General features: G+C 37.3%; 6 protein-coding genes across 10 annotated transcripts in view; 3 read left to right on the forward strand and 3 right to left on the reverse strand.

Annotated features, from left to right (window-relative positions):
- Window positions 1-23,905, reverse strand: part of LOC136851961 (neuroblast differentiation-associated protein AHNAK-like) — a 125,149-nt gene extending 101,244 nt beyond the window's left edge. Inside the window, exon 1 of the mRNA XM_067126339.1 lies at window positions 22,532-23,905. Coding sequence (XP_066982440.1) covers window positions 22,532-22,784 — 253 coding nt within the window. The 5' untranslated portion in view covers window positions 22,785-23,905. The remainder of the gene's footprint in view (window positions 1-22,531) is intronic.
- Window positions 23,906-30,124: 6,219 nt separating this feature from the next.
- Window positions 30,125-42,415, reverse strand: LOC136851963 (116 kDa U5 small nuclear ribonucleoprotein component). 2 transcript variants are annotated; one of them, XM_067126344.1, is made up of 5 exons: window positions 42,287-42,415; window positions 39,467-39,772; window positions 38,272-38,459; window positions 33,720-33,888; window positions 30,125-32,645 (listed from the first exon to the last, which is right to left on the reverse strand). In XM_067126344.1, exons 2-5 carry the CDS (start codon window positions 39,755-39,757, stop codon window positions 30,366-30,368), a joined length of 2,928 nt encoding a protein of 975 aa, XP_066982445.1. In that variant the 5' UTR covers window positions 39,758-39,772; window positions 42,287-42,415; the 3' UTR covers window positions 30,125-30,365. The 2 variants fall into 2 exon arrangements, with proteins under 2 accessions (XP_066982445.1, XP_066982444.1); XM_067126343.1 differs by having other exon boundaries at window positions 42,277-42,415.
- A 2,112-nt stretch (window positions 42,416-44,527) lies between these two features.
- Window positions 44,528-100,765, forward strand: CalpC (calpain-C). 2 transcript variants are annotated; one of them, XR_010857020.1, is made up of 18 exons: window positions 44,528-44,660; window positions 55,724-55,867; window positions 69,849-69,918; window positions 84,939-85,056; window positions 85,306-85,446; window positions 87,070-87,325; window positions 88,364-88,533; window positions 89,412-89,584; window positions 90,533-90,627; window positions 90,968-91,081; window positions 91,376-91,494; window positions 91,700-91,872; window positions 93,142-93,200; window positions 93,368-93,515; window positions 94,963-95,079; window positions 95,399-95,457; window positions 96,099-96,647; window positions 98,565-100,765. XR_010857020.1 is itself a non-coding variant. In XM_067126345.1 (17 exons), exons 2-17 carry the CDS (start codon window positions 55,730-55,732, stop codon window positions 96,123-96,125), a joined length of 1,977 nt encoding a protein of 658 aa, XP_066982446.1. In that variant the 5' UTR covers window positions 44,528-44,660; window positions 55,724-55,729; the 3' UTR covers window positions 96,126-98,568. The 2 variants fall into 2 exon arrangements, 1 of the variants encoding a protein (XP_066982446.1); XM_067126345.1 differs by having other exon boundaries at window positions 96,099-98,568.
- Window positions 100,766-103,489: 2,724 nt separating this feature from the next.
- Window positions 103,490-113,434, reverse strand: LOC136851965 (SREBP regulating gene protein). The gene is made up of 4 exons (XM_067126347.1): window positions 113,081-113,434; window positions 108,545-108,695; window positions 105,926-106,077; window positions 103,490-104,192 (listed from the first exon to the last, which is right to left on the reverse strand). The coding sequence occupies exons 1-4, from the start codon at window positions 113,180-113,182 to the stop codon at window positions 103,992-103,994; spliced, it is 606 nt and encodes a 201-aa protein (XP_066982448.1). The 5' UTR covers window positions 113,183-113,434; the 3' UTR covers window positions 103,490-103,991.
- Window positions 113,435-118,023: 4,589 nt separating this feature from the next.
- Window positions 118,024-121,818, forward strand: LOC136851966 (uncharacterized). The gene is made up of 2 exons (XM_067126348.1): window positions 118,024-119,257; window positions 121,194-121,818. Exons 1-2 carry the CDS (start codon window positions 118,213-118,215, stop codon window positions 121,334-121,336), a joined length of 1,188 nt encoding a protein of 395 aa, XP_066982449.1. The 5' UTR covers window positions 118,024-118,212; the 3' UTR covers window positions 121,337-121,818.
- Window positions 121,819-122,280: 462 nt separating this feature from the next.
- The window catches only part of ort (ora transientless), a 27,911-nt gene continuing 6,012 nt past the window's right edge, over window positions 122,281-144,179 (forward strand). Inside the window, exons 1-7 of one of the 3 annotated variants that reach the window (XM_067126349.1) lie at window positions 122,281-122,478; window positions 126,143-126,259; window positions 127,654-127,807; window positions 130,041-130,123; window positions 134,262-134,405; window positions 141,200-141,282; window positions 143,689-143,823. In XM_067126349.1, coding sequence (XP_066982450.1) covers window positions 126,183-126,259; window positions 127,654-127,807; window positions 130,041-130,123; window positions 134,262-134,405; window positions 141,200-141,282; window positions 143,689-143,823 — 676 coding nt within the window. In that variant the 5' untranslated portion in view covers window positions 122,281-122,478; window positions 126,143-126,182. Of the gene's footprint in view, window positions 122,479-126,142; window positions 126,260-127,538; window positions 127,808-130,040; window positions 130,124-134,261; window positions 134,406-141,199; window positions 141,283-143,688; window positions 143,824-144,179 lie in introns of those variants that run through there. The other 2 variants (XM_067126350.1, XM_067126351.1) reach the window with 2 other exon arrangements.

Below are 144,179 nucleotides of genomic sequence, written 5' to 3' on the forward strand. Positions count from 1 at the left end.
GGATACGGCGAAATATGAAAGACCTTGCTCTGCTGTCCCACTGCTGCTGCTGTTCCTGCTGCCTTGCCTTGCCTTCCAAACTCATCTCCTGGAGAAGAAGAAAATGGTTGGGGATTCACCATCTCACTATTAAGATGCCGATCACCCTCACCCTCCTCTTCCTCCTCCTCCTCCTCCTCCTCCTCCTCCTCTTCTCCTCCACCAGTTCCCTCCCTCCCTCCCTCCTAAGCTACTTCTCCTCCGACACCTCTCTCTCTCTCTCTCTCTCTCTCTCTCTCTCTCTCTCTCTCTCTCTCTCTCATCTTCTCCTCTCCAAAAGGAGGGCAACAGGAACACTGCATAAAAGGGCCGATTTGGAAATGTAGGACGGAATGTGAGGAGATGATGATGATGATTATAATAAAAAGAAAAACCATCACCTGTTATAGAGTCCAATACACTTTTTTTGGCTTCCCATCGGCGTATCCCCTCTTCCTGAAATACCTAAAAGTTTTTGTTTTGAACCCTGATGAGGGTGGCTCCTGAGAAGAATAAGACGGGAGTCATTGCTTCAATTAACCCTTGAGCGAAAGCGTCTACTATTCCACGGCCTCTTCATCTATCTGCACAAATACCAACCTTACTTCCTCTCTAATTATTATTATTATTATTATTATTATTATTATTATTATTATTAAAATAGTTTAACCAGACCACTGAGCTGACTAATTTCTTCCTCTCTAATACCTAATGGAAAAATGATCAGCTCGTATTTTCACTCATCATTTTCTCCCGTTCTCTTGACAAGAACTTGCCACCTACACAAATATTGCCCGCTTTACACGTCTATATCATGCAACGCCAGGGGGAATGCCAATCAATCAATCAGTTAATCGCGTCTACATTTCTCATCCTTTTAAATCTTTCAGTCCTGTAAGCCATTGAAATCGTTTACTGTCTACAGATGGAATTGGTCACGGGGGCTTTCAAAGACTTTAATTTATTTCACTGGAAGCCTATAGAATTGGTCGTACTGTCAATAATAATAATAATAATAATAATAATAATAATAATAATAATAATAATAATAATAAACAAGTAAAAAATGAGCCGAAGTTTCTTCGACGCAATCGCGTTTTTTGTACACCGTATAATCAAGGCCACCGAAAATAGATCTATCTTTCGGTGGTCTCGGTATAATGCTGTATGAGCAGCGGCCCATAAATCTTTAACCACGGACCGGTGGTGGCCTATCCTATATCGTTGCCAGTAGCACGATTGTGGCTAACTTTAACCTGGAATAAAATGGAAACTACTGAGGCTGGGGGGCTGCAATTTGGTATGTTTGATGACTGGAGGGTGGATGATCAACATACCAATTTACAGCCCTCTTGCCTCAGTAGTTTTTAAGATCTGAGGGCGGGCAGAAAAAAATGTGGACAGAATAAAGTGCGGACAGACAGACAAAGCCGGCACAACAGTTTTCCTTTACAGAAAACTGAAAAGTAAACATGAACCAGCAAGCCATGCCACCAGCCATCTATCTTGGACTTGGAAAACTCAACAAACACATTTTACTTTCCCAGAGAAGACGTCTTGGCTTGGCCCGACCAGCCCATTCCTGCATTCAAATCACTCCTGTTCCCTGTGTCTGTCTCTCTGGCCACTCACTCTCCCATTGCAGAGTGCAAAGCCATTTGAGGATCGTCGTCACTTCCCTCGACTTCCATACTTAAGATGTAACTTCCCTTTTCAATTTCTGTTCCGAGGGAAGCGTGCTTCGTAGGTTGATGACAATTTTCTTTTATTATTATTATTATTTTTTTTTGTTTGCTTCGTTCTAATGGGTGCGGCCTATTAATGATGATAATGATAGTACTTTTATTTCAAAGAGTCACAAACATTTATTAGTTATATATATATATATATATATATATATATATATATATATATATATATATATATATATATATATATGACTGCAATATTTTCTGTTAAAACAGGATTCCATAAAATATAAGGGGTCCCTTATATTTTATATATATATATATATATATATATATATATATATATATATATATATATATATATATATATATATATAATATGCATGTATGTATATCACTAAACAGCCACACAACTTCACTGTGTATATTTATTCCTACTACTCATATATTTAGGCTTCAATAAGGTGGGATGATTTAGATTCCAGATTCTTTAATTTATATATATATATATATATATATATATATATATATATATATATATATATATATATATATATATATAGTGTGTGTGTGTGTGTGTATAGGTATCTATGTATTCAAAAACAACCATTATACCGAAGACAAAGTTATTCGAGCGAGAATATTATAAACACGGAAGAATGAAAAAGGTCCCTCTGATCTACCTGATGAGGTTAAAAAAAAAACTCCCCAAAAAAGATGACAAATGTCCGTGCTACATAGACATCCAACGGTTCGCATATAAATAAAAAAATCTAACCTCTGAAATGACTTGTGTACATAGTTACACGCACAGGGCGAAGAGTATATACAAGGTAACAATGGCATACGCGGCGGTGTTATGAATCAGCCTGCAAATTTGATTAAGATGGACCGCATTGTGTTGAATGAGCTTCATCACGTAGACACTTGAACTTGAAAATGATGAGATAGTACAGCATGCAGAAGCTGCACACCTCTTGTTGCTGTTTCTCTCTCTCTCTCTCTCTCTCTGAATTAGAGTGTATGGGAAGGATCAGTGATTCAGTGATTAGTGTATAAAAGTTGTTTCTCTCTCTCTCTCTCTCTCTCTCTCTCTCTCTCTCTCTCTCTCTCTCTGAATTAGAGTGGTATGGGAAGGATCAGTGATTAGTGTATCAAAGTTGTTACTCTCTTTCTCTCTCTCTCTCTCTCTCTCTCTCTCTCTCTCTCTCTCTCTCTCTCTCTCTCTCTCTCTCACTGAATTAGAGTGGTATGGGAAGGATCAGTGCTTCAGTGATTAGTGTATAAAGTTGCAAAACTCAGCAAGATTTCTCACTTCGTGATCCGTTGCACTGATTGGTTATCTTGTAATATCTGGCATTGCCTTTTTATCTTTAATTTTAGCGGAGCTTGAAAACAGACCAACCAGTGCTTCCAAAAAAAAAAAAAAACTCTAATTACTGTTCATTGTTCTTAAGCTTCCAGCTGCTGGAAAAGATTCTGTTTATTCCCTTCCATGATGTTGTTTTAACTGCAAACTTCCGCTGCCGCCTTGTGGGAATGTTTGATGAATTTTCAAACCTCTCTGAGTACGAATAACATCACAGCATTAAGTGACCCAACTGTAGGAACCACTGCACATTTTTTGGGGGTGGGGTTGTCACGACTTCACACTTCCCAGCATCACACGATTTCACATTACTGTGTCACCCATGCTGATGTTCGAGAACAGGAGTTAACCATCTTTTGATTCAGTTTTTCTTATTCATTTCTTAGTCTTTGGTGATGTGAACATATATTTACTAGCTTGCTCATTTATTTTTATACATTTACTGTACAAATATATATTCTATTGTTTTCGTTGTGTTTTTTTACTTTGTTTACAAATGGGCTTTCTATTCTCCGGGAGTTTTCTGAGCAAGTCAGTGATTAATGAGGGTGGTTCGATATGAACTGAATAATACTTGAAAAAGCGCAAAGTGTGTGCAAGAAAGTGGCGACTGATCAACGTATGTGAGGTTTGACGTGCTAATAATGAGGCTTCCGTGTACGCACTTTTGGTTTTCTGTAGAAGAAAACTATTGTGCCGGCTTTGTCTGTCCGTCCCCCCTCAGATCTCAAAACTACTGAGGCTAGAGGGCTGCAAATTGGTATGTTGATCATTCACCCTCCAATCATCAAATATACCAAATTGCAGCCCTCTAGCCTCAGCAGTTTTTTTTTTATTTAAGGTTAAAGTTAGCCATGATCGTGCATCTGGCAACGATATAGGACATGCCACCACCGGGCCGTGGTTAAAGTTTCATGGGCCGCGGCTCATACAGCGTCATACCCAGACCACCGAAAGATAGATCTATTTTCGTTGGCCTTGATTACACGCTGCAGCGGCTGTACAGAAAACTCGACTGCGGCGAAGAAACTTCGGCACATTTTTTACTCGTTTACTATAAGCAACACCTTCGTTCCACAATTCTCAAGGAAAATAATTAGCAAATCCACCTGCCTTGAGAATTTCGTTTGGTTTACTTTAGGCATGCAGTGATGGATAATTATCCTAGGATTTTCCAATGCAACGACGTACCATCGATATTTCTACCTAAATTTGTAAGATATAAATCGTACCATTTACTAAAAATCGTTGACATTAAACATCAAGGGTTTTGCTTATCGGATTTTTTCCCCCATTCAACACACACCTGCATTAGCATCAGGTGTAAAGAACATAAGAAAAATCAAAATCAAAATCCGACTCGCAAAATAGTTTTTCAACACAAAATTTTTCAGTAACCGGACCCACCTGTACTCATTCATAATACCACCTTGACATTCCTCCCCCACCCGCCCCGCCTCTCAGATTTGGTTGACGTTCCTTGTGGTATCGCAGAGGCTGGTCAGATTTCCTCCGTAATTATCTGGTACCTCACTCTCTCCTGTTTTATTCACTTGCTGTTCATTACCTTCCGGTATTATTCTCTTCCATGGCCGCGTGGCGATTAGGTGCATCACCAGATTCTTTTCTGGAATAAACCCAAAGGAATTCTGTGTTCGTTCATAACTCCCAGTCAATCAAGGCTGCCAGCATTTGTGTCTATGTGTGACGTTGTACTGTAATGACCTCCAGTCATTTCTGCTAAGCAAGTTTCTCCAAGTTATTTTAGGCTTCTTGCTTTGGTTTCCCCCCATTACTAGATTTCAACCTCTAATAGGTTTCTGGTCAGTGTTTTCAGTCTTTGAGAACTGCTGTCTCAGAACATTTTAAAGTTTTATCATTTTTTTTTTTTCCAAAGGGCTGTAACTTCCATAGTGCTTTTTGTTCTTCGTCTACACACTGCATGACTGTGATATCACATTTCACACTGTAAATCTACGTGACCGAAGTTCCAGCTCTTTTTTTAGTTTTCTATAAATGAAAACTATTGTGCCGGCTTTGTCTGTCCGTCCGCACTTTGTTCTGTCCCCACTTTATTCTGTCTGCACTTTTTCTGTCCGCCCTCAGATCTCAAAAACTACTGAGGCTAGAGGGCTGCAAATTGGTATGTTGATCATCCACTCTCCAATCTTCAAACATACCAAATTGCAGCCCTCTAGCCTCAGTAGTTTTTATTTTATTTAAGGTTAAAGCTAGCCATGATCGTGCATCTGGCAACACTATAGGACAGGCCATCACGGGGCAGTGGCTGATAGTTTCATAGGCCGCAGCCCGTACAGCATTATACCGAGACCACCGAAAGATAGATCCATTTTCGGTGGCCTTGATTATACGCTGTACAGAAAACTTCGGTGCATTTTTTACTTAAGTCTCTTGACAGAAGACAATTGAAAACCTAAGCTAAACCAAACAGGAAGACAAAGGCTCACGAGTTCCAAGCATGAGAATAAGTAGAGACAATATTCAAATGAGTAAATTCCAACACACAGGCAACACCTATAATGGGTGAGGCGCCAAGAGTCGCATAATGCACTTTACTCCACCTACGAGCCTCTTCCAATCAAATGACGTGGCTTTGAAGAATACAAGATAGTGGACGGTGCCATCCTCGACTTTCTGCTGTCAATTCAGAGGAGCACCTCTGCAGGAAAGTTTCCATGAGATGAATCGATTCGTGCACTAAACAGTGGCTCATTTGCAGTACGTGATCCCCTCCTAACGCATGAGACACTTTTATCTATATCTTACGTGTGTTTTTGGATTTTAAGGTACAGTACATTTCTTGTGACACTTCTACTTAATTCTGGTTTCACCAAGTTCCACATTGTCCAGATTTTGGTCCTCAACACGCACTTTCATGCGTTTCTATTCAGCTATATGAAATCCGTGCTTCTAAACCCCTAAGCCTAAGCATATTTTCTCTAAGCTCACCAGCGACGGCCGGTATGGGCCTGAAAACCTGTAAACCTCAGGAACCACAAGCCATTTAGGAGACTTTCTCACAGCATAGATAAGCAAGCCCGCACGCTTTTGTTTAACTCCCCAGCTTCTTCTTGCAGGAAAAAAGAAATAGAAAAAGGAAAAAGTCATCGCTGCTGGACTAGAAAAATAGAAAACAAAAATTCCTCCTCTGTCAATGAGAAAGGCATTCCCACCCCCAGGTGGTCAACAGCCCATCAAGACCAGGCGATTCTCCGCCTTGGGACACGGCCGAATAGAGTTCCAGAAGCCCTTGGCACTTCCTCGGGCTGTGGCGTCCAGGTCTGTACCGCTAACAACCACACAGGTATGTATGTGTGTGTGTGTGTGTGTATATGTGTGTTTGTGTGAGAGCGAGCTTCGTCGAGTAAACGAATGAAATGGTGGATGGGCTATGACGACACAACACACAACCGTACACAGATATATAATGTATATGTGTGTGTGTGTGTGTGTGTGTAGTGTGGTTCTTCATGGCTATAAGTACTACTACAACTATTCTTATTTTATATTACTCCCTTTTAATTAAGAGTATACATTTCCACAGGGCAGCTATCCATAAAATCAAATCCGCATCGGATAATAGAAATATATTATATATATGTGAGTTTCTTTATACGTGTATTAATGGCTACGAGTACTTGTACAAATATTCCTTATTATTACCACTTTTGCTACTGCGTATCACTTTTTATCACTCCCTTTAGTTAAGAATATACACTTCCAGAAAGCGACTATCTACAAAATCAAATCCGCATCGGATGACAGAAACCTTAGAGGGAAATTACGTGTTTTCTGAAAGAACAGTGACGTAAGGCGATGTATTTTGAGAGAGACTTTAAAGTTTAGTGAACAGAATTTCTATCAAACCTTAGAAAAATCTGCTGAAATGATCCTTCTCGCGTTTGAGAAATTCATACTTTAATCGGAAAATGCGAATGAAATATAAGAAACCGTCAATAACATGTGATAAAAGCTCAAATAAAAGAGGAATTGTTAGTGATAAACTCTCAACAGCACGACAAGAAGAACCATTCCTCCCTTGGCAAGCCTCGCAGAGGAACCCCGTCCAGGAGGAGAGAGAGAGAGAGAGAGAGAGAGAGAGAGAGAGAGAGAGAGAGAGAGGTATCTATCGCTGGCGTGGGCGAAGGCGGAGGGTATGACGCATACTAAAGGCTTCGGAAACTGCCCAGGACTCCTTGCCAAGTCTTTTGAGAAGTTCCTTTTGTATTACGGATTTAAATGCCTTTTGCGCTTCGCCTCGGCTGATTTTTGTATGAAGTTTTCGTTGTGAAATGGCATTTTTTTTTTTTATTTAAAGAAAGGACAATATATTTTGCTTGCCCACACTCATGAGTAAGTCTTAATGTATTCAAATAAGGGTCTGGACTAGCTGATGCCAGTGTCTGTGGGCGAATGTTAAAATTGTAGACTGTAAAAAAAAACAATGTTAAATTCATGGTTATTTTTCCATCTATGTTTCCCGTATAGCTTTTTTTGCGCGTTCCGCATTTTAGATTTTCTTGGCATCTACCCAAATGCAGCCTATATTCTACCAAAGGTCGACATCTTTACATTTCACTTATCAAATCAACCGCATTACCTGGTGACTAACAAAGCACAGGTACTGAATGTTAATATTATTTCCTTTTAGAAAATCTGTAATATTAGAATTATTACAAACAAGTAAAAAAATGAGCCGAAGTTTCTTCGGGGCTATCGAGTTTTCTGTACAGCCGCTACAGCGTATGATCAAGGCCACCGAAAATAGATCTAGCTTTCGGTGGTCTCGGTATAATGCTTTATGAGCCGCGGCCCATGAAACTTTAAATACGGCCCGGTGGTGGTCTATCTTACATCGCTGCCAGAAGCACGATTATGGCTAACTTTAACCTTAAACAAAATAAAAACTACTGAGGAGGCTAGAGGGCTGCAATTTGGTATGTTTGATGATTGCAGGGTGGATGATCAACATACCAATTTGCAGCCCTCTAGCCTCAGTATTTTTTAAGGTCTGAGGGCGGACAGAAAAAGTGCGGACAGAAAAGCTGCGGAAAGAATAAAGTGCTCACGGACAGACAAAGCCGGCACAATAGTTTTCTTTTACAGAAATCTAAAAAAAGAAGAAGAAGAAGAAGAACTGTAACATTGCAAGAAGACGTATCACATCCAGAGAAGCTATCGGAAGTGAGACGAATACTTAACCTTTCTCACAAAGCCTTTCTCAAATGGGAACCATTACGTATCCGGCAGCCGGCTACCGAGCGATGGAAAAGTCTTTCGCAGCCGGCTGCCTGTTACGGAAGGGTTCATGTGTATTTTACCGCCTGCATTTTTTTATTGCCGTTCCAGGATTCGCAACGACTGGAAATGATCGCTGGCAGATGTGAAAATGTCAGAGAAGAAAAGCTTTCAGTTCTCCCGAATTCTCACTGTGCCACTTGGATAAAAATTTTTCTCGATTATTGATTGTATCGAAGCGACGCTTTTAGTTGTTTGTCTTTGAAGAACAAATGCCGACGGATGGAACATTTCCCTTCTCTTCCTCTGATGATAAAGTGCGAATTGAATTGCTAAACCTGGAGAGTTTTGCTCAACTCAAAATGCACTCAATCGAATTTATGCCTCATAGTCTTCAAATCCCTCTAGAAAAAAAATTGTAATAAACCATTTAAAATGACCGTCTGTTAACTGGGTGTCAAGAAGATCAATTATTCGACAGAGATTTGGTCAACGATAATCTATCCTCTTTGGGCTGTGCAACGAATAATTGGTTAATGAAATAAGAGAGCCGTTTCAAAGGCAAATCCTTACCACTACTAATACTAATACTACTGCTTATCTTCGTCGGTGAAATCATTAGTGAGAGTGGCCAGGTAAGAGAGACATTAACTGTTCACCGAGCAATACAGACTCCTCCTTTTTACAAACCAAATTCTGAAATGATTTTGCAGAAGAATGAACGATTGACAGAAGAATATTGACCTTCCGGAATGAGAGATCTTGACACCTCGGGAAATGACACCAGGCAGAAGCAATTGTATCAATCTACAAAAAAAAAAAAAAAAAAAAAAATCCACTGGTCTTTATCTTTTTAACAAGTCCTTCACGAAGACGCGAACTGATGACATATAAACTTTACAACCGACATTAAATGACAGAACTCTAATTTCCGGCCGTGTAACTCAAATGTAAGCTTAGATTTCGAACTTAACAGAAGAGATTACACCGGTCTTTGATGTAGAGCGCATATATATATATATATATATATATATATATATATATATATATATATATATATATATATATATATATCATATTTAATCATTAATTGATATAATCTATTGGAGGAAATCAACCGGAACCGTCGACACTGATTAAAACCACTTACTGTTAATGCGCGATAAACATCCATTCCATTCAATGTAATACTTTACAGTACAACATTTTAATGGTGATATCTGCAAGTCACTGTGGCGCAAGACCGGCCTTAATGGAAACTCAGAAAAATGACAACTTAATCCAGACTGAATGACATTCAATCAAATATTTGATTATGGAAAAATGATTTTGAAAATGCTAATGCTAACATCGAACGTCGAATCTCTTAAACAATATCATTCGTTCTTTCACGAGGTCTGGAATTTCATTCCAGCTCGCCCGGGAGCAAGAGCCCGCGTTGGCATAAAGCCAGGTTGATTTGAAATACCGATAAGCAGAGATGAATGGAGCCAGGTTTTCAAATCCCCGATCAGAAGACGTGTTACCAGTATGTAACCGAGTACCGGGACCATTCCCTGAAAAAAGCGGGACGCCATATCTTGAAAACTAACCATAGAATTTTCTTGAAAATAATCCCATTATGTTCCCACACCCAAAGTACTTTTGAAATGCCTAACTAACTTAACCTAATCTAGGGACATGGCCAAAAAACCAGGCTGGTGCAATACTAGCGTACATCTCAGGAATTTGCGTCCCGGGACGACTTTGAATGATGACTGTACCGAGTTCGTCCACAAGTTGATTATATAAAAAGGAAATATTTCAGATGGCTCAGTCTGATGTGAGAATCTGTTCAGACTCGGCAAAGGTAAACGCTTCAATTCCGGCCTCAGTTGTGTCCAACAGAGTGATCACTGATCGTCAGAAAAATAGAGGAGCGCAATAGAAACGAGTAAATAATGCGCCGAAGTTTCTTTGGCGCAATCGAGTTTTCTGTACAGCCGTTACAGAGTATAATCAATGCCACCGAAAATAGATCTGTCTTTCGGTGGTCTCGGTATAATGCTGTATGAGCAGAGGCCCATGAAACTTTAATCACGGCCCGGTGGTGGCCTATCCTATATCGTTGCCAGAAGCACGATTATGGCTAACTTTAACCTTAAATAAAATTAAAATTACTAAGTATTGAGGGCTGCAATTTGGTATGTTTAATGACTGGAGGGTGGATGATCAACACACCAACTTACAGCCCTCTAGCCTCAGTAGTTTTTAAGATCTGAGGGCGGACAGAATAAGTGCGGACAGAAAAAAGTGCATACGGACAGAAAATAGTTTTCTTTTACAGAAAACTAAAATACATTTTTAACCGCAAGCTTAACTCACTCTTCTCTCACGAAAAACGAGGACAGAGTAAAACATCCGATACAACTGACCGTCGTTAAATAAAAAAAAAAAAAGTGTACAAAGAAACGAAAAACAAGTGACATTATTCCCAGAACTTTTCCTCAATATCCATTTCAGAAAGAATTGACGCGTTATTCAGACATCATTTATGAGACAAATATAACTGATAGGATGTGAATACAAAGTAAAGCCATTCCTTATAAGTTGTCCCCGGAACTTCCTTGGAAAATCACGATGTTACTAACTGATTATAACTTGAAGTTGGGAAAACTCAGAGCGAGAATGTCCATCAGTCTGACAGAGTAGCATCTGTGTTATAAAAATCATAACTTATTACTTAAGGTTCTTTGCAGAGTCCCTTCAGCCAATAGCTGAAGCCACTTTCATTCCTTTAACTGTATCTCCTTTCATATTCTTTCTTCCATCTTACTTTCCACCCTCTCCTAACAATAGTGCAACTCTTTGAGGCTTTCCTCCTGTTACACCTTTCAAACCTTCTCATTGTCAATTTCCTTTTCAGCGCTGAATGACCTCATAGGTTCCAGTGCTTGGCCTTTGGCCTAAATTCTGAATTCTATTCTATATTCTATTCTACATGACGTCAGGCGAAACCTGAAAACAGTAAACAACACAGAAGTTCACATTTAACCACGAGTTCCAACCCCGTGTTAGTGTTGGGAAGGTGGCTGTTACTATTGCTGTCAAAGCGATGAAGTCCCTTTTATCCGAAGGAACTTTGAACCGAATTTTGGTTTCCGTAGGATTCGTCAGCCACCGGAAGCAGATACCTCAAGAATTGTAAGTACCGATCACAGCAATATTTTTGCATCTATATACTCAATGTATACAACAAGAAACAAGATTAGTGGAAAGCACCAAAAGATAAAATATTTAATACAAGGCTAAGAGCAACAACTACTTTTCCACTACTTTTTCGTTGTATGCAAAGAATCGTGACAATCTCATCATATTTAAAAATAAAATTCATAACTGTTTTTATATTTCTTACTGAAAGAAGGAAAGATGTTAGGAGATAAACGAACTTCTCTCTATCCTTTGGCAGGAATGAAGCGAGTCTTGGAAAACTGAATGAAAGGAAAACTAGGTGGGCACAAGAAATGGCCCTGGGGAACACTCCGGGATTAATGAAAAGAAAGCCCTTGAAAAAACAACTCTTTGGCCGGCGAATGAGATTGTCGAAATACATTTTCTGGTTGATGAAACATAAGACACCCAAAGAACATCCTCTGGTTGGCAAAAAAGAAACCCATCTCTCAAGGACACTGTTTGGTTGGTGACCAAGTTGCTCTTTAGGACTTCTTGTTGGTGATAGGAGTCCTATAGGACTCCTTCTTTGACAGGAGAGAGCCCTGGAGGGTACCTTTCAGTTGGAACTTTGGTCCGAATTTGGGGACAGTGCTTAGTATCCCAATTGTCGGAACTTACCTCATCGACTCTCTCTTATATTACCACAGTTTTTGACGTTATAGGTACATTGTTATTGTGATAATGATAACAACATACCACTTTCCTTTATATATATATATAGAGATATATGGTGGTTAAATTTTATACTAGACAATTGGTATTAGGTCTGTTTCAGACAGGATGGAAAAAGGCATGAGCTTAGCAACCCCATCCCAAAAGGCTTGCCGTGAACCAGAAGGATATCATTATTCTGAGGCCGTTTTATATGTAGTTTCTCCTAACAATTAACTGCTGTGCTGTGGATGAGTCTTCTGTGCAGGAAACTTCCACAACATAAACCTCTTTTGTACATGTACACTGAACGCTCATGAGCAGTGTGTCGAATCCCATTCATGCAATGAGTCATTTGCTCTCGTCTTGCGTGCACTATCTCTTGAACGCCATTTGTCAATAATATACAGACTCGAAAATGGGTCTTTGTGAATCCTTAAAATACACTCATAACTCTATTTCCTAAACTACACTCATAGATTTATTTCATCTAGTGTATGACTAAATATAATCAAAATTTTCAGATCAAGTCCAAGTTGGAAGCCATCAAAGTCACTTTGAAAATTGATTGACTGACTGATCCTTTGAGCAGATGTGGCACCGCATCATTTGAACAAAACTATCTGATAAGAAATAGACAGAATCTTGTATGAAAGTGGCAAGAATGTCTTCCCGGTGAGATTTATAGTGAACTCCTTCCTCCTTCTCAGTAGGCCTAAAGAATTTTTGGTACCTGTTACGTTATGGCCTACCTGGAATCAGTTTGTTGGGCGGGAGTGGCCGAGTTTTCTAGAGTTTGAATACTCAAATTATAATGGTAATGGTTAGTGTCCGACGTTTCTAAATCAAAATCTTCTTTCAAGTAACATTTGTCTAAAATTCTCGGCACAATGCTGGAAGACAGAAATATTTTGAATGACTCGATAAAATAGAGTAAAAAATGCACTGAAGTTCCTTCGGTGCAATCGAGTTTTCTGTACAGCGTATAATCGAGGCCACCGAAAATAGACCTATCTTTCGGTGGTCTCGGTACAATGCTGTATGAGCCGCGGCCCATGAAACTCTCAGCCGGCCGTGGTGGCCTGTCTTATATCGTTGCCAGAAGTACGATTATGGCTGCATTTAACCTTAAATAAGATCAAAACCACTGAGGCTAGAGGGCTGCAATTTGGTATGTTTGATGATTGGAGGGTGGGTGATCAACATACCAATTTGCAGCCCTCTAGCCTCAGTAGTTTTTAAGATCTGAGGGCGGACAGCAAAAGTGCGGACGGACAGACAAAGCCAGCACAATAATCTTCTTTTACAGAAAACTAAAAACAGCATAATATCTTACTTGACATTATTTATTTGAGTAACTTTGTAACTTCTTGGTAGTTTAAACATCTAATTACAACAAAAAACAGGAAGAGGCTTCCGATGGAGACTTTGAATTTACGTGTGACTTTGAAAATAAAATGTCAATAAGTGTGACTTTGATCAAAAAAGTTTTTAAGTGTGACTTTGATCAAAAAAAGTTTTTAAGTGTGACTTTGATCAAAAAAAATGTTTAAGTGTGACTTCGATCAAAAAAAGTTTTTAAGTGTGACTTTGAAAAAAAAAATGATGTGTGACTTTGACCAAAAAGACATTAAGTATGACTGACGAAAAAAATATGAGCATTGTAGATACAAAATCGATAAAAAAATAAAAGGTAAAAATAAATCCATGTATAAACGAGCGCTTCCATCTCCTCGCCTTTCATTCATCTTTTGTACCTGAGATGTAGACACTGTGTTCCTCACCCTCTGAGAGAAGGTAGGAAGGAGGGAATACGTTCTCCTACAACTGGCGTAGGAATTTTCTCTCCCGTTCAGTTTTTTTTTTTTTTTTTTTATGGTGTGGGGAGGAATTCCTGAAAATTACTTCGCGCCGTGATTGTGCGCTGTGAGCTAGCTTTTGGTTGCTGAGTTCTCTCTCTCTCTCTCTCTCTCTCTCTCTTTCTCTCTCTCTCTCTCTCTCTCTCTCTCTCTCTCTCTCTCTCTCTCTCTCTCTCTCTCTCTCTCTCTCTCAATCTTCGTATGGATTTTTTTTTTTAGATTTTAACTATGTATTCATACTGGATTTCAGTGACAAAAATTCCACTATTAAATATTTTTTGTTCAATGATTGTTTATATATATATATATATATATATATATATATATATATATATATATATATATATATATATATATATATATATATATATATATATATATATATATATATATATATATATATATATATATATATATATATATATATATATATATATATACTCTATGTATATATATATATCATATATATATGCATATATATATATACACACATGTGTGTGTGAGTGAGAGACAGAGAGAGAGAGATATAAAACTGCCACTGAAACAAATGCCTAATAACGGAATCCTTTCCGCCTGCGTTCGGCTCGAACCGAAATAAATTAGACACTCAGCAATCAAGAATGACAGCAGAACAGAAGGAAAATATCTAAGCAATGTAGTAAATGCCTGAAGTCAAAAGAGAAAGTATAAAAAAAGGACCACGAAGAAGTATAGATAGCTGACTTTTTCCGAGGAGGAGGAGAGAGAGAGAGAGAGAGAGAGAGAGAGAGAGAGAGAGAGAGAGAGGGTAGGTAGGTGTTAGGGGCAGGCAGGGAGGGGTTTGTGTGTATGTGTGTATGTGTATGTGTGTGAGAGTAGGATGGAACGCTCGGTCGGTTCATTCGCCGCTGGCAAAATTTTCTACGTTTCTTCAAAGGTCATGGAAGAAGAAGAAACCTTCGCACTCATAAATATAAAAAGGCTCTCCCGGCGGAGGGGGCCCTTTTTCCCTACCAGATCGTCATCGCCCTGGAAGAGATGGCCTGATGATATGATACTCGCCACTTAACAGCCTATTTATTCTCAAAGCGGGAAAGATTAACCGTGGAAATTACACACACGTACACATATACACATACACACACACGTGCAAGGAATGCGGCGACTTTGTAGTTTTCGTTGCTTGTACGATGTTTTCCGTAAAGCTGATTCCTTAATCGTACAGAGAATGGATGAGAATACGAGATATTGAAGTATATTTCTGAGGCATGGGTGAGAATGAGAATGTAAGTAACTATAGCACGAATGAGAATGTGAGAATGGATAGAATGTGAGAATGTAAGTATCTAGTATGGATGAGAATGAGAATGTAAGATGTAAGTATCTATAACGCGACTGAGAATGTGAGAGTGTATCTAGTATGGATAATTATGTGAGAGTGTATCTAGTATGGATAATTATGTGAGAATGGATAGAATGTGGGAATGTAAGCATCTAGTATGGATGAGAATGATTGTAAGTAGCTATAGTACGAATGAGAATGTTAGAGTGCATCTAGTATGGATAATAATGGGAGAATGGATAGAATGTGAGAATGTAGGTATCTAGTATGGATGAGAATGTAAGTAGCTATAGCACGAATGAGATGTGAGAATGTATCTAGTGTGGATAATAATGTGAGAATGGACAGAATGTGAGAATGTAAGTATCTAGTATGGATGAGAATGTAAGTATCTATAGCACGAATGAGAATGTGAGAATGTATCTAGTATGGATAATAATGTGAGAATGGATAGAATGTGAGACTGTAAGTATCTAGTATGGGTGAGAATGTAAGTAGCTATAGCACGAATGAGAATGTGAAAGTGTATCTAGTATGGATAATAATGTGAGAATGTAGGTAGGCTATGTGGCATGACTAGAATGTAAGAATGTAAGTATCTAGTATGGATGAGAATGTAATTATTTAGTATGGATGAGAATGTAAATATTTAATATGCCTAGTATGAATGAGAATGTGAGAATGCAATGATCTAGAGTGGATGAGAATGTAAGTATCTAGTATGGATGAGAATGATAGAATGGAAGAATCTACTATGGATGAGAATGGGAGAATGTAACCATCTAGTATGGATGAGAATGTGAGTAGAGAATGCAAGTGTCTGGCATGGATGAGAATGTGAGAATGTAACTATCTAGTACGGATGAGAATGTGCGAATGTAAATATCTAGTACGGATGAGAATGTGAGAATGTAAGTATCTAGTATGGATGAGAATGTAAGAATGTAAATATCTAATATCTAGTATGGATGACAACGTGAGAATGTAAGTTTCTAGCATGGATGAGAATGTGAGAATGTAAGTATCTAGTACCGATGAGAATGTGAGAATGTAAGTATCAAATATGGATGAGAATGTAAGGATTAGTTAAGGAATTTCCTGACCTGATTTGCTTTTTTTTTTTGTTAGTGAACGAATGGGCAAGAAAGAAATATCTCATAGATTTTATATATATATATATATATATATATATATATATATATATATATATATATATATATATATACATACATATATAAAAATTTCTGACTCACATCAGGATCGAACCCAGGTCTTCCAAATGAAAGGCAAGACCTGGGTTCGATCTTGATGAGAGTCAGAAATTATTTCTGTTCCACATATGATTGTGTGTTGATTATTTCTAATATATATATATATATATATATATATATATATATATATATATATATATATATATATATATATACATATATATATATATATATATATATATATATATATATATATATTTCTTTCTTTCAAATGAACACCAGATTCTTTGGAACCATTGAATTTCAAGTCAATGGTTCCTTTAGGTAGGTCTGTTCCATATGAATAGGGTTCAACTTCGGAATGATAATAATAATAATAATAATAATAATAATAATAATAATAATAATAATAATAATAATAATAATAATAAACACACAAACATACTATATCTACAGACATTTCCTCTTACATCCATTTTCATTCCAATCATCATTAAGAGAGAGCTAAAACTGTTGTTTTTCCTCTATGTTTTTACTTAGCCCGGGATCTTTAGATTAAGAACTCGATAAGACACGTGAAATTGCAGACAATTTGAGGCGTCTAAACAGCTTTTTAGAGAAAACGGTTTTTATGTAAGGAAAAACGTTTTATGGCCTGAAGAAAACTCAAAAGTTTGATAACAAAAACTTTCCGTTGCTTCGTTTTTTCATTCTTGTTTTGAAAACATCCCGAGGCCGGTCAAGCAATTAGGTATCGATGCTTTTATTTTTTTTTTTTTTTGCAACACTCTGGACAATTGGGAAGATTTTTACAACAATTTCTCCGAGTTATAAAGATGGCTGCATTTAGAAGATTACAAGAAAAATAGGAAAACAAGTTGGTTGCTCAATTAATTTTTTATTTGATTTATAGTTACTAAAAATGGCGTCGCAACATTTAAGTTATTGACGCAGTAATGATATTAAATACTGAAATATAGACTAAAGAAATATACTTAATGGCCTGTGTATTTCAAAATACCATTCGTTAATAGTTTCATCCACTTTACATGTGTACATGTATATATATATATATATATATATATATATATATATATATATATATATATATATATATATATATATAATATATTTCAAATATTATTATATTTATATATACTATATCAGTTACACCAATCTTCGTATTGATATGGGGCATAGTACAATTAAAAGAAATTGTTTTATAGAAACTATAGAAATGTAATTTAGATAAACTGAATGGAATAATTTATTATAAAAAACTGTCATAACTTATCAAGCATCAACCTTGCTCTATATAAAGTGGATGGAAGTAATAACGAAGAAGGTATTTTGAAATACATAGGCCATTAAGTATATTTTTTTAGTTTTAATATTTAATATCATTACCGCGTCAATAACTTCCTGTAGATGTTGTGACGCCAGTTTTAGTAAATATATATCAAATAAAAAATTAATTGAGCAACCAACTTGTTTTTTACAATTATGTTATGGTTTTTTACCACGGAATATATATATATATATATATATATATATATATATATATATATATATATATATATATATATATATATATATATATATATATATATATATATAAACAAAATCCACGGACCGTTTTGAACGGTTTATAAATGAATGAAAATTCTGCTCTGATGATGAGATATCAAATATCCTCAGCATTATAATTATCATCATCATCAATATCGCCCTCAACGACGCGTGACGCAAAGAACATCTGTCAAAATCAGCAACTCAAGTATTTCCTGTGTTTTGTCTTCCACAAGTCTCCACCCCGCCCCCCACCTTCACATAGCTCTCATCCAATTAGGACACTTAAGGTTCTTGGCAGCGTGCCTTCGTCCCCTAGCTGCAACCCCTTTCACTCCTTTTACTGTACCTCCGGTCATATTCTCTTCCTTTCGTCTGACTTTCCACCCTCTCTAACTGTTAGTTTCTCTTTCAGCGCTGAATGACCTCATAGGTCCCAGTGCTTGGCCTTTGGCTGAAATTCTATTTTCGAGTTCCAGTTCGAATGAAGTTTAAGTAGAATATTATTATGAATTTGATGACGGGATAAAGTGAGAATTATCCCATAAAGGAGAGAGAGAGAGAGAGAGAGAGAGAGAGAGATTACGGAGGCTGCATATGTAGACGAGATCATGATTTTTAGGTGGAGATGGTTTGGACATGTCCTTCCCACAACCCCTGGGAGGACAGTACCTGCTAATAATGATGCTGACGTTGATAATGATGTTGATGCTGACAATGAAGTTGATGCCAATAATAAAGCTGATGATGATGCCGGTGATGGTGTTGATGCTGGTTATGAAGTTGATGATGAAAATGATCATGATGCTGAGAATGAAGTTGATGATGATAATGAAGTTGATGATGATGATAATGATGATAATGATGATGATAATGAAGTTGATGATGATAATGAAGTTGATGATGATAATGATTATGATGTTGATAATGAAGTTGATGATGATAATGATTATGATGCTGATAATGAATTTGATGATGATAACGATGATGCTGATAATGAAGTTGATGATGATAATGATGATGATGCTGATAATGAAGTTGATAATAACGATGTTGATGCTGATAATGACGATGATGATGATAATGATGATGTAATGATATTGATTAAGTTGATTGTAATAATGATGATGCTGATAATGAAGTTGATGATGATGATGATGATAATGAAGCTGATGATGATAATGATGATGATGCTGATAATGAAGTTGATGATAATAATGATGATGTTGATAATGAACTTGATGATGATAATGATGATGCTGATAAAGCTGATGATAATGATGATGATAATGAAGTTGATGATAATAATGATGATGCTGATAATGATACTGATAACGAAGTTGATGATGCTAATAATGATGCTGATAATGAATTTAACGATAATAATGATGATGATGACGATCTCTGACAATGTCTCCCCACAAAAATGGCCACTCACGCGCCTTCATCCCAAGTTAACATTCAGCTCGCTGGCCGTGATGCTATAATGATCATCATCCAGCGATCGGGAATTAGTGTTTTTACACAAAATAATGAAAGTCATTTTGAGGCAAAATTACACAGATATAACTCGAATAGATTTTGAGAGAGTTGAAGCAATTCTCAAAATACTGCACTCGTATTAATATAACATTTTTGGAATTGCGGGAATAGGTGGAGAAATCATCTTGGCTTTCGGAATAATAATAATAATAATAATAATAATAATAATAATAATAATAATAATAATAATAATAATATGGAGAAACAAATCCACAGTTATATATATGTACATATACATGATTGGAATTGTTAATAATAATAATAATAATAATAATAATAATAATAATAATAATAAAAAAGTACTATTATTATTATTATTATTATTATTATTATTAAATAATGCTCACAGTAGCACGCGTCTTGAAACAGAGAAACGAATCCACGGTTATGACTGGGCACAAATATATTTAAGAATAAATCCATTCAGAGAGCTTTCGGGAATCTGTACGATTCCCTTTCTCAGAGACTGAAAATGGGAATCGAACAGATTCCCAAAAGCTCTCTGCAGGGATTTATTCTTAAATATATGTACCCGTACTTAACCGCGGATTTGTTTCTCCAATAATAATAATAATAATAATTTCGAAAGCCAGGGGTTCTTGCCGGAATGGAACGTAACTTTTTCTTGTACAGGGCATCGTAGAAGTGACGTAAGTACCTTTCGTTCCTTATCTTTGACGTAGCGGTTTATATTCGAGATCAAAGTCCGCATAAAAATAATATGTATAATATCGACAATAACAAATAATATAGACAATTACAAACCATTTGGATTCATGAAAGGCTTTTAATATACGTCATTTACAATCTTTGTATCGTTGAAATATCTAGCCGCATATCCCGAATGTCATTATTCATAATTATGAATCATCATCGCTTCAGTCAAGATAAGCCTTCAAATCGAGTGGGAAAATGAATACATAAATAAAAAGAAAAACGGGTTTACGAATCTGATGTGGGAAATAATTTATAATTAATAACTACCAACGAATCGGACACTCATTTTTCACGGCGCGTTTTTTGGTTTTCTGTAAAAGAAAACTATTGTGCCGGCTTTATCTGTCCGTCCGCACTTTTTCCTGTCCACACTTTTTCTGTCCGACCTCAGGACTTAAAAAACTACTGAGGCTAGAGGGCTGCAAATTGGTATGTTGATCACCCACCCTCCAATCATCAAACATACCAAATTACAGCCCTCTAACCTTAGTAATTTTTATTTTATCTAAGGTTAAAGTTAGCTATAATCGTGCTTGTGGCAACTATATAGGATAGGCCACCACCGGTCCTTGGTTAAAGTTTCATGGGCCGCGGCTCATACAGCATTATACCGAGTCCACGGATAGATCTATTTTCTGTGGCCTTGATTTCTCGCTGGACAGAAAACACGATTGCGCCGAAGAAACATCGACGCATTTTTCACTTGTAATTTAAAGTGAAAAAATATTCGCGTAAGATTTTAAAAAAATTTAAAAATGTCCACTCCCGCATTTCAACAGTACTCTCGAGTTTTTTTTTTTTTTTTTTTGGACAGATCTCCGAAACTCGGAAAACCGTAGTCCGTCAGACTGCCATAACTTGGAAATATTTAACTCGCGTAAATTGGACGCTGAACTTTCCGACTTCTTGAAAATATTTCGGACAGGAAATCGGAAAATCAAGCGTTCAATTTACAGTAGTTTTTTTTAGTTTTTTTTTTCACGAGCCTGGTGATGTGGCCCCGTACATTTTGTCTTGTAGCAATTGCAGACTGCAATTTCCTTCAACATTTTTTTTAAAGAAGTTTGCTTCCTGGCAATATATATATATATATATATATATATATATATATATATATATATATATATATATATATATATATATATATATATATATATATATATATATTTATATATATACACATATATAAATATATATGTATATATGTATACATATATATATTTATATATATATACATATATAAATGTATATATATAATATTTATATATACAGTATGTATATTTGTAACTTGTTTATTGTTGATGAAATATTTCATCCCTAAATTGTTGATTATCTAGATATCGGATTATTATTTCTTTGAAATAATGCCGTATTGATATCATATTAACAGTTTTTACAAATTATTACACCGACGTATGTAATATTATAATTAATTTAGCCGGCGAATTAAAATTATGTCAATCTAACGGCGCGATTCTCTATATTCAAAAGTGTATTGGAACTGGATATAGAATTTAGGCTACAGGCTAAGCACCAGGACCTATGAGGTCATTCAGAGCTGAAACGGGAATTGACAGTGAGGGGTTTGAAAGGTGTAACAGAGGAAAACCTCAAAGCAGTTGCACTATGGATCGATTGTTAGGAGAGGGTGGAAAGTAAGATGGAAGAAAGCGAATACGAAAGGAGGTACAGTAAAAGGAACGAAAGGGGCTGAATGACGCCGCAGAGAACCTTAAGTAATGTCTACAGTGCACCGCATGAGTTACGGATAACTTTATGGAGAGTGTTAAACTCTCATTCCTCAACCTTGGCTTGACGGAGCGAATTCCCCCACCCCCACCGCCTACAAAGTTTCTCAAACACAAAACAGGACAAAATCAAGAGCTATAAACGTTCTCTGGAACACAAACAGGACAAAATCGCAGTTTGTGGAACGACTGATTCGCCTACAAAGCGCCTTTCTCATTAACGAGTCTTTATAAACTGCCCATTTCTACTCTGCAAGAGCTATAAACGCCTCCCCTCTCTCTCTCTCTCTCTCTCTCTCTCTCTCTCTCTCTCTCTCTCTCTCTCTCTCTCTCTCACGAACACCTACTGACCAACATCTTCCTTACCTGACTGCCGTAATCCCCTCTTGCAGCAGAAGCGGTCCACGAAGTAGGCGATGCCACAAGCGGCGAGCGTCAGTATAAAGGTCACAAGGACGGATGCCACAATGGCACCGTCGCAGGAGCAGCCAGTGCCAGCGGGGTCGCTTGGTCCCTCATTCTGGCCGCCCACACCCACAGCCAGAACCATCACGAGCAGCCCGCCCACCCACCACAGCATGGCGTAGGTCCTGTGCCCTAGCATGAGCCTGAAGACCATGGTGGTGTCGGCCACTTCTCACACAGCTTGTTCCATAGCAGATGGGATTTTGTTTTACTTGCCCCCCGCTCCTCCTTTCTCTCGCTCTCTTTTTCTCTTTCACTCTTTCTCTCCTCTACGTCCCACTGCACCTAAGAGGAGGAGGAGGAGGAGGAGGTGAGGAGGAGGAGGAGGTGGTGGAGGACAGGTAGGCTCAGTAAGTATAGAAGTTAGAACACCTCCCCAGATCAGATCACACAGACACCAGTCAAACGAAAGCTCCACTTGTCGTTCCACTACACACTAAAATCCAGCTGGGTTCGGCGATGCCAGGGGCGTGTCAGGCGAGCGAGAGGCAGGTGGCACGGGCAAAAATATTCGTCTTTCCAACAACGAGAGAACAGTTCCTTTTCACCGGCACACTATTACAGGTTGCACTCACCAACTACACAAACGCTGCCTGCTTGCTTGAAGTTATACTGTCGAGCTGTTACTCCCTCCCTCGTTTTCTTTCGCTCTCTCTCTCTCTCTCTCTCTCTCTCTCTCTCTCTCTCTCTCTCTCTCTCTCTCTCTCTCTCGCTGTTTATTCGGTAACAAGGTTTCTCACAGTTCCAGCATGCTATTTCGAAAGACGGTTCAAGGCCACATTACATAGCACTCGTAAGATCTTATATATATATATTTTATATATGTGTTTCACTGACGCCTTAGAAGAAACTTATTTACAAGAGCACTGACTGAAGACGTTGCCGATATCCTTCCACATCACTTGACCCTGAGGCACAAGCCGAATGACTTAACTGGCACCGGCAGCGAAAAACAAAAACGTGAAAAAAAAGAAGCGAAAAGACGACGATAATGCTGTTAATGTAAGACGTATGTCATCACTGACTTCTCGAAGAAATAAGTCCTGACGATTGGGGTACGAGAGAGTCGAAACGGCGGCCCAGGGGTGACGAGTTCACGAAATTGGAAGCTTTAAAAGTTGTATCCGGGAATGGTCGTTGGAACTGAAACGAAGGCGGTATCGTGTTTTGGGGGGAAGGCGTCTTCTTCTAACTACGAGGGAGTCACGTACAGAGGAGCTTCTCATACACACGTTCAAGTCTGCACTGGCCCCTTGAAGGAGACTTCATCAGACTAGACCGACCGACCGACCCAGGTCTTAGGGGAGGGAGGGTGGGGCCCTGGAGACGGCAGTGTGCCCCTTCCCCTTAACTCCCCCCTCCCCCAACACACACACAGGTGCGGCCTCTCCGTTGAGTATCTTGTGTGTTAGTATGTTCGTTCGTCGCCCGCAAAGTTGTCGGTATACAGGTCTGGTCTAGGGTGTGTGTGTGTGTGTGTGTATACGCGTTCTTGTGTGTACGTCCATGTAAATGTCTCCTGGAACGCAACAGCAACAGCAGCAGCAGCAGCAGCAGCAAGTCCTTTGCCTCAACAGCCGATCGGCCGCTGCTGTTCCTACAGTCCAAATGTCTAAGCCCACACAGCATTATATATATATATATATATATATATATATATATATATATATATATATATATATATATATATATATATATATATATTTATATAGTTTTTAGTGATTATATAAATGGAACATAAGCATCAAACGTGTTAACGGCCTAATATCGCATTTGCCTTCTTTGTTAAATTAGCAACGGTAATTTTTTTTTATGTTACACAACTAAACTCTTACTGCATTTAGGTTAACAGCCAACGAAGAAGAGAGAGATAATCTGAAACTATTTACGAGCACCAAAACTTTCAATTGATTTATAGGTCTATGCCCCCCCAAAAATAATCACATTAGAATTACATTGAAAACAGCTTACGTAAAATGACAAATCTGTAAACATTAAGATTAGGTACTTGTGATTAACACGGACTGGCTAATCGCTTATTACTATTAAACTTAGCATAATAGCTTTGGTTTCTTCTATCTAAAATCTCACTTAACACAATTCGGGGCATTTACAATGGAACTGTCCAATATCGAATGGGCAAGCTAATATGCAATGACACTTTTCATTTGGACAAACTAATATGCAATGACACTTTTCATTTGGACAGACTAACATGCAATGACACCTTAACATGTAGAAATAACTGGAACGCATGCATAATCATATTTCATATGCCATTTCCGGGATCTGTATATAGGTTCCTAACCAACGCTGTACAACATTACATATGTAATTGTGGACTGAATCACAAGATCCCTTAGAATATGCATAGACCCAGAATTAATGTCTATAAAATTACTGCATATGAAGTCATCATTTATACATATAAAGTCAACACTTCACAACAGCAGTTCAGAGCGAATGGTACGTCTCATCGAGGTGATGTTGACTAGTGTGGTCTTGTGACATGTGAGAATCTCCGTAATGGTTGTATGAAAATGCACAGACACGGTCTCTGTTGCCCGGGACGCGAATGACATCGAGTGCATTCGATTGCCGTGACGTCTGTGTTGACTTTAGTCGTTTTTTTTTTTTTTTTTTCATTCGACGTACATAAATATTGTTTCTGTAGTAAAGCTCGTCTTGGAATATCAAATTTAGGCCTAAGGCCAAGCGCCGAAGCGGAAATCGACGGTGAAATGGTTTAAAAGGTGTAACCTCAAAGGAGTTGCACCGTGAAACAATTGTTAGGAGAAGGTGGAATGTAAGATGGAAGAAAGAATATGAATGGAGGTACAGTAAAAGGAATGAAAGATGTTGCAGCTAGGGACCGAAGGGTCGCTGCAAAGAGGCTCAAATAATGCCTACAGTGCACCGCGCGAGGTGCACTGACGGCACTACACCCTACGAATTTCATCCCGTTTACTTGACTAATCGTTTTCTTTAATACAAATGGTAACCATTCATTTCCTGAGGCCAGGAGGTGTTTTGACTTGTACAAATATTACTTGCGAAGTCACTGTCAAACTGTAATTCATATATGTATATAGAAAATTATACTTATTTTTCCTTTTAAGCTTTGGCATTCTGTTACCGCCTCTGTTTTTTTTTCCATCCAGTAAACAGGCAGGTACGTAGTCTCTTTCGTGAGTGGATGCCAAGCTTCTTCCCTCTGAGTTTTCTCGGGCACGGATTGGATGAAGGAATTGACATCTTTTTTTCACTATATATATATATATATATATATATATATATATATATATATATATATATATATATATATATATATATATATATATATATATATATATATATATATATGATGAAAGAGAGAGAAAGAGAGCTCAGAACCTTGTTACTCTCTCTCTCTCTCTCTCTCTCTCTCTCTCTCTACGTAATGACTGTTACTGATGCCGGATCATATACATGAATGCAGGCGTGTTTTAGCATTGATCCGACAATTGGATGTAATTCGGTTTTGGACTCAATAATAATAATAATAATAATAATAATAATAATAATAATAATAATAATAATAATAATATAGAAACCAAGCTAGCATTGATTGTGGAAATATTCGGCATCATTGAATTCTTGTTGTTCAGATCGTGACTAGTCTCATACTCTCATCCACTCCTACACATTTAGTAGTCATATCGTCTATTTCGAAGGCGAAGCTTCGAAGTAGACACCACAGCAGGACTTATGGTGGCGTACTGAAAGTTCCAAAGCACCATCTGTGTCGCTGTAGCGTAACCTCCTTCCAGCAGAATGAAACAAACGAAAATCATTACAATCTGGTCTAACATTTCTCTCTGGACTATGCACCAAAGTGTCAAATGTTTCCGTCAACATTACAGGCATTGCCCTAGCCCGCATCTACTTTTGGGCATTTTGCAGTCTTGTGCTACCCTCATTGCAGGCCTTATTTAGATTAATGGTCCATGCTATGAATAACTAAGATGTATGGCGTGAAGTTTCAACTCTCTCTCTCTCTCTCTCTCGATACAAGTGATGAGATAGGCGAGGCACGTTTTCAATTTTATTATCTGTAATTTGTACACCATTAAGGTGCTAAGAATTTTGCAAAGGTTAGAATGAAGAGTGTGGAAAGGAAAAGAATAATAAAGACATGAAAAAAGGACACTAACAATAAACAAACAAGCTGATACATTACTGTTGTGAAGTGTCCGAAAATATTTTGGGCAAAATGGCACAGTATTTTAAAGTAGCATTATAGCCAATCTTCACATTAAGATCATCACATATGTCCAAGTTCTGCCTACCTGCAATACAAAATGTTTTTATACTTGGGCCAGTTGAGGAAAATATTCCATGAGTTTTTAGTCACAGCTGAGGTAAGCAGGTTCTCCCATCGAAGTGGACATTGAATCCGAAAATCTGTCAGGTTCTTTGGTACAGTATTTGCGTCCGGCAAATCTGTAGGACTTTGACCAACAACCTCCACCAGTCAGATGCAACAATTCTATAGCTGGTGCAGTGAAAGGGTTGTTGATTTACCTGCGACAACATTTCCTGGGATTTTGGCGTTCCTTCTTTTTCTTAGACACCACGGGAAGGCGTCCTTGTAACGGTTCATCCTGCATTTCAAAGAAGTTCCTAAAGGGTGGCTTAAACCTCCTAACTGGGACCATCCCTTTCTCCTTAAGATCTTACCAAGCCTCCAAACGAAAAGCTTCAAGAAACCTCACTGTTGGATTAAGCATAAAGGGTACAGTTTTCTACCGGTATTTGCAACTTCCAGATGGGTCAGGCATATTCACCTGTGATCCAGGGAAGCCGTGCAAGCTGAAATTTGGACATTGGTAAGACCTTTGGACCTAACTCTGTAGGGAACGCCAAAATGACCAGCAGCCAGGAATATACCACAACAAACTTCATCATGCCTCCCATTTTCTGTATTTAGCAACAAGAGTTTTCTTCTTTGCCCGGTATGAGCTGTTTGGCACTTCTTGTGAAGGGTCAAGGACTCTAGGCATGATAACTCCAAACTGTTTCTCTGTATAGGGCGATGTTGGAAACACGTTATGAAGAATACCATCTCCAACTGGCTAAAGCAAATAATCCCGAGAGGCTACAATAACGAATCAAGTAGCAAATCATAACAGGATAAGTAGTAGTCAACAAAATTAGAGCAGTCTCTACTCCTACTGGTTTTCACCGTAGTATGAATGTCTTTATTTCGAAGGCAGGTACCGGGCAGTGGCTAGTTTTTATTCAAGAGATGTTTGTCACTAATCACTGGATCTGTATTCATTGTAGTCACAGTGGGCTAAACATTATCTTTGAGGGAAGACGTTGGGGAACCTTCATATACGCATTTTTATTTTCTGCATTTACCACTACTTTTCTTGTGAAGATGAAGTGCACTTATTGGCTGGACCTGAAGAGACTTCCAGCTAAAAGCTTTTAACTCGATGCTATAGGTTCATCCTTGCATTACAGAGCCTTGGTTCCTAGCTCACAACACTAGTTACTGTTCTGGATCCTGTAGGCCTACCCAACACTGTGAAGTGTTTAAACATCTGGCCTCCCACCTAAACTGCAGTTTGGATACATGTGATTGATGAGCCGTGATAGAAGAGTTTTTAAAACGAAACTTATAATTTTTTCATACAAAGCCACTAATCTCACAATCAATTCCCTTCGCCCAGCCCCATTAAGCTCACAGCCTCATTTCCTGACCACGTAAAATGTAAGGTAGAAATAGAGGAATCATGAATTTGAGGCTATAAGGCCAAGCACTGACGCACTTCCAGCCATCCAGTGCTTATTATTATGAAAATAGGGAGTTGGAGTACAAGGGTCTAAAGGTAAAACTGGCAGAAAAACCCAGTTACACTAAAAAGCAATACTTAGAGGTTGGTCAAGATGGAAGAAAAGAAGCGGAAGAAAGATAAAGCAAAAGATAAACACCTTTTTGTTAAACTGAGGTACAGTTGTAGAGATGATTAATGAGTACTAAGTGGTTCAGTTGGTGAATGTATTATTTGACTATAATTTTTTGTTAAAAACTTTACATCTGGGGATATTAAAGACCACAAATGTTGGCACGTAGGACAGACGACTATGAAAAGCTAGTGGTATGAAAACAACAAAGTGTATCTGTGCATTAAGTTAATAATGAGCTTAGCATTTTCCATATTAGCCACTTGTAAAACATCCACATTTCCCATGGTGGTGGTGGGCAGGCTTCCTTACAACAGGACTGTCCAGGTTATCCTAGCTTCCAAAATACAGTAATAGATTAACCCCAGCAACGTCAGCATTCAATACTTCCTCTAGACTGTACTCAGTGTCCACCATAATGCAAAGTATTTTCATTGTAGATGACAGCGCTTCTAATCGTATTCAGTGTAGCAATATTTTTAGCTGTCTTTTGATCCAGTTGTCCTGGTGCACTTTTTTATTTTATATCTAGAAAACATACTTCTCTAGACTATTTCACTGACATCCATCTTTTTCTTGTATGATAAAAAATCCTCTAATACACTGTAATTAGTTTTAATGTCACTGCAGTTGAAAACTGTAACTTTCAGATGCTCCATCAAAGGTTAAGTATGATGAGGGGTTGTAAATAAAATGTGGCGGGAATGAGAAAAGTGTGTGGTTGTACAGAAGTTTTACAGATGACAAAATAATTCTAAGCTTTTTAAGACAAAATACTAAACTGAAATGGTCATAAAAAAGATAAGCTTTACATAAAATGATACTGAATGATACCAAGGTCTGCAGAGAAAATAAAAATGACAAAATGATACTACTTCACTTATACTTTCGTCTACATAATTACATTTGCCAGTAAGAGCATTGTCTTAAAAATAAAAACAAATAATTAGTCCTGGACAAAAAAAGAAAAAAAAAGGACCAAAACTTTTGGCTCCAGAGCAAATCTTCATTCGTGGTGGTACGTTTCTGCTGCCTAATATTAGCAGTTATGATTTGGACCATCGACGGAAGGTCTCGTTCGTCACTTTCTCATATGTTGTATTTTAATAGAGAGCCTTCACATTCACATTTGATCCCCGATCCCCGTTTCCTGCCAAGAGCAACCAGATTAGCTGAACAGCAGCACCAGTATGCAGTAAATGTGCCTGGCTGTAGAACTTCAGTTCCAGAAGGCCTTGATTCCTCACACCGTTGGACTGTGGAACTCTCCCTGAGGACGTCATACAATTGGGATGTCAAAGTACCTAACGCCATTCTTCTTGCATTTTAATACATTTTTATCTATTTATTAATTTTTTTTAAATAAGTGAGATCTCTCCTTCCAGTATTTCCCTTTATCTTCTCTACTTCCTAATGAGCACCACATTCTTTAGAAGCTTGACTTTCAAGTCAATGGCTTCTGTGGGTTTGATCCATATGAATAGGGTTCATCTTCTGAATAACAATAAGAATAATAAAAAAGGATGGAGCGAAACACATATATAATTCTAATAAAATATCTTCTCCAGCTTTGTCATTATCATTATAATACACAGAATTGCACATCTACACAAACATACAAAATATGATTCAAAGTGTAAAGATTGAGACATGCAAGTTTTCAATTATCATTTAATCTTTCTAAGGTACAACATAATTAACATGCTACTTGGCATTTTTTCTTGGTCTCAAAAGATATACAAATATAATTTACAAAAACATATACTGATACTGTATAAAAACCTTAAGCATAATTCAGAGTGACGTCCTGTCTGGCCAGCTCCAACAACATAGGGTCATCGAAGAACTTGTTGATAGATACATCTTCTGATAGACCCTTTCGGCGACGTGTCTTGATCATGAACTCTCGGGCCAAGTGAGTGGCAGGCTGAGGTTCAAGAGGGCGAATCTGTATACTCTTGTCTAATGGATCACCTGGAACAATCTGCCAGTGATGAAAGACGCTAAGACAAAAGGCTTGTCCTTGTGTGTGCATTCGTAAGTCTGTTTCAAAACCAAAGGAGTCAATTGCTGGAATGAAAGCTTTGATGGTATACAAAGGCGATCCTGCAACTGGAGCATCCTGAGTGACATGGCCACGTCTCTTTGTCAGAACTGTGTAAACTGACGAGACGCAATCAGCTGGTGCCTGAATTTCAACAAAGTAGTAAGGTTCCATCAGACGTGGCGTGGCCATTAAGAATGCAGAATAAGCAACTCGTCTTGCAGTTGGAATAACCTGACCTCCACCTCTGTGTAATGGTTCCTCTGCAATGACTGCATCTAGAATTTTGAATTTACAATTTCTGATAGGTTCTTCACATAACGGTCCCTCTCGTGTACCCCACTGAAAACCTTGTACTATGGAATCCTTAACAGACGAAAGGAGATTTTTGTCGACCTCTGAAGGTAATGTGTCATCCACAAGAATATTTGGACCACTGTGATCTGGACCAAATGCCCAAATGGAACGAGCAGCCAACACATCCCAGTCGTAGCGAGTCTGGAAGAATTCTCCCAGTCTCCTCCTGTCCCAGTTAATCTGAACCACTTCACCCTCAATATCCTCAGCAAGCCCTCTCTCGAGAGGCTCAGCAATCATGGTAATTTTATTTCTTTTATTTGGGGTCTCAGCAAAACATTTAAGAGATGAAGTGTCAACAACAGTTTCACAAAAACTGACCACTGGATCAGCAACTTTAATGTCAATCTCAGAATACATTTTACGTAAATCATGCATCACACAGTCGAGGTACAGCTCTCCTGTCCCAAGAATGATGTGTTCTCCAGATTCTTCAACTTTATTATTTAGTAAGGGATATGATTTGTTGACTTTCCTCAGTCCATCCAACATTTTTGGCAACTCAGATGGGTTGACAGGCTCCACAGCTATCTTAATAACAGAATGAGTGTTGAACTTTAATGGTCTGAAAATGTGAAGCTCACTGCTTGGTGGCAAATCAGTGATAGTAGCTGTCTTAATGATAGGTTCATCTATACCCTCAATTAAAACCCAGTTTCCTGCTGGGACAGCATTTACTTCAATGTTATATCGTCCTTCATAAACCCACAGCCTACCCACTGTCAAAATACGCGAGTCTTCTTCGTCAACTAGGGTGTATTTTTCTCCAAGGACTCTCACGTCCTGGTTTGCATGCAGAGTCCCTGAAAGAACACGTCCAAACACATGGAAAGCAGTGGCGTCTTCGTTCGGGTACTGTTTGGTTGTATGAACTACAAGGGGGCCCTCAGGATCACACTGTATCATGCTCTCAGCTAATTCACTCTCAAGAGGCCCAGTGTATGTGGTTTCTACTTTCTGCCTACCATAAGCTTGAGGAGATGGGATGTGACTGACGCACATGTCGACAAATCCATCAAAAGACCCAATGAACCTAATCATGAAGAGTTTAAGAAGAGGTCTGATGTTCATTCTCTGCTCCTCTTTGCTCATGTGAATTCCCAGTTCATCCATCAAAGAAACCAAATGGGAATCCACATCACCAACAATGTGTGCAAATATTTTGTAGAGTGGCTCCAAAATGAATTCTACAAAACTTCTTTGGGAGGTGGATGTTGGTGGCTTCTTCGTAAACTTCCTAGTCCGAGGGTTGAAGTAAATATCACCCCAGAGTCGCCTAGAAAAGTCTTCTAGTTGCAGATCGTAGCCAAACTGTTGTGCATACTGTTTTGCAAATGACTTCAGAGTAAAGCAAAGAGCGTACTGTGAGCTGGCAAAACAAACATTGCCCAGCAATGGAGATATAGTCTGGGGATTCTCTTGGTCAGTGTATTGCTGAAGAAGAGAATTGACTTCCTCGACAATGTGCCTTAACTTATAGTATGCATCTTGCGGTGGCAATTTTAATTCAAGTATAAGCCTGTCTATTTTATTAATACACAGGGTAATGGCTAGACGCTCTTGTACTGCGTGTTTGAGTAAACGCTGGGTATTAAGCATGACACCTTCTGCAGCATCCACAAACAAGACCACGCCGTCACTTAACCGCATTGCTGCCGTTACCTAAAATGAGATAAAATATAAAATTCTAAAAACAATCTTAGAATTTTATAGTATGTAAACATTTAATTTATATAAGCAATTGGGAAAAACTGCTACCAGTGAACTGCAAGTTAAAGCTGAGTAATTAACAAGAGTAACTTTCCAAAGGAAGGGACCAAAAAGCGTTTTCATTTTTTTTTAATTGTTCAGAGGCTAAATCAAGTATTTTAGAATCTGTTTTGGATTACTCTACCAGAAAAGTCAGCTTTTACAGTGCTTGGTAACAGGAATTCCATAGAGGGTTATGTGCACTGAAAGCTACATTCCTAGCAATATCAGTGGGTGTGTAACAAGTTAATGAAATTTTGCATATCAGGTTTTACCAGACCACTGAGTTTAACATTTTTAACTCTAATAGGGCTGGCATGAAGGGTTTGTTCCAAAGGACTACATAAGATCTTATTTGACATACTTAAACCCAAAAAATTTAATCATTGATAAGCTGAAAATGTTGAAAATTATAAACATATTTTGGATCATGTCAAGATTAGCTAACCCAACATCTCCATGTCAGAACAGCGAACCCAATGATCCCCATGTAGAGAATGGCCAACCCTTTCTGGTCTGAATTCCAATTCCACGAGGGCTAGTACTAACACGGCAAAACAGTGAGTTCATCTACACTGTTTCACCGTGATTACTACCAGCCCCTGGGGGGTAAAATGCCTGGTACCGAAGTGTTCATGTCTAGAACAGCGAACCCGATTATTCCCAAGTAAAGAATAATGAACCCAATAATCATCTTGTAAAGAACAGTGAACCCTGATGCGAGTGGGTTCGCTAATCTTGACATGATCCCAAACTTCTTTCCATGGCTTATCAATATCTTTATGGGTGGACTGACACAAAAGTGAGGTATAAGCAAATGGTTTGTAATGGAGTGCAGAATGAGGAAGGGAAAGACGAACTTCAGAAACTAAGAAGTTTGAAAATTCATGAATGTAGATAAAAGCAATAGGATGGATCAATGAATATTAAAACAGTTGGTGAAAAAGGAAATAGTTGAATTGAGACTGAGTGTAAAGAATGACTTACTTCATCTGAGAAATTTACGTGACCAGGTGTGTCAAAGATGTTCATTAGAAAGCTCTTGTTTCGGACGTCTTGCATGACCAGCGTAATTGGTGTGGCTTTGATACTTAATCCCCGTTCTCCTTCAGTAAAAAGTGTGTCAGTGTACCGCACAGGTACGTCATCTTTGCTCCTAAAAATAACAATAGACATTAGTCATATGCTTAACTCTTGGCAAATTACAGTAAGTACTGTTAATCTATCAAACATAATTGTACTTACAATGTTTCCCTTTACATGTAACTACTGTTTTGAAAATAGTCATGAGAACATTTTGTTGAAGTTCAAAAACACTGTAAATTTTCTCTTCATTTTGGGTTGGTTGAGGCTTTTCTTTAGCCCACCAATTGCATTAGCTACCCTCAACAGAAAGTGGGCAATGTCAGAACAGAAATGAAAAAGGCAAGAAAAGTCACAGGGTTCACCAATTAAAATCATTTTCTGAACGGTAGACAAAGAGCAAAAATTTGAAGCAAAACTTGGAATTTTTTGTAAAATAAAAACCATAATTTTACAAATGCTCCAATTAACAAGGTAAATAGGAAGGAGAATGATAAAAACAATTACTACTTTGAGCATCTCCTTCAGATTTCTGTAAGAATTAATAATCACTGCATGGAGTGTTGTACTAACTTTTGATAAGACACTTTAAAACCTATCTTCTAAAGAGTTACCCTACTGTATGCCACCTACACTCTTTCAAAACAGTTTGTGTGATGCTGAAGGTACAGTTTTTGGAATGTTTTACTTCCAAAATGCATAAATCCTTGCCTCCCACTGCATTTTATGAATCATTTCTACGTTACTATTTTTTCCTTTAAAAATATGTATACCATCACTCAATGTTCCATCAGTATAGCAGCAAAAAAAAAAAAAGTTTATTTCCTTCTTAATGTCAACAGCTCCCATTTCAAACTTTAGTCAAATCCTGATGGATAAACCATATAATAAGATAGACACAGCACTTTGAAGTAATAATACAACTTCTATGAAAATTACGCATAGTATAAACAACACTACCAGGAAGACCATTCCCAATTTTTACAGTAAAGGGAATAAAAGACTTCTAGTGCTGGACACTTGACAATGTTGTATTTCAATTGAATGTTGTCGCTCTAAGCTATTTACCATAAAAAAAACAAGTAGGAATAAACAGAAAACAATGAGCCTTAAAATGATTTCCACTAATGACTTGATGCTGTTAATGTCAAGCATTAAAGGATTATTATTTGTCATTAGTGACTCCAACTGATCACAGACCTTGCCATCTATACAGTAATTGCTTGATGCTTATGCTTTTCTTCTTTATAACTTTATCAGCCATCTGACAAAGGAGTTTTAGCAACTGACAGGGGTTTCAAGGGACCTCAGGTAGTGTCACATCATGTCCCATCATTAGGTAAACAGAAAGGCATCAGATGTTATCTATAACCTGAAAAGTAGTTTTATAAATTACCCAGTTATCAACATCTGCATTTTGTGCCCAATTCAGCCATGTCAGAATTCCAGATGAGAAGGACAAGGTGAAAGACCTCTTTGGCAAAGCAAAGATAATTTTTCCATTTAAACATAAATACAGCTATTCTCTTGGAGGCAGCCAATTTGTATCAATGGTCCTGTTAGCTATCCATTATGAGTCCATCATTACATACAAGAGCTCCTTGAAGTCTAAAGCCCACCAGGAAAACATACAACAAAAGAGTCTCATTATTAGCGTTTATATGACCATCTATCACTGGATCTCTCCTGACAATCGTCTAAAACATCTGGCCTTTTCATATCATCAGAGGCTTCGATGGTTAATCCTGTCCCTTATCTGTTTGATGAATATCATCCAAACATCATTGTTTCTCATCCTGGTACTGTAGATCATCAACTTGGTTCACTGAATGCAATATGCCCCAAAAAATCTACCTATCCACTGGATATCTTGGTCCTTACACTGTCTTGGCATCTTGGCTGTCAGATCACCCATCATCCCGCAGTCACTAATCCACTGCAGAAACTTCCAACTGTTCATCATGATCACCCATCCATCCGCTGGAAACTCTACTTATGATGTCCTGGGCTACCTGACTCTTTCTTGTCTTCATGTCAACTGTCTAATCACTGGGAAATTCTGTGATGACCATCTTTCAGTTACAGTATCTACTTGTCTTGCACCATGTCAAATGCATTATCATGTTCCTTGATGTTCTACTAGACCAACATCATGCCTGTTGTTGATTTCCTTTGCATAAGGCCAACAATACACTTGTCAATCTTAAAGATTTTTTGCCACCATCTTTCCTTCAGCACCTTCTCCAATACTTTCAAAACATCCTTCAGCAATTTTTTCCTAGATACATTTTACATAAGTTCATCACCTTTATATTCATAAAATTTGGCTGTAACAATCCACTTTTCTAATATTTTCACACGTTATCATCAGCTCATCAATGACTGGTACAATACCTACTTTCAAATTAAATAGTCCAGGAGCTTGAAACTATTTTTTTTACCCAGGGTTCTCCTTACTTCTCTAGCAGTCCCTCCATCACATCAAATTCTGTGAATTCCTATTAATTCCTTCACATTTTCAAAGTGTGGTACTGCCATCATTATTATAATTCATTCAGCTTAGATTTCTCCATTTTCAGGGTCAATGTGCTTAGCCAATTTTCCTTTGCCCATACCACTTGCATCCTGACCTCCTCCTTTTCCCCTCTCTATACCTCTAATTTCTTCTCTTCCTCTACACATTAAGGGAACTCTATGCTTACTCTCAAACTAATGCTTCTATATTATAATTCTGTTTCCCTTTGTCTGCCTTCTTCCAGCAGTGTAGTTTTTCCAATTTTTTTCCTTGTTTGTGGACTGTTTCTTCATACTTTATATAATTTCATTTTCCAGTTTCTATGTTTTTATCCTTTTCATTGTCTCTCTCTTAAATAACCTTCTTTCCCTTACTATAAACTCATATAGCACTGAAGCCAAAATGTATTGGGTATGCCTCACCTGGGAGGCATAAATTAATTTCCTATGTCATCCAGAGTTTTCTCATTGTAAGAAAATCAATGCTTTAACCTTTACCCTCATGTGTTATCAATTTTTCCCTGGGTTCCACAGATATTATGTCCACTTGAGGTTCAGTTTAATGTAGTGTGTGAGTAAATTGTGCTTAAGAATGTTCAATTCTTACATCAACTGGAATAGATGTGAGTCACTAAACTTCAAATGCTCTATGGCTGTTCTTATCTTGAATTATTTATAAGCTTTTTAATATGTAAATTTTTGTTACTCTTTACATCAACTGAGAGTAATAAGATACTATTAATTACACTGGATGTTGAAAAGGTCAAAAGAAGAAATTAAAATTCTGATTCTGGTTCAAATGTACCATTTTTCCTATGCTTGAATTATTTGGAAAGAACATCGCAGGAGCAGTTCTGGTTTTTTATAAAGTGACAGTGCACATCAATCTTTTGTACATACTAAATGTTTCCTGAGAGGAAATACAGAAATGGGAATTCATCAAAGAATGACTCAGAAAGATAGAAATAATAAGAACAACAACAAGTATGAAAGAGTAAAAAAAGAATACATTGAATCACGAGAATACTCGCGATAACCAGGGAAGGGGTTAAAGGAACGGGTTCCTCTTCTTCGCCATGTTCTTCTGTTGGCAAGAACAGATGCGCAGAGCAAAATGTGAACTTACGGGTGGCAATTTTAACTGTAACCTTGTATTTCTGAATGTTTATAAGTAAGGTGGTGACTGTAGAGGCCTCAGAGATACTGCAGTCTTGTGGGACTTTGTAACTGAGATGAAGAGGCTGGGATAGCCATGTCAAGACCTGCAAAATTCCTTCTTTTCCTCCCAGGAATGAAATGTTCTTACTGGTATACAAATAGTGTCTTTACATGTCAGTAGAGAAAGAAACACACAGTTCATTCATGTTACCTCCACAATTAGATTATGTTCTATGTAATGCCATACTGGCAGATTAAGGTAAGGACTTATGCAAATTAAGAGGGTTTGCATTAGTGAGGTCCTGCAGAATACTCTTACTTACAATACTAGACAAAAACATATGGAGCCAAGACCATCAGTGAGATACTGTACTACTGTATTGTAGTAAGAATGTAACTCCATGGAGATATGTTCACATGATGGAAAGGTTTCTTATACAGTATATAAAAGTAAAGAATTCCCTTTTATTACATGGACATAAGGTTCTGACTGAAAAAGTATGATGCAACAGAATCCTTGAATGGGTAAGAGCACCAGATTTAGATATTTCAGCAATAAATTATGTGGGTATAATTTATAATATGAACAGTAACATGCATGAAGGGCAAAATAGTGTGATGACATAAGCTAAGGAAAGAGCAGAATCAGTATGTGAAAGGTCTATTCGATAACTCAACATTTAAAAATGTTTATGGCTTTGAGAGTGATAATATGACTACAACTTCTCTCAGTTCTTCCTAATCTCACAAAAAGTACCTGGGTGCTATAAAAGAAATGACATACCTGAATTCAGGATGGGTCTGATGAATAAGACAGTCAACGAAGGTACTTTTACCATGGTGAAGGTGGCCTACCAGTGACACATTGCGAACTAGGCATGGATTGTCCATGAGGTCTGCTAAAAATTCCAAATTGTAAGTGGTTGTTGGCAGATCCTTCTCAACATGGCTGAATTTCTTCACCTTCACAGGCTGCAATAATGACAAAATCATTAATATCAAATAAAATCACTAAGCTCATCTGATGTGTGAAGCTATTCCCAAAAATATACACAGAAAATGGTACAATTACAATAAATAAGACAATATCATCTAGAAGTCATAGAAAAGATCAGAGTAGTTGTAGATATGTAAAATAAGCTACAAGCTTTTATATGAGTAAAATCTTGAGTATGACACAATTACTTTTTCGGGTAATACAATACCAAACTATATTACTGTTGCTTCATCTTTTTTCACATACAAATGAGTTTATATTCTTGACCTTCATAAAGGAATTTAAAAGGTTTTTTAAATAAAAATAAAAACCTAGCCTTACTGCTGTAAAGCATTGTTGTACCCTAAAAAATACTAATTTACAGTTGTTTTAAAGGATGTTCAAAAAACTAAGGTAAAAAAACACAGTTTATATAAACAAATGATAAACAAACATTTAAATTAGAAACACATTTAAATTACTGTATAGCTAAAGTAGTTTTAATAAGAGGTAAACAAATCTGCAGACCCACTTAAAAATTATCATTCCAGAGGGAAAATTAAGATAAATTAAAATCATTTTAGCAATAAGGTTCAATACAAACACACATTTCATGTTACAGGGCTTAAATTTTGACTTGCAACTGATCACATCATAATTAATCCCATTAAAATCACACAAAGGCAATTTCATATAACACTGCTACTGGTTAATTCAACGAAACCACAGCATCATATTCTAGACTTTTACCAACATCCAAAATATTTGTTCTGTGATAAGAGGCAAAATTGGAGAAGTTAAAGATGTTGGACAGCCAAGCAGATAGAGATGAAAGATCATATGCAAAGTAAAAGACACAAAGCAGTGCAGCTGGTGGCAAAAGGGAACTCAGTAGCTATAGGGGAAAGACATACATTTACAAAAAATCATACCAACACTACTAACATACTGGTATTATAAATGTATGGTACATCTAGTGATTCATATAACACCGTTATTATACCTTTATTATAGGCTGTGTCAACGGCTGAGCATCTTCCTCCTGAACGATGGTTTCCACCTCAGGCCCATACACATCTGCTGCACTAGGGTAATATTGTTTGTCTTCGTGTAGTACGACTGCTTGAGCGGACACCTCCTCCTCTTCCCCTGCCATTCCGTCGTCGTCATCGTAGCCATTCATGTCCTGGTCTTGGTCGGGGTAATCATCATCTTCTTCTTCCTCATCGTCCTCATCGGAGTCTAGCTCCGGACCGATGTAATTCCCAAACTCGTCGTACAAATCAGCGTCCATGCTTCTTCAGTAACGCTGGAAAAATAATTCATTTAATTTCTCTATCTTGGACAAGTTAGAAATTCACAGACAGCAATGTTGTGGTTACAGAATTGGTGGAGTTCTAAAACGTCAAATCCATGCTCTTTAAATGTAAAGTAAGTTGAAACTAAGAAAACTTATAAAAGCATGTGGCCGTGCGATACATTGGAAAAGATTAAAATGTTTTCGTAAAACAAATGACCATATATTCAAAAATATTTAAGGAAAACGCAAGAAATCAAGTAGAAAGTCGATAAATGAAGACCTAGATTAGGGATTGGCAACCTTTAGGAGAGTGCGGGCCAGACAGCTATGCAGCGTCTTGGAGGAGGGCCATGATATCAAATTTACTATAAAGATCGCTCAATGCCTTAAACTAGATAACTATTAGATAATTACTGTGCAGGGTTAAGTTGGTGGGCTGGATGTGGCAGCCTGTGGGCCAGAGGTTGCTGACCCCTGATTTAAATGAAAGAGCACAGTAAAAGTGGAGGAAACTCTTCACTAACCCAAGGAACAGAAAAGCTATCCTAAAAACGATTCATGAGGTAAATGTAAAGAAGATGGCTGTGTGAAGATATTGTTCAATCATATAATTTTTGTATTAGAATATACAAAACGGTGTACTGTATATAATGCAGTGCATGTAAGATCAACTGAAAAATTTACCAAGGTAAGGAGAAATTTACGATCTTTTGTTTACATTTTCACTTTCTTCCCTGTGGGGCTGGCACTAAAACATGGCATTCCACGGAGCTTCCACCATGTTTAGTACCAGCCCGTCGGGGATGAATGTCAAACCATAAGCAAATAACGGTAAATTTCTCATTATCTCAACATATTTCTCACATTATCTCATCCATATTACATTACATAAACCATTTTCTTTGTGTTTTAGACAAAAAATCATATCAACAAAAAATATCTTCGTGTGGCCGTCTTCTTTACATTCACCCATTTAAGATGATGATTGTGTAGGCTAAGAGCTTTCATTTCAATTAGAAGTAACAACCACTTTATGGGTCATTTACCAAGTAGCACTTTTAAGAGAGAGAGAATTTTTTTCAACACAGCCTACTGAGCCATGACAACATGAATTTGGGAAAGGACCTGCGGGGCATCAAATCATTACCAAATAACATACAACACTATATATTTATATTTAGTATTCTAAGCAAAAGCTCCGCACGGCTTGTTACCTTGGAAATTGATTTTCCCTATACTTTTAGTGTTGCTGATGAAGAAGGTGGTGTTTATTGTTGGTCAATTACTAACCTCATATCTACCCAACATGGTTGAGCGGCCATTGGGAACGCAGGGTTTTGGAAATGTTGGGAGAGAGACTAGATCGCCATGTTGTTGTTATGGAATGGTTCCGCGCATGCACAAGTCATCAGGGAGCCATATGTTCAAGAAGGGATTGGCTAAGGAAACCTATTATACAATAAGCTATACTAACCTAATGTACCCTTACCTAAACCTAACCTAACCTAGCAGGCTATGTTACTTAGTAGGGGGTGGAAAACTCCACTTTTAGCAAAAGTTCTCCTATAACACTGTGCATGCGCGAAAGCATTCCAGGATGGCCAGCGTACAACTTCTGAGGTTAATTACAGGTTAATTATAGTCGACCGACAAAAAGCAATGGTAAAATCTTGTTAAGCAAACAAAATACTGTACTATAGGAAAATTCAATTTCCAAAGTAACACCCGACATGGAGCTAATGCTTAGTTCTACCCCGGCCTTTCCCCCAACGATTTCCCCCACCCAAAACCCCACGTTCCCAAAGGGGTCCCAACCATGTTGGGTCGATATGAGGCTAATAATAACTGACCTACAATAAATACCACCACCTCCTTCATTAGCAACAATAAGGTATTTAATACTTTACAATAGTTGCGAGGCCTGGTTCCCGCCAGTCGCTGAATCACCCCTCCCCCCCGGGCCAGGTCAGGGCACGCCGCCCAAAGTTAGGTTAGGTGGGTAAGATGTGGTTAGGTCAGGACCTGGCATTATAGGAAAGGTTAGATCTATTTATGTACGAGGAACCTGTCCCAGTCGACGACTGGCTTGAATCAGACAGCGCAAAAGGTAAAGTTTGACCTAAAAGTATGGAAAAAACTCAATTTCGAAGGTAACACCGGATGCGGAGTAACTCCGTGGCTCTACCATTATATCCGGTACCTGGCTTACTCTCGTGGTGGTTCTGGTAGGTTTACCATGGTTAAGCTTAAACCTGGCCCTAAGATGTTATTAGACTTCTCGTTTTTGTTTCTTAACAAAAATAACACCAGTTTCCCCATACTTCTTAGATCTACAGCATGAGAAACTCATATAATAACAGGCAGGTTGTAAAATATACTACCACCGGCAAGCTACAGCCAACCTCAAACTCCTACATTATCGTAGCCTCTTGTGGTCTTTAACTCGGTTATTTAGGCTTGAAAACATTAACTACACATTCGTTAATGACCGTTAAAACATGTAAATTCTTCACCTTTGCTTACCACGCCTCGTAACCTCCGCAAAAAACTGATATTAAAAAACTTTGCCAAAAGGTCTCACAAAACCTTCACAAACGTCGCGTTGTTTTGATCTTCTTCTTCGTTCTTTGGCTTAATAATATTGTTTGTCTGAAACGTTCCTTGTTAGAGGCTTATTCTATACATCGGCACCTCCTATGGGTACAAAGCTACAGTAGTGTAAATGAGAGACTATTTTTCCAAAAGAGGACCTTTATTTTTAACCCCTTTTTTGTATTTTGGAAAAATGCGGCCACTCATTTACATTATTGTGGCTTTCTACTCGTTATTTCCAGTGACAATATAGTGATGTGCCGTAGCACCTCCTATCTCACTGTACTTACTATCTGTAGGCTACGTTTATTTGTAATATACTAGTATTATACGAGACATGTATCCATATTAAGTGCCAACTCCACTCTTTTGCAAGGAGGGTTTCTCAAATACGGGAAAAGCATATAGAACCAAATAGCGGACGTGAGAATAAGATTTATTTAGCATGGAATGAAGAAAAGATGACTCTCGAAATAGGGACGAGATGACAGCATTGGGAGAGACCATAAAATTAGATGAATATAGTATTCCGGAAATATTAATAGAACATTATGATTTATTCATAACAACAAAGAATTGACATTACGTACTTTCTACGTCGAGCTTCAATGTGAAGTTTATTTCCTCTTAAAAGCTTTTGTTTGTGAAACTTTGGTGCAAAGAAAATGGTTTTGAGACCCTGCCGAACGACTGACTCTTCTGAAGCAAGAAATACCAAAGGAACACAGAATTATTCCACTTGAGGTACTAAACTTCAATGCCACTATTTAAATCGTCCAGTTGCCTTATTCTTTGGTGTCAGTCATCAAAGAAGAAAAGTATAAAATTGTAAGGTTAGATTTCCCAAAGTAATGACAACTTCTGCGTCTTCGTGGAACACTTTTGCTGATACACAGACCAGTACTCTCGACCTAACCATGGATGAACATCCTATTCAGAAAATTTTCGCAGCCTTAGCCACCTCATACACCTACACAGAAGGCTCACCAGCAGTGCATCGATTTCTCTCTTCCCCTGCCCTAGAACTCACACAGATTGCATCAGTAACCCCCATTTTGCAAGCACATTCTCTTACTTTGAGGTTGTTAAGGCCCTTTTTATCCAATACCTCTTATGCTCCATCTGCCTAAACCTTAGTTAGTTTCTCCTCTCCTCCCTGTTCCATCTTTTCATGCCCCTACATTTCTTACCCTTACTCAAGGTTCATTCCTGTTACTGTATCTCGGCTCATATCATCTTTCTTCCATCATACTTTCTTCAGCCCTCTCCTAACAATTGATTCACAGTGCAAGTGCGAGGTTTCCTCCTGTTACACCTTTCAAACTTTCTTTACTCTCTTTTTCATTTTCAGCGCTGAATGACCTCATAGGTCTCAACGCTTGGCCTGTATTGTTGAAAAATCGCGTTGTCAGACGTTCCAGCGCCAGAGATCTTTTTTTTTCTTTTCTTTAAATTTCTGGAATGCTCACCTTATATAATTTTTATGCAAATACTGATGTTTGTTGATGCATATTTATCCTTTCGTCACCTATTTATGCTTGGAGAACTGTCTATCCTAATTCTTTTCTCTGTTTTTCATATAGGCCTATTGTTATGTTGCTTTAAAAGCCTATTCAGTAATGATAAACACTCTGCGGAAACTTGCTTTATGATAAAAGGCGGGGAGGGCGGGGGGAAGACCCGTTACTTGATGTTTGTCTATCCATTTTCTTATTGTTACATAAACCTTCTTGCATAGAGCACACTGCTTTGCAAAGAGTCAATCCGTGAAAATGGTTACATAGCAAGAAGATACACATGCATAAAATTCACCTAATGGATCTTTTTTCTCCTGAAACACCTGCATATCCAGGATCAAATTTCGAAATCCTGTAGACAAGTCAGTTGAATTGACTTTTGGATGACTGGCTTCCGCTCAATCTGTTTTGATTTAGCATACCATATGGTATCAATTGCCCCTAAGAAACAGAGAGCTGATTTTCCTTCAGAGGACTATTTTATCGCTGAAATGAACTGTGCTGAAATGTGTGCACGGCGCTGTATTAATTTCAGAATGAATTGAAGGCTTATTATTACTGTAAAATCCACCCTTGGGTCCTGTACGACAACTTCTCTCATTACCTGGGCGGCAGCGCGTAGGAGCAGGTATTTTGGTTCCGTGCAAGTTTTACCTGCCAGTCGAGATCTTTCTTTCGTGAGTCTTGAACGTCGTTGTGTCATTGTCGTGCCCTTAGGCCCCTGTGTCGTTTTCCAGTGGTAATAACAATCGCCGTTCATGTGGATAACTTGAGGCGTTCTGTCGAAGGTAAGAAATGGTAATGGCTCGTCTGAAATGCTGTTGGGACCTGAAGTTTAACTTATATTTCTGCCTGGAGGCGTTTTTAGGTCCGTCCAGTGGGTGTAATAACCTTTGCGCAAGTTCAGTCAATTGGTACTGTACAGGCGCCACTTTCATTTTGCTCACTTGCATGAAATATATATATATATATATATATATATATATATATATATATATATATATATATATATATATATATATATATATAGTGTGTAGGCTGGTCTTTTTCGTTTGCTTCATGCAAAAGTAGACAAGTGAAGGACCGTTAAGTTTGTACAAGTTTTTCCAAACATTGGGAAACTTAACTAACTTCAGAATTAAACTGAAGTTCACGCGGGTCACTGCCGCTAGTTTCACTTCCATACTCTCCCACGGCACCATGATTAAATAGCAACTACTGAACTCGTATAGTACAAAATTACTGTCATTTTAGCGAGGGTCGAGGCGGCTATAGTCTCCCCGGCCATAAGGACGTTATGTACCGTCCCGTAGCTGGGACTAAGGTACCTTCATTTGCATGCATATGTTGTTGCCATTGATTATAGAGGCTGGATCCCGGGCTGGACGACTGCAGGTGTAGATGTGCGGTTTGATAAACATAGGCTTGACACGAAAATGCCGAATACACATTGAGTTTTATAATGTGTAAGAGGTTTGATAAACTTCGATATTGATTTCACTAATAAAAATATTTCAGGAATATAACGAGAAATGAAGAAAAATTTATATGTATAAGTACAAACATATCTATGTATAATATATGTATGTGTGTAGCTATATATATATATATATATATGTATATATATATATATATATATATATATATATATATATATATATATATGTGTGTGTGTGTGTGTGTGTGTAATGTATGTGTGTATAATGTACACACGTGTATATACTGTATATATATATATATATATATATATATATATATATATATATATATATATATATATATATATATATATATATATTCGATTTGTTACAAAAAGTTTGATTACTTAATCATCAGGCAGGAATATAGAATGCATTGCCTTTATTTCCTGAATCGTACAGGAATAGAAAAAGTGCAACCGAAGGTAGCCATACGAGAAAAGGGCCATTTCATCCCACATACCTGTCCTATATAGGCATCCCAGTCTCGTGGGACGAGGTACCCTGGGACAGCTGCTTCGGGTTGCACTGCCCACTATCCCTGCAATAGAGGGTCACCTTGAGGTTCACGTGGCACTAAGGGAACATTACCTCCTGTCTACTGGTCTTTAATCTGCAAGGCACTACTCTGCTCTGGGACTAAAGGCACTACTCAGCTCTGGGACTAAAGGCACTACTCTGCTGTGGGACTAAGACACTGGCATCGCAGGTCATTGTAGATTGACTGAAAGTTTTGATTCATCAGCCAAAACATCGCAGAAACTGTCGTTTATGTTTCTTCATGGCCACCCCTTTATTGGGAAAGGGTTATCGGTAAAATATACCCCACATATTGATAAAATCTTCTCCACTTTGTTCACTTTGTTTGGTTTTATGTACAGCCCTCCACAGGGATAATTCCCTCTCTGTTGGGCCCATGTACGTTTTCAAAATAAGGTGCTTCTTATATTTTATAATTGTCTTTCAGTGTTTTCTCGTCAGTATCGTAGCTCCTGCAGAATAGGAGAGTCTTTGGTTCCTTTTTAAATTTGCTTTCTTCTTGTAAGCTCGTCACTTCAGGCGTATTTCGTTGTATAGTCTTGGGGCACAGTGTACAAATGCACTCTCGCTTGACTTACAATTTGTTCTAGGTTTTAATAAGGCATTTTCTTTAACTATTAGTTGCCTTATTACTTCTGGCTAGGTTAAATTAGGACGCATTTTGTTGACTGGAACAAATCAAATATAAGTTAACAGATGATAGACCGATGGGCGTACACATTCGACCGATCGAAGATGTGCAGATTATACAAACTGGTATCGAAGTTGTTTTTTTGGGCCTAACCTTTGAGATAACCATGGCGAGGACCGAATAATATAGGCAAATAACATTAAAACTCTTTAGGTTCATATGCCCTTACCGTACCAGCCATGTACTTGCCGGTTGTCAACTAATTACTAGTGCTTGCAGCATATTAGATGTGCATGGGCCTAGCAACCTCATCTTGAGATATTACCTACCCCTCTTAAAGATAAAAGGTGTAATTATATAGTATTTACATAGACTTAATTAAAGGGAAAGTAACAGTTGTTGTAACAGATTCCCAGACGATTAACGTCGAAGGAAAAAGTGGAAGAAGAAGAATAAGCCGTTGACTTATATAGGCTAATATTATTGTTTGGCTACGGAAGAGTTATGGTGTAGTCTAGCCTATATAGCAGAACTAGCCAAAACCCTTATTTAATCTTACCAATAAAAGCTGGTGGGATTTTGAGCTTAGGAAGGTTAGAAAATATCTCGCCCAAAGGCGTCAGGTTCGTCACGTATGTATTTTAACAATATATAGAAAAGTTCACACACTGAGCAAGATAGTGCGTGTTAGGTTACGAATATCCGCCCAGATCCAATCACTGTCATTACTGTTATTGTGCAGATTTGCAGTGGCGCGATTTTTTCTTCTTCTTTATTATGTAGGACGAATTTTCCTCCTATACCTACAGTTTGCGTTATACCATCCGGTCTTTCAGTTTCATATGCCTGATTCTGACTTATAATTGACATAATCTTTGGGAAACGGACTTTTTCTTCGTTCTGGCCTTGATGATTGCTTGTATCTTTGTTGTATAGTTTATGCTTAGTCATGGTACTTTAGTCAAACATTCGGTTTAACTACATTCGTAACTTCGCAAATAATATTTCCGTCGTTTAATGCAATCGTCAAATGTTCGCGGATTTGAGTGGTAAGTTTCCGTTTAGTGAAATATGTAAGTACAATACTTTAAAAAGTTAATAAAAAAAATGTATCGTATTGTCGATTACAGAAAATAGATGAGCATTGGAATATGACCCTTAAAGTCAAGCGCTGTTACTCAATATACTTTCAAACATCAGAATACTTTTTAAAAAAAACGGAGCTTCAGGGGGAGATTGCCTAACACGAATTCCTTTTTAGACTGCCTGCCATAAATTTAGATTAACTGTGCTGTGACAACCACAAAACTGATTTTTTTTTCTTTTTTGCACATTGGATTTTAGACGCAACAATGCCCTATCAATGTTTACATCAGAATCTTTTTGGATGATTTTTTTTTAGCGTTGTCATGATCTATCTACGTAAGCAGCATGAAACATTTTAGCATCAGTCGGTGTTATGTTTTTGAAAGTCAACTGGAAAATACAGTTTGAAAGCTTCGTCTTGATTGTTAATTTAACTGTGCGTGGTTTAGTGCGAGCTGGTTTATTATTTACAGTTATCTTGTTCATACTTTTGTTTTTCGGTTTTGTTTATTAGATAATTGTGAACTGGTTGTTTCTTGTAAGTATCCAGTGTTCCTTTGCGCATACTTTCATTTATTTTGTTTATTTTTGTCCGTGTGGAGTTGGTTAGACCAGCCCGTGGCTTGTCTGTAAGAGATTCTCGTTTTAATAATAATAATAATAATAATAATAATAATAATAATAATAATAATAATAATAATAATGGTATGCATAGTAGTGGTTTGACAGTTACAGCTGCCTTGTCTAATGCAATCTCTAGTTCATTTCACTTCCACTTTTTTTATTTTTATTTTTTTTTTTTTTGTAAACTCCCACCTTGTCAGTCAGGAGGCAGCTGCTCTCGTAGTTTGTCTAGTCTAATTTATACTTTTCGTGAGCAGCTTCACCTTGTAGGCCGTACCTGTTTTGAAATGGTTGTCTTGAGTTTTTATGTATCAGAGAGTTTTTGTATCTGTAAGGTAACTGGGGGCGACTTATTCAGCAGTCTTCGTGCTGTGAGCTCTGCAATCATTTTAGTTTTCTGCAAAAGCAAACTATTGTGCCGGCTTTGTCTGTCCGTCCGCACTTTTCTGTCCGCCCTCAGATCTTAAAAACTACTGAGGCTAGAGGGCTGCAAATTGGTATGTTGATCATCCACCGTCCAATCATCAAACATATCAAATTGCAGCCCTCTAGCCTCAGTAGTTTTTATTTTATTTTATTTAAGGTTACAATTAGCCATAATCGTGCTTCTGGCAACGATATAGGATAGGCCGTGGTTAAAGTTTCACGGGCTGCGGCTCATATAGCATTATATTGAGACCATCAAAAGATAGATATGTTTTCGGTGGCCTTGATTATACGCTGTAGCAGCTGTACAGATAACTCGATTGCGCCGAAGAAACTTAGGCGCATTTTTTACTTGTTTTCAATTGCCTCTGTTATGTTACGTTACTCATATTTTCATTCATTGCTCTTGGAAGTTCTTTGAAAATATCGAAGTTTATATCCGTTATCGCGATGTAAATAAAATTATTTGTGTGGCCAGGGTTTTTTCTTATTCATTTTAATTTTTTTTTTTTTTGAGGCGTTACTTGTTAAGCCTTGTAACGTCTTCAGTAGGGATTTTTGTTGACCAATGTTACAGAGGTAGTATGATGACCATTCTTGTGATTAATAGTCGTTTATAACTTGTCAGTATTTAAAAATTCTAAGGAGATACACAACAAATGTCCAAGTTATACTCGATATTTATCTTGTGTTTGGTAATTGTTTTGCTATATGCAGACCTGGGTTGTGTGTGTTACACATGTCTGTGCAGTTTACAACCAGGCACCTTGTTTATCAAAACAATTGCTATGCACAGCGCACGGTTCTTTGTATAGCCTAGTTAAGTGTAGACGGTATAGGCTATAAAGCCATTTCCTGTTCATAACTTTTTTACTGAACGCAAACCTGCTTTTTGTAGACACACTTTTATGAAAGTTCTGTACACCAGCAAAAATAAGTGATTTTGACAGTTGTTGTACAAGAACTCAACTTTTAAAGGATATTTAGGCCTATGTAGTTGTTTTATCATTGCTCTTCTTCTCTCATTTGAATATTGTTAATTCATAGAGCCTTTAATAGTAATGATTTTATGTTTTTTGATCTGCTCAGTAAGTTGGTGCAAATTATGAAGACACTCACGCGTCTCATTTTGCTGGGTAGACTTTTGTGAGGGCACAGAAACGTTGAAGGCACTTTTTCGTGTGACTAGTTTTTGATATCAGAAAAGTTAGTCAACATCAGCGGAGCTATAATTCCTGCCGAACTATTGTGACGATAATAACGGACGTGAATATGTAAGAAAAGTGTCTGCAATAGACTTTTCAAGTCGTAATAATAGTTAAAACTTTACAACAAGTAGTTTCAAGATTGTCTGCCAGTCTTATTAGCCTAGTAAACCAAATTCTGTAGACCCGATTACCATACTTCGAGATCAATCTACCACTTCCGTTTTCTTTCACAAACCACAGGAAGTTGCAGTTTTCTGGTTTTCTGCTGATGCACATCAGTGACCTACCCCTTATAAAAAAGAGATAAAAAATAAAAAAAGCCAGGAAGGGTTATCAGGGATTGCAAAACCTCTAAATACGTGTTACCAAAAATATATGGGCGTTGCCAGGAATTCAGACGGATGGGGGCGGGGTGACCATAATTTATCTTGGCGTGCATTTTACTGTGTATTTTTAACAAATATTACTAATGCATTTTCATTGGTTATTTTATTTGAGGGAGATACACTGTAGTGCAGTGTAGATAGATGATTTTGCGTTGGTTACATAACATACTTTGATGTTTTAACTCGCCAAAATTCATATGGGCCAACGGACCCCATACCTCACCCTATAAACAGGTGAGAGCTGATATTTTCTGCAATTGCAAACGTACAGGTACAAAAACGACATAGAAATAAAAACTGGTTAAAAACGTGCGTATCCTGAGGTGGCCAATGAAAGCAGTCTAGTAGCTACAAGCCTAAAAAAAAAAAAAGATAATTTCAAGACTTTTTTTTTAAGGTAACTGAAATGCTGTAATGGAAAATTGAATATTAAACGTACTAGTGATCTGAATGTGAATTCGTTTTTTTTTTTTCACGTGTTACCTGCTCACATTTTAGATTTTTTTTTTAAAACATCATCGACCTCCTTTCTACGGCCCTTTTTTTTTTTTTTTTTTTTTTTTTGGTCGACTAGTTCTAAACTTTCCTTTTCAACACGCCATCTATGCTTGTCATTTTCTGTAATCGGCTGCTTTTTGCGTAGGTCTCTCTCTCTCTCTCTCTCTCTCTCTCTCTCTCTCTCTTAGCTTTTGTCTCTCTCATAGTAGGCTCTCTCTCTCTCTCTCTCTCTCTCTCTCTCAAGAACTTACACTTCGGTGTTTTAGCAAAAGGTTTTGTAGCTTAATTAGTTGTAATCGGCTTTTTTTGCATAGTAGGTCTGCTCTCTCTCTCTCTCTCTCTCTCTCTCTCTCTCTCTCTCTCTCTCTCTCTTAATCTCTCTCTATATATATAAGAACTTACACTTCGGTATTTTAGCAAAAGGTTTTATAGCTTTATATATATATATATATATATATATATATATATATATATATATATATATATATATATATAAACCGAAGGGCAAGTGCTTCATTATAGTAATCAGTTATCATTTCACCTAGAACATAGCGCGATGCAGCACGATGAAACCCCTTTTATCATAAGCCCACCGAGAACAAGGCAGGCGTTGAAAGCGTACGCGAGTGAAGTGACTTTCACTGAAAAGCCAATGAGGAAGGAATGTCGGTTTCTAGGAAGCATTCAGGACATCAAATACCGATAGACGTGAAAGAACGAGAGACGATCAGCAGTGCATGGAAGTCTGAGTCAGACGGTCTGACAAAGAATACCAATCAGAGAATCTAGGAAGAAGTACAGGAGGGGAATGGGAAAGGTTGATGAATAACAGGAAAGGAAAGAAAGGCGATGGTTGCAGCGATAGGTGGTTCCCCAACCTGCTGCTCTGGAGCGCACGGCAGTGGTCAGACCATAGTCTAAGAACAGACAGTGCTCTTTCTCGGTGGTTGAAATCGTGCTCGCCAACACCAGCTCCTAATAGACGCAATTGTGACAAAAGAAGGCATACTCTTTATCGGTTAACGAGCAGAATTGTTGCTTACAAATGTATAGGCTAATAAGCCACTGATTATTGATGTAAGTTTAATCATTATTTCCTGTTGTTTTTGTATAACACAGACGAGTAAAGCATGTAAGCTGCTCAATATGTGTGAAGTACAGTAATTGTACCTTGGGCCGTTTTCATTTTGACCGGAACGTCCGGATTCTTGTTGATTAACCCACTGTGCAAAATACTTTGATGAATAATATTTTAAGATTAGTACAAAATTTTTTACTGCCTACAGATACAAAATATGATGCAATGATAAAAAAATAACGTAGTAGACATTCAGAAGTGGTTGTCACCTATGATGCAATGATAAAAAAATAACGTAGTAGACATTCAGAAGTGGTTGTCACCTCTGTTGGTTTGACCAAGTTGGGAGGTCCACACTAGGCCTCTTGTTCCCTTTGACACTTGACCACACTTGGGGTATGGGTATCCTTAAGACAATCGTCTGTTTATCTTTTAAAATTGCAAATATTTATACAGGAAACTGATGTAGTAATCTCCTGTAGTTAACAAAGAATTCGGCAATAAGCTATTTATTAAATTTAAGTGTGATGTAGATTATATTAAGAAAATTGACAGTGGAAACTTGGTCGCATCAGTCAGTATTTAATATTTCTCTCTGCATTGGCGTACAAGTTTTACTTTCAGTTTAAATATTAAGAAAGTACAATTTTTCCTCAATTGTATTCTGTTTCATACATGTTTAGCCATTTGCATGCATGTTTTGTAAACATCTCAGAGAGTCACATGTTTACATAGTAATTTTATTTTATTTTTGTATTGGAAAAATTCACTCTATATATAAGAATTGATACCCCAAATTCATAGGCAGAAATACGAAAGCAAGAAATGCGAAGACCAGAAATTAAAAGTCAAATATGGCAAAACCAAAATCCATTCGTGTAGCTCCCCGTCTCTCTCTCTCTCTCTCTCTCTCTCTCTCTCTCTCTCTCTCTCTCTCTCTATTTTTAACCTGTAAAATTTTTTTTTTTTCGTTTTATCTCAAGTGACAGAAAAAAAGGTCACCTCTCTCACACTCCTGTGAGAACGGCCGAGACCGAGTCTCGGTTCCACGGCACCGCCGAAGGTTTGGAATACTTGGGTAGAAAGCGGAAGACTCTGGGGAGGTTAGGGTAGAGTAGGGTAGGAAGGCGTGCCCAGCTTTTGCCCATCCTGGAATGTGGCGGGCGAGGAGGTTTGGTTATGTCAGTGCTGTGTGGGATTGGCTCAAAGCAGCGCTGTCTTTTTTTATTTTTTTATTTTCTTTTTTTTATTGCTGTATTTTTAAAGGCCTGTTAGGGACTGCAGTAGGTCTAGGCTAGGGGAAATTTCATACGGTAGACTTTAAACTGATTAGTTTCCCCCAAGTAGTGGAATTTTTGCATTTAGTTGGAGTGGTTTGGAAAGGAATAATAAAGACGATTGAATCTCCCATATATATATATATATATATATATATATATATATATATATATATATATATATATATATATATATATATATAGAAAAGTAATTATATATATTACATATTTGAGTGTTTGTGTGTATGTATTTATGTCCACTTTCATTTATTTCTGAGAGTGAGTTTCATAAGGTTGTCACCTTCTCGGGAAATAAATATTATTTAGGTTGAAATCAGCTGCAGTTGTAGCTTTCAGAAGTAATAAGGATGGTCATTTTTAATCTGAAAAATATTGTTTTTATTGTTGGAGGGGTTGAATATTTTGAATTAATAACTAAAGCTGTTGCTGGTATTAGTACTGGTCTAGCTGGTGTGGCTCAGGATATATCTGTCAAAGTATATAAACTCCGTTGCCTTCTCTACATGAACTCTTTAAGGTTAATCTAGCTTGTGCCAGCTTTGACTCTTCCCCCTTTGTGACCTGTAATTGCGGTAAGGCGTGGAAACGATTAGAAGAACTGGTGTAGACCCTCAGACTCTGTCAAGCCAACAAAGGCAAGTGGCTCATCGGCCAGGGCTTAAAGCTATGGTTCTAGATCATCTTTTCCTGTCCCAGTCAGTACTCTGAATGTTCATTATGAGATTTGGTGATGGGACGATCTTGGGAGTCGGCTGAAAGCCCTAGACCATCCTTGGCGCCTTTCTGCTTACCTGTCCTGGTTGCTGATTAGGTAGGGTAGCTAGCTGCGAGGCTGAGGGGTGCGCCGTTCCCGAAGGACATGGTGCTCTTGGGAGCTTGTCGCTCATGGTTGAGGGGGCTGTTGCTATGCTCGTGTAGTTGGTAGCATGACGACTGCAGTTTGTTTATGTTGACAAGACTCCTGAGTTTTTAGAGAGCCAGTACATAGCCAATACTGGACATAATGAGAAAAAAATACACCTTGGTATTGGAGTTTCCCATTGATGACAAGTATTGGTTGCTTCTTGAAGAACTCTGTAGTATCAAGTCTAAGCCAAGCGTCAGTCAGTCCAACTGCAGTTATTCTTATCCTGTTCTTAACGTCTCCAAACAGTTTTTGAGTATTGGAAACTTAGTAACTTTACGTAAAAGGGTTTTAGGAGGGAGACGGTATTTAGCAAACTGTTAGACTTTCAGTTCTGGAAATATTTAACGCAGCGGAGTGGATCGTGCAGAGCAGTGCATCTTAACCTGGGGGGCGTCAGCAATTTCCAGTGAGGGGGCGCGAGCCCCAGGGAAAAAAATGAAAATTCTCTAATTATATTCGTTATTCTCTTAACAAGAGTCGCTAAGAAGCGGTGTCAAGTATCTCACTAATTCATTGTCAAAAGAATAAAAACACTCCTTCTCTTTCTCTTTTTTTCATTTTCCTTTAAATCTGGGAGGGAATTTTACTCATAGATTCAAGGTGGGGTGGGGGTGGAGGGAAGGACCACCTCTTAGAGGGAGCGTGGTAATAAAAAAGGTTAAGAACCACTGGTGTAGAGGTTCTGGAAATTGGCATTTTTAGGGTCCAGCTCACTTGGATGTGGCTGGCTATGAAACAAGCTAATGGTTTAGTCAAGACAGTCACAAACACTGCATTAATAATAATTATTTTTCTTAACATGAAATTTCCCTTTGCATTAGGATAGAATTAAAGGAAACTCGGCAGCTCTCACAGCAGCCAGGCTATTAGTAAAACAATAAGGACCGTACCATGGAAACGGCAGTACCTGTAAAACTCACCGACAGAGGATTGCACATTAGAGGAACTAATTTTAGCACAGGGGAACGCAAGAGGTAACCAGAATCGTTGATTTGCGTGTGCAGTTAACCAGTCAAGTTGCATTCCTGTGGCGATCTTACGAAATACGTAGTTACGTTGCTTTGTGTACTGAATAAACTTAGCTCTGTCTGCGTGTTAAAATAAACTTTGTTAGATGCTATAATCGTAAAATGACTAATTAGAGGAAATTTTCAGCAATTGTTGAATTCTGACGGTAAATTTCTGATCTTCAAAGATCAGTTGGATTAGTTAGATATTTATGAAGAGAATCATTTTTAAGATTCTTCGAAGGTTCTCGATGTTGAAAACTGCGTTTTTGATGGTTGTTAGGGCTACAGTTTTATAGCATGTCATGCTTGTCATGTCATCATGTCATGTATCTTGTATTGGAAAACGTGAGGCATATCTTCATTGTATTATGTTAATTTTATTTTTGTTGGCTTATTTTTACTTTTATTTTTGTTGCCTTGTTTTTGCTTTTATTTTTACTTTTATTTTTTTATTTTCACTTCTATTTTTACAGCTACTTTTACTTTCATTTTTATTATTTTTACTTTTATTTTTACTGTTATTTTTACTTTTATTTTTGTTTTATTTTTATTTCTACTGTTTTTTTACTTTCATTTTTATTTTTTTATTTTTACTTTTATTTTTACTATTATTTTTTATTTTATTTTTTATTCTTAATCTTATTTTTACTGTTATATTTACTTTTATTTTTTTCTTTGAAGGATACAATGGACGAGTACGGCCGAGTGGTGAAAGGATGTTCCGAGAGAGGAGAACTGTGGGAAGATCCCGACTTCCCAGCATCGCAGACTTCGGTCTTCTATCACCAAACGCCCCCCTTTACTTTCCAGTGGAGGAGACCCAAGGTAATTAGCCTAGATCTTGAAAACAACCGAGGCTAGAGGGCTGCAAATTGGTATTTTGATCACCCACCCTCCAGTCATCAACCATACCAAATTGCAGCCCTCTAGCCTCAGTAGTTTTTATTCTGTTTACGGTTGAAGTTAGCTATGATCTTGCGTCTGGCAACGATATAAGCCAGGCCACCACGATCCCGTGGTTAAAGTTTCGTGGGTCGCGGCTCAGGCATCATTATGCCGAGACCACCGAGAGATAGGTTTATTTTCGGCGGCCTTGATTATGCGCTGTACAGAAAACTTGATTGCGTTTAAGAAACTTCGGCGCATTTTTTACTTGTTTCATGTCGTATATGTAGGTGTATTTTAGCGAAAAGAAAGCCATTTTATACTAGAGATCTGTGTATAAGAGCCAGTTGTATCTTTAGGATGGCAAAGACCGCATCCCAATGTCTCGCGATTAGAAATCTTGTGGTTTATATCCCAAAAGGAGGATTGGTTTAGTCTAAAGAATATTATTATTATTATTATTATTATTATTATTATTATTATTATTATTATTATTATTATTATTATTATTATATTATTATTATTATTATTCAGAAAATGAACTCCATTCATATAGAACAATCCCGCAGAGGATACTGACTTGAAATTCAAGCTTCCAGAGAATAAGGTGTACATTGGAAAGCAACAGAAGTAACAGAAGATAACGGGAAATACAGGAAGAAAAGGTGACTTATTGAAGAAGGAAAGATGAATCAACAAATTAATAAGTAAATAGATAAAAATTCAAATAATTAATACACAAGGGGAAGAGCTACAGGCTAGAAATGCACTGCATCCTCGCCTGAACTTTTGGAGTTCCAGTTGCAATTTCGAGACTGGAAAACTGGCAACGTCGCAGAGGTTTAGACCGAAGTGACTATAATCTTTAAGGACGATTCAGTTCATATTCTCTTTATAATAACTGTTGATTAATATGTTCATTTAAGGGTTAACTGTTAAATATCTATTATATTAATTTCCTTGGCTGCCTTTCTGTGTGTGTGTGTGTGTGTGTGTGTTTGGCTGCGCGCGCGCGTGTGTGTGTGTGCGTGTGTGTGTTTGGCTGCGCGCGCGCGTGTGTGTGTGTGTGTATATGTATGTCCCTTCCCCCTCCCTCCCCCTTCCCAGTCAGTTTAAATTACAGCTTTCTATAGCAAAAGGAGACACAAATGCTTATTCTAGTTATAATAAAAAATTTAAATGTTTAAATGTGTAACTTTCAACTAAAAGCATATCACAAAATTTAACACAAAACAAACAATGTGTTTAAGGAAACTCTACTGCTCTAAAATGGAAGACTGCAGTATCTGCAAAGATACAAAACTGAGAAACATGGTAGAAATTCCCTTTCCTTACTACTGGTTTTGCAGATACTGCAAATGGGACCCCCTAAATGCTCGTGGAAAGCATTGAAGAATCATCCTGAAACTGCAGTAACTTTTGTATTTTGTGTTTCATGAGCCCACTAGGTGGCATATCTCAGTTTAGAAAATTTTGCAGACACTGCAGTTTTCCATTTTAGGGCAGTGTAGATTAGTCACATTATTTAAAAACATTAAAATATCTGTATTTCAGAAATACAGGTATAATGATATATAAGCCTCAACTGTTTAATACAAAAAATGACGCATAAAACCTGAAAGAAAAAAAAGAAATCCCATGCTTTGATTTTGCAACTTGTTTAAATGCAAAAAATTTTAAAGAAAATCATAAAAAAGCAAACAAGTGACATTCTCAGGTTTTAATATCAGGTAACGAATGGAAATTTAATCCTGATGATGATCTAATCGCCTCTGATGAATTCAGAAACAATGATTTATTAAATTCATGTCACACTTTTTAATTGAATGCATGAGAAAGGTCATTATATTTTAAGTAAACCAGAAAGTTACATTAATTCATTGTAGCCATAAAAGATCTAATCGCCTCTGATGAATTCAGAAACTCTGCTTTATTAAATTCATGTCACACTTTTTAATTGAATGCATGAGAAATGTCATAATATTTTAAGTAAACCAGAAAGTTACATTAATTCATTGTAGCCATAAAAGATCTAATCGCCTCTGATGAATTCAGAAACAATGATTTATTAAATTCATGTCACACTTTTTAATTGAATGCATGAGAAAGGTCATTATATTTTAAGTAAACCAGAAAGTTACATTAATTCATTGTAGCCATAAAAGATCTAATCGCCTCTGATGAATTCAGAAACTATGCTTTATTAAATTCATGTCACACTTTTTAATTGAATGCATGAGAAATGTCATTATATTTTAAGTAAACCAGAAAGTTACATTAATTCATTGTAGCCATAAAAGATCTAATCGCCTCTGATGAACTCAGAAACAATGATTTATTAAATTCATGTCACACTTTTTAATTGAATGCATGAGAAATGTCATTATATTTTAAGTAAACCAGAAAGTTACATTAATTCATTGTAGCCATAAAAGATCTAATCGCCTCTGATGAATTCAGAAACAATGATTTATTAAATTCATGTCACACTTTTTAATTGAATGCATGAGAAAGGTCATTATATTTTAAGTAAACCAGAAAGTTACATTAATTCATTGTAGCTGTAAAACCTTGCAGTAATAAGGCCTTATATTACTTATATGAATTTTATTGATTTTGTTTATTTATAAGAATTGATATTTCCGATGGCCGTTCAGCGATTTTTATTAAATTCATGACTTGTTTTAATTGAATGCCTGAGAAAGGTCATTATAATGTGACCAGATGGATACATTAATTCAGATTGAAAACCAGGAGTAAAATACCATAAACCACTTATATGATCGAGATAACCTTAGAATGTTATTCATCTCACCTGGATCTTGACCAGGAGCGGAAATACCATAAACCACTGAGATCGAGTAACCTTAGAATGTTAGTCATCTCACCTTCTGCCTTTGATCTCTCTCTCTCTCTCTCTCTCTCTCTCTCTCTCTCTCTCTCTCTCTCTCTCTCTCTCTCTCGGAAGATTGTAAAAAGTAGATAAAGGATTTAGGGGAGATTGAATTTCTTGTATATTATTTTTTTTTTCTTCACTGGCTAATGCTTTCAAGCTTAGAATTCATAAAGCATTGCTGTTTTAATCTAAGAATATCATTGCTAACGTTATACTTTCTCTTATTTTGAAACATTTCGTTCCTTATTGAAGTTTATATATATATATATATATATATATATATATATATATATATAATATGTCTATATATATATATAATATAATAGTATATGTATATATATATATATATATATATATATATATATATATATATATATATATATATATATATATATATATATATATCATAAAATATAAGGAGCCCAGTAGAAATGCCAAAATGTGGAAAATAAAGGCTGTATTTCAGAGACCAAACTGTCTCTCTCCTCAGGCAAACAGTGAATGAGAAAAAGTTAAAGAAAAGCGGTATTTATACCAGAAGATCCATATATACTTTAAAATATTGCATTCAGGAAGGTCTTAAAGATTTGTCGAGATGCATTCTACATCTCAAAAAGGATTTCAACATCGTGTCTGATTTTCTCACGATATATTTGTTTGACAGGAGCGTTTTTGTAGTATTGTTATTCGCCAGTCAGTGTCAGAGAGTCGGAGAGGAAAAAAAAAATTCAAACGCTTTCATTTAATGTTTTGCTAACTTAGTTTTTCTTCGGGAAAAGAAATTTGAACCAAAAAAGTTGTACAACTTTTCTACGGCAAAAGAAATTTGAACTTGAATAAAAGTTGTACCTGATTTAGAAAGCCGATGTTGGCGTGGTATGAAACATTTCTGATACCATGAATAAATGTGTCTTGTCATCTTTCGAAGAGGTCTTCAAAATATTGCTTTTGCTTAAGTTTGTAGACTGAATATTTGAAGTTTTTAAAAGGGACATAGTTTAGAACATTACCCAAGAGTTTGATTGGTGTATATTGAGCCAATATACGACTGGAGAATGATTACCAAATCTAAGAAGACTTAACTGCTTCAGTGGTTCTTGGTCAACTTGTTTTATGCCCTGCCTCATGCTGTGCACTGTAGGCATTACTTAAGGGTCTTTGCAGCGTCCCTTCGGCCCCTAGCTGCAACCCCTTTCATTCCTTTTACTGTACCTCCGTTCATATTGTCTTACTTCCATTTTACTTTCCACCCTCTCCTAACAGTTGTTTCATAGTGCAACTGCTTTGAGGTTTTCCTCCTGTTACACCTTTCAAACCTTTTCACTGGCAATTTCCGTTTCAGAGCTGGATGACTTCCTAGGTTCCAGCGCTTGGCCTTTGGTCTAAAATCTATATTCTGTTCTGTTCTAATGGCCTTTCCTTGTTCCCTCTTTCTACAGTTGAATCTTAATTTTTAGACATTTCACTTTTGCCTCCATCTCGCTGGTAAAATATTCAGCCGCCATTGTTACCTGCCATTTTCTGAATGATTATTCTAGACGTAGACTGAATCTGGACCACGCAGGCAAGAGCTTACTACCCCTCGAGTTACGTAATGCGCTTGGCTGAACAGGGATATTTCTCAAGACCTTGCTTTTGACCTTTAAATATCAACTCTGGCACGCTTCATTATTGCACATTTACGAGAATCTAGAATTTCACAAATGTGAAGCATTTGACCGGAAATTCTTGTCTTGTCAAGTGGGAAGTTTTACATATTTATTTAAGTCTTCAGTTGAAACCCCATCATGGACAGAGTCGCTAGACTTTCTTTAAACTCACTGGGGTTCCAATGGGAAATCAGCCTGCACACACACACACACACACACACAGAGAGAGAGAGAGAGAGAGAGAGAGAGAGAGAGAGAGAGAGAGAGAGAGAGAGAGAATACAATAAATAGGAGGAATTAGAATGCAAGACCGGTTTGCTCCTGACTGAAACATTTGGAAGTCATAAGATTCCACAACGTAGGGGGTTAGTTCCGTCAGTGCACCTCACGCGGTGCACTGTAGGCATTACTTAAGGTTCTTTGCAGCGTCCCTTCGGCCCAGAGCTGCAACCCCTTTCATTCCTTTACTGTACCTCCTTTCATATTCCCTTTCTTCCATCTTACTTTCCATCCTCTCCTAACAATTATTTCATAGTGCAACTGCTTAGAGGTTTTCCTCCTGTTACACCTTTCAAACCTACATACCCTCAGTTTCCTTTCCAGCGCTGAATGACCTCGTAGGTCCCAGTGCTTGGCATGTGGCCCAAACTCTGTATTCCATTCCATTCCCTTCCCTAAATCACCGCTTGTGTGCATTGTGTATTTTGTTTGGTTTCCAAATAAAATCCTTTCTGGTCGTCTGATAACTTTCTGTGGGTGTAGTCAAGCATCCGCAGAATCGTAGGAATTGGCAACAAAGTCTTCATTTCCTCTCGTGAAATTCTTTCACAGATTTTTGGAAAGGGATTTTTTCATTAACCGTGTAAGTTAACTAGTAGCCTACTGTTGATAACATTGAAAGGCAATTGGAGATACCATCCCGTTTTTATGGGGTACATTTTGATGGAGCGATGAACATTTATGTGCCTCTCTCTCTCTCTCTCTCAACTTGGGGGTAGGACGTCTCAACCCCTTGACATTAGCAATGAATTCTGTACTTATGTACCCAGTTGTGGGTCGTAGTTAGGAATATGTGTATATATATGCGTGTGTGTGTGTGTGTGTGAAGAGAGAGAGAGAGAGAGAGAGAGAGAGAGAGAGAGAGAGAGAGAGAGAGAGAGAGAGAGAGAGACGTACATAAAAGTTCATCGTTCCGTCAAAATGTACGCCATCAAAAGCGGGATGGTATCTCCAATTTCCTTTTAATGTTACCAACAGTAGTCTACTAGTTAACGACCTATTTATAAACCGTCAATCCGTCTAGGAAATTTAATTTCTGTATTCTCCCGAGAAAAATTACAACAATGAAATCTTTGTCGCATCGGATTTGAACTCGCGATGACAGTTAAAAAAAAAAAAAAAGAAAGATTCATACGCAGGTCAGAGTCATAAAAGAATATGAGAAATGATTGCCGTGTTCCAGGATTTTCATAATTTTCCCCCAATTACCTTTCTCCTTAATTCGCCTCGGCATTGCTGTTTTCCCGCATATAACCTCCTGGGAAAGGAAAGTTTGGTTCAGTTTCGCCGGGAAATGCTTTATTTCCTAGGCAGTTTCCCGGGCCTCTCGAACAGTTTGGGGGAAGTGGTATGCCAGGTCTCTCTAGTTAAGAATATCCTGGATTTCATATATGACAGGCAAATGGCATCTTTAGACAGTGAATTTGATTGGCCTACATTAGAGAGTTTCTTGTTATTGTAATAAGAACGAAAGTCTCTTACTTTCTCTCGGCTAATGGGCGTAAATCATATCATTATGGCGTTTCAGATATATAATGATGTTGGTATTTTTATGCATCGGTGATGCTGACATTGAATTACCAGTGTTTTCAGATTTCTTAGCTTCCTTTTACTTCTCTTACGAGGTTTTCCCAGCTAGAGAGAGACTGGGAGCCGTTGTGAAGACAAACTCCTCTTCCCCCTCCCCCCCGTTCCTCAGTTTAACTCCATTCATTGAGCTGTCTTCATTATCGTGGAGGGTAGAACTATAACAGGTTTCCGGAAACATGTCGGTTTACAGTAATATCCTGATCATACAGTAAAGACAAATTTCATTTATTTTCCTATCATTGCTGTGTTCTTTAGAGATATAGAATCTGCAGTTCATTCACAATGACGTCACAGCCGTTCGCTGTTTAATTTCAAGAATCTGCAGTTCATTCATAATAATATCACGGCTCTTCGCTGTAGGCCTATATTTTAGTCGATTAAGTAATAAGCTATTCTGCTGCGCGACAACATTTTGCTACATTTTCTTCTTCTTCTTCTTCTCATTATTATTATTATTATTATTATTATTATTATTATTATTATTATTATTATTATTATTATTCAGAAGATGAACCCTGTTCATACGGAACAAGCCCACTACAGGGGCCACTGACTTGAAATTCAAGCTTCCAAAGAATATTGAGGTGTTCATTAGGAAGAAGTAAGAGGAGGTAAGGGGAAATACACAAAGAAGAGACCTCACTATTGAAAAAGAAAAAAATTAATTAATTAATAAACAGATAAAAACGTATTAAAATGCAAGGCGAATAACATTAGGGTAGTAATGCATTGCATCTACGCTTGAACTTCTGAAGTTCCAGTCGCACGCCATCCTCAGGGAAACTGTTCCACAGTCCAACGGTGTGAGGAATAAAGGGCCTGTGGAACCGAGAAGTTCGACAGCGAGGCACAATTACTGCATATTGATGCTTCTGCTGTACAGCAAATCTGGTTGCTCTCGGCGGGTAAAGATCAGGGATCAATTGTGAATATGGAAGACGCCTGAAGTAGCGAACACTCCTGTCAGACATTTTGGATTTACGTTCATTGAGTCCAATGATCCTCACTGAAGACTGCTCTTACCAACTCTTTATCTTCCCCACAAATAGATTTTCGTTCCAAGACCGTGATGATACTGCTCACTTTAGTCCGTGATGGACCGACTGTACGTTCGTGCTGTCGTGTCTCGAGATTTCTGCACTGGTTGACACACGGCCTCATTTATTGTAATTGGAAGCTATAATAAGTCGCAACTGCAGTTTTGACGATGCTCGTTGAAGAGTGTTTGACAGATTTCTATTTTCAACTGTGTGTGTGTGTGTTTGTGTTAGTATGTGCGTGTGTCCGCATGCCGAAGGAATCTACTGTCAAATTAGAATTAAGTTGTGAGGAAGATGATGGCAATGAGATGTGATTATTGATATTATTCTTCATCGTAGAATTTGTGGAGACCTGGTTCATCCTTTTAATTAAAAAGGTGAAATGGAAGCTGTCAAACTTTCAGCGTTCATCCCTGGTGCTTTAGCTTAAAGAACAGGTTATTTGATGGTTATTTTGAATAACGTAACGTTCGCTCAGCTATCGTCAACTATCAGTTGGCAGCAGCTCTCGGCGTTAGGTAGCAGCTTCAGCAATAAGTCACTGCTGATACCGATCGACTCTTCGACAAGTCAGAAACCTGGTGCATTTGTCGACATAACTTCCTTGTCAATTTAAACGGAACAGCATAAGATATGAGCATTGTGCGTCCAAAAAAAAAAAAAAAGACAGGTAACGGAACCACCCGAACAGTTCTCTCAGTCCGCAGACATTTGAAATATTGCGCTTAAATTTGCTAATCCACTCGAAGTAGTCAACAAATTGCGGGTAAGTGGATGTGTACCGGGTTCAGGAGGGAGTAAACATCATATGTTTTCCTTTTGACAGACTTGGGCGTGGTGCTGGGAGTTGTAATAACACTGCAGGGTTGTGGTGGCGATGGCTTGTGGTTGGTACAACCTGCTCCGCTCACCCCGCGTGTTTTTCTTCTTCTTCCCTGTTCGTGGGAAGATTCTGTCGAGCGTGGAGCGGAAGCGTGCCTGTGCCAGAAAAAATTAGGATATATATATATATATATATGTTTGTGCATATATATATATATATATATATAAATAAATATGGGCTATATATACATATATATAGTCCTATACACACACACATCACCTAATCAGTCTGCTGCCAAACTGAAGTCTACTTTACGTAGACGCAGAAACCCTTCTTAGCAAGTCAGCGTAGATTATACTTTCCATCACCTTGCACGTAACACATGAATGTTAAATACCGGTGTATATATGACAGCTTCGTCATTTAAATGTGCATGATTGCTGCGCACGTCCCAATTAACATTCGTACGATACGTGCAAAAAATTACTTACTTGTACCTTTTTTTTTTTATCATTCTGCTGTTTTCTTTCAAGGGAGGTGATTCCATACTTTCAAAGGAGTTGATTCCATAGCTCAGCCGAGGTAGGAGTCGATGGCGCGTTCACTGTGTCACTGGGGGAACAGGAAACTGTCACAGAGTTAGGGTCTTCATGAGGCTACGCTAAAAGGCTCTTCCACATTATATCACTCCCATATCCTGGATGCCCCGTAGTGTGGTGGTGCCATTAGTGCATCTCATGTTGTGGACTAAGAAATGGCTGTCTTTGCTTCTGTTGAAATCATAATTCCAGTCACCAGGTGTACCACATTTCTAGATATATTAGGTCACTATAAACCATATATATAGGGTAGGTCACTGTATAACATAAATATAGCATGGGTCACTGTATTATATAAATTATAGTGTAGGTCACTGTATACCATAAACATAGCATAGGTCACTGTATTCTATAATTATAGCAGAGATAATCGTATACCCTAAATATAGCATAGAATCTATTAGTATAGTACTATATTGCATACCACACCCGTGACTGGTGTCATTGACAATATGTATAATTAATGATATAGCCTTAATTGGATCACCGTCTTATTAACATGCGCTGATGGTGATTACTGCTTCGTTAATCACTTGGGTATCAAATACTAACCTCTGTCTGATGAATCTGAATCAACTTGACCAGATGTGGCCTAAAATAAGCGGGATATTGCCATAACATTAGTCTGTGACCTGTATTTATGTACGATGGTGCGTATTGCATGTTGAGAGAGAGAGGGTGAATGACATATATTTCTTTTTAGAGAGAGAGAGAGAGAGGGTGAATGAATGACATATATTTCTTTTTAGAGAGAGAGAGAGAGAGGATGAATGACATATTTCTTGAGAGAGAGAATGAATGCTGTATATTTCTTTAGAGAGAGAAAGAGAGAGATAATGAATGGCGAATATTTCTTTGGAGGGAAAGAGAGAGAGAGAATGAATGCCGTATATTTCTTTAGAGAGAGAGAAAGAGAGAAATGAATGGTGAATATTTCTTTAGGGAGAGAGAGAGAGAGATAATGAATACCGTACGTTTCTTAGAGAAAGAGAGAGAGACTATTATTATCCAGTTCTGTTCACTAGACTCGACTAAACATATCACACCATGATTTTTAACTAATTTTTTCAAATAAAAAAAATAAAAAAAACTGTGTTGAAAACATTCTCCCAAAAATGCCTTGCATAGTATAGAAAGTCCCTTAGATGGTGCAACAAAGTCCCTTGCACGGTACACACAAAGTCTTACGTAATACAAAAAAGGACTTATATAGTACAAAATGGACTTACATAGTGCAAAAAGGACTTACAAGGTGTAAAAAAAGGCTCACATAAGACAAAAAAAGGCCATACAAAGTACAAAAGGCCATACATAGTACAAAAAGGCCTTACATTGTACAAGAAAGGCCAGACATAGTACAAAATGCCTTACATAGTAAAAAAGTAAAAAAAAAAAAAAAAAAAAGCCCTTACATAGGTAAAAAAAAAAAAAAGGCCATACCTAGCCCCCAAAAAGAAACCTGACACGGTCCCGTAATCTGTCCCAGGGTTGTGTGGGCAAGGGGAGAGTGGGGTTCCCCGAAGAGCAAAAAGTCCCCAGTCGTCGGCAACTCTTACGTAGCGGAATTTTGTCTCGAGAAAACGGCCTTGGCTCCTTTTTCGTGCCACCTCCAACATAACCTCCTTTTACTAGATCATGGCAATTATTATTAATATATATTTATCTTTTTTGGGATAATTTCCTAACTGTATATATTTTTTGTTGCAGGAAGTAATTGATTTAATTTCCACTCGCGAATGTGATGGTTTATTTTCACTGAGATGCGTTTGGGATCATTTCTGGCATTTTAAATTGTGTATCCAGCGAAAATAAAAACCTGTTAACTTTCCAAGTAGTTTTGTATAAGATACAGAACAAAATGCTATCTTTGTATCCTAGGTGACTGTATTACTCTCCCCTTTTTTAGTTTCCTGTAAAGAAAACTGTTGTACCGGCTTTGTCTGTCCGTCCCCACTTTATTCTGTCTGCACTTTTTCTGTCCGCCCACTGTTCTTAAAAACTACTGAGGCCAGAGGGCTGCAAATTGGTATGTTGATCATCTACCCTTCAATCATCAAACATACCAAATTGCAGCCCTCTAGCCTCAGTAGTTTTTATTTTATTTTTGGTGGCCTTGATGATACGATGTACAGAAAACTCCATAGCGTCGAAGAATTTCGGCGCATTTTTTACTTGTTTTAATATTAAACATCAAACCTCAGAAATGGTGTCATTTCTGAGATCATTTTAGGCTGTAGTCTATAACGCATTGGCTCTGCAATTTAGTCTTATAACAAGGCGAAATATATATATATATATATATATTATATATATATATATATATATATATATATATATATATAATATATATATATATATATATATATATATACCAGATATATATATATATATAGAGAGAGAGAGAGAGACAGAGAGAGAGGTCTAATCAACCCCGAGAGTCGAGCCGCGCGATTTAAGCCGTTGCAAAAGCCACACAAACAATACAGGCGAATTGCGTCATGTTGTAGTCAATAGGGGAAAGTGTGCGAAGAAACAGCTGTAACTTCACCTCCTCCTGTCTCCTCCTCCTACTCCTACTTCTTCCTGTGACTTCCGCCTTAATTAACCCCTTCTTGCTCCTTCCTCCCCTTCCAAAATTTCCTGACACGTTCTCCTCCGCACTTCAGAGCAGCCCGCCAACGCCGGCGATGCATTGGAACGTTATTGCGAATTTTGCTTAACATTTTGATGAAAATAAACAAATATATTCGTCAAAATGGTATATTAGTCTTCTGCTTCTTACTCAGCATAAACTTCTATATCTCTTACGATGTTAAAATTGGCCTTTTTTGGGAATAATGTCGATATTTCATTACGGTACAGCACGACGTAGCACAATATGGCAGACGTTTTTTTAAGGGATTTTCTCACGTCATGATGAGGCAGTCTCACGAGACAATGATAGTCATTAACCCACAAAAAAATGATAAAAATTATCTTTGGAAGTTTTTTACTGTTGCGTTGATTGGTCGTATGTAAATGAAGGACCCGCTGCGTGTATGTTAGCGAACTCTTAATTATCAAGAACATATTTAGAAACGGTTTTAAGCAAGCGCTAAGTTTAGTGCATCGTTGAATGAATGCAGTTCGACCTAGCAACTGTTTAATGCAAGAGCTATTTCTAGTGCTTCGTTGAATGAATGCAGTAGGACCTAGAAACAGTTTAATGCAAGTGCATCGTTGCATAAATGCAGTACGACCTAGAAACAGTTTAACGCAAGCTCTAGGCCTAGTGCTTCGTTGAATGAATGCAGTATACCTAGAAACAGTTTAATGCAAGTGCTTCATTGAATGAATGTAGTACGACCTAGAAACAGTTTTATGCAAGTGCTAGGCCTAGTGCTTCGTTGAATGAATGCAGTACGACCCAAAAACAGTTTAATGTAAGTGCTAGGCCTAGTGTTCCGTGGAATCTTTACAATACGACTAAAGTGTTAACTAAGCGATAAAGAGAGAAGAAATATTGCAATCTCAAGCCGAAAACTCAGCAACAATAAAGGTTTATGAAGCCGGCATTCGACTGTTGTCGATATTAGAAAGTAGGGGATGAGCTCCTCTTTCATTCATGACTTGGGAAAAGAGCGACTCGGGGAAAATGAAGGTTTGCCAGACATACTACCTGCTATAAAGACGCAGTAGGTGGTTTCCCTGTGCATTGTATTCGATGATACAGAATGAGTCTGCCAGTGGAAAGTGGCGTAGAAATTTTTTTGTCAGTTTCTTTAGCACAGCTTATTGTTGCTCGTCGCTCTTGTATGTAAAGATGATTAAATGACATAGAGTGTTTAAATAGCTTTGCTGATTGCTGCCTTGTATGGGTAAAAGAAAATGTAAATGGCGCATTATTGGGTAACGGTGTCATTCTGTACCATAGCTTTTTTCCAACATTTACTGTCCTGTCTCTGAGTTCTCGCGTCACGCCTTTCAAAACACACACACACATATCTCTAATTAATTTCTAAAAACTACTTCATTGAGAAAAATAAGCGGTAATAGAGGGAAGTAAATACTCGCAGATAAAACAATACGCATAGGACTATCAGACTGAAAATAGCGAACGGAGAGAGGCCACATGACGAGAACGAAGAATGTGTCAATGGAGCGATTGTTGTGAAGAGCTGATGAACAGAGAAACGGAAGAGAAGTAGATCTAAGTGATGAAAGAGAAAGTCAGCCACAGTATACCCAAATGAAGGAAGGCAGCAGGAATTCTGCAAATAGTTTGGAAGAAGTTTAGGAGTGTCTTAAGGCTGCCAAAATTGAAAAACATGCAAGGATTGTTATTTGATGCGGGTGGAAACAGTGATAAGATGGGTGAAAGGGTTGAAATACACGAAAAGAAAGATCAGTATTTTGAATTAATTTAGCTATTCGAATGGAGAGATTGGAAAACTGTGATAATATATGCAATATGACTATTATTTCCTTACTTGGTTCATGATCTTGAACGCTTATGAAATTCGAAGGCGAAGTAGGCCTATTTCTGTATTTTGTCACCGAATTATATAAAGTGCTGCTGTAAACACAGCGAGATCTGTGGCAGAACGAGGAAATCATAGAGGAAATTGCAGAAACTGCCTCCGTCATCCATGAATGCCATTTATTATATTCAGGGTCAGCTAGCATTCATTATGCTTAGATGAGCGCTCTTCCGCCATGTCTTCTTGTCCTGTTTGAAGTAAATGTTTAGAACCTGAAGTATTCTCAGTAACTCATATTAAACATTATAGTTTTTCCACGCGGTTGTTTGCATCACATTTCAACAAACTGACATTAAATATTGCAATGACGATAAAGATTGTTGTTGAGGTTATTAACGAAACTGCAATTCTTTTTAGCTCTCGAGGTCCACGCGAGGTTCCAACTACTCTTTTAGCATTGAGTTTCGATTTTCTTAAACCGGTCTCTTTTCCAGAGAAAACAGGTAGTAAAGTATACTGCGTTTGTATACAACAGAATATTAATAGCATAAGAACTACTTATTCATCTGCTTGTTATTTTTTCAGGAATTGTCCTCGAATCCTGTCTTCATCCGGGAAGAATGCTCACAGTTCGATATCGTCCATGGCAAATTAGGTAAGCATATATCTTTTGTCAGTTCTGGTGTCTTTCAGGTGTAATGTATTACACTCAAAAGGGAATAAAATCATCGAAATGAATTATGACACGCAAATGCCGTGGCAGAAATGAATCTGTATTCAAGGAAACTATATAAAATGATTATTTGATGAACATGCCTAGGCCTAAGACCCAGATGAAAGCCAGTTGCAAGGTATTTAAGGATAAACACGAGGAACTGAGGAGTTTCAAGTTTTTGTGGCAGTTCAGAGTAAATCCTAAGATACAAAAATCAAATGTTAGGCGTTTAATGTGACAAGTCAGACCTTGAATACAGCGTACAGTAAATGCACTTCTCTGACAGGTAGTCTTAAACTTAATCAAATGTGGAAAAATGTTTTTTGAGTCTAAAAAGTGGTGCACCTAATATAATTCCTTTTATTCGGTGTTGAACACCATACTATTTAGATAGTTTTTTTTTTATAGAACAGTATTTTTATTTTTTGATTAGCAAAATGGTGTTGCAATCCACAACCCAATATCCCCTCAAAAGACGAACAGTTGAATTTGTAAAATTTGTAAATTAAAGTTGATTTCTATGACTCTATAAACAATAAACAAATAGTGTTGACTGGGGATCCCAATGTCTTTTGGAAGCTGGTCATTGTGATTTTTTTTACCGATTTATTATAATTAAGAAATTCCAGGAACGTGGACGTGCTAGAAAGATATTAATTGTGCTAATTTGCATTAGCTTATCCTGTGTACATTTTTAGAAGTACTGTAATCATTCTGGAAAGGTATATTAAACTTAGAATATAAAACCCATCTTAACCTGACTTTAAATAATTGTTTGATAAACAGTAGTGAAAGTTACATGGCTGTGTGTTATATAATTAATTCAAAATTAAAACAACTGATAAATATCTCAGCCTCATTGTGTGAGAGTAATTAAGAATGTTTTATTAGAATGTTTTGAGCGTTCACTTTCAGTTGCGTCGCACGCTAATTATTCATACGGCACTTAAAATTTTACGGGTAATTAATTGAAGAAATGATGTGTTTGATAATGACTTTGGTACATACGGTAAATTCGGTTTCCGAGTTTCAGGAGGCAGTCTGAACAAAAATAACGTACAGATCGTTTTAATACTCTTTTATTGACTTGCTGTAGACTTATTAGGCCTTAAATGCATAATAGTGACCATCTAATTTTGACGTAGATTGATTATACGGATTTGGGGCGGGGCGGGAACCCCTACCTTCCACCTCCCGCTCTTTTTTTGGTTGGAGGAGGGAGGGGGGGCGTTTAACCGCTTCATTAGCCGTGTAAAATCATAGCATATTACGTCCGCGCATTGGAGGTTTATTTTGCGCACCAGTTTGGGGAAAAAGTCAGCCTTTGACAACTTTTACTTCGATCGTAAAACTCTGTAGTGTCATAAAGTTATCTAACAATAGAATTGCTGCTTGTCTTGCGCGGTTGCAATGGACGGCGATCGTCAACTTTTTTTTATTGGAGAGAGAGAGAGAGAGAGAGAGAGAGAGAGAGATATAACTGTGCGTCTGTGCATGAACAAAGTCTCAAGCAGAACTTCAAGAAAAACTTTTTAGAATATTGATATTTTAAGGCTGGTTGGTCTCTAATGTTCAGGCAAATGGCCTGTTTTATATTGGTTCAGATCTGTTCAGTGTTTTCACGTAACATTTTTCCTCTCAGTGACTAAAAACTGATTGAAGTCGTAAAAGTCATCAATAACATTTTTTAATTATTGATTTTTTATGACTTGATGAACGATACAATGTTTTTAGTTGTAGTTATGAATGTGAATTATTTCTTAATTTATTTTTAATTGTGTTTTTATTTTAGCGTTTGTCTGACTAAACTAAAACCATTACTGATTACCAGCATTTGAGTTTATCACAAAAAAAAAAAAAATCGATTTCTCAGAAAAAATTCTCGTGACAAGCATTAACGCCTGAAAATATTTTAAAATGAACATCGAATATTTTTTAAATTTTAGCTTGAACATGATTACACTTTCAAATGCATTTAGTTACCAGTACTGAATAATCAATTTGCCCCTTTTATTATTTCATCGAGTCAGTAATGCATTCAAAAACTTTTGAGAAATTGAAAATAAAAGAAATTCTTAGCCAGGTATGGGGAATATTACCAATAACCTCTTACCTGCTGTCAGAATGCTCACACATCCTATAAGGACTCATTAGTTCTCTGAATCATATCCCGCAACATATCGAACATACTCAGTCGTAAGCCTTGTTTTTAAAGTTTCTGAGTTTTCCAGCCAAAGTGATTCAGTTTTTGATAATCTATAACATATCAAAACTTCTGCTGTCTGTGTTGTCACAGGTTTTGATACTCTGTAACATACCAAAGCTTCTGCTGTCTGTGTTGTCACAGTCTTTGATACTCTGTAACATACCAAAACTTCTGCTGTCTGTGTTGTCAGGGACTTTGATACTCTGTAACATACCAAAACTTTTGCTGTCTGTGTTGTCACAATGTTTGATACTCTGTAACAAACTTCTGCTGTCTGTGTTGTCACAGTCTTTGATACTCTGTAACATACCAAAACTTTTGCTGTCTGTGTTGTCACAGTCTTTGATACTCTGTAACATACCAAAACTTTTGCTGTCTGTGTTGTCACAGTCTTTGATACTCTGTAACATACCAAAACTTTTGCTGTCTGTGTTGTCACAGTGTTTGATACTCTGTAACATACCAAAACTTCTGCTGTCTGTGTTGTCACAGTCTTTGATACTCTGTAACAAACTTCTGCTGTCTGTGTTGTCACAATCTTTGATACTCTGTAACATATCAAAACTTCTGTTGTCTGTGTTGTCACAGTCTTTGATATTCTGTAACATATCAAAACTTCTGCTGTTTGTGTTGTCACAGTCTTTGATACTCTGTAACATATCAAAACTTCTGCTGTCTGTGTTGTCGCAGTGTTTGATACTCTGTAACATATCAAAACTTCAGCTGTCTGTGTTGCCACATTTTCAAACCAAATGTCCTCGAAAGCTGAGCTAATTAGAAGCTATGAGTAATATCAAAATCTCTGAAGCCCATCTTAGAATGGGGAAAAATTGGCTTACGCCAGTCCGTCAAACTAGGGACGGTATGTACTATCCTTAGCTATATTTTATACAAGTGAAATCACATCACACATGAATGCCCTTAGCCTTGTCCCAGCCTTGTCTCATCCGGTAACCGTGAATGAAGCATGCGTCATGATCAGTGACCGCAGTTTGTCTTGCGGTGTGGTGTGCATTCGTATTGTCTTTATTCTTTCTTTACTCTTAACGTTTCCAGTAGTTTGATTTACATTTGGATAATGTTCCATTGAATGATGTGACTTACAGAATTATGACCCGAAAGCAGACTAATGTATTCTCTCGGTAAAGCATGGTGAACTGTGCAAGGCTGTGTTTAAGCAGATTTTAATGGTAATTTTTTCTTACAACTTTGTTCATTTCATTTGCATAGCCTATTGTCATTGATAAAGGAACGTAACTTTACAACTTTGTTCTGAGTATTTTAAGAAACAACGGACTGGTTTTGAAAAAATGGCACTATTTAGACAGTTGGGGAAATTTTGAAAAAATGGCACCATTTAGACAGCTGGGGAAATTTAAACAGGCCTATCAATCCTGTTGTTTTCTTTGATACAGATTTACGCAAGTTTTAATTATTTCAGACCGTACCGATAGAGTTTTGTTAATTCATACCCTTTATTATTATTATTATTTATTATTATTAACGGAGCGACATTTCACTGAGTGAATTGCCACGCATTGCTCAGACGTACAAGGACAAGCTTTGAACTAAATCGGGAAAAAGTTGGGTCTTCCTAAAAGGGGACAGCCATTGTCACGCTTTTACACAGTCATCGAAGCAAAGGTGTAATCCACACGAAGCAATTGCTCCACAGTAAGAGCAATAGGAGACGCCGGTAATAAGGAAGTACAAACAGGCACTTTTTATGGTCTGACAGATTTCTCATACACGCGTAGGGTCCCACAGTGAAGTTCTCGACAGATTCCATACTCGCCTCTCTCTCTCTCTCTCTCTCTCTCTCTCTCTCTCTCTCTCTCTCTCTCTCTCTCTCTCTCTCTCTCTCTCTCTCTCTCTTGATTACCTGACCAAACAAAATAGGAACTGTGGTTTGGCCATTCACTTGTTGTAGTACATTACTACGAGAAGTGAGCTACGGGTTCTGCTTACGACTAGCGGCAGTAGATGTGAGGACCCGTTATTTTTCATGGCTACGTCTACTCTGAATATTCTTGGCATATTTTTCCCTTATTTTCCTCTGTTCTTACAAGTCTTATTTATCTTCTCTCATGGTAGAAAGTTTGCTTATGCTCAACCCCAGCATCTGTAGTTAAGGTTTGCTAAGAATCAGTGAAAGCTCTACTCATGACTCCTGTATTGGTGTAAATCTGCATCTTTCTCTACTCACAAGTCTGTATAGGGGTTGAGCTATACTTTTCTCTGGAACAATGGTTAGCTTCTTACCCTTTGCAGTCCTCTTTCCAAAACCCAGTTTTCTTGTGATGCTTCTCTCCAAAACCCAGTTTCCCAGTGATGCTTCTCTCCAAAACCCAGTTTTCTTGTGATGCCTCTCTCTAAATTCCAGTTTCCCAATGATGCTTCTCTCCAAAACCCAGTTTTCTTGTGATGCTTCTCTCCAAAGTCCAGTTTCCCAGTGATGCTTCTCTCCAAAACCCAGTTTTCTAGTGATGCTTCTCTCCAAATTCCAGTTTCCCAGTGATGCTTCTCTCCAAAACCCAGTTTTCCTGTGATGCTTCTCTCTAAATTCCAGTTTCCCAGTGATGTTTCTTTCCAAAATCCAGTTTTCCAATGATTTTTCTCACCAAAGTCCCGTTTTCTTGTGATGTTTCCCTTCACCCTGTCTAGATTTCAAAATTTGTGTGTATGTGTAAGTATGTGTTTACCGTAATATAAACACACCCATAGCTAGACTCAGGAATCTTGAATCTCCCTCCTGCCTTTCAGTGCCATTCTGTACCATTCCTTCTACAGTAATTTATTCAAGTCACGTCTGCTGAAGAGTTTCTGCAGCTCTGAAGACCAGCAAGGCAACTGGCTGGGATCACAGCCATACGGAATTTCGTCTTGGGATTGCAGACGAACTGGTTTATTTTATTGTTAAGTCCTAAACTTAACGTTGCCTTTATGAAAAAGTAATGGTTCAGTGTATATAAAAAAATTTTGAGTCAACCTTTGATACTGCAGATGTTCTCGACTCATTTTTTTAAACGCCAAGAGTAAACTCTAATTGCAGATTCCAAGATGTTTAACAGCGTCTGTCATATGGTTCTATTTGCTAAACTCCTGTTGAGAGCTTTACTTACTTTGTAAAAAGTCTTGTTACATTTTAATCTAAATGACTTTTGTCATCTGTTGTAGAAGGAAATTATATGACTTCAACATTCTTAGAGGTTTTCAGTTGCTTCCTCCAATTTTTATTTACGCTTTTATCAACAGTTCGTCTTTCCATATTTATTCTTCCCTTTGAGTTCTTTTTCTCCTACTTACTCTGTCCGTGAGAACTTAATTAAATGTAGAACAAATAACTAATTTTCTTTTGATGCCTCGAAGACACTTTCTGCTTGCTTCTCTCTCCTCTTCTCCCAGACAGATCTTCTGTTCTCTTTCATTAAAATGTAATTCATTGTCTCCTGTCAACCTTTTGAGTGTCAGGGTTACATCAAACGTGTTTTGGTGAAACAACACAGTTCACATTACTCAGTCTGCTGCTAAAAGATTTGCGTCGTAAGGTTGGCGTAAGCATCAGTCATTCCTGTTCGGGATATTTCTTCAACTTCTGCTTCACTGGCAAAACTGATTCAAAGAGTCAAAGCCCAGATATCTTCATGTACACCCTCGCCGCTCCAGAGTGTCCTTGCTGTCACTTGTCTGTTGCCATTATTACAGCTTCCAGTCCAAAGATCTGACGAAAAAGGACCACCTCCAATCGCAAGGCCTTGAAACACTCATCAAGCCACCTCTTCCTGCATTCTTTATATTGCAGTCTTGCAGTCCCTTTAATTGCTTGGTTTGGTTGCTGTTTCTTTTCCCCAAGTGACCTTTTTACCCCTTCCGTTTTTCTTGTTTCTGATTAGAGGGTACACATACAGTACAGGTCCACTTCCTTGAACTATTTCCAATTTTATGTTTTTCCCAAAAGTTGTGTTAGCTGTAGAGCAACAGTTACTTGAATTGGCAGGAAAATTCTCTCTCTCTCTCTCTCTCTCTCTCTCTCTCTCTCTCTCTCTCTCTCTCTCTCAGTATGTATTTAATTGTCTTACTTTCAGATTCTTTAACTATTTCCAAATTTATGTTTTTCCCAAAAGTTGTGTTAGCTGTAGAGCAACAGTTACTTGAATAATTGTTAGGAAAATTCTCTCTCTCTCTCTCTCTCTCTCTCTCTCTCTCTCTCTCTCTCTCTCTCTCTCTCTCTCTCTCTCTCTCAGTGTGTACTTAATTGTCTTACTTTCAGATTCTTTAACTATTTCCAAATTTATGTTTTTCCCAAAAGTTGTGTTAGCTGTACAGCAACAGTTAATTGAATTGGCAGGAAAATCTCTCTCTCTCTCTCTCTCTCTCTCTCTCTCTCTCTCTCTCTCTCTCTCTCTCTCTCTCTCTCTCTCTCAGTGTGTACTTAATTGTCTTACTTTCAGATATCGTACTTTTTACTCACATATCCACCATTACTGACCTCCCCTGAATGATGCAGCAGTCCAGGGGTGCTTTTAAAATTTTTTCTACTTTTTTTCTTGGTCTACTGGCTCCATTACGTTGACCTGCTGACTTTCAGGTTTTTCTTTTTTTAATACATTGCTTTTATGAAGTAGGTTAATTCCTTATCAACTTCATTCCTTATCAAGTTCATTGTTCTTGTTAGATTTAACTTTTCTTTGCTGTTTGTATTCTGTATAGTTGCAGTGTAGAGCTTTTATGCTTTTAAATTTCTCTGATAATGTTGCATTGTACTGTGTTCCAGCTGCATATTTCAATCAAAAGACCACAGAGAAGTATTTTCGACCTTCAGCGTTATGATTCCAGGCATGACTTTGTTATTTCTGAGAGACTTGTCTCTGGAAACAAGTCCAAAATTGAGTTCTTCTTTTGGGATATGACTCTTCTGGTTATCGAGGCCTCCCATATGTCACCAAACAAGTGGCGAATGTGGCTTGAATGAAATTTGTTACAAAGTTTTCAGCACAAGCACTGTTTATTTAGTTTGAGTCTAACTCAACCAAGATATTGGCGACTCCGTTTTAGTTTTCTGTAAAAGGAAACTATTGTGCCGGCTTTGTCTGTCCGTCCGCACATTTCTCGGTCTGCACTTTTTTCTCTCCGCACTTTTTCTGTCCGCCCTCAGATCTTAAAAACTACTGAGGCTAGAAGGCTGCAAATTGGAATGTTGATCATCCACCCTCCAGTCATCAAACCTACCAAATTGCCTTAGTAGTTTTTGTTTTATTTAAGGTTACAGTTAGCCATAATCGTGCTTCTGGCAACTATGTAGGATAGGCCACCACCAGGCCGTGGTTAAAGTTTCATGGGCCGCGGCTCATACAGCATTATACCGCGACCTCCGAAAGATTGATCTATTTTTTTTTGGGGGGGGGGGCGGCCTTGATTATACGCTGTAACGGCTGTACAAAAAACTCGATTGCGCCGAAGAAACTTCAGCGCATTTTTCATTTGTTTTTCTTGCTTTTAAAAGATGAGCCTTGAACCCAAGTCATCTTTTATGGAGACTTCGGTGCAAAGCCACAGACTTTGGCTGTAGGTTCATATTTTGCTACCAGCATCGAAGATCAGTAGAGAAATTCTGTCAGTCTCCCAGCTGATAAGGAGGGACCCCACGCAAATTCCACGCTAATGAGTTTGATCTACTTTGTAAATCGGTACAGTCTGAGTTTCACCCCCAGAAAAAGTATGTCGAAAATGTCAGGCCAATTTAGATATAACTCAAGAGGATTATGTTAAAAGTCAAATGTCGAAAGTGAATTCAGACCCTGTCACAGAGTTAGCTCCGTTCACCCAGAAGGAAAAACAAAATACTGCAGGCATCCGCAGTTCTGGCAACAGTGAGATGACAATGAAGCTTCAGTAGCTGAATTTAAGAGAATCTCAGTGTCTGTGAAACGCAGATTTTGCAGTTTGAGGTAGGCGATCTTTCTGAGAGCAGTTACCAATAATCCTGGTGCCTAAAATGTTGAAAGAATTCTGTGCAAGCGTCTGTAATTATGGCCCATGTCTCACCTTTGAACAGTAGGTCTGTGTATGAGAAGATAGCTGGTGATTTGCCAGAGCGGTTTTCGTTTTTCTTACTTCTTAGGAAAATTTGTGACTTCTAGATGGAAGCAGGTCAAGTACTCTGTTCAGGTCTTCAGTTCACTGTCTCTTGGACCTTCCCTAACCTTTTCGAATTGATTGCCCTTAACTGACGTTTTAAAACGGTTCTGTTTCCTTACTAATAGTAAGAGGAACTTTTCAACTTATTTCTTTATATAAAATCGTTTTTGTAAATCAGACTAGACAACACAAAAGCAGAATTATCAGGAACTTTCCAACTTCTTTCTTTATATAAAATTGTTTTTGTAAATCAAGAAATTGTTTTTATAAATCAAAAAATTGTTTTTGTAAATCAAAAAATTGTTTTTGTAAATCAAAAAATTGTTGTTGCAAATCAAAACTAGACAACACAAAAGCAGAATTATGAGGAACTTTCCAACGTATTTCTTTATATAAAATTGTTTTTGCAAATCAGAACTAGACAACAAAAAAGCGGAATTATCAGGACGGCAAGAAACAATGGACGCGAAATTGCAATCCTCAGGTTAAACTAGCGGTATTGGATATATAACTTGGCATACAATATGCTTACGAAATAATGACAGGGAGGGAGGGAGGGGTGCTGGCCCAGGGGGTCGGGGAGCGTGTGCCTGCTTTGTTTCCAAATATTTCATGGCCCTCTCGTCACTGGGCTTGTGAACTAAACAACAATCACCCGAAAAACAAGAGGTTGAGTTACCCAACCCGGGTAATTTACCTCAAGAGTTGGGAAACGCTTCCATAGATCCTTCAGAAGCGACTGGCGCCTGTTTCCAGTGACATTGCTCTGTGGCAGTGTAATAAACATTTTCAAACATTTAAGTGGAATGCCCACCTTCCAGCCTGACTAATTGGGTCATACGTCAGTGCTTTAGTTCACTGAAGGAGTGAGTGAGGGCTGTGACGTAGTTAGGGGGGCGTTTCCCACCCTGGGGGCTAAAGAAAGGGGGAAGGGGGTACTCAACTAATTCAAGGTCTCGTCTTCTGTTCACCGATTCAAGTCGTTGGTGAGAGTGTCACGTCTGAGTGGCGTAACGCAAGTCAAATGAGATGTTTGTGTGAACGGGGAGTTAAGATTACATTTTTGGTTCTGCTTTTGTTGCACTGAATAGAATTGCTTTACATTTCTGCCGGGTAATTTTGTTTTGATTAGGGTGCACATATTAGTTTTCTGTAAACGAAAACTATTGTGCCGGCTTTGTCTGTCCGTCTGCACTTTTTTCCTGTCCGCACTTTTTCTGTCCGCCATCAGATCTTAAGATTACAGAGGCTAGAGGACTGCAAATTGGTATGTTGATCTTCCACCCACCAATCATCATACATACCAAATTGCAGCCATCTAGCCTCAATAGTTTTTATTTTGTCTACGGTTAAAGTTAGCCATAATCGTGCTTCAGGCAACGATGTAGTATATGCCACCACCAGGCTGTGATTAAGTTTCGTTGGCCGCGGCTCATTCAGCATTATACCGAGACCACCGAAAGATGGATCTATTTTCGGTGGTCTTGATTATACGCTGCAGCGGCTATACAGAAAACTCGATTGCTCCTAAGAAACTTTGGCGCATTTGTACTTGTTGTAATATCTTTTTAATATTACGTTTTTTGTAGAATCCAATTATGATGCCGAATTTGCATTTGTTGCAGTAGAAAGTTTTATTTTGTGATTTGATTTTTTATGCAGCCAGTCGTATTTATGTCCACCGTTTATTGTCAATTTAAAAATGCCCTACCGATTATAAACCGAAAGTTAAAACGAAACGTGATTCCTTGTCGGTCTAAAGCAACGAAGCAAACGCTGGAAGGAGTGCCTCAGGGCTGAAAGATGTTTATGTTTAGGTGCATATGTTGGGTACTATTCATTGTGTCAAGGACTACTTTCTGTCTAAAAGAATATAGATCCGTTGCTAAGTAACCAGTTGGTTCTTAGCCACGTAAAATAAGTCTAATCCTTCGGGCCAGCCCTAGGAGAGCTGTTAATCAGCTCAGTGGTCTGGTAAAACTAAGATATACTTAACTTTTTGAGAGTGGAAGATATGGTAGTTCATCCTTGCTTAACATTATTTTTGATATTCTGTGGTAATAATTAATAAAATAACTTGACGGAAAAATTGCTGTGCCACTGGGAAATATACTGAGATTTTCCTCATGTTGGCCTTCATTCTTGGAGACTTAAGGACTCTTGTGTGCTTGTTTGTGCTTGTGAGTGCGTAAGTGTGTCTTTCTCAAGCATAGCACTTCATTTTGTCATTAGAAGTGTTAAATGATGTGACTTTCCTAATAAACTTCCTATTCATGAGATATAAATGACATACATTTATTATTGTTGAGTGACTTCATATTTTGTTCCTGATGCCATTTTGAAAGAAAGTTCTCTCTCTCTCTCTCTCTCTCTCTCTCTCTCTCTCTCTCTCTCTCTCTCTCTCTCTCTCTCTCTCTCTGCAAACGAAATCTGAAAGTGCACGAAATCACCGAATCGGCCTTCCTTGTTTTTTTACGCACCTCAGCACTAATGTATGCGCACGCGCACGATTCCAGCGTTTTGAGTCGCCGTAGTTACGACACGACAAAAGAGACGAAAAGTTACCCGTTCAAATTTCTGGTTGATGCCTACCCGAGTGAAAGTGTTGTCTATAGATACCTCTCTCTCTCTCTCTCTCTCTCTCTCTCTCTCTCTCTCTCTCTCTCTCTCTTAAGACTGTCATTATTGTCGTGTTCTACATCCAGTGAGTCGGATGATTGTATGGCAATATCGGAGACCACCGAGAAGGGGAAAAAATCAGCGATAAATTATGAACCGTGGCAGCTGAGCTAAAATTTCTCTTTTAATCTTTGCAGACTTCTCTACATTATATATATATATATATATATATATATATATATATATATATATATATATATATATATATATATATATATATACACATATTATATATATATATATATATATATATATGTATATATAATATATAATAATATATATATATATATATAATAAATAAATTTCTATATCATATATATCATCAACACAATCTTTCAGTTGAAAGAAAAAATTTCTGAACCAAATTGTGTGGATTGGTAGGGCTTTCTCGTTTAACAAGACCGCTGCCAACCAAATTGTGTGGCTTGGTTGGTATATTATTCTTGTATTCAACTGGAAGACCTGGGTTCGATCCTGATGTGAGTCAGAAATTTATATATATATATATATACACATATATATATATATATATATATATATATATATATATATATATATATATATATATATATATATATATATATACATATATATAAGCACACATACAAATTGGATATTTGAAAAATATACATATACATATACATGGAAAGTAGACTCCTAGACCATACATTGCATTAAATAGGGTTTTGATGTTTCTAGAGAGAGAGAGAAAAAACTCTTTATATATCAATCCACAGTCATCGTTAGTTGTAAGAAAGCTCATTTCTATTCTCCAAAACCAGAGAGAATCATTCTGAGGTCACCGTCTGAAAATGTCCTTCAATTAGAGAGGTAATGAGTTGATTGAACGTATGTCTTTTACTGAGAGCCCCCCGCCACCCCCTACCCCCCCAAAAGATTCTACCGTTAGTTACGACTAAATTGAGGAACAAATGAAGGAAGTCATTGTGACAATCGGAAGAGAGAGCGGAAAATTGTAATGGAAAGTAAATAGGGTCGAAATGAAGGTTTTAATGACCAGCAATGACATATAAGAGTAAGAGAATAAAGCGGGGAAATGCAAACGAGGCGGGAATAAAGAGAAACAGGTAAAAAATTGCGCCGAAGTTTCTTCGGCGCAGTCGAGTTTTCTGTATAGCCGCTACAGCGTATGATCAAGGCCACCGAAAATAAATATATCTTTCGGTGGTCTTGGTATAAAGCTGTATGAGCCGCGGCCCATGAAACTTTAACTACAGCCCGGTGGTGGCCTATCCTATATGGTTGCCAGAAGCACGATTATGGCTAACTTTTAACCTCAAATAAAATAAAAACGGCTGAGGCTAGAGGGCTGCAATTTGGTATGTTTGATGATTGGAGGGTGGATGATCAACATGCCAATTTGCAGCCCTCTAGCCTCAGTAGTTTTTAAGATGTGAGGGTGGGCAGAAAAAGTGCGGACGGACGGACAAAGCCGGCACGAAGTTTTCTTTTACAGAAAAAAATTAAAATAATGAAAATGACGCAATAGTTAAATGCAAGCGACAGGAAATTAAATAAAATAATATAAATAATCAATAAAAAGAAGGAAAACTTACGCCACAAATCCGATGAGAGCGAATGAGTGTGCGGATGAGAAACATGAGAAAGTAAAAAAAAAACCGTTATGTAGGGAGAGAGTAAGAAAAGTAAAAACGGAAGAGAACCATTATAAAAAAAAAAAAAACGGTACTCCCAAACGCCTTATAACCACCCAACGGATCTTGGACTGTCTCCAGAGGCGTTGGGAAGAACAGCGGCCATCTTAAAAGTGACGCCAGATAATTAGCTGCATCACGGAATTTGATTGCGGTCACTTGCGAGAGAGAGAGAGAGAGAGCGCGCGCGCCGAATCCTGAGGAGGTAGGCGATCGCTAATTATCATCTCGCTCGGGTACAACAAATGTCAAGGTGCCATTCGGAAGAATGCGGGCAAGAAAGCTGAAAATGTCGTTCTGTGAGAAATTTGGACTCGAATGGGAATTGATTAAAGGACTAATAAAAGTCCGAATATCAAGAAAGTCATTATGAATTATGACTGTGAGGTTTGTGATGTCACAAAAATGGTTTGATGACATGTTTTCGTGATCTGTCACAAAAATGGTTTGGTGACATGATTTTGTGATGTCACAAAAATGGTTTGGCGACAAGATTTTGTGATGTCACAAAAAAATGAAGAGAAATTAATCGACTTCATAATTCCGAAAGCCTCGATAGATAATTAGTTTTACCGATGCTGACATATTCAGAAAAATGAGATCTTCCAGCTCACAATGCTGATTTTAAACTAGACTAGGAAAAGTAAGGCAATTAAGTACAATTTTTTTTAACTTATAAGTACATAAATTATAAGTTCGAAAACAAAAGTCTGAATGGTTAATTTGGAATTGTATAATAAGGAAAGACAAATTCCTAACAAAAATACTGAACAAGAAAAGAGAGCATTGAAGATATTTCAAATCGACATGGTTATAATCCTCTTGTCATGTAAGAAAAATAGACAGGATTTAATGTACAGTCTAAATTTCTGTTGACCCATGCGGTTGAAGTGATGCTTATGTAGGCTGGAGGGACCCTTTGTACACCCAGGGGAACCTCAAAAATATAGCAGGTAAAAGCATATATGAGTTCTTAATATATCTAGGGCTTTTTTAGTTGTGTGAGAAATATTTATATATATATAATATACTGCATATATATTATACACATACATACGCATACAGACACACACATACACACACACACACACATATATATATATATAGAGAGAGAGAGAGAGAGAGAGAGAGAGAGAGAGAAAGGAAATTCTACAGTGCATACCGCAGGACGGTTTATTAGGTCCTGTAGTATTTATTGACTGCCTAATGAAATTATCCCGAATACAAGAATAACACGGCCATTCTCTAGAAAGAGAGCTGTTGCCTGTTAGGAAGGAGACCCTCTCAGTTGCCGTGATAAAAACTGAAGGTCAAAGGTGTCTCGTATATGAGTGACCAGTCTGAGACTTGATCTGAGTGATATTAAAACGGAATGCCTTTTTTTTTTTTTCCACCATCGATTCTGGAACCGTCTGCCTGTCAGTCCCAAGAAAATACTGATATTCAATAAGAGCCGTTTTGAAGTGAATTCAAACCCCCTGTAATTTGAGAAGGATTAAAACATTTTTAAAAAACACGAGCCTCAAGACGGAAGTGTTTCCACATTGCCGTAAGAGTAATGGACTTGAAAATTGTGTGAAAGATCGCTACCGTAGATAAGAACGACTCTCAGGGAACAGCCTTTTTTTTTTTTTTTACAGTTCTGCGGAAGACCTTCTCATAGCCCGGAACATTTCTTGAACGTGGAAGGAGTCGAGTCTCAAAATGGCAAAGTTTATCTTGCGTAGACTAGAGATTGCATTCACCCAGAGTTCTACTTTAGTTTGGATAATATTTAAATATGCACGACACACACATTTATTTTGTACCAAATTTCTCAGGGCGACTTTTTATTTTTGTTCGATTTGGTAGGACATACTACTGTAGTAAGTAATGACTCTTCCATGATTATAGTACTCGTCTTCTATTTCAAAGTGGTTATGTTCCACCATTACAGGTTGCCGTAGTGGGGTAGTGCCGTCAATGGATCTCACTGGGTGCACTGTAGGCATTACTAAAGGTTTTCTTGCAGCGTCCCTTCGGCCCCTAGCTGCAACCCCCTTTCATTCCTTTTACTGCACCTCCATTCCTGTTATCTTGCTTCCATCTTGCTATCCACCCTCTCCCAACAATCATTTCCTAAAGCAACTGCAAGGTTTTCCTCCTGTTACACCTTTCAAACCTCCCTACTCTCATTTTCCTTTCCAGCGTTGAGTGACCTCACAGGTCGCAGTGCCTGACCTTTGACCTAAACTCTATATTCAACTCTATTACCATTACAGGTGATCGATGGTTTGTGTCCTGCCTAGGATGCCTGCATTTAACCAAGGGCCTCTTCTACAGAGTGGTTCCGGCAGATCAAGACTTCGAACAAGATGCAGGTTATTGCGGCGTCTTCAGGTGAGAGAGAAAAATGGCTGGTCTTATTATCCTCAGCGTCCTCTTCTCACCAGTTGAGATCGAAGACTGAGTTCAGTTCCTTGTCTTTGAGTTCCTTCTGAACAATTCATTAACATTATCTTGGTAAGGTTATGAAAAATTGGGTCCACAGAATTAGACATTGTTAGTCAAGTGTTTTTTATTATTATTATTATTATTATTATTATTATTATTATTATTATTATTATTATTATTATTATTATTTTACAGGTTCCGTGTTTGGTGGTGTGGCGAATGGAAGGAGGTTTTGGTTGACGACCGTCTCCCAACAGTCAATGGAAAACTCGTATTTGTCCATTCACAGTCCACGAACCAGTTCTGGCCTTCTCTGCTGGAAAAGGCCTATGCTAAGTATGTACTTAACGATATTTTCTAAGCATCTCTCTCTCTCTCTCTCTCTCTCTCTCTCTCTCTCTCTCTCTCTCTCTCTCTCTCTCATCCTGTTTTTGTTATTTGTTTATTGAATCAGGATAATTGGAGCAAGAGGAAATTATTTCGACATGACATGATACCAGAAAAATAAACTGTTAAGTAAATGTTATAAATTGCTGTACTATTTTACAGGTGAGAAAATGCACTTTGTAACACTCACTAACAACAAAAGCAGAACCAGTTAAGGTTGGAGCTTGGAGAGCGAAGGATTAATATTCTGATACATAACTAGATTTAGGCCATACAAGCTTTATTTGCACGTGAGTTCAGTATTGGCGTATATGCAACGTATATAATGCATAAAATGACTGGAAGTACTCCATGCTCTACTGTAATTTGAAAGGGTATCAAAGAATGAAATTCGTAATCACAATGAAAGGAAAGAAAACAATGAAAATATGGCGATAATGAGTAATACCGACTCCCCATTGTTATCATTTTTTTTTTCCAACGGAAACCAGCTGAGAAAATGATTGAGTCAGCAGGTGGGGGAAGAATCAGTCCATGACTCTCCGGGAGGCTAAACCTGCCACCTCCAAAGTGAGACCCCATTGTTTATCAAGCAATTTATATTTGATGAGGGTTTGCTTGCTTAAGACTAAGTGAAAGAAGGAGGATTGTGAAATCACTGATTTCTCCCCTTGGATGAGCATACATTTGATTGTTAGGAAGCACAATTTTTTTCCACGTTTGTAATGATATTGGGGTTTCTGTACGTAGCATTAACTTTGGTGGGGTTTCTGTGCATAGTCTTAACTTTGTTGGGCAGCACTGTAAGTGGCTAGTTACTGATCCCTTCAAAAAACTGTTCGAAACTTGTTGCTGTGTGAAATAGTCAACTGGGATATTTTAAAAGATTGTGTTAATGGACTCTTCTGTATCATTATTCGTCAGGTACTTCAATGAGGTTTTCGACTGTTAGTCGTCTTAATGTGAACATAATTTCTTTTTGAATAATACCGTCCATAATAGTGGCTTAATACTGTCTATAATCGAGGTAAAAGTGGCTCTACATCATTTACCCCTCTTAGTTATGCTTTGCCTAATTGATTAAAATATTCCTGCCAATGTTAGTGTCTGCTGGCTTACTTCAGGTACCACACTTAGTTCCCCTACACTTTCGACGATGATGTAAGCAAGGTTCTCAAGTCTTGGACTTTGCCAAATCTAAATAAACGCCTTATTTATTTGTTTATTTATATTTGGTTTGGTTCATTTTTTGCATTGCTATGTATTGCAATATTGAAAAATATGCTATTCTAGTTTCACACCTTTATCCCACTACCTGGTCCTCTTTCCATGTACCCATGCATGAACATTGTACAGCATTTAATGTAGATGCTTTCTGTACAGGTTCATTGATTTTGGCTTGACCCAAATAAATATGTACTAGTTATTATGAATATGAATAATATAACAGCAAGAATTCAATATATCTTTTTTAATATGCTTAATTTTTGTTGGCCTTCTTCTTCTTTTTAATCTCATTGATAAGTCTAGACATTGATGTGAGGTCAGTAATTCTTTGTCATTATGTTACAGGCTCCATGGATCATATGAGGCCCTCAAGTATGGTACATCTCTAGATGGTCTGTCAGATTTTACTGGTGGGATAGCAGAGTCTATAAGTTTGCGTGCTGATCCTACGACTTGTGGACGTCTGCTCTCTAAGCTTCTGGAACTCACTTCGATTGTCACAGCAGTTGTCAATCAGCACTCTCACAACAAAGTTCATTCAGAGAAACTGGCCAGTGGCATTGTCATGGGCATTAATTACAGGATATATGCTGTTGAGAAGGTGAGAAATAATGTATACATACCTTTTGTTCCATCTGAGTATTAACAGGTGTTGGTATATCCTTAGACAGAATAAAATTGTGTAAAAAGCAACTATGTCATGTGTCAAGATTTTTAAGAACTTAATTTTTTTGTCAAACATACAATGAATCATACTTTAAAATGAGGTTTATGTGAAATTCTGTTTGCTGAAATCCCTGGAATATCAGCACCATCTGCAGTGGTCACCCCTGCTTAGATTTAAGATTTGAGTGGCTCAGAAAAGGTCTGGTAGGCTTCAGATCTGAGTGGTTCAGGAAATATCTCAGGAAGCTTAAAATAATGAGTGTCTCATGAAAGATCTAAGGATTCATATTTGAGTGACTCAAAAAATATCATGGAAGAATGAAGAGTTGGCCTTTTCGGCTGGAAAGCAAGCAATCTATCAAGGTGTGAGAAAGGCGAACACTTTGACTATGTAGAAGCTACTGATAATTGAATAAGAAGCAGAATAAGAATAAGGAGACTAGACAAGATTATCAAATTTCATTTCAACACAAAAAATTATTCTTTTGAAGTTTAGGTGTACAGCAAATACTAGTAAGTCCACAAGCAGCAGGAGTGTAGAACTTGCAAGTGAAACAAATACACAATGAGCAGGAACTCGAGTTACGTACACAGAACAGATACAAATATGTTAACAAGAATTAAGAAACGGTTCAAAGTAAAACTATAAGCAAAAAAATATTCAAATTTCAAGTTAAAGAAAGATTTTCAGTTATAGATGGGTTGGGCATTGACTGATGTCTTTTGTGGAACCATCTACATAGATGGTGATGATTTTTGTTGAAAAATGTTGTACTGTATAAACTAATGCTGTTGCAGAACTTTTTACTTGGTTTTTTATTTAAATTCTGTGGACTGGAGGTAAGCAAGACCCAATTTTTTTTTATATTTCTATTCCTGTAGTTAATAATACGTGATTTTGATTAAAGCAATTTAGAATGATTTATGTGCCGAGAATACGTAATTGTTGCTTAAAAGGGTTCTGGTTTTACAGGTTGACAGATACAATGGTGAACAGGTATGTTTAGTGAGGATGAGAACGCCTGTTGGAACCAGCGCTGAATATTTAGGGGCATGGGGTCGCTCCACACCAGAGTGGGATGAGGTACCCCCTAATGAAAAGGAGAGACTAAATTTGAAGTATACACCTGATGGTGAATTTTGGTAAGTTTTTCATACCTTTGTCATTTCTGGGACATCTAGTAAAGACTCTTACTGCTGTTGTCAAGACAGCTGGTAAATTTCCTTTCTATTACTGTATCTACCTACTGGGATTAGCATTATCATAGATTTATACTGTATATTACCTGTCTACAGGTGCATATTTCCTGTAATCTTTAAGTCTAATTTTGGTCTGGGTGGTGTCCTTTGAATTTCTGCCCAATTTGTCATCTCCCAAAGCAAAGCCAAAGTGATTTATTACCAAAATATTATTCTAAAATTAGTCGTAATATGGTAAAGTACTGTCCGTGCATTTTAGAGTTCGATTATTGGTCCGTGTGTGCTGAAGGAAGATTCAGTATCCTGGGCACTGATAGATTTGTATCAAAAAAATAAAATTTGAGTCTTAAGATGTATTTGATTCCAAAGAATACCTGCCCTTATCCTTCATGAATTACCTAAATTGATTTCCTGGAGAATCACAATGCATGTGTGGATGGGCAAGACAGCTTTCTTGGAGATCACCTTCAAATATTTGTTTGAATTTGAAATTTTCTTGCATAAGCTACTAATTGTTTTCAATTCTCTTTGTCTTCTTACAAGAAATTGTAGTTCAGTACAGAAATTTTGTAGTATATTGTTATATTTTTTATTATCTTGTTAACTCATTGTGTTTTAGATTGATGGTAAGATTTTTGTTGGCCTTATTTTACCATATGTAATAATTTTTTGTATATATTCTTGTACAGTAGCCATTTTGCATGTACTGACAGCATTCATATTTTGAAGTACTGTATATACTTTCACAACAATAGATTCCATGTCAGTTAGCATTCAGTGTATGATAAATTTTATGGAAAATTCTTTGTCTGTCTTTTCAGGATGGCGTATAGTGATTTCGTGCGCACTTTTTCACAATTGGAAGTTATACATCTAGATGGGGAAACTTCGAGAGATGAACCATCTCTTAAGCACAAAATGCCATGGACTTCACGTGTATACCAGGGGTCTTGGCAAAAGGGAGTGACAGCTGGAGGCTGCAGAAATAATCCTGGTCAGCCTTTTTTATTTTTAAGTTTCTGTTTGTGGATGATGGAAATCAAAAAAAGCATCCAAACCCATGATACATTTTTTGCATTATTGGATAATATTTGCCTATCAGTGTAAGACATAAAAGCAGCTCTGTTTTTTACTTATAGTAGACCCTGTCTACTTCAACAAAATTATTTACTGGGATCTTGTAGTGCAATGTGATGTTCTGTAAAGGTGTTTCCTTACAGCTAACACCTTTATTGTCTCACAGTTATGTAGTAAATATTTGTGGTAGTTAATTTTACATAAAAACATTAATGTCTGCAACTTCAGTGTAAAACATCATACACTGTGTACTTGCAAAGTTTTTGGTTAAAGCAGAACAATACCATGCACAGCAATTGCACTGGATTGTGATAATTAAGAGATGTTTTCATTTAATATTTTACTACTTTATTAGAACAGTGTTTTGTTGCCTTTACAGTATACTAATATCTAAATTATTTTTAATTTTTTTATATTTGAAAAATTAAGAATACAGTATTCCTGTTCCTCCACAAATAAGTGGATCTTTCAGTGTTTAATCCTGAAAATGGGCTGCTAGTTGTACCTTTGTACTCAGCTAGATATTATGAATTTCCTTTTGTACACTTTAGTTTATGAGTAGATTAAAAATTTATTTCTCCTGTTAATTTATCTCTTGATCATGAAAACACTTTTTAAAATAGCAAAGTTGTTGTGCTTTCCCAATCTCAGCATATATTTCTGATGTTCCTTAGGTATTTCCATGTTCTCTTTTGGTCTGTATGGTTAGAATGACATTGCATAAATTTAAAAATTTAGAATTTTGAAAGGTACTTATTTTTGTATCATTTGAAGTCTGTGTCATTCGTTTTAGGGGAGAGTTGAGAGTGTTCTCTACAGATAACTCAGCCTGAGGAAATATTATCGATTTTGTGTTCTTTGGCAGATACATTTCACATTAACCCACAATTACACCTCATCCTAAGTGACATGGAAGAAGTAGTGATATCTTTGAATCAACATTCAGTCATGGAACCTAAGGTATGTGGTTTATTTCTGTTAATCATGGCATATTTTTAACCAGTAGAAGGAGAGAGTTAAAATATTTTTAAAAAGAAATTTGCCAGTTTTATAAAAAGATTGTGTATATCCAAAATTCTCACCTTTATTTTTGCTCATTATTTCTTTCCTATTCTTGTACAGTACACATGATATTTGATTCCTGTGTTTCTTTGACACATAATAGAGTCTAGCATCAGGTTTATGGTTGGTGAAAAAAATTACATGGATGTAAATAGCTCTTATTTGATTTATCATTTTTCTATCTGCAGTTTTTCTTTTTATTTTCAATTTTGATAAAATTCTTATTCTTTGTTTTCAGGTTATTGGGTTCACAGCATATGCACTGTCCAAAAATGGCCTCGATTCCATCAGCAAAGCGTTTTTCAAGAAAAATAAGTCTCTTGTCAATTCACAGTACACAAACAGTAGACAGGTAAGAAGATTTTCACTGTCTGAAAAATTAATTAGGAATGGTTTCTGTGGATCCATGAACGTCGTTGTTGCATACATTAGTTTAATCCTGGTTCTGGGAAACCCTCAGTATTGTAGTAATGGAATATTTCTTGATCATATGAAAGTAAATTGTTAGGCAGTAGAGAATTCAGCCTTTGGAGAAAAGCAGTTAGTTGAAGATGATCATTAGTAGACTTTATCTCACTCAATAGATAGTACCAATTTTAACTAATATTAATTCCTTTGTATTTGAATTCTCATTTTGTCGTAACAGGTCAGTGAAAGAGTACAGCTAGAGCAAGGTGGTTATATTTTATTGCCCACCACATTTGAACCAGGCCAGGAATCATCATTTACTCTTCGAGTCTTCTCTTCTAAGCCGTTGAAATTAAAGTAACTATGCAGTATTTTAATGTTTATTCTAGTTTGTACAATGCTGATGTGTTAGTTTCCTGTTGTTAATTGAACAACAGCATCCTAGTGAGACTTCTCCATATTTTATATGTTGATCTAACCTGATCATATCATTTTTGAGACATTTGCCGAGATGCAATTTTACTACGTGATTTATATATGAATACATTCTCATTTCGAACAGATTGGTAGACACATCACCCTCCTTGGTGAAGTCGGCTTTACTGAAAGCACATGGTTCCATGGATGGAAAGAGTCTGCAACAGTATGAAGCTGTGTTTCTCCAAGTTGCTGATGAGCACCGATCTGTAAATGCTTTTGAGCTTCACGAATTACTTGAAGCTTGTCTACCAAATGGTAAGTGTTTACAAATTTATTCTGTAATTTTATGTTAAGTGCTGTATACTGTACTTCAGAAACTGTGTGACTTGTAAATGGGGCTTCTTTTATAGAATGCCTTTTTAACTACAGTTGTTTTACATAATTATGCTTGAGAGTGTCGTTGCCAGGCTCACGTCATACTCGTTACAGGAGTTAACCTTTAGATTTTGGGTGATTTGATAGTTGTAGATATCTAAAAATTTACTTTTTCATTTGAGTATTATCTTGCATACACCACATATTTGGCCTCTCCAGTTAAACTTATTTCCAATGTATCATACAATTCAGTGTATTTGTACTTACGGAATTCTTACTAGCTAAATTTTGTTGGTTATAATCTGAAAAGAGTTAATCGAGACAGTGGGTTTCTGAATCTCGTTTTCTATTTATTGAGATAGTTGGTTTCTGAATCTCTTCGTATTTATTTGGTAGTTGTGTGATAAATGACCATCCTCTGAATGCTGTCTGTGTTCATGCTGAATCTAGGCAGCAGTCTTGTTATTTATGACCTTGTATTATTAGTTCTCGCTGCTCATTTATACAAAATTCAGGCATCTTTGGCAAAAATGGTCCAATGTGTGTAAATTCAAACTCCCACCTACCTGGTCATATCTTAAGAGAAAATAATAATCTTGATGTCATAGTCTAAATTAAGAGTGATTAAAAATAATTCTCTTAACTGGAAAATTTGCAGTTTTAAGTAAAACATTAATGCAAGAGTGATCAGAAGGTGCAAAATTTTGTTCTCGTTGATGATTTGGAATATTGATTCCTGTTAATTGATATGAATTTTGTAAGCTATTCATACCGGGTATTTCATTATTATTAGTAATAAAAAACAAAAGAATTATATGACTGGAATACTAAAAGCTATTATTTAACCAAATTTGCATTACCACTAACCTGTCCAGTATTTGGCTTACACCTTCATTTCTTATGTAGAATATTTTTGTTCTGTAATTATACTAACCACTTGTGAAAATACAAAAAATTTTTTTTAAAATATGACATACAATATTAGATATGTGCAACAACCCCAGAATTCAGGTTTTTTTTTAATTATTTTTACCATATTGTATACTGTTCTGTAGCTTGTGCAAATAGAGCACTTGTTTGAATGCATTGAATTTGCTCTTCATATATTCTAAATGAAATTGATGTTATAGGTTATTAGCTTTTAGTCATGGTAATTTATTTGTTTCGTTATATTTTAGTGAAACTATTAATCTTTAATTTTCTTAACAGATTACATCAAGAGTTGTGCAAGTTTAGACATTTGCCGACAAGTTATTCTTGCACTGGATGTATCCTTTTATGGAATAAAGCAGCACTGATATCTTTTACTATTTTCCATATAGAATAGCAATCAGCTGTTGTTTGATTTATAGTAGGCACAAAAACACAACATATATGCTCTCTTAAATGATGCTTGTAATATGAAAGGTATATTTCTTTAACTATGCTTTAACAGAGTTCTTCTACGGGTCGTTTGAGATTTTCAGATTTCAAAGATCTTATGGTTAGTTTAAAATTTTGGCAAAATGCCTTCAAAAGTCACACCAAGGAACGAACAGGAATTTTAAAAGCAGAACGATTAAGGGATGCGCTTGAAGATGTAGGTGAGTATATCATAACTTTCCTGACATTTTTTGAATGCCTGGTAAGTTCTTTTTAGGTTATTCTAGAGATTTAGACATTTTTCTTTGGATTAAAAGTTTGGCCAAGAAATTGTTTAGCTTACTATACATTAGTGAGATATTCTGAGATGATACTGTGTGGTTCTTTCATATACTAGCTGTATTCCGAAACGACAAAATCTGCAAATTCTCATCCCTTTTTTGCAAACATTGCCCTCACTGCACAAAGAATGTTTTCTTCACTTTTAACAAAGTCACTCTGAGCAAGATATGTGAAATTTGTTATGGATGTTGGTTTTTTTGTATTAGAACAGTGTTAATAGTAACCCCAACCAATGACCTCCATACTGGCTAGATCACTTCAGCAAAGCATGTGCAACTTCCCCGCATGTCTTGGTGATGCAGAGATAAAACAATTTCTTTTAGAGTTGGATCTTTTAACAGTTCATGCCTCACAGATTCTTAGGATATTCATAGAGGGTTCGCAAGTACCAGAATAAGGTCTCACTTTAAGTGGTATCAGCAAAGGTATCAGTAAAGGCATCATTGGTTTTCTTGCCATATTCACAAGTTTTATGTTTAATTTGAATGACACCAATGGTCTAGACAATTTCTTTTTTTTTTTTTTCTTTTAAAGTCAATGCATTGGCAAGGCCAGTACCCATATGTAGCCCAGGCTCAAAAAAAGATAAAAAAAGGGGAAGGAAAAGAGTATGGATCACCAGAGTTGCCTCTTGATGAAATTTTCACCAAAAAGAAGGAAGAAACTGAGAAATAGGTTGTAACATGAACTAAATGTTATACATTCTGAACTTGTTCAAGTTACAGGAACTCCACTTTGATATGCTCAAGAGGACCTATTCTATGCATGAAAAGAATACATTATAATCTGAAGCTGTTTTGAACCAGCAATGAAGCTGTCAACAAATGGAACAAAAACTTATGTTAAAAGAAAAACAGAATTTTAATATTGGTATAATTATGCAAGTTTTAGATGTATCCACAAGTCAGGACAATTAACACAGGTGTTTTTTAACAGTAGGTATAATTAGCCAAGTAAGTAAATGATTTACTCTCACATCTCCATCTCATCAAAATTACAGTCATTACCACATTTTATGGATTACAATGGCAAATGTAGAGTACAGGTAGTACTAAAATTCAAAAGTATCAGACTGAAACTGAAGATACAGATGAGATAAAAATGTGTAAGTTAGGTGAAAAGTACTCTCTATGGATGTCTGCTATTCATTTAGTCAAAGAGATGTGAGCTTTTTGAAGTACTGCTTCACTGATTTGAATGAGTAATTTGCCACCCATTTTAAGCTGTCGAATATTATTGTTCAAGTAAATGACAATCTTTTGTAAATTTGTAGCAGCATATACTATTTATGGTATGAGTGCTAACTTTCCACTTTCACACATCTAGGTTTTCAGTTAAGTACGGAGGTAGTTTCAACTTTGGTCTTGCGTTACATGAGAAAAGATGGAACTCTGCGCTTTGGAGACTTTGTTAGTGCCATTTTGCATCTGTCAGTGGCCTTCAGTGAGTACTATACTGATTCGCTGGTAATGCATTAGACTTGCAAAAATTAAAATTTTGTTTGATGGAAGATTGATGCACAGAACTCCATTGACCATTTTAGTTTGCTAGCCTTGAGACATTGTCACACTTTTTTGTGAACTATACTGAAAATTTTCACAACCTCAGCAGGATTTCATGTTAACTGTGCAATCATTATTATTAAAAAATAATTCCTCTGCTGTATTACATATTTTGTAGCTGCTTGCATTGCAACTTTACAAAGAATTGTTTTCTTGACCATATGAATTACAAGTGTTCATCAGTTACATTCATGTTACAGGCATTTTTGAGAAGAGAGACCCACTTCAAAACGGTGCCATCAAATTTTCATTAGCCGAGGTGAGTAAGCATAGTAGCTAAGTGCAACGATATGTTATCATTAAGAAAAGTTATAATACAGCTGAAGTGTAAACTTGAATATGTGTAGTGATTATGTCTGACCCAGTACTGTACAGGAAAAGCTGTCCAGCCCCAAGAGTCGAGCATGTGAACTAGAATCTTTGTAAACTATTGTATTTAAAAATAATAATACTGATTATCAGTGCTCAAGTATATTATGTACTGTATTTACTTTTCTTTTTATTGTGAAATTGTCTATGATTGATCACGGCAATGTTAAAATAACAGCCTACAGTACTTTACTTTAGAGGTTTGTATTGTGTATCACTCAACAATGCAGCATGTTCCCCCAAGCTGGCAAATAAGGAAAATATAGTGTAGCCTGTATCCACTGTTAGTGAATGGTGGTCTGTAGCCAGTCTTCCCCTTTCAAGGAAGAACTTATGGCATTATTTTAGAATTGGTTTTAAATTTCATGCAATTTTTTTATTTGTACTGTATCTGATAAGTTGCTCATTTTCCATGCATCACTATACATGAACAACTGGTTCTTCTGTTTCAAGTCTGCAGTTCTGATTTTTTTAATTTTTGGTGATTAGAACAGCTAGTGAATCAATCTTGTCCTTCTTTTTTTATTTCAGTGGCTGAAAAGTACACTCATGTGCTGAGTATCAACACTGTGACATCATGCGTATTACAAAAGCAGCTCGTGGATAAAAGAATTTCGTACTTTGGAAATTCTCATTGAAGTAGTGTCAAGAATGTGTAAGATAGAACCTCCAGCCTCCTTTTTATAGCTAATATGAAAAAAGCGATCTGGAAAGATCAAATCTGATACGTAATCTCATGTCAGTTTTCAAATTTTTTTATGTCAATTATCTACATTATTAATGTTTAATGTGTGGCATATACAAAATCCAAAGATTTTTTCTTACTTTCCAAATACTCGTAAGGAAATCAATGTCAGGTATTCTGACTCTCTAGCTTTGTCGTAATTAATATACTTAGACCTCTCCTGAATAATTCCCTTTGTGAAGTGTTTTCAATATAGTGCAGAACTCTCAAACATTTAGAAAATGCATTAAACACGTGGAACTTTCATCGAGGCAAATGCTGTTCAAGTATAATGGCGGTATAATTGTGGTATTCAGTGAGACGAGTTGCCTCTCAAAGATGAAGACATCACCTAGGTAATGTTTTTTATGGATTGCAGGGTCTGATTGTAGTAATAAATATTGAGTAATTTTATGTCTAATGTTTAGCGTAGTGTAGTCCCTTAAATTACTCAAAGGATTTTTTTTTTCTGTGTTCAGTGCAATCTCATATTTAAGAATGTCAGTAGAGACGACTGTACCATAGATCTAATGAATTATTGATTGTCGTCTAATGTCATCTCACTTTTCTCATAATTCTTCTTTACTGATTATTTTGAATTACTGGTTAAGAACATAAAATATACCAAGAAATTAGTTTGCATTGCAATTTCTAAGAAAGTTTTAGTTTTTGTATGTATATAAATATTTTTTTCTTGTTAAATTTGCTGAGATATTTTATGGTAGTAAAATAAGGTAAGTGAAATATTGCAGAAAGCTGTCATCAGAAAAATAGTAGGACAGCATTTTGTTACAGTATCTATAATGTTGTGATAGATTCCACATTACCATTTAGGGTGTTATAAATAAAACAATTTAACTTTATGTAAATAGATAGCCTAGAATTTAAAGCTGCATGAAAATTTACAGTAATGCAATGTGAAAATTATGGTCCAAATAATTTTTAGGCTGATAGTGACGAAAGTTTAATGAAGCGCTTGAGCAGATAAGGACCTTAATCTTTAAAATAGCATCTTTTGAAATGGCTAGAAATTTTGTTGTAACAGGTGCTTTTGGTACTATGGTCTACAATATTAATGGTGCTCAAAATATTGCACATAAACTTTGGGTTTGTGATGCATAGCAATTTTAACATCACTGAATCTAGTATTAATAGATGTTCTGAACTCTACTCTTTAAAGTCCTAGTGTTGCTTGTTACTCTTATGTGAAAGTGAATGAGTGATTGTTGTAATGACAGTGTCTGGTTGGCCGAGGTTTAACGATGTGTCTTTTTCCGTACATCTTGTTAAATCATACCGTGTTTATACCTACTCATTTTCCTTGTGTACGAAAGGTTCAGCAAGCAGTGAATAGCAGCTTAGTTTACTTTTACTCATTCATCTTGTGTATTTATTGCCTTAACCATACTCTGCCATTCTATTCATACTCGCTCATTGTTGTAATTCTTATAATGATTTACCGGTAGATTTTTAAACCTCCACTCTCCATGCAAAAGAAGTTTTACAGATAATGATATTTATATGGAATATTTCATTTAATTTTTCCACACTAAGTGAAATAAATCACTGATTCGGTCAAACTCAAAGTTACGAATGTTAAGTGAGTGGTCTGGTTAAACTATATATTATTAACAATAAGAGCATTCAAACACTCTTAAACAGCCACAGAAATCTTATTTTTGTTTAGAAAATTATTGAGTACTAATAAATCTCCTCTTCTTGATGAAACAGCTATTGATGCATACAGCTGGATTCTTTTTACATCATGATGTTCTTTTGTTTGTTGTAAGAGAAATAAATACATGAAAACAATGAAAACAGGAGTAGTGTGAAAGGATTATGGTCCATAAATCTGGAAAATTTTGCTTGTGTAGGCTTATTTTAGCAAAGTTGTTATCACATAGTACTCTGAATATTTTTGTATGACCAAAAGTATATTCTAAGAATTTTGTTATTTTACACATTTTCTGAACTCGTAAATAAATTTGTATATATGTATAAATGTATGTGGGTGCATATAGCCTATGTATATGTAAGAGTGCTAATATACTGTGTATAAACAGTATATTCTGTATTTATATGTAAGCAGAAAATTTGGGATAGCCTAAAAGTTAAGGCCTTTAATTCAGTAGGCTCAGAAATCCCTGCTTGAATTATAAATATTTTTCCTTTATCTCATACTGCATACCTGGAAGTCATGTCATAGTGATTTGAGTAATTTTTTATTATGGAATAGGTATTTTTTTTTTGTTTAACCTGATACCCTTTTCTAGCCCACACAGGAAGAAAAAGTGAAAAAATGGGAAAAATGGAACAAATGAATTAACACTTAAAAAGTATAACACTCAGTCAGAATGAAAACAGGAGGATAGTTCCAAAGAGCAAAGAGAGAAAGATTCATAAACCCAGGAAGTCCAAGGGAAGCTAATCGTCCCACAGACTTGGTGGCTGTGACACAGGGATGCCTGAGAAGGACACTCCTTTAGCCTAAGAGAAGAGTAAGGGCAGAGCTGGTTGATTAAACAAATTGACTTTGAATTCAGTCCTGTTGTGAAGATGAATACACAAAGAAATTAAAGTAGCAACACAGAAAAGTTAAGAAAAATCATAAAGCACTGGAATGAAATAGTGTAAATAGCATTTAAGAAGATTTAGCAGTTTTCAACTTATGACCTCTACCAAAACACACTTTGAAATATTCCATACCCAAAATCAAAAGTGGATAAGTTGGAGACAGAAAAATTTCAGGAGCAGTTAGAAACTTAATGTAACTGAACAAAGGGTGTTGGAAACGTGTTGATGAGAAAACAAACCCCAGGGAACATCTGTGGTCATAGGTTAGGCCATTAACTGCAACAGAGCAGTTAAACAAAAGGGGACGGAATAAACAAAAAGTTTGGTGAACAAAACCTGATGTTGGACATACTCAGAGTGCCTTAGAGAATGTGAGAACCAAAGACAAATAACAGAATGTGGAAACACAGTACTGTACAAGGGCGATAACTGATCAGATGGCTTCAAAATTTATGGATGAAGACCTGGACCAGATGGCATTTTCAGACAAAATACAAAAGTTATAAGAGGAAAGGAAAAGGTGATGTAACACTGCAACAATGATGGTGATAAGAGATCTTCTAGATATCAGCACAGAGGATTACTGTCAGTGAAATAGTTGAGCTCCTTAGTGGTCTTGCATTGTGAAGAATACACTGGAGATACAAGAAAGTTCTACTTTGGTTGTCTGAAATGTTAAAACCAGTGAAGATTTATATTTTAGTTGAGTAATTTACAGAAGAGGTTCCCAGCTAAAAGAATTCGTTGGGTCAGACAAGCTGAACAAGTGAGTTTCCAAAAGAAAGCAATTTACAATGCAAAGTTGATTATGGGTTGTACTTCACCCTTTTCAATTTTAAAGCCATTGTGAAATTTGTGGAGAGAAGCAAAAGTGTATGGACAGAGATCTCGTACAGCAGTTGAACAGATTAAGAGGAGGTGAGATTAAGAGGTAGTGAGATCAAGAATAGTGGATGAATGGCTGTTTATTTGATTGCTCAGTCATGTTAGTAACCAGAAAGACAAGAGCCTCTTTCCCTTTACATCAGTGTGGAATGAAAACATTGGTTTTGGTGTACATACACACTTCTCCCAATGAAAGCATATTGCAGTCAAGTGAGATATTAGCAGACTCGTCAGAAGACCTACAGCTTTAAAGGAAATATGTACTTGCAGAGTTGGACTGGTAAGAAATTTAAGTCACATGGCATCATTGTCTAAGGGTGAGTCAAGTTTCACAAATCAAGGCATATTTGTGCTGAAGTGCTTATGCCACCTGTGCAATGGAAATAAAGTTATATTGAGATGTAATAATGGGAAGGAGAAGCATCCTGTGAAGCTGGGGTTCAGGGAGAAGACTGTAAAGATTGGAGACTTCTTGTTCCCAGGAAGGATGACAAGCATCATGTCTTGATAGTTATGAAGTGAGTAGATGAATATGCAGAACTATAATGAAATTGTCCCGGAATAAGCAAATACTGCCACCAAGAAAGTTCACCCTTTTTTCACCAGTGATATGAACTGCCTCTTGATTCAGATAATTGCTCAATGTCAGGCACTCCGCACCCTAGAATAAACGTGCTTGCACAGCAACAAATTCAAGGAAGCATAAGTTGATGAGGCTAAGCAATGGTATTTCCTGGTAGTTAGACAATCTGGGAACAGGAAGATTTGTAAAGAATGTGTCAGATTTCAGAATGTATGCAGGCTACAAAATTGTCAGTAAGTGTTCCCTCGTCATGCCCTGCTGGAAAGGGAACCTATTTGTCTAGTGTTTGTGTTCCAAAAGATTGTTGAAGAAATAGGCAGCCATTACCTTTAGTACATGATCTTGGAACACCTAATTTATGTATATATCTATATATAAAAATGTAAATATTTTTTTAGAGTGAATAAAACATATTTTAAATAAAAAAATAAATTTTATATCCTAATAAGAAAAACTGTACAATTTACGGGTGTTTGAAGACTTTTGACAAGTTATCTTATTTTAATCATGCAATTTTTGGAAAAAATTACACTGAGTTTATCAAAGATCATCAATATCACAATGGTCTTGCCTGGTGCTCTGTACATCACATGTTGTGATGGGTTTGTAAATGCTCATATTGTAAAAAAGTTTTACTGTAATTACTCAAACTGCATTTAACATGTAGGACCTACTGTCATGTACACAGTAACCTATGAGATTTCATGTAATTTCCTTGGTGTATGGTATCCAAATCCTTGTCCCTGTTACTATAAGTAATAAGGTTGTTAATTGTAATGACATTATAGACTTGTCCTGGCAACTCGTTACTATATACTCATTACATATATAGTAACGATGTGTAATAATTGTGCTGAATCGTCCTTTACCATACCAGCATAGTGACGAGATTCTACCATCATACTTAATCATAGCCATGGTGTCATTGTTGCACTTGAAAGGCTTAAGATCTTGAAAATGAAACTACCAAGCTAATAGGCACAGCACCATCTCATGTGGCTCTCCACTAACGAGTTCTTAAGGGGAGAGAATCAAGAAACTCGAACCGAGGGATTTTGTGTCTTGGCCACGAATTCCGGGACACACAAGAACAAGAGACTGCTACCCATCCGAGTGCCCAACAAAGTCTGCCAATCCATGTAATTCTCCCACTCTCTTAGCTAAGGCAAGGGCTAGAAGGAAGACATGTTTTGATGGATGTGATCCCTGTCTGATAACGGGTGGGTTTGTATGGGGCTGTTCTGAGGGTTCCAAGTATCAACACCAGGCTCCGTTCAGGGGATCTGACCTCTCAAGGAGGGCAAGATTGAGTGAAGCTACCCACAATCATCAGTATTTCTGGGGATTTGGACAGGCCATGACAAACATGCCCTTGTCTAAGCATAAGAATGCTAAAAAGTCTGCTTCACATTGAAGAGGAGAGTAACCCTTTCTGTGACACCAATCCCAGAAGATAACCAACTTTCCTTGGTACACATTTACCGAAGATATGCGGAGGGTACCAGACATCTCCCTCGTTGTTTTGTGAGAAAAGCCCCTTTCTCACAACTGGTGATGGATGACATCCACTTGTGAGGATGCAGCAACTGCACAGCTTTATGATACCTCCAAGTACGTGGTTGCAACAGAAGAGTGGGCAATGGGTGCAGGGCTCTCAGGACATCTATCAGGAGCGATAGGTGGTCTGCGTACCACTTGGTGTAGGGACCATTCCATCTCCACGACCTGGTCCTGATGGCTGCCACGAATTACTTTTGCTTGGGATGTACCCATCTTTCAGCTTAATCATGCAGCAATGCCCATTCGTGCATCTGGACAGCCAGTTGCACAATGAAGGGGAGATTATTCCCCTTTGTTTGGAGACATAGGTCACTGCAATTGTGTTGTTGCTCATGACTACCACTGAGTGCCCCTCCAGATGTTCATGAAAGGTCTGAAGTGCCAGCCACGAATGCTGTCATCTCTAGCACAGTGATATGACAGCATTTGCAGGATAATACGACTGAGAACAGAAGGGCATCTGTCTGTATCCAGTTTTGCTGCCATTGTCCAATGACTCGAGAGGCAGGGGCAGAGAATGTTCTAGAAGGACTCAGCATGTGGTCTGCTCGATGAAGTGTCCTTCATAGGCTTCCTCCTCCTCCTCTTCCCATAATGCTCCCACTATAAAGGTCATTTAGCATATTCAGTGTGTATTTCTTGCACCTGAGAAGACAAAACAACTCCAAGGTGGGCCATGGTCTTCACAATGATGTTGGTCATGTGGGCTTTCTATTGAGACAACCAACAACAAGCACCAAAACACACAGAAAAAAAAACTATCATTTTCTGGCAGAAAAAGGCACCAGCAACATGAGGATGCACTGAGAATGGATAACTCTCAAAAGAATGCAAAATTCATGCAAAAAACAGTCAGCAGTCGGAAAAACATTGAATACAAGAAATAAGCCTGAACCATGTCACAATCGAAAGATCAGTGGGTAGCGTAGTTGGGTGAGAATGGGCGTCTCCTCTCCCCATCACCAGAGTATCATTCTTGTTTATTCAGTACATGGCTATTCTAGTGCATGAGTAAGGATATACCATATATAAAAAGCATAGTAACTGAATATCTATGAAAATTACAAATTACTTTAAAAATCTGGCATTTTTAGCGTTTGGATCTCTCCAATCAAAATACGAGCCTTGTAAAATTATGTCCATATTCACTGAGGTGTTCAAGTCCTTTTGCCCTATTTCCGGTTTTTTAGTTTTAACCATATTCAAATTTTTGGGTTGAGATTCACCATAAATGTTCACAGATATTCACCATAAATATTAACAGATACACTGTTCAAATACAGTAAATTGCAACATGCAATTCCTTTGATTTCTCCAAATGATCATTCATATTTGCACAAAGAGGAAAATGCCTCCACAATCCAGTATCGATCACAATAACATGGTAAAAGTCTTCTCAAGAGCTTCAATGAAGAACAAAATGCTTGCTGGGTAACAAACATCTAAAACAATTTTTGTCATGTGTTAATGTAAACAAAGAAAAAGTGTATACGAGAGAAAAGTTCAGTAAGCAGTCAATTTCCAATCAATTTTAAATTTACATATTGAATTTAAGACAATTTACCTTATGTTTTATATACAATAAAAAGAGATGAATGGGATCTAGTCTTTTTATTGTGAAAGGTTACATAAAGATGATTTTTCTAGTTCTAAAATGATGTTCATTATAAAAATTTAACACAACCTTAAAATCCACCATGATAAAGTACATTCAAATTTTTGATAAAAATGTCAATCTTTTTAATAGAACCAAATCATTAGCAACTACTTTGGATAAAGAAGTACACAACATAAAAATGTTAAATTAAATCAATAAAAAAGTAAAAAAATTACCGTTGCATTTTGAAAAAGCATTAGAAAAATAAATCACCAAATATAATGATGACTACTACAGTATCACACACAATAGCACTGCAGTATGTATTATCCTACCTTCAAATGAAGAAATGCTACCCTCTTTTAAAGTAAAGTTAAAATATTGCATCCTGATTATTTTTCAGTCAAATAATGTACATGAATGCATTAGGGGTTTCTTTAAAATAAGATAAAGGGGCATTAATTAAAAACACAGAAATACATCTAAACTATCTTTGTACAATCATGTTTCATTATTATTAAGAGATGGAGGTCCTTCCCCATAACAATGCTTAGCTCTAGGGTCTATATACAGCGTTTCATGTTGCACCGACTGGCTGGATGTGCGACACTTTACCAAACACAATTCAAAATGATCCGATACTGAAGCATATAGAGGACTATTATCGCTGATTTGTCCTAAAACCTTCTTCAGCAAAGCTTTCTGAAAAAAAAAAAAAAAGATACTAGAGTATAAGTCTACCTTGTTAGCAGTAAGGGTCCAATCAAGTTACTTACCGTACTTAGTTAATTTGACATCATGCTAAACCTCGTATCAGTCTTGGCATATAGCCCAAGCTATACGTAGACCTATGACCACAGATTGTTCAGACCACAAGAGTTCCATATCACTCAAGCTTTACACCACAGTAAACACCCCCATATGTGCAGGAATGCATACCACACAAACCTGCGCCCCTCATGAATAGCTAAAATCTGTGAATACTTAAATCCCCTCTAAAAACACTTAGAACTGCCTATTTTGTTAGTTCAAACACAAAAAAACTCTAAAAATGCATATGTCTGAGTATTTTAATAGTTTTATCACAAAAAGTGCATTTAGTCATGAAAATATAAAAATACAGTAATCAGTGAATATTTCCCATTTTTATCCTGATTTCCCACTATGCTTCCCATTTTATAGGATATAAGAGGATCCATTATGTCTAAAACCAGGCCTAGCCTACAATTTACAACCAAAATGATCATCACAAATGTTCAAAACACACTAAAAGAGAGGAAGAATATATTTTCAACCAAAGAATATGACTTCAATACAGCCAAATGTTCAATAAACCTTACCTTAATCAGAATCTGAACTTGCAGAAGCAAGCTATCATGAGGATGTTTGAATACATCCTTATCATTTCACTTAGTTTTGTAATTTCCTACTCACCACAGTTTCCCACTGTGGTCCCCCATAACTGTAGGATATGCAAGGGTTCCAGCTGAAACTATTTTTCTTACTGAAACTACCATTAGAAATTCTTGGAACACACTAAAACATCTAAAATAATAAAAGAAACAAGAGTCATTCATCTGCACCCAAGGGATAATGTAATGAACATCAGCCAGTTTTTTCAAGGAATGGCTGAATTCCAAACTCCTATTTTACTGGTGAAACTCAGAACAAAGGAAGCAATCAAGTTTCAGCACTGTCGATGTACCCACATTTCCAGATGAAAATAACTGAAGAGGTTCTAAATATGCTAACAATCCTTACCAATGATACACTGGGACAAACAAAAGCCAATCAGGAGCCCCAATCACGTGATCCTCGAAACAAAAAACTTAAAAGTTCAAGTGGGAAGCATTAGTAAGTATCGGATATTTTCTACTGATTCTAATATATACAGTAAGCCCCCCGTATTCGCGTTCTCATGGTTTATGGACTCACGGCAACTCCGTGGAACATATCTAGCCATCATTCGCTGAAAATTCTGTACTTTCATATAATTTTCATGAATAAATGCACTTTGTGATAAAACTATTAAAATACTCAGGTATAAGCATTTTTACAGGGTTTTCTTGGTTCACGCTATCAAAATGGACAGTTCTAAGTGTTTTTAGATTTTAAGCATTCCTTGGTTTGACCTATTCGCGGGGGTGTGTGGGGCGCATCCCATTGTATTTTCATACTGAGCAGATTTAGGACCTCAGCTTCAAGGGCAAAGCAAAACAAACTCCATGATAAAAGACTGGTACAGTATTAAAGAATGTCACCGTACTGATACTTAATGCTGCTGATGTTACCTTTCCAATCACAAGCTACACTAGGTATCTGGCAATGATGGTGGATGAGAAAAACAAGAGGGCCATTCACATTACCTCCTGTTACTAAACCCTGTTTACAGGTCACCAAATTTAAGACTAAGCACAGAAACAGCAGGGACTTACTTTATCCGGGTGCAGGCAGCACGATACACAGTACTCATAAATAGCACAGCAACCATGGACACTGCAGGTATCGCAAACATATCGATGAGTTGTGTCAACGGCAGTGTTGCAACATCCTGTGCTCAGGCGGTCAACCCTATGACACACGTATCCTGCGGATAACAGTTCCCTTATAATGCATAATGAATACCAAACCAAAAACCAGGTGAAATTTCATAAGTCAGCCCTTAGTAAGAATTGTTATCTTTGCCTGAAGTTTTGAATTGTCTACAGCATGGTCAACAAATACAATCTATTTTGGATATTAACAATTCATGAATGCACAATAGCTTCTTTACAAAGTGCACTGATGTTGTTTGAATAAACAAAGATTACACAAATTTACTACATACTGCATACTTAACTACAATTTTGATAATCTACATGCCATGAAAAAGAAGTTTTATTTCATAGACACAAAAATATTCTCTAGCCAATGCCAATAAGCCTCGTCATCAAAAGAGGTAATATCTAATTCCAAATCCCACTGAGGAAAGCATAGTTTAAAAGCAGATAATCCCCAGAACAGAAACCACATCTCATTTCCCAAAAACATTCATTACAGTTATCAGTCTCCTGTCTGCTGATGTGAACTAATCAAGATGGTACAGGAGGAAAGTACTGTATTCAATATACGGTATTTATATCTGTCAAGATACAATAGGAATCTTAACTGTATTCATACAGACTACAAACCTATAATTTAACCTGTCATACATATACAGTACTTGCTGTACTGTATATGTATGGGCAGTTCTTGAATTGTGTCATGTAAAATCTTTATCTTTGTATTCAGCTAAAACATCTCTGGTACATTTCAGTGTTGTTAAGTATCCTACCACCAGAATATTCATTCACCATGGGTTAGTTGCAGCCAAGATTGGTCCCTTCAAAAACTCAGGATCATGAGCTTTTTTTGCCCCCTGAAGTTTAACTCAAGAAAGCTGCATATAGACTTTTGAAAAGGCTTTCCCCCAAAAACAGTGTACAGTTGGATCAGCACGAAAAAGAAAGTGTAAGCCAACAAGAACCTGGTTGCTCTAGAGATGCAGTGGGAATAGAAGCTGGAAAAGGGGCAAATGACGACCCATTGCTTGCAGAATATCTGTAAGAAATAGGAGAGTTAGAGACAATTCCAATGGGAAAGGAACCTTCAACACATTTAGATGTCAACATGGAATTTAAGAGCTTTGAAGTATCATTAAAAGAACAGACAACCTGGACAAGCTCTATAATGCATTAATTTCAGTCAAGCCTACAAGTGTAGAATCTGAAAGAGCTTTCTCAGCAGTGGAGTTGTACCTCACGAAACTGAGACCAAATCTTTCATAAAATTCTCTGAATAGTCTTTGTTGTTTTCTCAAACCTGCATTCCAAAATGAAAAATAATCTGATTAGTTATTTTTTTTTTTATTAAAAGGCTATTTTTCTTCTTATATTAGGGGCCACTGATTTTTCAATAAATTTCAATTTTCATTACTGATTATTGCATTGATTATTCCATGTGACACATAATGTGCATTCTCATGGCACCTCATCTGAAGTGCCAAGAGATGGTAGAGAAAACTCCAACATAACCCCATTAAACATAAAAAGCATGCACTCTAGTTGTGCCACATTTGAAGCACAAACAAGCACTAGTAGTGTACAGCTGGAATGGTGGTTGGGAGGAAGAGGAAAGAGTGGAGGGTTCAGTAATACCAGACATGACCACCTCACTAGTCCAAATGTCATCAAGTGAAAAAGTTTTTGCCAATAAGGTTGCTAAAACAATGGTAGTTAACTCAACACACACTTGCTAATGTAGCCAAAACAGAGAAAAACATTAGAAAAGGTAGAAGCTGAAAAGCCAACAGCAGAAACTAAAACAATGCAGGTGGAAGAAGTAGATCATGAGGAGAAAAAAGAGTGAAGGAACAGGAAGAAGCTGAGCTACTGACACAGAAAAATATTCAGTAGATTGAAAAGTCTATCATGAAAATTGAACAAATAACAGAAGTTTTAACATTACACTTTTTGTTATTCTCTCTTAAAATTAGGAGCTATGACTAAGTGAACCTCACTAGTACTGCTAGAAACTGATATCAGCAACGTCAATAACTGAAACGGCACTTCCAAAACTATCTTTCGGTGAGCAAGCCAAACACTTGACTGATCAAGACTGATGAGAAAAAGGTGTACTGTACAACGGCACAAAATAACCTCACACTGCGACCTGGTTCCCTGACAGCAGACCGATAACTGAAAATCGACGCCGAAAAGTGCCAAAAATAGCCAATTTTCAGTTGTCTGTGCCAATACCCAATTATCTGCGCCGATGAGCAGAAATCAGTGATTTTCAGTGCCGAAAACTGGCACTTTCCGTCGCTAGACAAGCGGCGTAAAAACGAGTACTGCCTGTACTGTAATATCATGTACCACAAAACGAATTACTGTGCTGAAAATATAAAAGAATCACAAAACAACTTTATACACTGTAGCTACAGTGTTACATACAAATCCCCTTAGTATAGATAAGATAATCATAACCTTTACAGATGGTCTTAGAGCAGTGTATAGAACGAAATAGCCACTACTTACCTTGGTCATCTGCTAGCAGAACCTTCCCTTGGACTGAATTTCTGCATGTGGTCACTTTATCAGTTCCTGTGCCATTTCCTGCTTCCGGACCCCATCGAAACTCTGCTCTCCCAGCAACTTCGCCTTCAGCATCATTTACTGCACTAGAATTCTGCAAAAATAAGTTTCGTACTGTAAATGGCTCAAGGGGAAGATATGCAAATGCTAATAATAAAAAAAAATTATTTTCCATACCTACCACAGCAAATTAAGTGAATATTTCCAAGCCCTGTGTGGGCCTCTTTGCCGAGAAACTCATAAAATACTGTATATGTACCAGCTAATTTTAGTGAGTTGTAAGTGTTCTTTCTAAAAATTCTTATACTTGATATTGCAAAACATAAATCATCATAAAATTTATTATTTGGGTACTCACCTACTGTTAAAGATAGCTTATATCTCCAAGCTGATAAGTGAGTTGGCATTCAAACAAAAGAAAAAGATTAAATGGCTGCCTGGATGACTGTCAAGTACACCTGTTCTCTACCAGGTGTGATTCAAATGTTTTAACTAGTCAGAATTCTTCTTGACAGCCCACTTACTAGTGGGGAGGTTGGACAGGGTCTACTTTTACAGTAGGTATCTATCCAAATAATAAACTTAATGAAAATTGATATTATTTGGGATGAATCTTTCTTGCTGTTGAAGATAGCCAATTCCCATATTGAGAAGACGACGGTGGGTAGCCCAGCCAGACAAAATCCAGCAAGCCAATCAAGCTAAAGGTTTCTGGAATCATTTCTGGATCTTACTCCAGCCAAAATTAGGATTCCATTCAGGGAGCTAGGCTCTCATATGTGTGCAGCATAGAGCAGCCTTGTGGAGAAAACTGCTTCCATTCAACCAAAATGAAACTGAGTGGCATGAAGGGATCCCTGTGCCTAGGTCCAAAAGGCCCCAAAAAATGGCAACTAAAATTAAATGCCTTTATGACATACAGGTACGCTCCTATACAATACAGTATATGTACTGTACCTTCATGCTCCCCAAAATATCAAAACCCGGGACTTAAAACAGAAAGCCTAAAATATGGCTCTTTCTTTGGTTCAGGAAAAGACTTTACCTGCTACTAGTAGCAGATTAAGGGTTTTACCCTTCTCAATCACAATTCTACATAGAGCAGTGAGCAGCAAAAACCAGATTGCACTGCATTAATCACATCCTCAAGCAACAAATTTGTCATAACACTAAATGAAGTCACAACCGCTCTTACATTATGCTTACCTTCAATAAAGTGAAAAGGTATGGAGCTAACTTCTCATGCTCTAACCTAATCGAATATGTCACAGAGAGAACATCGTTGTTCTTGGACAAAGATGTTCTAGGTTTCTAAAACCACAAAGCAAAAGGTTAACTTTGCCTCTTCCAGGCTTTACCTTTGACAAATACTTTCTAGGTTTTCCAAAACCAATAAACAAAAGGTTAACTTTGCCTTTTCCAGGCTCAACCTTTAACAAAGACCCTAGGTTTTCTAAAAACTACCAAACTAAAGGTTGACTTTGCCTCTTCCAAGCTTAACTTTTGACAACTGTGGCAGGGCAGTCCTAAGATAGGGCTACAGATGGGTGAGGGCATGAAAACCTTACCTCTTATTGGGGAACACGAGATTGGTTGCACACTGTGGGAGGACTCGGACCGGTTTCCTTAACATGATTCCAGACAAACCTTTTACTGACTACAATGCAGTTACATCCTGTTCTAACGTCTTGATACACTTTTCCAGAACTGAAAAGGGAGGAAGGGGGAGCTAAAGAGGAAGTCTCAGTACTGACTAAAGCATCAGCAGAGGAAAAGCCATAGACTGAGTAAGGACAACTACAGATGAAGGACCTGGAGAAGGGGGAGAAATGACAAGTTTATGACCTGACCATTTGCTTTTGCAATCTATGTGCTTACTTCCTCTTCCTATTCTTACAAACTTAGGCAGAAAGTCCTTCGAAAATCCATACATTCCAAGCATCTTTCCTCAAGATCACACTTTATATGCCTGCAGCTGGTACAGACAGTGTATCTATTTACCTCAAAAATCAACATCTTGTTAACACAGTAATCATTCCAACAGAACCCAACATTCTTACCGTTAACTCCAGTGGAAGGGTTATTTTTCCTTTAATACTTTAATACTGAATACTTTTCTGAAGGTAAATTTCTGATGGAACCAGCAACATGCAAGATTGCTGATATACTGTAAACACACTAGTCATTAACTAGTGAGAATTAAGATTTTTTGGGAGATATTACAACAATATCAAAACTGGTGATGTCAACCTATCTGCATACTGTACTGAGGCCTTTTATAGGCTCTAAGTTCTACTCTAGGGTGCTTCTGATGTTCTGGTGGCTATGTGTATTTTTTGTCAGTATTAATGTCTCATCCAGATTAGAGAAGCTAAATGGCTAGAGGGTGATCATATTCAGATTTATGGCCACAAAATGTTGACTGGCTCTGATAGTGTTCACACTTAAATACCAAATTGATGAGATATTACCCACGTAACTGCAATTAAATTATGCCGAATTTTATGTATAACACATAATGAAAAGAGTGAACTGGAGTGGTAAGACAGCAAGATTAACCAGCAAGATTAAGGAAATGAAGAATGGAGGTAAAGTAAAGAGCTAAAAAAGCAGGGGCAGCTAGAAGCCAATGGGACACTGTTAAGCAATCTTCAGTAATGCCTTCAGTGCACCAAGTGAGGTGCACTGATGGCACCACCTCTCTGCAAGACCTGAGCATAGGCACTCTGCACCACTCAAGCATGTATATAGCATTTATGGTGATTAGTTTATACTAGTGCACCTTAACAAAAGGTAGCAGGTAAACTTTCTAATTATTCATTTCGATGGTTTAGTGATGAGGATGAAAGAGCCAGTGAGTGTGAGCAAGAAAATATGCTAAAAACAATTAGGATAAACAGAACACAAGTATTGGTAAGTGATAACACACTTTAACATTAATTAAATGGTTTACCTATATTTAGCATGCATTTTGGCATTGCCATTCGGGCTATTCAATAGTTTTAGTTCTCCTGTACACAGAACTCCCAGTTTATCGACTGTTGCAGTTCTGCAAGGTGTCGAGGCTGGTGTTAAGTTTGGTTTGGTTGACAGCCTTTTCATTTTGTTTGTTGCAAAATACATCATTTGCTGTTTAACCCACCATAAGCCAAACATAAACATTTCCCTATTGTAGGGGATTATCAAGTTGACTAAACAATTGCGTTGGAATCCCCCAATGGTAAGAATTACATCAATAAGCATAAGCTGGCAAAACCAAACCCAAGGTCTACATGAGGCTGTTGCTACACCCCTAACTAGTTATCTAATTAGGTGATACTAAACGGGGAAAAAATAGCCTTCCTTAGCAACAGTATCAAAAGTATCTCATACATATATCCTTATCTTTGACTGTTAAATGAGATGAGCATAATCTAGCCAAAAACAACCCAGGGCCATCATTATTACAAGAACACAACTAGTTGTGGTAAAAATGCTGGACATTAGTACAAGTTTCCTTCTGCTGGAGGTGGCATCCTTAATAATCAAAAATATATTTCAACAGGGATGCACCCTAACCTTAGCTTCCCTTAACCTACCTATCCTAGGTACTCGGTATCTAGTTAGGCTAAGCTAAGCTGACAGGAAAAAAATGGCTTCCCTAAGACTATGTTATCAAAATCTCCATGCATAGATGTCTCTACTATCCCTTGCTTAGAAAAGGATAGATGAAAAGTATGGTTATTTCAAAGTAACAGCTCCACATGGACTGTATGGAACGGTTCCACGAATACGAAAATCATTACAGAGTCATATGTCCCATATGGGATTGGCTAAGGAAAATCTGTTATAAAAGGAACCATACTAACCTAACGTACCCTGACCTAACCTAACCTAGTAGGCCATATTACTTGGCTGGGGGGTGTACATAGGACCACCCGGTGAAGGAGACTCCACTTTTTACCAAAATTTCCCCTATAACAATGCACATGCATGATAGCATTCCAGGTTGGCAAGCATACTTAAACATAATCAGTTCTGAGGTTAATTACAGGTTAATTACAGTCACTCAACAAAAAATAACAGTAAATTCTTGATAAGCAACCAATGTACAGTACTATACAAAAAGTCAATTTCCATGGTAATACCCTATGCAGACCTGTACTATAGTTCTACCTATGATCTAACTGTCTGTTTAATTTAATATTGTTAATTAGTGTTTGATCCTTCTTTGTGGATGAAAAGAATAAGATACTTTAGGGATGACAGAGATTTTTTTTAAGAGTTCTTATTGATAATAGCTGCGATCTCGACATTGAATTGAACTCAAGTCACCAAGTTACGTGGGCTAACAACTAGCCTAACCTGACCCTGGTTACATGGGCCAAATTCACGGGCCATTCAAGAATGTGCCTCCAAAAATTCGCCCCCAGTGTAAAAGCCAGTTATAAAGATTAGAAAGACATGGCAAGACACGGACACGACGACGACAAGACTCACCTCAGACCAAAGGGACAGTCCGCAATAGGCCACTCCCAGGAGGATGAGGATCGTGAGGAGGACCTTATTTCTTAAAATTCGCATTATCTTCGCGGTTATCATGTTTCCTCGGCTTCTTCATCAGTCTCGCATGGCATACTATTAAGTTCCCGTGCAACATCGTTAACCAAAAGCACTGCTGGTTGCCCGAGGAGCTCTCATGACACTTTTTTTTTCGCGGAGGGGTGTTTACTCTACGGCGAACCAGGACTGACTGACGGGGTGCGAAATAGCCAAGAAGACCAAAAGGTAAACAAACAATCAGACGACTGTCTGCAAGCGCCCTCTCCTCTCCTCTCCTCGACTGTTGTTGCCTCCTCCCCCTCCTCTTTCTCCTTCTCCTCCTCCGCCTGAGAACCATTTCGTTCGAGGAAAATGCCATTCAGCTACAATTGAGGCTCGTTGACGTTCATTGTCCTCTTGCTTATAACCAGCGCCTTAGAATGCGACGTTATATCTTAACGCTACATCCATCTCAAAGGTCCAAACTGTGGACCGAATTTTTGCTGCTATTCATGATTAGGTGACATTTCCTTGACGCCTTTTGCGCAATGCGAGTGGATGTCGAGGACAATGCCTCCCCTTATGTTAACCTTGGGTGTAATGACGCGATAACAGTTCACGGAATGGTACTTTTATCGTGCAATTTTACTACGGTCACAAAAGGGGGAAAATAATATAAAGAAGGATGAAAATTCGCATTCTCACAAGGTTTAGCATCTTCATCTCGCGAGTTTATTTTTAGAGCAGCCCAGCGGTTCCATCGTTCCTCATTTGGTGCACTCAAGGAGCGCCTTTTGATTTGTCGCCTGATTCAACACTTCCTTTAGTGTCTTAGAGGTTTGTGTATTTTTTCAGTTGTTGCGTATTTATTTTCTTTGAAAATTTTTGTCTTCATTATTGCTATCGCAACTTGATGCGTATGCGCTAATTGACTGCTAAGTGCCCAAAAGTCATTCTATATATATATATATATATATATATATATATATATATATATATATATATATATATATATATATATATACTTTTGGGCACTATATATCATATTATATATATATATATATATATATATATATATATATATATATATAAGGCAAAAAAATATTCGAATAAAATAAAGACGCAATAATTTAAAAACATAAACATCTAAGACACTAAGGAAAGTATATATATACTGTATATATATAATGAGTTAGATGGAAAAAGTGGTGAAAGATTAGCCTAGGTGAAAGGATGGTAATGGGTGTTTGGGATGGTTTATTCATGTGGAAAAGTATGGAGGACGAGAGATTGGTGAGAGGTATAATTTGGAAGTTTATGGGAAAGAAGTGGAGGGCGACCTAAAAAGGGCTTTATAGTACTGAAAAAGAAAGGGACTTATATCCCGTGGGCACGAGAGAGTGCAAGTTAGAGGTAAATTAATTACACAGTGCGTAAAGGAGTTTGACAAGCTGCTAATGGGATCTTTGTGTAAGTCTATGAAGCAGCTCATATTGTGGAAGTTTTCATCGACAATCACATTTTCATTCTGTGGAATCCCAGGAAATAATAGCGTTCCAGTTGCCTGTAAGACGTGAAAGTCACCACCAGGTGCCCTGAATCATGATGTTTGCAGCCACGTACCCTGTACTCTGTAAAAAAAAAAAAAAAAAAAAAAAAAAAAAAGAGGCAACAGACTAATGCATTCTAGGGCTTGACTTCTGTTTAGATTTTGTGCCGATGCGAAGAAATGTACGATAGCTGGATTGTTCAAGAAGAAAAAGCTGGATACTTTCACACGGTGATAAAACAGGGAGAGGGCAATATGTCCAAAAATGGTGGAGGGGGCCGGGGTTAATGGTGGCTGGACATTATGAAGTGCAAAAATGTCTGCATATCTTGAAGGATAAGAGAAATTCTATTTAAGAATACAAGGTGATTTTAAAGTTCGAATAATGTTAAATTTTCTGTTTACCTAACAACTGGCTTTTAGAACTTACCAGAGCCCTAAGACCCACCTTTGTCAATAGGTGGAGAGTGGTCTGTTCACAACAATTAGGCCTATGCTTTGTTACTAACTTTGCTTTTTTTTATAGAATCGTGTTGCACCATCATGTTGGTAGGAGGCACTTTTTAGTAGTTAAAATGAAAACTCATGAAAGAAAATATGCATAGATGATGGATATTTTTATTTTTTTTTTAATGTACAACAGTCCTAAAAATTCAGTTAAGTGTGAAGCCAGAAAAACGACAGTAGATATAATTGCAATATGTGGGATAAGAAAACGAATCATGAATGGAGCGTGGAATGGTTGATGCTAGCCTCAGTGGCTGGGGATAGTGAGGGGAAGCTACAAAAAGTGGTGATAGAGACTGAAAATGTCTGCAAATGGAGAAATTGGGTGCTATTTTGGCTTTATATCTACTCATCACCGATCCGAGGTCCTCTATATAGTACTAAACACCATATGGTCAATGTAGAGCAGACAGCAGCACAAAGATATCTTTTATTATCATAATTTGTCGGCCACACAGTATAGAATCGGGTGTATATAATACTTTGATCCCAGGGGGCTAGGACTCAACACGGCGTCCCAAGGAGCTTCCGCCATGTTTAGTACTAGCACCTCGGAGTAGGTGACGCGTCGATAACACGCCAAAGGCCCAAAATAGCACCGACATTTGAGAGTTAATGTGAGTCAATGTAATGTTATTAGGTAAATGAGAACCATGGAGATTCGGCTGCTTTGGGCAGTGAATGTCAACGTGGATTGTGGAAGAATGCATAAAGGTGGTTTGCGCAGGTGTTTGGGAGTAACTAGAACAGGATGATGGTAGGATGAGGGAAGCGACTTTCTCACAATGATGGAAGGAAGTAATTTGCCTTGTTGATCGCAATATATTGGACTTCGCGCGGTTAAAAATTTGTTTTTATAATCCACACTTCGAAGGGGGAAAAAAATAGAACAAGAATATGTGGAACTGTTCTAAAAAAATTTCTTGAAAGATTTAATTTATGAAATGGAACTAAAAATATTTTTCTTACTTAATTTTTTATATTTTTATTAACATTCATAAAAAAATCCAGCGAAAAATCGTTGCTCAAAGTCTCTTTGATTTTGAGATTAAAATCAGGGGATTTTATAAAATGTTATTGAAGTCATACTTTTTTAGTTTTCTGTAAAACACAACTATTGTGCCGGCTTTGTCTGTCCGTCCGCACTTTTTTCTGCCCGCCCTCAGATCTTAAAAACTACAGAGGCTAGAGGGCTGCAAATTGGTATGTTGATCATCCACCCTCCAATACTCAAACATACCAAATTGCAGCCCTGTAGCCTTAGTAGTTTTTATTTTATTTAAGGTTAAAGTTAGCCATAATCGTGCCTCTGGCAACGATATAGGATAGGCCACCACCTGGCCGTGGTTAAAGTTTCATAGGCCGCAGCTCATACAGCATTGTACCGGGACCACCAAAAGATAGATCTATTTTCGGTGGCCTCGATTATACGCTGTATCGGCTGTACAGAAAACTCGATTGCGCCGAAGAACCTTTGGCGCATTTTTTACTTGCAGTTGTAATTGAGACGTCCAAAACATTTGGAGTTTGTTTGAAAACATCATCTAATAACAGGTTTGATTTGTCGTTTTCGATTAGTTTCTAAATGTTATTTTCGGCAGCTGAACTTTTTTGTAGCCCAAACGGGGAACATTATTCATAATATTCCATGAGATTCATTTCATTTGATCCAGACAAGTAAGGAATTCAATGTCAGAATAGATCCACATAAATATTCAGTCCGAACTGACCAAGAGAATAATGATTTTTTTTTGTATACTTCAAGTGGAAAATCTCATAAAGCACTGGTCCCACTGGAATAAAATTGCAAGATGTGATAATATTTTCTCCAGAAACATTTCAATCCGCATCAATGCAGCTAACAAATAAAAATATCGGTGAATTAGGTCCAGGTCTTCACAAGATGGTCAGGGAAGATTTAAAAGAGAAACTGGGGCTTATCAGTAATTCTTGGTAATACCGGTAGCCTCCCCTTGGTTAATCCATTAACTAGGTTAATCCAAGAGAGGTGTTTACCGTGTAGGGGGTTAGTGCCGTCAGTGCACCTCATGGGGTGCACTGTAGGCATTACTCGAGGTTCTTTGCAGTGTGCCTTCGACTCCTAGCTGCAACCCCTTTCGTTCCTTTTACTGTACTTCCTTTCATATTCTCTTTCTTCCATCTTGCTTTCCACCCTCTCCTAACAGTTGATTCATAGTGCAACTGCTTTGAGGTTTTCCTCCTGTTACACCTTTCAAACATTTGACTGTCAATTTCCATTTTGGCGCTGAATGACCTCATAGGTCCCAATGCTTGGCCTTTGGCCTAAATTCTATATTCAATTTGATTCAAGACGGATTTTCAGTTTGTAAAAAAACAGTCTTCTTAGCAGTTTTTTTTCTGTTGTATGTAGTTTGCTTGAGAGTGCCTTAGAGTAAAGGTGAAACATCTCACACTCCACTGTTCTACTGTCCCCGTGGCCATAAACTCCTGGTATATTCTATATCAAGTTGTAATTGCCGTGATATATGTATATATATATATATATATATATATATATATATATATATATATATATGTACATATATACACTGTATATGTATAGATATATCCTATAATATTTTATATATATATATATATATATATATATATATATATATATATATATATATATATATATATATATATATATATATATACATACTCAAACATATATACATACACTCACACACACACGTATATATATAGAGACAGAGACGGACAGACAGACAGACAGAGAAATATATTTAAATCTATGAGCAGGGGAAACAATAATGTCCTTTACGCATGTTTATACACGAGTTTCGTCTTGCGAGCGGAAGAACCTGCCCACCGCGAAGTGGCACCACTGCACCGGTGCGGTTTCCCTCCTGAAGATCAGTTCCAATTAGACGCTCGAACTGTGTGTGTGCTTCCACCGTTTCCCCTTTGGTTGACGGTACAAGCATGCAACGTCCGATCTGCGCATTGCTTGAATCATCACTCTGCGCATAATTGTTGATTTCCGGTGCTGAAAATGGAGAGAAACTCCATGCTGTACGAAAACGTCCCCGACAGACGAACAGACGAACTGCTTGGAATTTTGAAGACGTTAGACGGCAGCGCTATCTTCTGTGATTCCGTTTTGTGTCGGCGCGCAAGCAGAGTGGTCTGCGCGGCAAACCAGATCAGAATGGCCGCCCCCGAAAGGTCAATCAGGCACGGCAAGGCCCTGCGAATTCCGATCATCGTCGGGGGCGAAAACTTTTCTCTCAGGCGGGAGGAATTCTCGTTCGTCAATACCAATTGCCTCTTCTACATCATCGACTCGAGGCCGCAAAAGCCTGGGATGGAGGTGAAACTGTTGCCCAATCGACATTCGTCTGACAGATTAAGCAGAAGGTTCGTGCCAGAAAGTGCCAGAGACGACAGTGTGCCAACAGAGGGGGGCTGCCCGTGTGAGGAGTTCGTGAGACTGGTGGGAAAGAATTCGAAGTATGCCACCGTCTTGGTCGTGGTGCTTGGCTGTGCACTGCTGACGGTGACAGTTGCCTTCGTCATAGTCATAGTGCATTGGTCGTCAGCTGGGCAAAGCGTAAGAGACGAAGGCGCCCTCGAGAACGTCATTAAAATCAACGACACTCGCGACGACGCGACAGAACGCGGCGAACGCAACTTGACAGAAACCACCAAAGTGGAAAAACAAGGTCCCGATATACAACCGACAGCGCCGTCGTTGCGGCAATTATACGAGAAACAGCAGAGCGAACTGGCTTTACCGAAATTAGCCTGTGGCCTCACGTACGCCAGCAAATTAGTGGCCGAAATATTCGAGCAAAACGATGACTTAATCAACTGGATGGACCTGACTCAACAGGTAGCCTTGGCAAAGTGTCCCAGCGAAGCCTATTGCCCGGCTCTCCACGAATGCGCTCCGAATCGATTCGTCCGGAAGACTGTGGCCGTTCGTATCATTTCCAACGATTCGGATGTCGATGAGCAGCTGTTCGCATCTTGGGAGATAGAAGAAGCTGCGTCCTGCTCGTGTCAGCCCGTCAGCTTCGTGGAGTATGTGACAGAAGGTGGGTGGGTGGGTCCCTTTTTCCTAACATCAGCAGAATTTGGGGCGAACTCTCGCTACATTGTCTTGGGATTTGTAGCTTCTGACTTATTTTCAGTTTTTAACAGTAAAATATACTGTCTTTATCATACAGGTCATACATATCAGCTGTAGGAGACAGCAATTTTAACTGCAGTTCTCTGAAAAATCACTTCTGGCAACATTCCTCTCAGCAGGCTCAAGTCGAATTTTTTTTATTGTGAACAATAATTAGAAAAATTATTAAGTCACAAAAGGAATTTCAGTAAATGAAGAGTAAATAAGCAATCATTTGCCACTGGGAATTTTGTATTTATTATGAACGAGGTCACGATAAAATCCCGCCGAGAAAAAACTTTGATTAGCCTATTTACAGAACTGAGAACCTGATGCCCTGAAAGCGGTTACTTAGGCCTATATTGCCTGTGTTCCTCATGACTAAAAGCAAAAATAATTCATGCTTTTATAATCTGTTGGAATTAGCTGAATCGTTTTCTTCCTTAGGATATGATAGATTTGTGGACGATAAACAAATTGAATGGGAGATATCTTAACAATGATAAGAGAAGCAAAACAATGTGAGTGAGTGTGTGTATGTATATTTGTTTGTATTCAAATATTAAGCTTAATATTGAAAATCACAAAAATCTCATGGCAAACTCGGCGACAAAACTAATAATAGATAAAATATACATATGTATGTATGTAGGTCTTTGTATGTATGTATGTATGTATGTTATATACAGGGATGTGTGTATATTCAAATATCAAGCCTAGAATTTAAAAGAAAATTTATATTTATAAGTATGTATCTACTTATATACACATTATATACACACACTTATACACACACACACACACACACACACACACATATATATATATATATATATATATATATATATATATATATATATACTGTATATATTTTATATACATACATATATACACGTATATGTATATATGTGTGTATATATATGTGTGTTTTACATACGTATATATAAAAATCTAATGGTGACCCAATAGAACACACCATGTAAATAAGCCGAGCAAAGTGATCTAAGAAGTTCTCGATTTCCCAGTATTTTTGGCTACTCTTTCCGGTGAAAAAACTTATCCCAAATACTCGGAAGCGAGATGCTGAGAGTTCAGTCTGCTGCGATTTGTATTTACACGAGCTGAGGGGACATACGAGTATACACACAGAATGTGATAAATATATCTCTTTGTCTGTCTACCTATTTGTGAGTATATAAATGTATATACATTATATATATATATATATATATATATATATATATATATATATATATATATGTATATATATATTTATATATATATATATATATATTTATATATATATATATATATATATATATATATATTAATTTTTCTTCCAGATGTAAAGCTTAATATTTAAACAAACACACACACATATAAACATACATTTCTGCTTAACATTTGGAAAAAATTATATATATATATATATATATATATATATATATATATATATATATATATAAGACTTGTCTAATTGAAAAAGAATAAAAATTGATATATTCGGTCAGTAACTGAAAAATGAACAAAAATCAAATAGACAAATAAGCCACAAAATAGTCTGTATGCTCTAACCATCATTCAATGACACTCCAAGTGCAAGGAAATTTGACTGAGGAACCCCATAATTTGAAAAAAAAATATTCAGATTTTTTATATATATAACTGTCCAGGGAGGCAAAATGACCAGTAATACTAAGGGTGGTATGGGAACAGTATTGACAAACTCAAAAAATGGTATTTGGAAATGAAAGTTATCTAGGAAAACAGAGAGAGAGAGGTAATAATTGTAGTAGTAATAGGCGAGATTTGCCTTTGTAACGGCAACACCCATCAGAGTTAACTGGTTTTCTTCTTTCCAGATGACGTCAGCGACGACGTATTCGAGTGGGAAAACAGAAGTAGGAGAGACGTCAGCCTTCAGGATCACAACGTCACAAATAGCCTCAGACTTTCTTACCTCTGCTTGGTTCTCCTTCTGGTGGTGCTCGTTGTGTTGTGCTGAGGAACTGACTTGAGTTTTATTGCTGTATCAAACTCCGGATTAAAAAATGAGAAAATATTAAAAAAAACGACAGTTTATTTTCAAAATTAGGCCTACTTATATATTGCATGTGATGGAGAGATATAAAAGAAATATACACGAAAAGCATCGTATTTGTATATGGGTATTTCTGGCTTGTATCGAATTGAACTGAATATAGAATTTAGCCCAAAGCTTTGCCAAGCACTGGGACATATAAGGTCATTCAGCGCTGAAACGGATATTAACTGTAAAAGGTTTGAAAATGAAGCCAAGGACAATATTATCGAAAGCAGTTACGTTTGGTTTGCTTGTAAAACAATATATATAATGCTTTACAAAATGCTTTATAAATTTAACAAATCAGGATTTTTTTTTTGGATCCACATGTATCTGAAACAGCAATAAAGTAAGACTTGATTAATGATTTCCCGAACAAATTATTTTATTAAACGTCTAAATGACAGTGACTTTTATTTGAATAACCTTTCTTTTTTATAAGCTTGGGTATTGTACTTATGATTATAAGCAAATGTAGGTATATCTTTTCTATATATTTTCTTCCCCATTTTCTGCGCAGCGCAGAATTTGAGCTAACCTGGACTTGACTGACGTTATTATAGAAATAAATATATAAAGTAGAAACCATATAAACTTGAATATCTCTCGAGACATTGATACGAATTTTGCGCACCTGATTTTAGAACAAAATATCGCAACGTAAAAAGACAGGGTGAGAAGTGTGACGGAGCCATGAACAAACAGAACACCGGAGACTTTAATGGGAGGCATCATGTCTCCCTTGAGGAGGAACAAAACCGTTGTAATCTCAGTCTGGAGGAGAGGGATGAGGAGGCGGGGGAGCGGGAGGTGGTGGTAGGGGGAGGGGTTGGAAGAGGTGGAGGCTTTCAATCAATTTTCGCGCCAGTATTCAACCACCCGCGTTACCGAGTGGACCTGCTCCTTAAACGTGTGTTTTTCGACGTCGGATCATTTACAAATACGACGTCTGAATTTTTTCTACATCTGCTGCTTGGAAGGCGCTATAAGGAACTACGTTAAAATTGTAGCCATTTATTGTAGAATACATATAAGCTGATATACCCCACCCTGTGAGATCTCAGGTAAGAAATACGAGTATGGTTTGGGAATTAATTCTTAGTAATCAACTTTTCAGATATGTTTAGCCTTCCGCGACGGTATGTGATATGATTATGAAATGATAATCTGAAGTGTATAATAATTAGGCGAGAAAGGGATAATTAAAAATCTTAACCGACCGCTCGATCTCATTTAGACCAAATGGAGCGGTCATCTTGAGAACAGAGGTATATATTTCCTTTAGGATAAAGTAAATAATTTTAAAAAAATGCCTTGATGAAAGCCTTTTACAAAAATGGTGTAATATTTTCATTTTCGTTTAATGTCGTTGTAACATCTCTTACCAGATTCATGTCTGAATGAGAGAACAGATGATTTTCCCTTGTTTCCAGTTGAACAATCGCTTTATTGACCAAAAATCCGTTTGCTTTGTAACTTCTTTAGTAAGAAATATTGGATTCTACACTTCACAGTAGATACCCCTTATTCTCGAGAGTTGTACACTTGGCATCCATGAAGTTGAATATGGATTATCATGTACTTTCTTTGATGTGTTTCACTATACTTCTGTTGCTTAAAACAAATACCGAACTAGGTTAAACTAGTCTTTTATCTTTTGGGAATTTTGTCTTTCATGTGATATAGATCAAATGGAATAATTTTTGCAAGTTTTCAACGTCCGCTAAAATTGATAATGAGGTCTTTTAAGTGTAACTAGTGAATTTATAGAATGCCCAACCATCACTGCTTGTTACTTTTTTTCAATTTTCCTGTTTGTAATGTTACCCTTTCTGTGGCAAATTTGCATGAACAGTTATGACCTCTCATTAAGAACCTCTCTATTGATCTATGGTATTCACATTAAGACTGATTCACATTATACATCACGCCACCGTCCCATCAGCCGTGACTGGGATTCATGAAGTGACGTGAACAAGTCCATTTGATTACACGTAAGAAATTCTCACGTACTCTGACGTGACGTGATGTTATAATGTGAGTCAGCCTAAATTTCTGGGGTATTTTTCCTCCTCTGCCGTTCCAATGAGGCAAGAACTTGATCCTCTCTTACGATAAGTGCACCAGGAACCATTTTGATTCATGATTTTGAAATTTACATAAATTTATTTCAGAAAAATTTTCCCTTTATATATCCATTTGAGTGATTATTATAATATGAAAATCTCAGATGGCAAGTTTAATGTACACCATTCATAGTAGTGCAGTTTGAATCTGATATTTCCTTTGCAGTCTGAAGGCCAACATTATTTACTTTATGTTAATCTTAAATTTCAGTGAAATTGATGGGGCAAATGTTCACTTGAGTCTTACGATTGAATTGAACTGAATATAGAATTTAGGCCAAAGGCCAAGCACTGGGACTTCTGAGGCCATTCAGCGCTGAAACGGAAATTGACGGTCAAAGGTTTGAAAGGTGTAACAGGAGGAAAACCGCAGTTGTCCTATGATCATTATTAGGAGAGGGTGGAAAGTGAGATGGAAGAAAGAGAATATGAAAGGAAGTACAGTAAAAGGAACGTGAGGAGTTGCTGCTAGGGACCGAAGGCACGCTGCAAAGAACATTCAGTAATGCCCACAGTGCACCACATGAGATGCACTGACGGCATTTTCCCAAGATAATTTTGTCCCTCTACATTTCAATAACAATAGTGATAATAATGGTGCACAGAAAAAGTATAACTAAAAAAATGTCTAAGGAAGCTTTAAAAAACGCTAAAGTGTAAAGTTAAGGGGAAAGACAAGATTGGGAATAAAAAAACACTGGAGTACCTTTGCAAACCACAGAGAACAAATTGAACGCGATTGCACTAACAAGAAGTCACTGGCAGAAATTTGTAAGAAAATGAACCTCAGAAAGTCTAGAGAAGTCTCATTATTGTTGTTAGAAAACTCAAGAATATTTTGTATTGGTGGGAGACTGGCGCCCGGTAATAGTCACATGAAAAAGAGTCACAATTTTGACAAGGAAAAAAGTCACATTAATTTATGGTGGCCGGTAATAAAGTCACAAGAAAAAAGTCACATGAATTTATGGTTGCCGGTAATAAAGTCAGGAAAAAGTTTTTGGCTGAAAAAGTCACAGGAACAAAGTCGCATTAATTTATGGTGGCCGGTAATAAAGTCACATGAAAAAAGTCACAGGCTAAAAAAAGTCACAAAAAAGTCACATTAATTTACGGTGGCCGGTAAAAAATGACAGGAAAAAAAGTCAATTTTGGCTCACGGGAAAAAGACATTAATTTATGGTGGCCGGTAATAAAATCATGAAAAACGCCACAGAAAAAAAGTCACACAAGGAAAAAGTCACATTAATTTATGGTGGCCAAAAAAGTCACAAGAAAAAGTCACATTAATTCATGGTGGCCGGTAATAAAGTCACAGTTTTGGCGCTGAAAAAAGTCACATTGATTCATGGTGGCCGGTAATAAAGTCACAGGAAAAAAGTCGCAACTGGCTAGGGGAAAAAAGTGACGGGAAAAAAGTCACAATTTATGGTGGCATGTAATAAGTCACAGGAAAAAAGTCGCAATTTTGGCTAGGAAAAAAAGTCACGGGAAAAAGACATTGATTTATGGCGGCCGGTAATAAAGTCACAGAAAAAAAGTCGCAATATTGGCTAGGAAAAAAAGTCACACTAATTTATGGTGGCCGGTAATAAAGTCACAGAAAAAAGTCGCAATTTTGGCTAGGAAAAAATCACACTAATTTATGGTGGCCGGTAACAGTCACAGGAAAAAAAGTCGTTATTTTGGCTAGGAAATAAGTCACGGGAAAAAAGCCACATTAATTTATGGTGGCCGGTAACAAAATCACAGGGGAAAAATTCTCAATATTTCTAAGGGGGGCGGGGTCATTATCTTTATGATATTTACAGTCTTTTGTTTGTGTTTATACAGAAATCCCCCAGGGGGCTTGTACTAAACACGCCGCAAGGGTGGATACATACCGGGTTAAAAAACCTTGGGGTCACTATCTAGGAAAGATTATTGTGACTTTTTCCTGTGACTTTTTCCCTGTGACTTTTTACCTGGATTCCAACACAAAGGGTGTGGAAATTCAAGACAGATCATTAAGAGTTAATCAGTTTCTGGGCCAGTGAAGCCAATTAACGACGAGGCTGTCGTTCACTTTAGTCAGCAAGAAAACAGAAAGATGTTAGATCTTTCTTCTGTTAGGAATTACAGGGTTCCATCCATCGCTTTCTCTTTCAAAGATATCTAAACATATTCAATCAGTTCGTCATATGAAATATGGTAAATTTCTCCATAATCCACTTTAGTCAAGAATGTAAAAGTAAGACTTGCCAACCATTTTAGTTTTCTGTAAAAGAGAACTATTGTGCCGGCTTTGTCTGTCCGCCCGCACTTTCTTCTGTCCGCACTTTTTCTGTCCGCCCTCAGATCTTAAAAACTACTGAGGTTAGAGGGCTGCGAATTGGTATGTTGATCATCCACCCTTCAATCATCGTACATACCAAATTGCATCCCTCTAGCTTCAGTGGTTTTTATTTTATTCAAGGTTAAAGCTACCCATAATCGTGCTTCTACCGAGACCACCGAAAGATAGATCTATTTTCGATGGCCTTGATTACGCACTGTTCAGAAAACTCGATGCATTTTTTTACATTTTTCACTCACATTCTCTCTTTTTCTCTCTTCCCAACAGACAGACAGACATCTAGGCCCAGCTGCTCGTTCAATGCATAATGTTAGTTTCGTCCAGTAAATATCTCTTGCTTTCAATAACCTGCCTGTTCTGTCTTTCGACTGACTGCTACGCTGAGTGAGTTCATTTTTTAATTTCAGTAATATTACAGATAGCACGAGAATAGTGCTGCCCTAAAATGGAAAACTGTAGTATCTGCAAAATATTCGAAACACAAAATACACAAGTTACTGCAGTTTCAGAATGATTCTTCAGTGCTTTATTTAGGGGGTCCCATCTGCAGTATCTGCAAAATCAGTAGTAAGGCAAGGGAAAACTGCAGTATCTACCATTTTTCTCAGTTTTGTATTTTTGCAGATATTGCAGTCTTCCATTTTAGGGCAATACGGCCACACACTTTTATGATTGAACTCATTAATATTATCATCATTCGCATCAATAATAGTAATAAATAGAGCGATAATGGTTATGATAATTGTGTCATCAGTAAACTCATTCTCCATAGCCATTGTCGCGTCTTCAGAATGGCACTGATTATGCAAAAATCTGTTATATTTTCAATAGATTGTATACAGTTTGTTATAGTTTTCACAGGTTATATTCAGTTATTATATTGTCAGGTTTTATCTATAATATATCACTAAATTCATATAATCAAAATGCGTCTATATGCAACAGTTTTGACAATTCCTTCTGCTTTTCAAATTGCACCGTACTTTCGAGAATTACCTTTGAAGACAACTTACTGTATATAGAAATTTTTTACTGACCGCCACCGTTTCCTGAAGCGATCTTCACAATCCCTCAGACCTGAGGCCTCGAGGACGTCCTTGGGACCGTGAAATCTTAAAAGGGGGCCGGAAGTACCCATAAAAGCTACTCGTGTTCTGTACAGTAAATACGATGAAATACCCTGCGGTGAAGTCCGCACGCAGTCCTTTGAAGATAAAATCTTCTGATGGAGATGTTACGAAATGCCGAAAATAAATTAGTCTTCTTTTAATTTTTTGTGTTTATTTTGTATTGAGGATGTTTATTGAGTATTTAGGATGTTTATTATGTATTTAGGAAGTTTATTTTATATTTAGGGTGTTTATTTCGCATTTAGGAAGTTTATTTTATTAAAGAAAATTCTCCAATCTCATAGTGATTTAAATTGAAAGTTTTGAAGAACCCATGTATATACTAAATTTGGCCGTTTTTATCCTATCAGTTTATTGATTTATTTTGTTTGCAGATGAAATAAATTTTGAAGAACCCATGTATATAAATTTGGCCGTTTTTATCCTATCGATTTATTGATTTTGTTTGCAGATAAAATAAATTTGGAAGAACCCATGTATATACTAAATTTGGCCGTTTTTATCTTACCAATTTATTGATTTTTTGTTTGCAGATGAAATGAATTAAAAATAAAATACATCATAACGAGTTTAACCAAATAATTGTCAAGTACCTCCCTCTCTCTCTCTCTGTGTGACCTTGACCCTTGACCCCTGACCCCGACCCAGGGAGAAGATAACGAGCATCACCCTGGACGACATCATGCCGGAGGACAAGAGGCTGTACGACAAGATGAGGCCGCCGAAGAAGGAAGGAAAGCCCACCATCGTCTATTTCCACGTCACCGTCATGGGCATCGACTCCATCAACGAGAATTCCATGGTGAGGTTTTTCTTCTTTTTTTTTTGTTTTTGTTTTGTTTTTGTTTTCTGTAAAAGGGAAGTATTGTGCCGGCTTTGTCTTCTGTCAGTTCGTGCTTTTTCTGTCTGAGCTTTTTACTGTCTGGACTTATTCTGTCTGCACGTTTTTCTGTCCGCACTTTTTTGTCTGCACTTTTTCTGTCTGCACTTTTTCTGTCCGCTCTTTTTCTGCCCGCACTTTTTCTGTCCGAATTTATTCTGTTCACACTTTTTCTGTCCGCAGGTTTTCTGTTTGTACTTTTTTCTGTCCGCACCTTTTCCGTCCGCACTTTTTCTGTCCGCCCTCAGATCTTAAAGACTACTGAGGCTAGAGGGCTGCAAATTGCTATGTTGATCATCCACCCTCCAATCATCAAACATACCAAATTGCATCCCTCTAGCCTTAGTAGTTTTTATTTCATTTAAGGTTAAAGTTGGCCATAATCGTCCTTCTGGCAACGATATAGGACAGGCCACCACCGTGCCGTGGTTAAAGTTTCCTGGGCCGCGGTTCATACAGCATTATACCGAGACCACCGAAAGATCGATCTATTTTCGGTGACCTTGATTATACGCTGTAGCGGCTGTACAGAAAACTCGGTTCATAATCATCATTGTTAATGTCATTGTCGTCATATGCCAGTGTCATTTTCATCATCATGATCATTATATTCATCATTATTGTCACTGTCATCATCATTTTCACTATCTATCATAATCATCATTACTGTCATTACCATTGTATTTGTCATTATCATCATTCCCATTGTCATTATCATTATCAACATTGTCACTGTCATTATCACCATCATTATCATCATCATTGTTATTATCATTATCGTTATAGTAATTGTCATTATCGTTATAGTAATTGTCATTGGCATAATCATTATCAAGGTAATTTCATTTTTATCATTAATCTCATTGTAATTATCATCATTATCATCATCATTGTCATTATTATTATAGTAAATGTCACTGTATTATTGCCATCATTGTCATCATCATCACATTACGATCATTTCATTATCATCATACTCATTGTAATTGTCATCATTATCATTGCCATCATAATCATAATAATTTCATTGTAATCATTATACTCATTGTAATTACCATCTTCATTTTTGTTATCATTATCCTCATTGCAATCATTCATTATCATCTCAGTTGTCATGAACATCATCATCTGCATTATCATTTGTATTGTCATTGTCATTATATCGTCAGTGTCATCAATTCATCATTAAAGTCATGATCATTATCATTATAGTTATCACTGTCATAGTCATCATCTTTACCATCATTGTCTTAATCGCCATTATCGTCATCATTGTAATTGTCATTGTCGTCATAATCATTTTTATCATCAATATCCTCATGTTTATCATATTATGTTTATCATTATCATCATCATCACCATCATCACTGTTATTGTCATCATCGTCGTCATTATCATCATTGTAATCATCAACTTCTGGGTTGTCATCATCACTCATCATCATCATCATTATCATCATCGTATTTCCTTATGTATTGTCGTCCAGTTGAAAGCCATTTATGTAAGTCTGAAATAAAGAAGAGTATTAGAAGAACTTTAACCACGGCCCAGTGGTGGCATGGCCTATATCGTTGCCAGATGCACGGTTATGACTAACTTTAACCTTAAATGAAATAAAAACTACTGAGGCTAGAGGGCTGCAATTTGGTATGTTTGATGATTGGAGGGTGGATGATAAACATACCAATTTGCAGCCCTCTAGCCTCAGTAGTTTTTAAGATTTGAGGGCGGACAGAAAAAGTGCCGACAGAATAAAGTGCGGACAGAATAAAGTGCGGACATAAAAAAGTGCGGGTAGAAAAAAGTGCGGACAGAAAAAGTACCGACAGAAAAAGTACCGACAGAAAAAAGTGCGGACAGAAAAATGTGCTTACAGAAAAAGTGCGGATGGACAGACAAAGCCGGCACAATAGTTTACTTTTACAGAAAACTAAAAATTTATAATAATTTTATCTTGACCCATTTTCATATTCTTTATAGAGAAAACAGACGAATTTATGTCTGTTTTTCTGTACGTCATACATTATTGCAGTTTATTTTTCGACAGGTAATAAATTCATTAAACGTTCAACCATCATATACAGGTAATGTGTGAATGGTAATTTAATAAAAAATGCTGTTTTTAACGATAAATCTCTCCTCTTCAATTCTCCAGACCTACGCAGCGGACATTTTCTTCGCTCAGACCTGGAGCGACCATAGACTGCGTTTGCCTGAAAACATGAATTCAGAATACAGGTGAGCTGTTTAATCAACTCAGTATGATGTTTTTCCTGCTCTGTGGGATTGATTCCGTGTATGTTGTGTATGTGTGTGTATGTTCGCATGCGCAAGCGGAAATTGATAATTGACAGAGAATTCTGAGTAGACGACATGACGAGGAAATTCTAGAATATTGGTTAAGAAGCTTCGGGGAATACTGACGAATTCTGACTGATTATGGCTCAGAAGCACAGTGCTTTAATAAACTTTTAAGAAATATGTATGAAGTCCTACTTTTATTGAAATAAAGTCCTACTTTTATCGAAATAAAGTCCTACTTTTATTGAAATAAAGTCGTATTTTTATTGAAATAAAGTCCTATTTTATTGAAATAGTCCTACTTTTATTGAAATAAAGTCTTGGTTTTATTGAAATAAAGTCCCATTTTTATTGAAATAAAGTCCTTTTATTGAAACAAAGTCCCACTTTTATTGAAATAAAGTCCTACTTTTATTGAAATGGAGTCCTACTTTTATTGAAATAAAGTCCTATTTTATTGAAATAAAGTCCCACTTTTATTGAAATAAAGTCCTACTTTTATTGAAATAAAGTCCTATTTTATTGAAATAAAGTTCTACTTTTATTGAAATAAAGTCCTACTTTCATTGTATAAGAACTGGCAAAAAAGCAATGAATCTAAAGATTAATAGATGAAATGACACTGTTGGTGCTCTAAGACTTAATTAAGAAATTCGTAGGCCTAGTACACAACCTATGAAGCCTCCTTGAAGGACTACACTAACTTTTGGGCTAATAAAAACATCCATTTTCTTGGATATAAAGACTTTAGGCTAACATAAGTATCCACTTTCTACCTCTGAACGGATTTATCCTGTAAATCTAAGGTCAACGAAACGCTGTTTCTTTTGGGTGAAAATTTCCCTTCAGAAGCTCCGTCTCTCTTTCTCGTTCGCACGAAGTAACATGGCGGGCGATCGCGCCCTGATTTCATGATCAATGTAGCGACGCTCTGAAGGGCAACCTGGAGTCGTTCCCGAGGGCGCGAGTGAAGGGGGTGATCGTGAAAGGAATTAATCACTTTGAGAGTGAATGCGTAATGGAGTACATTGAGAAAGGCCGCCGTGGGACTTCAGAGAAACGCTGTGTGGTGGGGGCAGTTATGATTAAATAAGTCAGTTTTATAACAGATTTTTTTATCTGTTACATTTCGATATCGTATCAAATATATCCATTTTTGTAAATCTATTCATTTTTCTTTTACTGTACGCCTATTCACCCTTGGAGGAACTGCTATTAGTTGTTAATTTTCCATTTCTCACTAGGTCTAGCAAAAACTAGGCCTATACAACCTAATTTACGCCAGAGGATTGGCCTATTGAAACTTATTTTGTATTTTTGGCGACAGAATGACTGTAGATACTATCACATATATAAGGAAAGTCAACATCCTGAAATGTAATAGTATATAGCTATGTGCAACATGTATACATTCGTATTAGACCAATACTCTTTTTATATGTTGAAAATGAAGGTGTAAATGATACTGTATTTTGCACTTGTTTTCCAAAAAGATATAAAAAGAAAAAAGTAAAACTTTCTTTATTCTTATTTCTAGAACTTTATCAATCAGCTATGTATGTAGAGTTCCAGTATATTTGCAGCTTATATTGCAATTTAATATTGCAAATACCTGCGGTTCAAAAGATAATGCCCCATTGTATTCAAGGACTGGAGTAGCCACTGTCACTTTTAATGAAATCGCAATGGAAAAACTAAAACTGAATAGTCAATAGTCCATCTTTTCACCTTTTTTCACCTGTGATCGAACGGTTCCAACGCTGGTAGGAAATAGTACAATATAGAAAGCGTTGCCCTAAGATATATATATATATATATATATATATATATATATATATATATATATATATATATATATATATATATATATGGATTAGTACGCTTGCATATCATTGCCAAGGGCACGAGGTCTGTGGTGGCATACCCTGTACTGTTGCAAGCAAGCAGAAAGAAATCAATACGTATATATATGCAACCTTTTCTGCGGCAACATTCAATATGCACTGAGTAGTTTATCCATGTACCACTCGTAGTGAGGAACAAAATGCTTGATTTCAATTGTGGTGTGATGGATGGTAGTTATATCAGTGGCTAATTGTAACTGCCATAATAGGTTTTTTTTTTTTTTTTTTGTCTTATTGACCGTTCTTAGGAACAAGACGTCATGATGGCATGAGTCTACCTAAATCTGACAAGAGTCGCTTTAGTCGGTCTAGACGCTGAAAATTACATTGCTGTTGATCCGAATTCATTATAGAAAATCCATTACGACGTATAATGCAGTACCTCGCAATATCTATATAGACCCAGAAATACTGCATTTACTTTTCAGAGCTGCGAGGATACTGTTATTTATTGCACTCGAAAATCAAGAATGTGTAATGACTTCTCAAGTGGGTGCAATCTTGACAGTGACTGAACCGGCGAATGAAGACCCACATTTCTTGTCCCGCTTTTTACATCTCTCTCTTTCTGCTGATGTTCTGCGCAGATTTCTTAATAATAAACATTCTTCCAACACAGACATTTTTATCTACTGTCAGAGTTAATAATGATCAGTATAAATGTATACTAACTTCCCGGCTTAAACTCGATTCCTCAGTTAGGCCTATCACAAAATATGTGATAAAAGCTCATAAACAAAGAAAAATCATGAAGGTATTGACACGTTGGATGAAAATACGGTGTAAAATTTTTGTAAAAAGGAGGTGAAAGATCTGCTGAGCGATAATAAGAAGAATAAAACATCTTACTCAGCTGTAAGACGAAGGCAAACAAAGGTTCCCCTCGCCATGGCTACTAGACTCAAAGCACTCGATACCCGAACCGCGAGGGACACTGGAGAGGATAATGAAATAAATGACAAAAACTCATCCATGGACTTGTAACAATCCCATTTCTCAGTGATAAATTGACTCGTAGAGAGAAATAGGAACCCAGACAGACGTAAAAGGTAGTAGCCATTTAGCAATAAAACCGGTTTCTGCTGGCTGGGGATCACAACGTCATATGCTCCAACTCGATCTTCCAGCTTTTCCTCTCGAGAATGGAGGACCCTTGATGACGCCCTTGATGTGAGTGATTCTCTCCCGTTTCTCTCTCTCTCTCTTACTCTCTATCTCACTCACTCTCTCTCTCTCTCGGTTACTTTCTGATGAGTATATAATGAAGCACTTTCGCCATGTAAAATTGCTGAGGGCTCTCTTCTCATCGATCTGTTATATATAAACGAACAAGATTGCAAGTAATTGTAGTGCATTTGCTATTTTTCCAATAGGAAACTTTAGAATATCGTTCTGATCTTGTATCAACATAATACAGAAATATATTACAATGTACAGAGGTATTTTATGTATTCATACATCCAGTAGATTGTCTAGATCAAATGTTATGTAACTGCTGTTGGAGACATTTGACAATCAATGGGAAAAGCTGTGCGTGACTTAGAAAGACTGAGGGAAAAAATGTAATAAATATATAACAGAAATGCAATATAGATAGCCTCCGGAATATATGGTATACAGTGGACATCACAGAAAGAAATTAGAAGATTTTATGTTGAAGGTACCGCTGTCTGTGACTGTAAAGACTGGTTTTGTTTGAAAGTGGGCCACGGGCTAAGGTGCATTACGTGTCTTTGGCCGTTCAAAATGCGAGTTGCAAGTTTGGATGGTAAAGGAAAAGGATCGTGAATGACGTGTGGTAATAGCTAATGTTTGCATGTATATGTATGTATATACATATGTATATATATAATATATATATATCTACCGAGGTTAGAGAGCTGCAAATTGGTATGTTGAGATCATCCACCCTCCAATCATCAAACATACCAAACTGCAGCCCTCTAGCATCAGTAGTTTTAATTTTATTTAAGGTTAAATTTAACATAATCGTACTTCTGGCAACGACACAGGACAGGCCACCACGGGGCCACGGTTAAAGATTCATTGGCAGCTGCTTATACAGCATTATACCGAGACCACCGAAAGATAGACCTATTATCGGTGGCCTTGATTATACGCTGTACAGAAAACTGGATTTCTTACTCGTTTTCTTTATGTTCTGATTCCAGGCTCCTCGATCTGGACTGGCTGAAGAACCTGTGGCGTCCAGACAGCTTCTTCAAGAACGCCAAACAGGTGTCCTTCCAGACGATGACCATCCCAAACCACTATGTGTGGTTGTACCACGACTCCAAAATCATGTACATGGTCAAGTAAGTCAACCAGATTTCTATAGCTGGCCTCTGCCCTAAGAACAAACACACATATGCCCACACACACACACACACACACACACACACACACACACACACAGGAGAAGCAGCTAGGGGAAAGATGCACTGGTATTTAAGGCCCTTGAATGAAGGAAAGTGAAAATTCCGACTTAATCTCTATCAGATGCCTTGGGCGATGCGCAAGGGATTTGAATGGCCAGCTGCAATTAAAGGAGAATTTTCCACCTCTACGGAATAATGGTACCTTTTGTTTTTCTTTTCTTTTTTTTCAGGAGAACCAATAAGATACTGGACTGTCTAAGGAAAGCACAATTTGGCAATAGACTAAACGGTTCCTTAGGTGCAGGCTACGAATGAGTAATGATTTATGATTTGATTAGGCCAACATCATAAAAAAGGACTTTGAAAAACGCTTGGTCGTCATATTTAGATGACAAGGAAATGTCTCATCTCTCTCTCTCTCTCTCTCTCTCTCTCTCTCTCTCTCTCTCTCTCTCTCTCTCTCTCTCTCTCGATACGTAGCTCAATAAATAGAAGATTGAGTTTAAATATTAGCTGGTTTCGTCTACACTTACCGTTGTATTAAGTGAAACGGTGTTCGTATCTCTCTCTCTCTCTCTCTCTCTCTCTCTCTCTCTCTCTCTCTCTCTACGCAGCTCAATAAGAAGATTGAGTCTAAACATTAGCGGGTTTCGTCTACACTTACCGTTGTAATAAGCTAAGTGAAACGGTGTTCATTCTCTCTCTCTCTCTCTCTCTCTCTCTCTCCGCAGCTCAATAAATAAGTAGAAGATTGAGTCTAAACTTTAGCTGGTTTCGTCTATACTTACCGTTGTAATAAGTTAAGTGAAGCGGTGTTCTCTCTCTCTCTCTCTCTCTCTCTCTCTCTCTCTCTCTCTCTCTCTACGTAGCTCAATGAGAAGAAGATTGAGTCTAAACATTAGCGGGTTTCGGCTACACTTACCGCTGTAACAAGCTAAGTGAAGCGGTGTTCGTTTCTCTCTCTCTCTCTCTCTCTCTCTCTCTCTCTCTCTCTCTCTCTCTCTCTCTCTCTCTCTCTCTCTTTTCATGTCTCATTAAATCCATAGCCTTTGATAGAATCTCTGAAAAGGAAGCTCTGAGCCTTGTGTAACCGTCTCCATCGAACTTTAATACTCGTGGCGGCATCAACACCACTTTTTCCTTCCTTCCCTCTCGTCTATAGTTCTTCTGACACTTTTTTTTTTGGGGGGGGGGGCGTGGGCTGATGTCCTCATTAGCGATCCATTCTGTCTTAATCCCTTACGTAACTTTATACTCTCTCTCTCTCTCTCTCTCTCTCTCTCTCTCTCTCTCTCTCTCTCTCTCTCTCCATGTCGATCCATGTAGTTCAATGACAAAACGATTGAGTCTAAATATTTGTGGGTTTCGTCTAGATTTACCGTTGTAATAAGTTCAGTGAAACGGTTTTCTTCATCTCTCTCTCTCTCTCTCTCTCTCTCTCTCTCTCTTCGTAGCTCAAGAACGAGAAGACTGAACGTAAATACTAGCAGGTTTAGTCTAGAGTAACGGATTCAAAAAGCTAAATGAAAGTTTTCAACTCTCTCTCTCTCTCTCTCTCTCTCTCTCTCTCTCTCTCTCTCTCTCTCTCTCTCTCTCTACGCACCTCAATAGAAGAAGACTTCGTCTAAATTTACTCTTTTATTAGTTCAGGTAAAACAGCTAGTACTATGTAAGTTCATTTAAGAAAATGCCAATAAATAAACATGATTGATATGAGCAACCAGAACCCCTCTCGTTCCTTTTACTGTCCCTCCGTTCATATTCTTCCTCCGAGCTTATTTTCCATCCTCTCAATTCCCTTTCCAGCGCTGAATGACCTCATATTCCATTCCATTTTTAGGTAAGAGAATTCTGATCGAGATTTCTCAAAAATGTGATGCCAGTTTGTGTTAGATTCGTCAACCAATCAATCAATCGTCAACCTGGACCGTATTCTTGCTTATCACATTCATCTTTCAGTGAGAAATTATTCTCGCTATTCTTCAAGCAATATGATAAAGAATAAGCCCGAATTTGGCGTCCTTGATTCTCGGCCTCTATTCTTGAAGAATGAGCTATTAATGGAGCCGCAGGATTTAAATAGAGCGCTTGAGAGCTCAGTTTAATTATAATTATTGTGTACAATGAATAGAGTAGGCGTACCTTCTGTCTAAACCGGTGCTTCTATTAAGAGGGGTTTCCTTTCAAGTGGCGAGATGGAATTATCCTCTCTCTCTCTCTCTCTCTCTCTCTCTCTCTCTCTCTCTCTCTCTCTCTCTCTCTCTCAAGTAGCAAGAGGATTATTCTCTCTCTCTCTCTCTCTCTCTCTCTCTCTCTCTCTCTCTCTCTCTCAAGCAAGATAGAATTATTCTCTCTCTCTCTCTCTCTCTCTCTCTCTCTCTCTCTCTCTCTCTCTCAAGTAGCAAGATAGGATTATTCTCTCTCTCTCTCTCTCTCTCTCAAGTAGCAAGATAGAATTATTCTCTCTCTCTCTCTCTCTGTCTCTCTCTCCCTCTCTCAAGTAGCAAGATAGAATTATCTCTCTCTCTCTCTCTCTCTCTCTCTCTCTCTCTCTAAAATTCAAACAGAAGAGAATCCCCGCAGCGAGGTAGTGCCGTCAGTGCTCCTTACAGGGTGTACTGTAGGCATTACTAAAAGTTATTTGTAGCGTGCCTAGGTCACTAGCTGCAACCCCTTCCGTTCCTTTTACTGTACCTCCATTCATATTCTCTTTCATCCATCTTGCTTTCCACCCTCTCCTAGCAATTGATTCATAGTGCAACTGCTTTGAGGCTTTCTTCCTGTTACACCTCTCAAACCTTTTAATGTAGATTTCCGTTTCAGGGCTGAATGACCTCATAGGTCCCAATGCTTGGCCTTTGGCCTAAACTCTGTATCCCACCCATTCCAAACAAAAGGGAATGAAATACGAGAATCAACGTCCGACAAATAAGATTTTTAGCAACGATTACGAAAGAAAGAGACGAAACGGACCCGGATATTTAAAAAAAAAAATAACAACCGCCAAAAAAAAAAACCTTCGATACAGAACGACCCCTGAAAATAAAGACGGAACAGGCGAGTTCGTAAGTCTGTCCGGTGGACGAAGCTCCTATTCGTGGGACGTAGGTCGAAGAAGAAGAAGAAGAAGAAGAAGAAGAAAATGAAAAATAAAAAAAAAAAGAAAATCCAACCGGCTGAAGTAGCGAACAGAACCGATGTCAGGTAGATTAGACACGTCCGTTCCTCTGGGCTCTTGCTGAGGAAGGAACGTGAAACAAAAGAAGGAGAGGGCCTGAGGAGCGTTCCTGGGGATGCGTGAGGAGTCGCGGAATGACAAAAGGACGAGGCGATAAACGCAGAAACAGGAGAAAAGGAGAGAAGAAGAGGAAGAAGAAGAAGATGGTCGTAGTAGTAGTAGTAGGCCTAGAGGGGCGGGTTGTGGTGGGAGAGAGAGAGAGAGAGAGTGTGAGAGGTGGGATTTTTAGAGAGAAGAGAGAGAGAGAGAGAGAGAGAGAGAGAGAGGAGGAATATTCAGAATCCTTCCAAAGACATGCCTTAACCAAAGCAGCCCCGTAGGAGGGTTAGTGCCGTCAGTGCACCTCACGCGGTGCACTGTAGGCATTACTCAAGGTTCTTTCCAGCGACTTCGGCGCCTAGCTGCAACCTCTTTCGTTCCTTTTACTGTACCTCCTTTCATATTCTCTCTTTTCCATTTACTTTCCACTCTCTTCTAACTATTGATTCATAGTGCAACTGCTTTGAGGTTTTCTTCCTGTTACACCTTTCAGACCTTTTACTGTCAGTTTCAGTTTCAGCGCTGAATGACCTCATAGGTCCCAGAGCTTGGCCTTTGGCCTAAATCCTATATACTACTACGACTTAACCAAAGCAACTTTCAAAGAACTGTCAAATATTTAGATGATAAAAAATAGCAATTACAATAAAACGCAAAATGAAGTAACGAGAACGTTCTAAATTTCTGTACAAGAAAATATAAATAATTTTTCAAATAAGAAAAAAATACTTAGTTCATTTCATCCATACTTGACCATTGATATCAACATTCTTTCAGCCAGATATTTCTCCTTAATTCTAAGGATGAGAGAGAAAGAGAGAGAGAGAGAGAGAGAGAGGCTAGTACTTTTCAAATGCCTTTGATCTTTGTACTTGAGACCAAAACTTTTCCTATGTCAATTACTTGGGAGTGAAGAGGCCAGTTTATATATATATATATATATATATATATATATATATATATATATATATATATATATATATATATATATATATATATATATATATATATATATATATATATATATATATATATATATATAAATATTACATGTATATGTAAAAGTAAATATATTCTACAGTTTGTCTGTCTTAAGTAAAATAAAAAAGACGTTGTTTGTTCTGTCCACTATCTATCTATCTATCTATCTACTTTCTCATTCGAAGCGCAGTATTCCTTTCCTTGACTACTTCTCTCAGCGTTACTTCCACCCTTTCAATAATCAATCTTTTTACCAAAGTTTTCTGCAACTAGTGTGCCGGCTTTGTCTAGCCCTCTAGCTTAGCAGTTTTTATTTTATTTAAGGTTAAATTTAGCCGCAATCGTGCTTCTGGCAACTATATAGGATAAACCACCACAGGGCCGTGGTTAAAGTTTCATAGGCCGCGGCTCATACAGCATTATACCGAGACCACCGAAAGATAGATCTATTTTCTGTGGCCTTGATTACACGCTGTAGCGGCTGTACAGAAAACTCGATTGCGCCGAAGAAACTTCGGTTCATTATTTACTTTATTTTTTCTTTTTTTTCTTTAGGAGCTCAAAGCTTATCGCCATTTTGGTTTTGTAACTCAAAAAGAATGATTTAATACTCATTCGTTTTCATTGACGTTTATGTTTCCTATTCATGACACTGTCGAGAACCCCTCTCTCTCTCTCTCTCTCTCTCTCTCTCTCTCTCTCTCTCTCTCTCTCCGTACAGCATTCCAGACTCAATTACTCTCCATTGAGGAGACCCTTCACTTTTCATTTCCTAAAAGAACGCTTCTCCAGAGGCTCCATTCAAGATGTGTTTCGTCGTCTATCTCTCCATTTCCTAAAAGAACGTCTGCATAGTACTCGCGCTGTCCATTCAAATACACTACCTACCTACAGATGTTACGTAAAAAATAATGAGGACTCTGAGAAAGTTTTTTTCATTGCAACGCCACTTCTAAACCTCTACAACTCTGCCCTTTTTGTCGGGTTTTTTTTTTGAAAGCAAACTAAACATCGTTTATCGAGTGACGCATCTTCAGAGATCTGTACTTTCTTACAACTTCATTCGAGGTAGAATTTCCTGTTATAGCAGTTCGATGAATATAAACTCATACACATATACCCTCATTTACACAGATACGCACGTATGTATGTATGTATACACACATATATATGTTTGTGTGTGTTTGTACGTGAATCTCTATGCATATTTAAATATATATATATACCATCTTCCCAGGAGGTCCATTGCAGGCTTCCAGAATAACTTTTACTGTTTTTTATTTTCTCTCCTAGTCTTTCTGACCATTGGCTAAATATGGAGTAACAAGTTTTCGCCCCAAATTTCGCAGCCCTTATGAATCACTAAACTGTGTTTTGATTTCACAGTTATATACCTTTTACCAAGTGATAGTGGACCCCCTGTACACGAGGTATGATGTCTCGCAACGCCTGTGTTGTCTGTACAGACAGATAGACAGACATTGTTATCAGGGAGCCGTTTTATTGAAAATTGATAGCGAAAGCGAAGCAATTCCGAACAATGGAAAACGCCGTGTCAGGGGGCCTTGTTTAGAAAATGAGAACGAGAGATAACTCTCTCTCTCTCTCTCTCTCTCTCTCTCTCTCTCTCTCTCTCTCTCTCATTTACACTTTCAATAAGCTGGAATGGCTTAGAACAACCTATATATCTGTCAGATTTGTAACAGAAAATAAGCGTCACTTAAAACCATGATTGTAATGAAATTTTCTATACTCAGTTTTGGTTTGGGGATAAATTTAGAGCCAAATATGAGATCACTAATAAGATTGTCAGCTGTTATAATATCAAGAAAATATTTATGGCATCCCTAAGAAAATCAATTTTAAACATATGAGTACCGAGAGCTTTCGTTTTATATGTATATATATAATATGTATATATATAATATATATACATACATATATCATATATATGTATATATACATATATATGAAATATATATATGTTTATATCTATATATACTGTATATACATTTATATATATTTATATATTTTCTGCCTCACATCAGGATCAGAACCCAGGTCTTTCAACTGAAAGACAAGACCGCTTGTCTTTCAAATGAAAGACCTGGGTTCGATCCTGATGCGAGTCAGAAATTTATTGCTGTTCCACACGTGACTGAGTGTTGATTATTCCTATATATATATATATATATATATATATATATATATATATATATATATATATATATATATATATATATATATATATATATATATATAGTTTCATATATACCTACATACACATATAAGTATATATTTATTTATTTATTTATGCGTGTTTGTCTATGTCCGTCTGCGCATATTTCTTTCCTTTCAGAGGAAGAAAACCTTCCTTTACTGTCCACACTGACCGCTGTTGCCAAAATAGTCCACCGAATCTCGTAGTCCTCAGCAATGACTGATACCCGCGATGACCTTTCTTCCCTACCAGGTTGACCTTGACCTTGTCCTGCGCGATGAACTTCGCCATCTACCCACACGACACGCAGGAATGCAAACTGCAGATGGAAAGTTGTAAGATTTAATTCCGTTTGTTTTTTTCAACCTTTTTTTTTTTTTTAACTTTTAGAGTTAACGTATTGAAATATGAAGCAGAACTAATGTCAGTTACTGACTTATTGAGTTTTTTTACGTTTCTGAGTTATTCTTTTGTCGCTATTTATTCTTATCTTGTATCAGATTCATGTAACAAAATCTAGAAATATAGACCTTGGTAATTGTATTCATATTCAATAAATTGCAATCGTAGAATTTTTTAGCACATAATATTCATATGTACAGCCATATGCACACTATATGTATATATATACATATATCTGTGTGTATGTGTATATATTCATCTGTGTATATAAATTCGGTGGTACCAAAACTCATACTTGGGGTGTCTGTCCTCAAAGATTCGATAGTAGCACTTAGCAGGTCCATTTTTTATTTTTTTATCCTATCGACTGATGAATTTCATGAAATGCATTCGTTTTGGCCAATCAGTTCTTCAGTCAGTGCTGGAAATTAATTTCTGAAGATATGATTGTCACCTATTTTGCCCTAAAATGGAAGACTGCAGTTTCTGCAAAATTTTCGAAATTGAGACATGCCACCTATTGGGCTCGTGAAACACTAATACACAAGTTACTGCAGTTCCAGAATGATTCTTCAGTGCTTTACTTAGGGGGTCCCATTTGCAGTATCTGCAAAATCAGTAGTAAGGCAAGGGGGTATCTACCATTTTTCTCAGTTTTGTATTTTTGCAGGTACTGCAGTCTTCCATTTTAGGGCAATATTGTCAAGTAAGCTTCTAGTGAACTATTGTCCACTTGGCATTTTTATCAGGACTGGAATGAATTCTAGTAGACGCATTTACCTTTTATGCCTGACCTGTCTGTAGCTTTTGGTTAAGAAAACAAATTCTGTGTCCAAGTACAAGATTCGTGAATGAATATCCCAGTCATTACGTCGCGGGTTCGCGTCTCCCCCAGGGCGATGAAAAATCACTGGCTCTGTACAGTGATCAGTTACTGCCGCAGTGTTGGGGGGTCTGCTGCGGTGGGAGGTTGAAACCAACATTCTTTGGAAGCTTGAGTTCCAAGTCAGTGGCCCTTTCGGTGGGCTTGTTCCATGTGAATGGGTTTCATCTACTGAAGTAATAATAATAATAATAATAATAATAATGTTTATGATTTGATTCTGCCGTTATATTTTGTTGCTGGCTGTTATGCAAGAGCTGGTCTTGAAAATATAAGTATATTTGCAGTTTAATAGTCCCTTCAATTGCAAAATACATTCTTCCTCATATCTATATCTATAATGTATCTTCATTTTCATGGGTTTATAAAACATTCTAGATCTCGCAACAGACTAATAACTTAAGAGAGTTATGAACGTAATTTTATTTTCCCTTCTGAGGTCTGTGGTTGGACTTGAGATCGAAATCAAATTCCCACCAACTGGCGTTATATTTTCTTAAGATTCTCTGCATCATCCCTTCTTTTGCCCCTAGCTGCTGCAACCCCTTTCGTTCCTTTTACTGTACCTCCGTTCATATTCTATTTCTTCCATATTACTTCCCACCAACTCCCAGCAATTTCTTAGTAGCGCAACTGCGAGGGTTTTCCCCAGTTACACCTTTCAAACTTTTTTCATGTCATTTTCCGTTTCAGCGTTGAAATACTCACCAAAGGTCCCAGGAATGGAATGGAATATAGAATTTAGGCCAAAGGCCAAGCGCTGGGACCTATGAGGTCATTCAGCGCTGAAACGGAAATTGACAGTAGAAAGGTTTGAAAGGTTGTAACAGGAGGAAAACCTCAAAGCAGTTGCACTATGAATCAATTGTTAGGAGAGGGTTGAGGTAAGAGAATATTGAACGGAGGTACAGTAAAAGGACTGAAAGGGATTGCAGAAGCTAGGGACCAAAGGGAGGCTACGAGAACCTTAAAAGTAAATCCTACACTGTACTGTTGGCCCAGCGTTCGACTCTCCGACCGGCCAATGAAGAATTAGAGGAATTTATTTCTGGTGACAGAAATTCACTCCTCGTCATAATGTGGTTAGGATTCCACAATAAGCCGTAGGCCCCGTTGCTAGGTAACCAGTCGGTTCTTAGCCACGTAAAACAAATCTAATCCTTCGGGCCAGCCCTAGGAGAGCTGTTAACCAGCTCAGTGGTCTGGTTAAACTAAGACATACTTAACTGAAGCCTAAAGTGTACCGCGTTGAGATGCAGTGACGGCACTACCCTCTTAAGATCGCATGGCCTTGGTCCTAAATTCTAACATATTCCAGCGTCACTTCCTACTAGAACCCCGCCACCTTCATCTGGCCACGTAATTCCTCCTTACACAATAAAAACTCACGTAACACCCTCCTCTGTGCCGGAAGAGTGCTGACTCAGCTCCTCCCCTCTTCTCCCTCTGTGACCAGTGTCCCACACGACGGAGGAGCTGATTTTCGAATGGGATCCTGACGTTCCGTTGGCCGTGGACGAGAGCATTGAACTCCCCCAGCAAGATATCATCAGGAACTATACTTCCGATTGCTCGCAAGTGTATCCTACAGGTAGGTCGTTAATTATTATTATTATTATTATTATTATTATTATTATTATTATTATTATTTCAAGGCAAGGTGGCTTCATCGCGAGATAATTCTCGTGTATCTGTTCGTTAGAAATAGACCAGTAGGTGGAGAATCGTGTTTCTGATGAAGCCTTGCGCGTAATATGATAAGCAATGCACGCACACACACACGCATATATATTATATAGATAGATAGATAGATAGATAGATATATACTGATATTGATAAACACAAGCATATACAAACATAGACATATATATATATATATATATATATATATATATATATATATATATATATATATATATATATATATATATATACATATACACACAG

This window comes from Macrobrachium rosenbergii, chromosome 24 (assembly GCF_040412425.1).
Source record: "Macrobrachium rosenbergii isolate ZJJX-2024 chromosome 24, ASM4041242v1, whole genome shotgun sequence".
NCBI classification, from domain to species: domain Eukaryota; kingdom Metazoa; phylum Arthropoda; class Malacostraca; order Decapoda; family Palaemonidae; genus Macrobrachium; species Macrobrachium rosenbergii.

Excerpts from the sequence above, each read along its gene's own strand:
- LOC136851963 (XM_067126344.1), bottom strand. The coding sequence starts at position 39,757 with ATGGACGCTGATTTGTACGACGAGTTTGGGAATTACATCGGTCCGGAG. Across the intron at positions 33,889-38,271 it reads CAGACCCATCCTGAATTCAG|GAGCAAAGATGACGTACCTG; the intron begins GTATGTCATTTC and ends TGTTATTTTTAG. Across the intron at positions 32,646-33,719 it reads ACGTAAATTTCTCAGATGAA|GTAACGGCAGCAATGCGGTT; the intron begins GTAAGTCATTCT and ends ATCTCATTTTAG.
- CalpC (XM_067126345.1), top strand. The coding sequence starts at position 55,730 with ATGGACGAGTACGGCCGAGTGGTGAAAGGATGTTCCGAGAGAGGAGAA. Across the intron at positions 87,326-88,363 it reads GGATATATGCTGTTGAGAAG|GTTGACAGATACAATGGTGA; the intron begins GTGAGAAATAAT and ends CTGGTTTTACAG. Across the intron at positions 93,516-94,962 it reads GGATGCGCTTGAAGATGTAG|GTTTTCAGTTAAGTACGGAG; the intron begins GTGAGTATATCA and ends TCACACATCTAG.
- LOC136851965 (XM_067126347.1), bottom strand. The coding sequence starts at position 113,182 with ATGATAACCGCGAAGATAATGCGAATTTTAAGAAATAAGGTCCTCCTC. Across the intron at positions 108,696-113,080 it reads GACTGTCCCTTTGGTCTGAG|AATTCTAGTGCAGTAAATGA; the intron begins GTGAGTCTTGTC and ends TTATTTTTGCAG. Across the intron at positions 106,078-108,544 it reads TCTGCTAGCAGATGACCAAG|GATACGTGTGTCATAGGGTT; the intron begins GTAAGTAGTGGC and ends TGTTATCCGCAG.
- LOC136851966 (XM_067126348.1), top strand. The coding sequence starts at position 118,213 with ATGGAGAGAAACTCCATGCTGTACGAAAACGTCCCCGACAGACGAACA. Across the intron at positions 119,258-121,193 it reads CGTGGAGTATGTGACAGAAG|ATGACGTCAGCGACGACGTA; the intron begins GTGGGTGGGTGG and ends TCTTCTTTCCAG.